At 32.6% G+C, this 129,375-nt stretch overlaps 1 protein-coding gene and 2 long non-coding RNA genes across 5 annotated transcripts; 2 read left to right on the forward strand and 1 right to left on the reverse strand.

Annotated features, from left to right (window-relative positions):
* Window positions 1-1,079: 1,079 nt before the first annotated feature.
* On the forward strand, window positions 1,080-40,076 carry LOC146999252 (uncharacterized). 2 transcript variants are annotated; one of them, XR_015042205.1, is made up of 3 exons: window positions 1,080-1,209; window positions 37,704-37,746; window positions 39,852-40,076. It is a non-coding gene; the product is annotated as an uncharacterized LOC146999252 (long non-coding RNA). The 2 variants fall into 2 exon arrangements; XR_015042204.1 differs by lacking the exon at window positions 1,080-1,209 and adding an exon at window positions 27,032-35,400.
* Window positions 40,077-45,684: 5,608 nt separating this feature from the next.
* On the forward strand, window positions 45,685-90,104 carry LOC146999253 (uncharacterized). 2 transcript variants are annotated; one of them, XR_015042208.1, is made up of 4 exons: window positions 45,685-45,816; window positions 46,586-46,693; window positions 88,806-88,964; window positions 89,095-90,104. It is a non-coding gene; the product is annotated as an uncharacterized LOC146999253 (long non-coding RNA). The 2 variants fall into 2 exon arrangements; XR_015042206.1 differs by lacking the exons at window positions 88,806-88,964; window positions 89,095-90,104 and adding an exon at window positions 47,326-50,949.
* Window positions 90,105-100,060: 9,956 nt separating this feature from the next.
* Window positions 100,061-100,939, reverse strand: LOC146999254 (E3 SUMO-protein ligase ZBED1-like). The gene is made up of 2 exons (XM_085816244.1): window positions 100,689-100,939; window positions 100,061-100,607 (listed from the first exon to the last, which is right to left on the reverse strand). The coding sequence occupies exons 1-2, from the start codon at window positions 100,937-100,939 to the stop codon at window positions 100,061-100,063; spliced, it is 798 nt and encodes a 265-aa protein (XP_085672370.1).
* Window positions 100,940-129,375: the final 28,436 nt, after the last annotated feature.

The raw sequence follows: 129,375 nt of genomic DNA on the forward strand, positions 1-129,375 counted from the left end.
TATTTAGTGTATTTCTGGCATTTCACTTTGTTTTCCTTGTCCACGAACATGAAAAAAGGAGAATTCATATATGAGGCTAAAATTTTTCTATAAATTTTAACATGTGAGCTAAATCTTTACGTGCATTTTTACAAAAAATTATATTTTCTTAATTCAAACATCTTCAAAATAACTTATTTATTTTCTTATATCAAATTTGTTATTTTTATTCATATCAACACTTACATTAATTTACACAATTTAATTTCTTTTATGAAAATCCTATTACCCATTTAACTGGAATAAGCTGTATATTAAATTTGTGTATTTACTGAGTTTGGTATAATACTCGCCTTATTTTATTTAGCAAATGTGGGCAATTAAATTGGAATAAGACTAGCAAATCTTTTATGTCGAGGAATAGAATAATAAATATAGCAGAAGATGCTCGAAAACGTTTAACTTCTTGAACAATAGCTTAATGTAGACCAAAGGATCATTAATTATAATCAAAGATATACTAATATTTTTATTTAATAATAATAATAATAACTCTACGAAATTGCAAGCTGAATCCTGATATTTTACATATATTTCAGTTCCTTTAATCTTTGTTATAAAAATCATATGAGGCTAATTTTTTTTTATTTTATTTAATGTACGGGAAAATGATACAGCGATTTTAATAATTTTTATATGAGGAAAAAATAAATAAATAATGTAAATAAATAATTCTATTATATTTTATATTTTTCCTGAAAGAGTTAAAGACATTCTTAATATGGAGATCTACAGAATAAGTACAAGGGTCCAGTTTAATGAACTCAAAATTTGCATAGTTAATTTTACGCTAACTTTTAATTTACGATTATACACTGAGCATGCGCATACACAGACATTTCTATTTTTCGTAGAAAAATTTAATTATTACCTTAATACAGAGATGCTGTGAATATAAATTTATATAATGCAAAAGTAAGTTTATTTCATATGCTAATTTAGAGGCTTTCTTAATATGTTTAATTATAAAGAAAAAAAAAGCGTTGCAATTCTTGTTCACTGACCAATGGCAAAGCAGACACTTTCTACTTCCGGTTGTGGTGGGATATTTGTGACGTCAGCACTCAGCAATGGCGGTCGAAAAGAATGGTAAAGTCGCAAAGAATACTGTTTGTTCGTGGATTGGCGTTTGTGACTGAATCCATGGAAGTTACTAATTATTTGAAGGAAGTAAGTAAATATTTTATATTTTCAGTGTTTAATACTCGTACTTTCTTCACCTATATAAAATTTTATAAATAACGTCTGTGTAGGAAATGTGATTTTCCATGTGTTGTTCTTTTGTGTACGTGCCTAATGATTCATTTTCAGGATTTGGTACTGTTAAATTTTGCACTAGTCTGTTTCTTACTGTTTGCGTCACTCCTTTTTGTATGTGTCTCACCTTTTTATAGTTATATTATTTTTACTCAAGCGTTTTAATATTTATCTTAAAGCATACTGTAATTAAGCAGGAAATAGCTTTTAATGGAAAAAGAAAGGCAATATTAACATGACTAATTGTTCAGAAATCTGTTATGGAAATGTTATCTACCTTATGCCAAAAAATAAAGCATGTAACTTTCATTTATTTATTTTTTATTTGCTTAGTGTTTTCCCTAAAAATAATTGGTAAATAATTTAATTTCTTATTTTTGAATTTAGTTTTATACATTTGCTTTAATATATAATCTTTAACTCAAAGATAAAAGGAAATTTTATGCCATAGAAACACGGGTACTTTGTTCCAAATCTGTGTTCCTTTTTTTTTTTTTCTTTTTTTTTAATATATATATACTGAATTTTTATGCACTTGTAATTACTGAAATATATCCTTTCATGAATAATAAGTAAGTCCTAAGTCCTTTCATGAATGCATTTCTTTTTTGTTGTTTTAAAAGATCTGCCATAGTTAAAGAAAGAAAATAAAGTAAGAATGCTTTACTTTCAGTTTTGAATAAATTTATTACTATTTACTGCAGCTTCAAGTTTCTCTAAACATAATTTTCGAAGTCAAAACTTGATAGTTATGTTGATTATTAGACTTGCATGAAAAAATTAGTATTTGATCTAAAATACCTTAAATTATTTGAATTATATTTTACTAAATCATGTATTTTGATATAACTAGATAGTTAAAAAAATTAAAATTGTAAATGTGCAGAAATGCTTATATAAAACCAAGAAATTGTTGGAACAGCTTTAGTATTGGTCCTTTTGGCAATTTTTTTATTTGGCGACAAACTTTGGTCGCCAAGGTAGACCCGGTTCTGAAGATCGGAAAAAAATGGCGGATTGTCAACAAAACCCGATCTAGAATAAATAACAATCCTAAAAAATAAGCTCTTAATCAGAATAAACAGTCTTTCTCTAATTTTCAATATTTCAAGTACTGCTATGATAAATTCTTGAAACACTATTGTAAATGAATTTATGACAATTATTATGTTATGACTAATGAAATTTACAAAATGTTAATATTTTTAATTACAAAATATAATGTATTAAACATTAATATTTTAAGTAGTTAGTTCATATTTATATTTTATTATATTAGTACTTAGCTAATATTTTAAATTTACAAAAGGTTAAAAAATGCATTTCAAACTCGTATATGTTAATTTAGTTTCTTAGATGCTGTTATTAAAAGAAAATAAAAAAATATTTCAAACTGAAGGAAATCAAATTCAATTATAATGGGCAAGTTTTGTACTAGTGTTAGAAATATTTTTTATGATTAAATTTTGTAAATGGTAAAAATATTAAGAAGTGTGTATTTTTTAATCCCTCAATTTATTACAAGTAATTTATGATTATAATTTAAAAGCTAAAATTAAATTATCATAATGAGTAAATTTTGTACCAATGGTAATAATACAACAATCATCGTAAATGATAATTTCTGTGAAAAATTCGAACAGTCATTGGAATCCACTAGTGGTGGAGTGATAGCCACTGAACAGTGGTAGTTCAGGCTGGCTATATGGGAGTTTTAGTAGTTTTCCGTAGATATAATGTGAATCTGAGCCTTTCTATTCATAATTCTCTCTTATTTTCTTATTTCTTAATTCTAAATCTTACTTCTGAAGAGAAGAAGTGTTGCATCTATAGGTCGAAAAATATGGTCAATATGTTTGCAAAATCCTGTCAGTTTTGGAAAGCATTTAAATAAACTAAATACAAAAATGCATTACACTATTTCAAGTGCTGAATAATTAATCAGGGAACAAAGTATATTGTAACGTTCCTTTATTTTGTAACCAGAGTTATTTTATGCTTGGGATCTTTACTGCCAATTTCTTCCATCCGTTTTCTCACCAGAATCCAAATGAAGTTTTTATTTTGTAAAACAAACAGTGTTTTGCCTTTTGAGGCCACATTAATAGGTTGCTAGATAAGAAAAGATTTGTAGTCTTCAGCTTTGCATTATAATTGCTGATAGTTGAATTCCATGCCAGTTAAGTTTTTAACCAACTTTGCATTAAATTGATTTGTGCACCCTTTGGGCTACAAATTTATTTGAATTTAAATTTTACATTTGAACTTAATTGTTATCATGCCACAAGTGGTTGACTGAGTCGTAAGCACAAAGTGTGCCTTCTGTTCTGTACATCTAAACTTTATAATAGAATAAAAGTATATCTTAACTTAATAAGAATATATCTAAACTTTATGATAATAACATTTAAAGACATTGAAATCAGTATCTAAGTGCTTCCCATGTAGTCAAATTTTTATATATAAATTGTACTCTTACTTTTATTATAGAGTTTTTATTACAAAAAATTCAGATTTCTGTTAGATAAAATGTTTAAGTAATGTAGAAAATTTGCATAAAATTTAAAATAAAAAGTCAACTGTTATGTCAACATACTATTAATAAAAGTAATAATACTCAGTGAAGGTTATTCACATACAGCTGTTAGGTTGTAAGATTTATAAAATTTGAGAACTCTAAATTATAAGCAATATATTCCATAATCTACACAACATTATATTTTTTATAGTCAGACAAATTATGAAAATGTTATAAAAGCAATAATGAAACCTGATTTTGGTCTTGATTTGAACCTATAAATTCATGCAATTACACATCCCTTTAGTTCTAATATGAGGTAAATAAGTATTTTTAGACCATAGTAATTTTGATCTCCTTAGCAAAGGAAACACAGAGTTTACCTCATGCTACTGAAAATGTGTTTTTTTTTCCTTGGGGGGGGTGGAGTTTATTAGAATATGCAGAGTTGACATATGAAAAAATGTCAAGACTCATGTGATGTAATATTAAAAGCACCAGTTTTAACTATCAAAAATTTGGCTTTTTTTAAAAAAATTTAAATGTTGTGCTTTCCTAACACAAAAGTAACTTTAAGAAAAACACACAATTTATCTTTCCTGCCATCAAAGCTCTGATACCTATGAAATTCGTTAAAGTTACGTGGACAGAAATGGCGGCATGTTTGAAGCTCAGTATTTAGGGTTACCAAGATTACCATAATTTTTCATTTATCGCTCCAAAATGTCGCCAAACAAATTTCTCGCCAAAAAGGACTAATACTAAAGCTGTGCCAAATTGTTTATATTTTTGTTGCTTTTTCCCTTGTAAATTAATTATATATATATTACAGTCTGGGGAGTCAGCACCCTGCTGGGAAGCACTTCCGCAGAGGATCCGTTAAATGTAAACATCGCCAAAATTGGCGATAACAGTTCAAAGTTGGTAAACCTGCAAATTCGGTGGTCCTAGGTAGCAACCTGATTCTTCAAACGCTTAGACAACGAATCACAAGCGTCTAGCCCCTCAGACGCTAGTTTCCTCCCGGTTCCTCCCTTAACATCTGCGCAGATTACTGCGCATGTCGTCATTTCCCTGAAGGCGAGTCGTATTTACTGTTATTTATTCTTACTCTTTGCACTGGTGTGGTAAAGTGTGATTGATGATACAGTTCTCTTTTTTTATTTTGCTTCGATTATTATATCTTCTGCATAAAATCAAGAAAAACTGCCCATTTCATGGCCAAATACTTCTGTTTCCCCAGAAGGTATTTTTGATTCTGAATCGAACCAAATCAGGAAGGTGTAATCCTGTGTGATAATTCTGATTGTGTTGTGAGTGATATGGTTCATTGTGCAAATGATTTTAGTATAGCTGAGAGTGATTTTGTTTGCCGTGATTGTTTAAAACTTTCAACTATAGATACAATTTGAAACGCCATGCATATAAATTTCATTACAATAATACTACATTAATTGAGTCTCTGAAAACTAAGTTCTAATAGTATGGTTGATTGTGCAAATAATTTTAGTGTGGCTGAGAGTAATTTTGTATGTGCTGATTGCTTAAAAATGTACCATAATAAATGCAGTTTGAAACGCTATACAAACACATTACACTCTAATAATACTACATTAATGATTCTTTAAAAAGTGGTCAATCACCAAGCTACAAATGTGAGGACTGCCATCTAAAACTTAGTGACCTAAAAAATTAGAAATATCATCAAAATAAAATTCATACTTCTAACAGGTAATTATGTGTGTCCTGTATGTTATGCTAATTTTTAAAAGCGAGAAATAATATTTCATTTCAATAATGTTCATGATGTTGATTTGAATCATACTGAACTAGAATTTAATTCATTTAATGATTTTTTGGCATGTAAGGCAGAAATTGAAAATAATACGAAGTCAAAATTTCTTATGGAGTAAGCATATTTAATATACATGGTGTAATGCCACTGTTCAGGAAATTTTATATCAGAAAGTAAAGGTTTGTGTCACTTAAAAATCCTTGGTAGCAATAAAATAAATACATATTGTGCAGCTGCATTAAAAGTAACAGAACATACAGATGGCAAATGTGTAGTGTCTTATCAGAAAATACATACTGGGCATCGGAATGATTTAGGTCACTTATTTTTAACAACAGATGAAATAAAAAATATTGCATCAAAGATAGCAGCAAAACTTTCTCTGGATAATATTTTAGATGAAATTAGAAATTCTCTATGAGATTCCCAGCTTGAGAGGTTTCCTTTTCTTACAAAACAAGATTTACATAACATCAAAAAATCTTTCAATTTGTCTTCTAATTCTGTTAAACATGAAAATGATTGGGTTTGTGTAGATACATGGGTACCTGAAATTCAAAATTCTGAACATCAATGCATTTCATTTTATAAAACCTAGGGATCAACATAGCATGAATGAATATTGTACACAATATTAATTTCTAAAGGAAATGATTTTGTTTTGATAATGATGACAGAAGCACAAAGAGAGATAGTGAAAAAATTTAGTTCTGACTTGTATATGTATTGATGGTACACATGGGGTAAATGCATACAGATTTGAACTCATAACTTTACTTACAATAAATGATTTGCACCAAGGATTCCTGTGTGCATTTTTAATTTCTAATCGATGTGACCAACCTGTGCTATCAATTTTTTTTTCATGCATTAAAGAAAAAGTTGGGCAAATACAACCACAAATATTTATGTCTGATATGGCTGAATCTTTTTTTAATGCTTGGAAGTCTGAAATGGGTTTACTACAAGACATCTTTTTTGTGCATGGCATATTGATAGAACCTGGAGAAACAATTTAAAAAAAAAATCAATAGTGTTGAAAAACAGGCAAAAACATATAAAATTATTACTGTATTTAATGGCATATAAGACGCACCCTTATTTACATGGCCACAGACAAGGAAAAAAGGTTTCAATAGCGTGGTTTCTTTTAGTTCTCACGTTTCATAAAAGCCAAATAAACAATTATTGAATGCAATTACCTTCACGTATAAGACTGTGTCCTTCACATATAAGACGCAGGTAACTTTTTAGAGAACAAATTTAGGAAAAAAAGTGCGTTTTATATGCCGTCAAATACGGTAGGTCTCACTTAGAAGAACAAGACATTCATACTTTTCATACACTGAAAGAAGCAGCAATAAAATTACTTAAAGAAGATCTGGACATTATTGAATTTGCAAATTACTTTGAAACATATTATTTACAAAATAGATCTAGCTGGGCATACTGTTATAGACTTCACAGTGGTGTTAACACAAACATGCACATCGAACGAATGCACCGAACATTAAAATATATTTACCTTCATGGAAAAAATGTTAAGAGATTGAATAACACTATACATGATATTATGAGATTTGTAAGAGATAAAATGATTCATCGCTTCATTACAGCAAATAAAGGTAAATTAACAAGTAAGATTTGGAATTTAAGAATCAAACATAAAACAAATGAAACACTGTTTATATGTAGTTGAGAACGGGTGGTCTGTTTCATCAACACATAATACAGAAATATACACTATACATAAAAGTAACAAAACTTGTACATGTCACATACAGTGCACTGTGTGTAATCGATGCATTCAATGACATATATGCAGCTGCATCGATTCATCAGTTTGTAGAGACATTAGGTATTTTTTTGAAAGCAGGCAAGACGAAAAATATGCAACGCCTTCACCGGGAACCGCAGACCTCTGGATACATATCATGCCAAGAAGGTGGGAGAAATACTTTACCTAATCGCCAAATCCTGGGTGTGGAGAACAATCATCTAACACCCTTTTAGTTCGGGCACCACTGTACAGACATTAGAATTTTACATTGGAAGCAAGAGAATGAAAAATTAGCAATGCCTTCGCCGGGAATCGAACTGCGGACCTCTAGAATATGCGCCCAGTGTGCAGATCACCACTCCAAGAAGGCGGGAGAAATACCTTATAAGTTATGTAATGTATGTGCAAGCACACTAGAAATACTGCTACTTGTTAAATACATTACTGACATCAGCACACTAGAAATACTGCTACTTATACTACAACTACAATACATAATGAATTATCCACTTATTATAGATGATAAAAATGAATTTTGAATTAAGTAGCAAAAAAAAAAATCACAGACCCTCTCACTGGAACACAAAAAATGAACTAAATCAAACATGTTTAGAATAAGTAGATTCATTAAAATCTGACAAACAATGTGATGTGTTAGACAGGATTCTAAAATCAGCACCACTACAACTAGATAATATATGATATGTTAAATGCACAAAAAATACAGGTAAAAGTATATTTTAGGGTGCCCCTCAGCGATTTTTGCTGGCACATGGATACCGATTTTGTGCAATTCTTTGACTCGTTAATTTTGGCTTGCGAAGCCGCGATTTTTGCCGAAAATAACAATACAAACAATTGCAGAAACTCTGTATCCATGTACACATCGACTTATTTTCACTTAAAAAAAAATCTCTGAATTGCATAAAAATGGCATTGCGCACTCCACTCCTTTGACTTTATCCATATAAACGTCGACCTATTTTCACTTAAAAATAATTCCTCGAATTGCTCAAAAATGGCATTGCGTACTCTTTTAACTTTATCCATGTACACATCGACCTATTTTCACTTGATAAAAAATCCCAGAATTGCACAAACTTGCATTGCGCTCTCCCTTTACTTTGTCTATGTACACATCGATATATTTTCACTTAAAAAGTCAAATGAGTACCAAATTCTACAATATAGGCAAACAAAAAAGACATAATCTCAATAAAATACATTTTAAACCAAACAATAAATTAACATAAAAAAGGAAAAATATGTTATATATTTAAGCACTACCAAAAGCAAATATTCACTTACCATGATTTTCGAATTCACTTCGTTCACCCAGAGCCACGTAAAAATCAAAATATCAATCGTACTCAAATGACATTTTTCAAACCAAGTACTCTTTCTGATCGAACGTTTCACATAGTGACCATCTGAACCTTTCTTTCTACAAACTCATTCACATCCATCTAAGCGGTGTTTACGTTCGACTAGATGCATATCCTTCCTGCAGGGCGATCAGCGAATAAGCCCTGATTTCAAAATTAAATAACTCTACAACAAAGATTGATAGAATTATGCAGTAAACTGTACGTTTATTAGAAAAACTGTAAAAATGATGTACAAAAGTTTATAAAATTTAGTTATGAAAATCGCTAACAGATGGCGCTGTAATCGCAATGACCTAACAATAGCCTTTAAAATGTGCTTCGAAGTCGAAAGTGATCAGGACAACTGTTGGCTAGTGAAAAGAGGCTAAGGTAGAAAGTGAAATAATGTATTTCATTGAACAATGTGTATTTTGGTTCTGGAATTTCGCCCATTAGAACACAGTCTTATGGCAACACGTCGCAGATTTCAAAACCGATTCAATGTTCCAGTTGGACCCGATGCGAAAACCATTCTCATGCTCTTCATGAAATTCGAATGGACTGGCAGCATGGCTGATGATGGAAAGGGAAACGTTGGGCCTAAGCAAACTATAGTCACTCCTAAAAATGCAACCAAAGCTTCTGGATTTGTTCAGCAAAATCCTAGGAAAAGCATCAGAGACAGGTTTGAATGGGCACACAAAAAAATATTTAAAAATAGCCTATGGCTGTTTCCATACAAAATCCAAAGTCATCAGGCCATACCCATGAAAGCTATGCAAAAAAGGGTTGACTTTGCGAATCAGATTCTAACAATGATCGACAACGACAGATTTGATGGGAGCTGCATCTGGTTCACAGATGAAGCACATTTTCATTTGAATGGAATCATTAATAAACAAAACTGGAGCTTTTGATGTACTGAAAATCCTCATTTGTGTGAAGAAAAAGCACTGCATTCGCCTAAAGTTATAACATGGGCTGTGGTATGCACCAGAGGCATTATCGGACCCTTTTTCATATGAGAAACGATAACTACTGAACGTTACATTACAATTTTAGAACAATTTGTCAGCACTCAACTAGTGTTGGAGGGTTAACCAGGTATCGACTGGTTCCTGCAAGATGGGGCTCGACCACATCGAACAAATAAAGTTTTTCACTTTCTTCATGAATACTTTGAGAATAGAGTAATTGCATTAGATTATTCTCAATTTACTGACACAGGAATAGCTTGGCCTCCATATTCTCCCGATCTGAGTCCATGTGACTTCTTTCTGTGGGGCGCATTGAAAGACTCTGTCTATCGAAACAATCCTGCTACTCTAGATGAGCTTGAATTGTTCATTAGTGTTGCATGTTATTCCATTTCCGTCGAGACATTGCAAGACGTGATGTCAAATTTCATTGTTCATTTACGCCACCTCATTGTTTCGAATGGTGAACATTTTGAAAAAATTGTATTTTGATTGCAAGGGCTGCTTTATTTTTTTAATTATTTTTTTAACTCCTTTCAGAAAGAATTTTCAATGCAGAGCGCCATCTATTAACGATTTTCGTAACTAAATTTTCTAAACTTTTGTACACTATTTTTACAGTTTTGCTAATAAATGTACAGTTTACCGCATAATTCTATCGATTTTTGTTGTAGAGATATTTAATTTTGAAATCAGGGCTTATTCGCTGATCACCCTGTACATACAGGACACTTATAATGGCTACTAAGTAAACCTTCATTTATACACCAGTCAATTAAAGCTCTTTTCCCCTTTCGCTCCAAATCGTACAGAAACTTCAAATTAATCTTACAACATTTGGCCATTCTACCGTCTAAACACACACCACAAAAATGCTTACAAAACATCCCATGATTAAAAATTTCCCAGAATCATGCATGCACCCGATTACGTCGCAATAGGGTTTCCATAACATTCAACTATTCAGGCTACCATAAATGAAACAACAACTTCGCCAAAATACAAGGGGTACCTTAAAGTCTACTCTACCCGAAATACATTTCCCAACTGCTAATAAAGATATTCCACCTAATAAAAATATAATACCCAAAAGATTCTCAAATAAAAACGAAAAGGAAACTGACAAAAACTTCTACAATAACTTCACAGAATGAAGACAATAATACAATTCTAAAAATTATTTTGGATCACAAAAATTTTACACATAATTCCACTGAAGAAACTTAACACATCTAGTGAAAAATATATATTTTAACAATAGTCATTAGTACCTATTCACAATTCCTTTTGTTCATTTTTATCATCTAAAACATCTTTCAACTGCCTGTAAGTGTTTTATATGTGTCAGATGATATTTCTTTCTTATTTATATAATACTATCTCTTTCTCATTCTTTAGAACTTCTCTTTAATAATAAGATAATTCCAACTCTAATCCTTAAAATGATCAGGAACAGATGTAGAAGGTCAGAACAGGGTTTTGAACCTTTATCTCAGGTCCTCGTGGTAGGCTGATGTATTCTGTGATTAATGAGTAAGTCTATTTTTGTTCATCCTCCTTGCATTACTGTCTTCCTCCCCCCCAGTCCAACAATACCAAATATTGTACATACAATCAATCATTCACTGACTTTTATACTGTGCAGTCAATAGATTATTACCAAACATTTTAATGTAGATAAATATATTTTGGTGAAACTGAGTCAATCCCAAATTTGAACGGTAAGCAATATTTTCTACTATTCAATACTTGCTATTTAATATTTGTCAAGTTTTTTATTTTCTAATTATTCAACCCCATGTACATTCACATGTTGTGCACTGGCCATTTTATTATGTGTAGAATTGTTTAAAAATAATTGAACATGGTAACAAACTCATAACAGTTTTGTGAATTGCCACATGCTGCTACATTTTTATTTTGGGGTTTTAATTATTAATAACATTAAATAAAAGAAACCTTAAGTTTTTTTTTAATACTAATTAGCTTTACAAATCTGGTTTGCACCTTTAATAAGGCTTACTTGTACATCATGTAAAATTGTGTTTTATGCCAATCAGTCCCCCTCCCCACACATGTTGATGTCAGCATTTATTTGTATTCCTTACATTTTACAGTAATAATTCATAAGTGTGTCTTATAGATATCTGAGGTATGAAGGAATATGTGAAGAACACGTTCTCTCTCCCCCTTCGGGGCCGAATTTTGAAAACGTTTGAAATTGGTTTTTATGTATTCATATTCCATACATTTTAAAGCAAGAATCTTATGTACATGTGTTTCTTCCTTATATGAAAAAACATAAAAACATGTTTTGCACGCCGAATCTTAAAAAATCGCTGCTTAAATAACATCTTCGATACAAAAGTAATAAGCTCCTAAAGTTTTGATAGCTGTATCTGTAATAGCTTCGGGCGATGATCTGTACGTGAATAAATCAGGAATTCTTCCTTTATGTATAGATTTATAATAAAATATCTGAACAAATAAATATATATACCAATTAAAAAGAAAACTATTTCAGAAAAACTAATAAAATTAATTAATTTACATTCAGTAATGCGCACCAAGTTCGTAACGTTTTAAACGCGTGGCGCTTTACAAAAATCGCCTTTGACCACGCCCAGCTCCTTGGAGTAAACACTCTGCGCGTGAATCTGCGCAAACGATCAAGGAGGAATCAGGAGGAAACTAGCATCTGAGGGGCTAGACGCTTGTCAACGAATCTGTTCTCGTATGTTCTGTGACAAGCGTCTAGCCCCTCAGATGCTAGTTTCCTCCTGATTCCTCCCTAATCATTTGCGCAGATTCACGTGCAGCGTGTTTATGTCAGGGAGCTCGGCATGCAGAAAGGAATCAGCTGGCACCGACGCCGTGCCGTCAAGTTACGAAAGTGCTGCGTATTACTCAGTGCAAATTAATTTCTTTTATTAGTTTTTCTACAGTATTTTTCTTTTTAAGTCGAATACATATTTACATGTTGATATTGATTTTTGATTGTTTCTCATTTTCTATCAAATAATATATTATTTTGATTTGTGTATAAAAGAATTCCTGATATTTATTCATTCATTCATCTATACATCATCGTCCAAAGCTATTACAGATGCAGATATCAAAAGCTAGGAGCTCATTTCTTGTCTACTGAAAGCGTCATTTAAGAAGAGATTTTTAAAAATTCGGCACCCAATGGGGGGAGGGGAGGGCAAAAAATGTTTTTACGTTTTTTCATATAAGGAAGAAACAGATGTACACAAGAGTCTTGCTTTAAAATGTATGGAACATGAATACTTAGGGGGTAGGGGGCTGTGGTAATAAAATTTTTATTAAGGTAGTACAGTAATTGAGACAGATCGTAATAATCATAACAATAGAATAGAATAAATATTATTTTGTCTTTCATTGTTATAGGTTACCAGACTGGCAGCATTGTAATAGGCAAGTCGCCACAGGGGCAAAACATGTTTTCACATATTTCTTCACACTTTAGATATCCGTAAGATTCAGTGGTGGATAAGGCTGGTGCAGTTATGGGCTGATCAAGAAATTCGAACAATCGAATTGACACAGATGACTCGGCGAGACGGCCCTGCGAGGGAGGGTATGTGTGTAGAATTAATACTTTCACTGAAAAGTTTATCTTCCAATGGTATACAAAATGCACAGATACGACAAATGGCAAAATCTATTCTGGATAAAATATCAACTTTTAGAATAATTTTGTCTGCTCGTGTATATTTGAAAATATTTCAATATACTGAGCCAGTAATGAAATATTTGCAGACTAAAGGATTAGATTACATGCTAGCATATAGTATAGTTAGGGAGGCTGCAAGCTCTTTAAAAGCCATCTCTAGAAACTTCAATTTAACATTTAATGCATCAAAATTGTTTGCAACGGATTACAATAATAAACTAGAAAGGCTGGGTTGTGATATAAAAGAAGAGCTACCTGTTAGAAGATACCAAAAGTGAAACAATTAGACGATGAAGAATTGGCCGACTATAATTTAAATTGCTCTATCAAACAAGTTATTGTCTTTACTTTTATATTGGATAACGCCATTTAATCGATGAATAGTAGGTTTAAAGGGCATAGGAAGTTGTATGAAGACATATCACTTCTCGATCCCCAAAACGTTTCGAAGCCATTTATCTTTTTCAAATGGCGCGTCACAATTTCCACAGTGTTTCACAGTAATGGTCAGCGTTTACTGTTTCACCACGTTGAAGGAACTCAATGAGCAGAATGCCCTTCTTGTTCCAGAACACTGTGCACATCACTTTGTGTACCGATAGCGTCTGTTTGAATTTCGTCCCGACTGGAGATCCACTATGCTGCCAATGCATTGACTGCTGCTTGGTTTCCGCGGCGAAGTGCAGAATCCAAGTCTGATTGCCTGTGACGATCCCATTGAGGAACTTGTCGCCGTCATCGTGATACCGTTACAGAAATGTCAGTGCTGCTCCTGAGCGTTCAATTTTGTGTTCAGATGTCGGGTTTTTCGGCACTTACCTGGCACACAATTTTTTGAACAGCAGGTGCTTAGTGACAATCTCTTGCAACTTGTATTTTATCTTGTATCAATCTTGGATTGTGATATCTGCAGAAAATGGCTGCTCAGCTTCGTAATCGTGAAGCAACGGTTCTCCATCACGAGCTGCCGCACAAGCTGAACAAGATCACCATTGATGAGGGACTGTCTGCCACTGCACTCTTCATTATGAGCACTTTGATGACCTTCTGAAAACTGCCTACAGCAACGATGCATCATCTGCTGTACTCATGATGTTTGTCCCATAGACCTGACAATTAATTTCAATTGGCGCAGTATTTGCATTCAAGAACTTTATCACTGACCCAACCTCGCAGGCGGTAGGAGAAGGAATAAGAGCTTCCATCTCGGGCCACTGCAACCACGCTACTGGCACGAGGCACAAGCATCTAGCCCCTCAGATGCTAGTTTCCTCCTGATCATTTGTGCAGATTCACGCGCAGCGTGTTTACTTAAAAAAGCTTGGAGTGGTCAAAGCCGTTTTTTTAAAACGACACTCGTTTAAAACGTTGCAAACTTGGTGCGCATTACTGAGTGTAAATTAATCTCTTTTATTAGTTTATCTGAAATAGTTTTCTTTTTAATTGGTATACATATTTATTTGTTCAGATGTTTTATTATAAATCTATACATAAAGGAAGAATTCCTGATTTATTCACCTACAGATCATCGCCCAAAGCTATTAGAGATATCAAAACTTAGGAGCTTATTCCTTCTTTACCAAAGATGTTATTTAAGAAGCGATTTTTAAGATTCGACGGGCAAAACGTGTTTTTATATTTTTTCATATAAGGAAGAAACAGATGTACATAAAATTCTTGCTTTAACTCTTTCGCATCGAGAGAGGGCAAAATCTTAATTCCCCAAACATCGAAAACGCCCGTATCTAAGAATTTCTCCTGGAATGCTTTTCCTTCCCCCATGACAAGTTGAATACTACAGTGCTAACAATAGCCTTACTTAAGTAAAGCGAGAACTTCTTTCTTCGACGCTTTGACACTGCGTGAAGTTCCCCCTTGGGACGGGATTGCTACTTCAGGCATCAAAAGCTAAACACTGATAGTAAACAAAGGAAACAAGGAAGCTACTTTTAGTAGCTTCAAAAGAATGATTGACATGTGATTTAACAACACCTGAAAACAATGAGTAATACAGTAACGTGATGGGGAAAAGCACTGGGTAGGAAATTACTCGGGCTTCCAGCTGATGTCTGAATGTTCGGGCGCTTGGGACGACTTCGATGCGAAAGAGTTAAAATGTATGGAATATGAATACCTAAAAACCAATTTCAAACGTTTTCAAAATTCGGCCCCGAAGGGGGGAAACGTGTTCTTTACATATTCCTTCATATCTCAGATATCTATAAGACAAACTTATGAATTATTGCTGTAAAATGTAAGGAATGTGAATAAATGCTGACATCAACATGTGTGGGGATAAAATACAAGTTTACATAATGTACAAGTAAGCCTTATTCAAGGTACAGGAATACCAGGTACCTTTACCAGGTATGTAAAGCTAGTTAGCATTAAAAAAAAAAATTACGGTTTCTACCATTTAATGTTATTAATAATTAAAACCCCAAAATAAAAATGTATCAGCATGTGGCAATTCACAAAACTGTGATGAGATTGTTACAATGTTCAGTTAGTTTTAAACAATTCTACACATAATAAAATGGCCAGTGCACAACATGTGAATGTACATAGGGTTGAATAATTAGAAAATAAAAAACTTGACAAACATAGTAGTTAGACAAGTAGAAAATATTGCTTACTGCTCAAACTTGGAATTGACTCAGTTTCACCAAAATATATTTATCAACATTAAAATGTTTGGTAATAATCTATTGACTGAACAGTATAAAAGTCAATGAATGATTGATTGTATGGACAATATTTGGTACCGTTGGACTTGGGGGGGGGAGGAAGGAAGACAGTAATGCAAGGAGGATGAAGAAAAATAGACTTACTCATTAATCACAGAATACATCAGCCTACCATGAGGACCTGAGATAAAGGTTTAAAACCCTGTTCTGAACTTCTACATCTGTTCCTGATCATTTTAAGGATCAGAGTTGGAATTATCTTATTATTAAAGAGAAGTTCTAAAGAATGAGAAAGAGATAGTATTATATAAATAAGAAAGAAATATCATCTGACACATATAAAACACTTACAGGCAGTTGAAAGATGTTTTAGATGATAAAAATGAACAAAAGGAATTGTGAATAGGTACTAATGACTATTGTTAAAATATATATTTTTCACTAGATGTGTTAAGTTTCATCTGTGCTACTATGTGTAAAATTTTTGTGATCCAAAATAATTTTTAGAATTGTATTATTATCTTCATTCTGTGTTACTATTTTGTCATTTATTAATAATAAATAAAAAATTTAAATGGACAAAATAATTATTTCTGTGTTAATATGTTACTATTTTGTCAGTTCACTTTTCGTTTTGTATTTGAGAATCTTTTGGGTATTATATTTTTATTAGGTGGAATATCTTTATTAGCACTTGGAAAATGTATTTCTTGTGCATTTAACATATCAACCGCTTCTAGTTGTAGTGGTGCTAACTTAAGAATCTTGTTTAACACATCACATTGTTTGTCAGATTTTAATGAATCTACTAATTTTTAACATGTTTGTTTTAGTTCATTCTTTCTGTGTTCTCAGGGGCATAGCTATGTGTACATGGATACCGAGTTTCTGCAATTGTTTGTATTGTTATTTTCGGTAAAAATCGCCACTTCGCAAGCCAAAATTAACGAGTCAAAGAATTGCACAAAATCGGTATCCATGTACCAGCAAAAATCGCCGAGGCGCACCCTAAAATATACTTTTACCCGTATTTTTTGTGCATTTAACATATCATATATTATCTAGTTGTAGTGGTGCTGATTTTAGAATCCTGTCTAACACATCACATTGTTTGTCAGATTTTAATTAATCTACTTATTCTAAACATGTTTGATTTAGTTCATTTTTTTGTGTTCCAGTGAGAGGGTCTGTGATTTTTTTTTTGGCTACTTAATTCAAAATTCATTTTTATCATCTATAATAAGTGGATAATTCATTATGTATTGTAGTTGTAGTATAAGTAGCGGTATTTCTAGTGTGCTCATGTAAGTAATGTATTTAATAAGTAACAGTATTTCTAGTGTGCTGATGTAATTAATGTATCTAATAAGTAGCAGTATTTCTAATGTGCTGATGTAAGCAATGTATTTAATAAGTAGCAGTATTTCTAGTGTGTTTGCACATACTCCACCTAACTTATAAGGTATTTCTCCCTCCTTCTTGGTGTGGTGGTCTGCACACTGGGCGCATATTCCGGAGGTCCGTGGTTCGATTTCCGGCGAAGGCATTGCTAATTTTTCAATCCCTCTTGCTTCCAATGTAAAATTCTAATGTCTGTACAGTGGTGCCCGAACTAAAAGGGTGTTAGATGATTGTTCTCCACACCCAGGATTTGGCGATTAGGTAAAGTATTTCTCCCACCTTCTTGGCATGCCTTCATGGTGTGATATGTATCCAGAGGTCTGCGGTTCCCGGTGAAGGTGTTGCATATTTTTCGTCTTGCCTGCTTTCAAAAAAATACCTAATGTCTCTACAAACTGATGAATCGATGCAGCTGCATATATGTCATTGAATGCATAGATTACACACAGTGCACTGTATGTGACATGTACAAGTTTTGTTACTTTTATGTATAGTGTATATTTCTGTATGTGTTGATGAAACAGACCACCCATTCTCATTCTCTATTACTTATAAACATAGTGTTTCAATTGTTTTATGTCTGATTCTTAAAACCCAAATCTTACTTGTTAATTTAACTTTATTTGCTGTAATTAAGCAGTTAATCATTTTATCTCTTACAAATCTCATAATACCATGTATAGTGTTATCCAATCTCTTAACATTTTTTCCATGAAGATAAATATATTTTAATGTTCGGTGAATTCATTCGATGTGCATGTTTGTGTTAACACCACTGTGAAGTCTATAACAGTATTCCCAGCTAGATGTATTTTATAAATAATACGTTTCAAAGTAATTTACAAATTCAATAGTGTCAGGATCTTCTTTAAGTAATTTTATTGCTGCTTCTGTCAGTGTATGAAAAGTATGAATGTCTTGTTCTTCTAAGAGAGATCTAATAATTTTATATGTTTTTGCCTGTTTTTCAGCACCATTGATTTTCTTTTTTTTTTAAATTGTTTGTCCAGGCTCTATCAATATGCCATGCACAAAAAAGACGTTTCTGTAGTGAACCCATTTCAGACATAAATATTTGTGGTTGTATTTGCCCAACATTTTCTTTAATACATGAAAAAAAAAAATGATAGCACTGGCTGATCACATGGATTAGAAATTAAAAATGCACACGGGAATTCTTGGCACAAATCATCTATTGTAAGTAAAGTTACGAGTTCAAATCTGTATGCATTCACCCCATGTGTACCATCAATATTTTACTAATAAAACTAAATTTTTTCAGTATCTCTCTTTGTGCTTCTGTCATCATTATCAAAACAAAATTATTTCCTTTTAGAAATGAATATTGTGTACAATATTCCCTCATGCTATGTTGATCCCTGGGTTTTATAAAATGAAATGCATGGATGTTCAGAATTTTGCATTTCAGGTACCCACGTATCTACAGAAACCTAATCATTTTCATGTTTAACAGAATTAGAAGACAAATTGAAAGATTTTTTGATGTTATGTAAATCTTGTTTTGTAAGTAAATGAACCTTCTCAAGCCCAGCATCTCATAGAGAATTTCTAATTTCATCTAAAATATTATCCAGAGAAATTTTTGCTGCTATCTTTGATGCAATATTTTTTATTTCATCTGTTGTTAAAAATAAGTGACCTAAATCATTCCGATGCCCAATATGTATTTTCTGATATGTGTGTGTGCGTGAGATTATGGCAAAGCCTTGAGGGCTATCTGCCTAAGGGGAGGGATGCCTTCGTGGAGCACTTTCGGTTTAATCCTAGTATCCGGTGCACACGGAATTTGGCTACTTTTGGTGACTTTATGATAATCAGTAAAAACGGGACATATACGATGAGTAGTTAACGAGTCATTCAAATAAAATATACAATTAAACATAGTATATAATATGTATATAGTATATATAGTATGTGTGTATAGTATATATATAGATGTTCTTTGGATCATTTTTGGTGTTGGCGATAATTTTCAAAGTTGTGCCAAGGCTGCACCGTATACTAGGATTTTACCGCACTTTCTAAGGGAAACTGGTTCGTATACACGTTACGCATGGGGAAAACCATGAAAACGCCCATGCAGCCAGTCCGTTCGTGGGATTCGAACCTCGGACCGAACCAGTGTTCAGCGACTTTATCGCTTGGCCGCTGGTGGGCCATATTTTTCTGATATGACACTACACATTTGCCATCTGTATGTTCTGTTACTTTTAATTCAGCTGGGCAATATGCATTTATTTTATTGCTATCAAGGATTTTTAAGTGACGCAAACCTTTACTTTCTGATATAAAATTTCCTGAACAGTGGCATTACACCATGTATATTAAATATGCTTACTCCATAAGAAATTTTGACTTCGTATTATTTTCAATTTCTGCCTTCTATGCCAAAAAATCATCAAATGAATTAAATTCCAGCTCAGTATGATTCAAATCAACATCAGGAACATTATTGAAATGAAATATTATTTCTCGCTTTTCAAAATTAGCATAACATACAGGACACACGTAATTACCTGTTAGAAGTATGAATTTTATTTTGATGATATTTCCAATTTTTTAGGTCACTAAATTTCAGATAGCAGTCCTCACATTTGTAGCTTGGTGATCGACCACTTTTTATAGAATAAATAATGTAGTATTATTAGAGTGTAATGTGTTGGTATGGCGTTTCAAACTGCATTTATTTTGGTACGTTTTTAAGCAATCAGAGCATACAAAATTATTTGCACAATCAACCATACTATTAGAACTTAGTTTTCAGAGACTCAATTAATGTAGTATTATTGTAATGAAATTTATATGCATGGCGTTTCAAATTGTATCTATAGTTGAAAGTTTTAAGCAATCACAGCAAACAAAATTACTCTCAGCTATACTAAAATCATTTGCACAATGAACCATATCACTCGCAACACAATCAGAATTATCAGACATACCACAATTGGAATTATCGCACACGGTTATTCCTTCCTGATTTTGATTCGATTTAGAATCAAAAACACCTTCTGAGGAAACAGAAGTATTTGGCCCTGAAATGGGCAGTTTTTCTTGATTTTGTGCAGAAGATATAATAATCGAAGCAAAATAAAAAAAGAGAACTGTATCAGCGATCACACGCTACCACAGCAGTCAAAGAGTAATACAGTAAATAACAGTAAATACGAGGCGCCTTCAGGAAAATGACGACATGCGCAGTAACCTGCGCAGATGTTCAGGGAGGAACCAGGAGGAAACTAGCGTCTGAGGGGCTAGACGCTTGTGTTCTGTGCGTGCTCTGTTTTGCCGCTGGCTGGCGGTGCATCACTACCGGATGAGCAGGTGAAATTGCGGCGGGGGGGGGGGCTTATTGATAATTGGTAACACACCTGTTTAGAGTAGTATGACTGTGTTCTTAATAATTAAAAGACTAAACACTCAGAACCATAGGGTACCCGAGTCCTAAAACATGATTAACGTGGGCCGCAATAATATAAGGTTTTAAATAATTAACTAAAGTTTTTATTTTTATTACTCTTATTTTTATCTAAAATAATAGGAATTACATCACTTTTCATGCTTAAAAATTTGACATATTTTTGATGTATCTTAGCAATTACCTTTCAGAAGATGCTAGGTGTTTATATATGATAGATGATTAGAATGAAATAAAGAAGTAATAATGAATAAAAAAAAGTATTATTGGTTCTCTGAGATGAGATTTAAAAAAAAATTTTTTTTTTTTAAAGATTTTTTATTGGTCATCAAAGTTAGTAAACCACTGCTTTGAGTAATTAATCAAAGTTTGACTTTTGAAAGATAACAAAATGTATAATGTTCTTATAGTTTTATTTACAATGCTACTCTAAAGGATTTGAATATTATTGAAGATTCTTGGCAATGTCCAGTTTATTGTGAAAAAGGCAGTTGTTTCAAAATAAAATATTTTAAGCTATCAGCAAGTAAATTCAAAAAATAACTGAAAATTGCTTGCATAAAATGGATATTTGAAATGTATTATTCTGTAATGAATCCATTAATCTATTATATGTACAGTAGCACTTAACATATGAAACACAATTTTGGGAATATTGACAAGCAAAGCACTTAATGAAAAAGACACTTTTAAATGTACTAAAATATTAGTATCTGTATGAACAACAGAGAATACATGTAATGAATAATACCATGACCAAATACCTATATAAACAAAACAAAATTAAGTATTCTCATCCTCGACACTTGAAAAAGTAATCCTGCTGTGCAACATTTAGTGAATTTCTGATTGCATGATATTGCAAGCATTTTTTTAGATTTTTCCTACTAGTGCTTAAGACCATTGAATACTGGTAGTTTGATCTGTGTTCATATCATGGTTAAAGGGTGATTTTTCTAGTTTTCCTCATATGTAATGCAAATACAAGCCAGTTTCCCTTAGAATGTTCATAAAGGCATCCTTCTTCAGGTCAACAGCTGGTATGCTTTGCCATATTCGAATAACCTAAACTTTCCTTCAGATTATACATTCAGGGTTGCCACGCTACCTGGAGAACCGGGAAAAGTCAGGGAATTCGAAAATTGACCAAAATATTCAGGGAAAAGTCAGGGAATTTAAGTATTTTTGTCAAAATCTGGAAAAGTCAGGGAAGTTCATACAATGATTCCGCCAAAAAAAGCGATTTTTGCGCCGACGTCGGAAGAGATAACTTTTTTGGCGAATTGCCTATCACGTGAGTGTCTGCTGGCATAGAGCCAATTTTCGCAGCTCCGATTTGATTGCCTTTTAGAAAGGCAAAGCAAGTTTCCCGCAACTTTTGGTTTCTAGTATTCTCGAGAATCGCATGTGCAGTGCATGAACTAAAGAAAGTACCTGTTCTCGTATAAAACAAAATGGGTTTAATCTTAGTATACGGTACCATGGAGGTTAGAATCAAAGAATATGTATTGTAAAGAAGGAAAACCTTTCTGCAACAGACGTTGCTCCGTTCCATCATAGAGGGAAACAGCTGTGCATGCGTGATATATCTGCCGCCAAAGCTGGAAACCGGTGTCGAAGTTCGAAGCATTTATCGCAAAAATGAAAATAACATGGTGCACACGTCGCCTAACAACGAGATTGTTTATTTCTCGAGTTACAGCTCTGGATTGCACTCGCAGATGCGGAGCGGCGTAAATGAGACACTTTACCACTTGCTATATTGTAGCGCACGGCACCGCAACCTTGAAGTTTAGTCTTAGCGCAAGTAGTTAAACTCTAAATTAAACGAAAATATTTTTTGGCGCAAGTAAATTAATTCATAGGTTAGTAATTTTCAGGGGGGGGGGAACTACGAAAATCCGTTTTTAAAATTATTGCGAAAAATCCAAGAAGAAACGTCCCTTCTTGGATTTTTCGCAATAATTTAAAAACGGATTTTCGTAGCTTGCTTTTTGTCAAAGAACGTTTCTTCTTAACACGTTTCTCAATTTCCGGTACACATCGCGGAGAGGAAAATTCTGGCCGCCAGGTTCCGTCGCCAAATCCCTTGGCAATTTTTCCCTCCGCATTCTAGCGGCGTAATAGCATTTTACTTGTATGGAAACTTTTCTTCTTTACATAGACCAGAGAATTAGAGATTCTTTGCATAGACGTTTTTTGGTTAAAATAATCTCCATGTATGGATTTGGCGACATGATGATGCGCAGTAAACGGGTCATTTTGGTCTTGGCGACAATTTTCAAAATCGTGCCAAAGCCTTACCGTATACTAGAATTTTACCGCAAAATCTCTTTTAACTTTTCTTTTTAATAAATACCTTGCCATTTTGAAGTAAAATAAAAAATAGTAATCTGTCATCTAGGCTAACCATGTAATATAACTATATTCGCTAAAATATCGTTGATTATTCTAATTCAATTTTTAAGTAATTATCTTTATTTTTATGTTATTCGTATAATTTAATGATGCTTCTTCCCTCTAAATTTATTAATTATTAGTAAATAATATTTCTAAATTTCAGGAAATTTTCTCTGGCATAATCTTGAAATTAATTCTAGCAGTATGATGACATACCATCACGAAATTTAATGCACATATTTTTTCTTATGTATGCTGCGAACTAAATATAAAATACCTCAATTTATTAAAATAGATTTCTTTGTTTCGTTTAGCTGCAGAATGTCTGCAAAAAAAGCCTTATTTTATTCCAGATTGGGAAGATTCTAATCTCAATCTTCAATGGAGAAAACAAGAACTATTATAATTATATTTGTGTTTTCAAGTGTTAAGGTGCTTTTTAAGAACATACCTCACACAAATTAAATTTACCTAAAATCTAACCTAACTATTTAGCATTGCGTTGTGATTTATAAGGACCGGATTAGCCTCGTGTTGAACTGGTGATGATCATGAGTAATAATTAAATAAAACATACATTTGTTATCCAATGTATATATCTTAAATTTTATTAAGTTTCTTAAGTGGAAAAGTAAACAAAATTATCAAACAAAGTATACCAAGAATAATTAAGAGTAAATGTCCTCTGGGATTTATTGAATAATTAAGTGAATTTGCTACACAATACAAGTAATACCATAATTTACCTCTTAGCGTAGCCAACGTACATTACGCGGATAGACTGGAATTTTCTTGAAACGCACCTGGAAAACCTGGAAGAGTCAGGGAATTTCATTCTCCTGTTTGAGTGGCAACCCTGTACATTGAAAGGTTATATCTGTAGTAAGCAGGACAATGATCATTCAGCTTCTATCCGTGTGGAAGGAGTATATTTAAAACATGTCAGAACCATGGGATTCATAACAAAATCGACCATTAATCTTGAACGTTTTATCAAGAGTGCCGTTTTTCTTACGTTATGGGTTTCACTAACAAGATATTCATACTTTTGTTCAAGTTCACAAGCAGTTCAGCAATACAGTTGCTGGATACTGGTAGTTTGACCCTAGTTTGAATCTTCAGTACTCAGTATCTTGGGCCATCACACTGTCATGGCCCCTAAAGCTATTACTGCTTGGCATAATATAAGCAAAGCATTTACGACTCATTTTATGATACAACATTCTGAGAAGTGTTTCATCTGCCTTTCTCATACGCCCACCAGCGGCCAAGCGGTAAAGTCGCTGAACACTGGTAGTTCGAATCCCGCCAATGGGTTGGCTGCATGGGTGTTTTCATGGTTTTCCCCATGTGTAACGTGCATACGAGCCAGTTTCCCTTAGAAAGTCCTCCACGAAAGGCATCCCTCCCCTTAGGCAGATAGCCCTAGTGTGCTTTGCCGTAATTAAATGCACTAAGTGCCTTTCTCATACACCTGAATGCATCATTCAGAAGAAAATGATGTTGCTGCGTTTAATTTCATCAGGCCTGATGAAAGGTCTAGAATGCTGCAAGTGCTGGTTTTTTCCCACATCTGTTTTAAAGAGAAATAATTTCAGCGATATCCTGGAACTAGAATTATCCTAGTTTACATATGAATTTGTCAACAGCATATGCTATTTCCTAAAAATCAATGAAAATATTGCTTTTTTCATTCTCATTTTGGATATTCTAAAATGCAGTAATGTATACAGCATTGATATACGTCCATTTTAAGGTAAATTTGCTGATCATTTCTTATAAGTTTCCAAACATCTTTTTAGAGATGGACTTTCTTCTTTCCAAAGTGAAATGTGTGTCAATACAATTTATTTCAAATGACTATGGCATGACATCTAGTCTTCACTTTGGCATTCATGTTTGTTTCATTATTTTACGGAGACATTGCTATTTATTTTTAAGTGTTTTTAATGTGTTATTGAAAATATTTGTAATGTACGCATTTACAAAACTTTGCACTGACCAGAGATATAAAGTTAGTCTTCAGTTAAAAGACTTGTTTAGGATTGTGTAAAGTTGAACAATTACTTTGTTTATATAAGTTGAATAGGAGACTGTTGTTTTATGATTTTTTTTTGTAATGTTGGATAGTTTCCACAGGCTTTGGGAATTTTCTTCATTTGATTATCTCTATGTAGTTGAATAGAAAAATATTTTGAAATTATCAAAATAAATAAGTTATCTATTTTGGAGATAACCAGCATTTTGTAACAGCATCATGTTCTTAGCATATGCTAAGAATATCGTCAAAAGAAAAGAGTCAACCAACGTGTGCAGATCTGTGATAAATTTTACTACTTTTTGTTATTCCCATGTATATGTAGTTATACAATGATTTGAACAACTGTAATTTTGGAACACTGAGAAACAACTGCTTCAAGTGATTGTTAGACTGTAACTAAATTACTTCAAGTTGCAAATGTGGTCTCATGGCTTCATAGTTTATACTGCAAGGCATGCTGAAAATTTCTAGTTACATTTGAATTGCATTGAAATCTGTGTTTAAACTCAAAATCAGACTCAAAATGCAGGTTTCTTTTTCAGGCTATCTTCATAACTATTGCATTTTGACATTTAAATTGTTCATATTATCAGGGTCAATGTTCCTTCTAACCTTCTTCGGGAACATGCAAGGACCTGACTCGGAACAGAGAGCTTACTAAAGCTATGTTCAGAACTGTGGGAAGTAAACAGGATACACAAGAAGGGTATACAAAACCCTTTATTTTTCTCTATTTACAATGACTTCTGTACTTCGGAATATACCGACCCGCTACTTGGGGTCAAAACGTAAAAGTATAAAAATAAAACTAAACTCTAATTTAACTTTAGAATAATAAACGTGGAAGATTGGCCTTATAATAACAGGAAGCGTATGTAGTACAGAGAACTGTGAACACTACAATACGTTTAAATTTATCAAGAGGATTAAAACCTCTGGCCTGGAAGGCAAACAGCAACTGCGTAACTTCTAAGGTAAGCGGCCTGCTTCGACTCACTGCTTCCTCTCTCTCGCTTGGCAAAAAGCCACAACTTAAATACTTGGCGTTCGCCAGACAAACTTTGCATAAAACCTTAACGCTTATAATTCTGGCCGGAAGTAGAAAATAAGAAGTGATAGTAAAGATTTAAAATAAAATAAACGTTAGTAAAACTTAAGATCCTTACATACTTCCCACCAGAGTTAATTAGTTTGAAACTGAGGTCTAAAACGACCTTGTTGAAAACTTTTAGCTCTAGAATCTAACGCGAGGCCAATCTTTTACAAACATTTTTTTTTTCGCTAGAAACTAGAAATTTAAAAGAAAGAAATTTGTTTTTACAATAGCAGCTCCCAGGATACACAATTTTTTTCATCTGTACTGCATCTAAACAGGAGCTTTTATTCAAATCTGGTTCCTTCCAGAGATCTGGATACTTCCGTATTCTTCTTTGCTTCCTTAATTAGTTTTTCTATATCACCCATTTTAAATTCTGGGGATACGGGACCATTTTTAAATGAAGTATGCCCAGTTTTTGGCACATGTCTTCAAATATATTACTTACAAATTGAGGACCATTATCCGATATAACTTTTAGGGGTGCCCCGTATTTTAAAATATATTTATTTAAAATAGAATCAGTAACTAATTTCGCGGAGGCTCATTTTAAGGGAACAATTTCGGTCCATTTACTAAAATGATCAACCATAACAAGGAGATAGCGACTTTTATTTAACTGACTTTTTGGGAAAGGGCCCAATAAATCGATGCCAATTATTTCATTTGGAAATTCGGATTTAATACTATTTAGAAACCCGGCCGGGCGGAAATTAATATAATTAACTGCTTGACATGTTGGGCGGGACTGGACATACGCCCTTGTTAACTTTTGCAGTTCAGGAAAGTAGACTGCCTCGCGTACGCGTTGGATAGTTTTTCGAATACCAGCATGAGAAGCTAAAGGGCTGTCATGGAGCTCCTGCAGGATATTTAATCTAAAACTAGCTGGGATAACAGGTCGAAATTCGTTGTTGGAATTCGTAGTTTTTGTATAGAATAATAGACCATCTATTAGTTCGTAATGGGCCGCCCTATTTCTTATCGCCACAATATCTTGGTGGCTAAAATTTTCAGGATCCTTCAAATACTCATAAATGCTTCCAAACTCAGGATCCTTACCCAGTTCGGTTATTACCGTTTCTCGGGAATTTATTGTACATGCTGTGAGCATTGCCACCTTTACGGTATTACCTTGTTCATCTATTTTAATTCTTGATAGGGCATCTGCTGCGATATTTTCCTTTCCGGGGGTATGCTTGATTACCAGATTATATTCTTGCAGCTTGAGTGCCCATCTTATTAACCTTGGGGATAAATTTTTCCCTGAGTACAATCTAGTTACCGCCGCATGATCAGAGTACACTGTTATCGGCGCCTTTCCAAAATAGACTCGGAACTTTTGCACTGCTAACAGAACTGCAAGTGCCTCTCTCTCTCGGTCGTGGAATAGTTTCTTTGTGTTTGATTTAAAGTTCGGCTAAAAAATGCCACGGGCTGCTGATTTTGCGAAAGTACCGCTCCTACCGCATAATCCGAAGCATCCGCTGAAATTTCTAAATTCTCATCCTTTTCAGGAAATTTCAACACAGGGGCTTGCGTTAATGCTTGTTTTAATTTTTGAAAGCACTATTGGCTTCGGCCGTCCACGAGAATCTTGCCTTTTTCCTTTTTAATTTTAACAATGGCTCAGCGATAGCCGCAAAATCTTTTATAAAGGACCTATAATATGAACAAAGTCCTAGAAAAGAAGAGAGCTTCTTTGCCGTGTTTGGAGTCGGATACTTTTGTACAGCGATTATTTTTGATTCGTCTGTCTCTATTCCTTTCTGAGATATCTTGTAACCTAAATATTTTAATTCAGGGGCTGCAAATTTGCACTTTTCGACATTAACTTTTAGACCGGCCTCATTTAATAAAGAAAACACCTGTCTTAAATCCTGTACATGTTGGTCGAGATTATCACTAGTAATAATGATATCGTCTAAATAGATAAATGTGGACTTTCCAAGAACAGGCCTTAACACAATGTCCATGCATTGCTGAAATGTTGCCGGTGCCCCTGAAAGGCCAAACGGCATACGCAAAAATGCATAAGTGCCAGACTTGGTTATAAAAGCAGTCTTAGCAGGGTTGCCACGCTACCTGGAAAACCGGGAGAACCGGGAAAAGTCAGGGAATTCGAAAATTGACCAAAATATTCAGGGAAAAGTCAGGGAATTTAAGTATTTTTGTCAAAATCTGGAAAAGTCGGGGAAGTTCATACAACGATCCCGCCAAAAAAAGCGATTTTTGCGCCGACGTGGGAAGAGGTAACTTTTTTGGCGAATTATGTATCACGTGAGTGTCATTCGGGTAGCTGGCATAGAGCCAATTTTCGCAGCTCCAATTCGATTGTCTTTTAGAAAGGCAAAGCAACTTTCCCGCAACTGTTGGTTTCCAATATTCTCGAGAATCGCATGTGCAGTGCATGAACTAAAGAAAATACCTGTTCTCGTATAAAACAAAATGGGTTTAATCCTAGTATACAGTACCATGGAGGTTAGAATCAAAGAATATGTATTGTAAAGAAGGAAAACCTCTCTGCAACAGACGTGGCTGTGGCTCCGTTCCATCATAGAGGGAAAACAGCTGTGCATGTCTGATATATCTGTCGCCAAAGCTCGAAACCGGTGTCGAAGTTCGAAAGTCACGTTATCAAGAGTTCATAAAATGAATATCGTTTAAAATTTCTTTAACCACTTGCGCTAAAAAGACGTGCCACGCACGTCAAGATGCTTTTGTCTCAAACCGCGAGCGACGTGAACACCACGTCGATAAGCATTTATCGCAAAAATGAAAATAACGTGGTGCAAACGTCGCCTAACAACGAGATTGTTTATTTCTCGAGTTACAGCTCTGGATTGCACTCGCAGATGCGGAGCGGCGTAAATGAGACACTTTACGACTTGTTATATTGTAGCGCACGGCACCGCAACTGTGAAGTTTAGTCTTAGCGCAAGTGGTTAAACTCTAAAGGAAAAGAAAATATTTTTTGGCGCAAGTAAATTAATTCATGGATTAGTTATTTTCAGGGGGGGAAAAAAAAAAACTGCGAAAATCCATTTTTTAAATTATTGCGAAAAATCCAAGAAGAAACGTCCTCTGATTAAACGTTTCTTTTTAGATTTTTCGCAATAATTTAAAAACGGATTTTCGTAGTTTTCTTTTTGTTAAAGAGCGCTTCTTCTTAACACGTGTTTCTCAATTTCCTGTACACATCGCGGAGAATGAAATTCTGGCCGCCAGGTTCCGTCGCCAAATCCCTTGGCAAATTTTCCCTCTGCATTCTAGCGGCGTAATAGCATTTTATTTGTATGGAACCTTTTCTTCTTTACATAGACGTTCTTTGGTTAGAATAATAATGGGATTTGGCGACATCTTGATGCGCAGTAAACGGGTCATTTTGGTCTTGGCGACAATTTTCAAAATCGTGCCAAAGCCTTACCGTATACTAGAAATTTACCGCAAAATCTTTTTAAACCTTTTTTTTTCTTTTTAATAAATACCTTGCCATTTTGCAGTAAAATAAAAAAAAATAGTAATCAGTCATCTAGGCTAGCCATGTAATATAACTATATTCGCTAAAATATCGTTGATTATTCTAATTCAATTATTAAGTAATTATTTTTATGTTACTCATATAATTTTATGTTGCTTCTTTCCTCTAAATTTATTTATTATTAGTAAATAATATTTCCAAATTTCAGGAAATTTTCTCTGGCATAATCCTGAAATTAATTATAGCAGTATGATGACATACCATCACGAAATTTAATGCACATATTTTTTCCTTATGTATGCTGCGAAATAAATATAAAAACCTGGAAAAGTCAGGGAATTTCATTCTCCTGTTTAAGTGGCAACCCTGTCTTAGGCACGTCCTCAGGCCTAACCCCTATTTGAAAATAACCAGTCGTTAAGTCTAAAGTCGTCATAAATTTGGTTGATTTTATGTCCCTTAGAATTTCTTCAATGATCGGTAACGGATATACCGGATATTTATTAGTTATGGAGTTTAATTTACTGTAATCAATAGCGAATCTCCACCTTTTTGGATGCGTCAAAGGATAGTCATTATTTTTCTTACATAAAACCACAGGGCTAGGATAACTACTTGAGATGGGCGTTATGATCTTTTTACGTAGCATATCGGTAATATGCCATTCTATAATTTTTTCCTTATTCTTATCATACCGGTATGGTTTTTGACGAACTGGCATTGAATCTCCAGTGTCAATACTATGGTTAGTAACCTGAGTAAATCCTGGAATATCACTAAATAACGAAGCAAATTCACTTACCACTTGTCGGATTCTTCCTTGCTCGTCATTAGGCAGGTGGTCAAGTTTTAACATCGGCGGTTCAGCCTTTTCTGCAAGAACTGGTTTCATTGTCAGCTTAAGGGACGCTTCATTAAAATCCAGTGTTGCTTGTGTGTCTGAAAGAAAATCTATTCCTAAGATTAAATGTGCTTGCAGATTCTTTACTATGGAAAACATAACCTTTACTTGTTCGTCCTTGATACGGATGTATAGCGGTAATTTACCTATGCACTTACATCTTTCTCCTTGCGCAGCTAACACTGTCGTATTATCCGAATTATATATGCGATATTTACGAAAATACTTCCTAAAAAAATCTTCTGCCACACAGGAACACTGCGCGCCTGTATCCAGGAGTGCGGTGGCTGGGATATTATTCACCAACACTTCAATCTTCGGAAGAGTCAAATTTTTCACCATTACTGTATTTAACTTGTAGGAAGAGGGGTTTTCTTGGCCTTCGGATTTCCGCACCCTCCCGTCAGCAGAAATCCGTTTTAGTTTAAATTATTTTTCATTTCCGTGCTTTCCTTCTTTTTCCCCTGGCCTTGAGACTTTTTTCCTGGGTTGCTATTGAACTGTCGACGTTCGCCGGCTGTTTTTGAATGCTCCGGTTTCCTTGCCCACTGATTCGCTTTTTCTCCGTAGCCGTATGCTTGAGTTTGCTGTAGTCTTGGCGTACCAAATTGGTTTCGCTGTTGATATTGGCGTCTTCTTTCGACGTCCGCCGTTCTTCTACTTTCAAACTGGATTGATAGCTCAAATAACTTTTCCAGTGTAGTCGGATTTCTTAATTCAATAAAGTCTTGCACTTGGGGTAGTAACCTCGGCAAAATCACTTGAATTATTTCAGTATCCGGACGGTTTCCATACAAGAGCTTGAAAACGTGAATTTTTCTTAAAATAAAGCTCGAGAGGTTTTCGATTCTTTGTTGATATATACTGAAAAGTTCCGTTTCTAATTTCGCACGATCCCTTACAACAGGGAAGGCTTTTAGTAGGGCAGTCTTGAAATTTTCGTAAGTATAGGTGGGACTTCCTGCTTGACCCAAGAAACTTCTGCCTATACATTTGAACCAGTTAAGCGCTTGGCCCCTCAAAGCGCTGGTAGCTAAGGTAACTTTTTGAAACTCGTGCATGGGGTAGAGCATGAAGTGGTCATCCAATTTTTCCAAAAAACTGGTTTCCGGTGAGTTGCCATTAAATGTTGCTTCTGGTTTCATCGAAGCGCGCATGGTCTGGACGATGTACCCAAATCCTTCCAGAGCGGCAGCTGGCATTTCTGGATTCTGAGCCGTTTCTGCAGGCAGCACAGGTTCTTCTTGAAACTCGGCCATGGTTATTCTTCTTCGTTGGGCGCCACTATCAGGGTCAATGTTCCTTCTAACCTTCTTCGGGAACATGCAAGGACCTGACTCGGAACAGAGAGCTTACTAAAGCTATGTTCAAAACTGTGGGAAGTAAACAGGATACACAAAAAGGGTATACAAAACCCTTTATTTTTCTCTATTTACAATGACTTCCGTACTTCGGAATACACCGACCCGCTACTTGGGGTCAAAACGTAAAAGTATAAAAATAAAACTAAACTCTAATTTAACTTTAGAATAATAAACGTGGAAGATTGGCCTTATAATAACAGGAGGCGTATGTAGTACAGAGAACTGCGAACACTACAATACGTTTAAATTTATCAAGAGGATTAAAACCTCTGGCCTGGAAGGCAAACAGCAACTGCGTAACTTCTAAGCGGCCTGCTTCGACTCACTGCTTCCTCTCTCTCGCTTGGCAAAAAGCCACAACTTAAATACTTGGCGTTCGCCAGACAAACTTTGCATAAAACCTTAACGCTTATAATTCTGGCCGGAAGTAGAAAATAAGAAGTGATAGTAAAGATTTAAAATAAAATAAACGTTAGTAAAACTTAAGATCCTTACAATATGACAAAGAAATGTGAAAAATGCTAAGTTGAAAACCATGCTGTTTCAATATAAATTAAATCCTGTGACTAATCACTTACTAGTCCTGTGAAAATTTGCAAATATGACTCTGATTTTTTGTGATTGCTTTCTAAATTAATTGATGCTATATATTTTAAAATTTCACACTTTACAGAACAATGTTTCTCATTGAAGAATGGCACAATTTCGTTAATCAGTTGCCAAACTTTCTCGAAAACACATCTTGCACTAAAGCCATCTTACTTTTGTTTTGTGTAGTACAGCACATGCAAGTATTCAGATTTTAAGGGCTTAAGTAAATCTCGTAATTCCCTGTGGGTACATCAACAAGATTGAATACTATTCCCAAGCCTCATGGTTACATTAAGCACAGGTTTAATGTTCAATGGAAATTTAAACAGACCACTTGAAAATAGTTAAAATTTCCACATTCAAAAAAAAAAAGATTACCTTTCTTGATTTCGTTACATTATCAGTAATTCTCGCTTTCTGGGGAATTTTCAGTGGGAGATCTAAATCTTGTTATACTTATCTGTGTTGATGATGTAACAAAGTCGATGAGCACAGTATACATGTCAATGAAGTGAGATTACAGATATCTATGTGAACTCATGTTATGCACAAATCACGTGATATTCCTTTACGTTTTATTTATACAAATACAGTATACATTGTATAGCCAAAACAAAAATGAATATATATTTACAATATACATTATATATTGCATAGTAAAATCCTAAATATATTTTGATAATTTGCTGAATAGAATAATATATATCTATATGGAAGCTTTAAACAGGTAGCTGTTCACTGGCCATAGTTTGTCCATCCTTGAACTCAACTTTCGGATTTGATAGAGTGAGATTGTGACTACATTTTCAGTAACTTATTTGATAAAATTATGATTTGAAAATTCAAAATAGATTTAAAATCAGAAGATGAATTTAAAAGAAATACTGTGCCTAAATATATTATTAATAATAATTAATGAGCCCCCGAGCGGTAAAAGCTGCTGAACACTGGTAGTTCGATCCTGGGTTCAAGTCCCGGTGAACAGGCTGGCTGCATGCGCGTTTTTGTGATTTCCCCATGTGTAACATGGATACGAGCCAGTTTCCCTTAAAAAGACCTCTACAGGGCATCCCTCTCTTCTTTCCGTGGAGTGCCTAAGGGCGGAGCACGTAATAAGAAAAAAATAATTAATAACAAAAAAATTAAGTAATCATATAATAAATATATGCAATATTACACGTACATGATAATTTATACAAAACTATTCCTACATGATTTTTCAATGAAATTTTTTTCTTATTCATTGATCGCTCAGCATAGCTCTCCAATAACAATAACTGAAATCAGGTTAGGGTTTGGGGGTTAGTTAAGGAATATTTTGAGTTTAAAATTGCTGGTGGCATGTATCCATTTGGTTTAGTGTGTTTTAATTATGTCAAAGCATGCAAAAAATATCTGCGTAAGAGAAGGTGTGCCTTTGAGGAGAACTTTATAAGAGATTTTTGGCTTTGCATTCCTGTAACATATTGAAGCACCGTGAAAACACCCATGCAATTAGCTGTCTTTTTTTAGATTAGGACCTAAATCAAACTACCAGAATTCAGTCACAGAACATCAGTTGGAAAGTAATGAATCATAGTATGCTTGTTAGAGTTACATGCAAAAAAGTTAAATTCTGCCCTTACTGTTTCTGAGGTTAGCATGATTGTTAATAAAAATAGTAGATATGTTAGTTTTTATTTTATGACACATGCACACATAAGCACACACTTATTTATGCATGCATAAGTAAGTCAGAGCAGAATATAATTTATTGCTATACAAACTTTATTTTTTACCTAGTCAAACAGTTGCAATAGTTTATATTTCAATGAAAACATTGTTTATTTCATTTATGTGATGAGTATTTATTTTCACTCGTACTTTGGAAAGCATTTTGAAATTATGTAATGAAGGTACAAGTAGTAAAAGTGCCTTTTTGTTTTTCTTGTGTTTTGACAATTTCCCAAGAAACTGCACTGTTAAAAACAGGAATATTTTCTAATTTTATATTCTTAAAGCATATTTAAAGAAAGATGTGAATTTCACTAAGTTATTTTTCAACAAATTGATAACTTTGCCATGAAAGACTCATTATTTGCTGTGATCTGCAAATATGATCTGGTTTTGTTTTAAATGGAGAAGACATGTATGTATCACCAAAATAGCTAATGAACAGTCAATTACGATAAATGCATTTCGCGGAAATTCGTTAACAGGCTGTTTTTCATTACAAACAGGAAATGGCATACTGCAAGCCAGAGGGAATATGGAGTTAGGGGATCTGTGGGAACATAATATCCAGTCCTTTCATTGCTATTAACGATTTTCAGTTTACGGTTTGGATTACGGTTAACCTTTTTAAATATCTTGTAACGTAACTGTACACCGCTAAACTCATGGCCGATTAGCCGTTGACGAGCTTGGCGAGTAAATGCGCTTCGCCGCCAATGGATCCTCTGCCGAAGCGCCAACGGATCCTCTCCGGAAGAAAACCCCCCTGCGGAATTGTAGTAAACGAGACGTCCAATCTACTAGACCATCAAAGATGCAGATTTGGATTTTCTATTTCATAGTTATTGAAATCATAATGGTATGTTTGTTTAAATTAGTACTGTTTATGAATGTGATAAAAATAAATTCTGATAAGCTAAGAAATGATTTATTTTCTATTAATTATGAACTGTAAATAATGTAACCAATTTTCTTCATAGTATTTACTAAACATTTTTTTTTTTTTAAAGGGAGGTAGTCTTATTTATACAATTCTTGCAGAGATACCAAGAAATAAAACATTTCAGGAATTTTCACTCAGTATATCTTGATGTGTAAAATCGTGTTGTTCAATGCCATATTACTTTTTCACAGGAAAGTAATTTTATTGATCTAACATCTGCATAAATCAAACTTTTTTAAGAATGATTACAGTTTCTAAGCTAACTTAAAATTTTCAGATTTAGAAAGTGTATGTTTAATTTAGCATTAGTTTTCCATGGAATAGAAAAGGTTTTCAAAATGTTCAGTTGTTAGAGGGAAATAATATAAATGAGATTGTCCTGATACAATTTCAGCTGGAAATGAAACTGAATTTTCGGATAGTGAAGATTTCATTTAAGAATTCTAATAAAACTGATTAATGTAAATCCTCTGCATTTAAAAATTCTAATAAAACTGATTAATGTAAATCCTCTGCATTTCAGAATTCTAATAAATCTGATTAATGTAAATCCTATGATTCATGTAGGTATTCTTCTGTTATCAGGACCAGATTCAGAAATGTGTGTTTATATGCATGCATTTTTAAATGTAGGTGCTCGTGTGTGCATGTATATATTCTTTATGTATGTATGTGTATACTTTACACATATATGCGCATACATGCATATACACATGCTTACATATCTACAGTGGAACCCCGAGATACGAGTTTAATTCGTTCCAGCATTCTACTGGTATAGCGAATTTCTCGTATCTAGAAACAAGCTTCCCCATTGAAAATAATGGAAATTCAGTTAACCCGTTCCGCACCCCAAAAAATATCAACATTTTAATATCAAGTCAATTTTTCCTAATAAATAACACTGGTAAATAAGATAACAATAGTTTAACTTTGTTACCAACATTTTAACTCCTTCTCATTAATCCACACCAACAACAGCTTCTCAACATCTAGGAGTACTTTTATGGTGCTTGGAAGAAACGATAATTCTTTTGGCTACATCAGTTTCTTAATTTCTTTCTGCTTCATCAGAATAGTATAGATTTTCGATGTTGAAAGGCCGCAAGTCTTCGCCAATTCCGTCACCATGCTTATGTTTATCTATGATTTCTTTCTTGATATCGACGGCCATGGCCTCCTTATTTTCCTTTGCAGCACTATCTGAGGCAACAATCTTCTTGCGAGGCATCTTGAAATAATTATTTTCACGTTAAATGTCAAAACAATTAACTTACAAGTGCACAAACACGTATATAAAAGAACACTGAGTGATCTGTCGAGGGGATTCCCTGAGTTGAGCCGGATAGGGAAATGGCGCCACCCGTACCAACAGCCTGGCTCATTGCTTGTTACTCGAATTAATGCTCGTATTTTGCTCATACTTTCCTCGTATCTCGAGGTTTCATTGTACATTTCTGAATCCCGTCCTAATAACAACTGTTTGCTTAGAATGCACATGAATGTAGACTTGAAATATTTTATATTGCAAACTGCGATGCCATTGTTATCATAATTAAAGATTTTTGCTCTGATTTTGGAGGAATTTACTGATAATACTTTTGATTGTGTATTGGTTTCTGGTTTATTGAAATGTGTAAAATAGCCTGTTAATGCATATACGTAAAGGAGTACCTTTGCCAGTATTGCAACAGAGCTAGAATGAATTATTGTGTTAAATATGTGGAAAATGCATGCTTAAAGTACTGTTATTTTCTAAAAATATTCTGTATGTCTATTTTTTACAAGAAGAAAAAATAGCTAAAAGCTGTTAATTTACTCGTATTTATTAGTCCAAAGGGGCTTTGTCCCTAAAGAACTATTGTTTTTGTTTTGCATTGGTTCACTATAAATATCTGTTTCACTTTTCAAACTGTTCCTACCAAATGTTAGAGTCCCTAGTGTGGGATTAATACTCTCTATCTTAGTGCCCTCTATAACCTATGTTAGGGTTAACCTGTATAACCTACAAGGATTGCCAGTTTAGGCGAGATATCTAGGTAGTCATCATAATACGTACCTTATTTTTTATTATTTTTAAATTAAATTGAAAGTAATAAACTAGTTTTCAAGAATGGAGTTAAACTAGATTTGCATTCAATTCTGGTTTATTGTGTTAATGATGTTTTGCTGTAACAAATATGAATTTTTTGTTTAATAATTTAAAGTGTTTTTTCTAGAGAATGAAGTACTGCCACTAAGGTAAAGGTGCTAACTTGCAAGGTAATTTTCTATTCTACATTAACTCAATCTTTATGTCCTGTTACAGATATATTGGCAGAAATAATGAAAACCTGACATTCAAAAAGAAAAATAATAATGTTGAATGTAGTATATTAGATGGTTAACTGCGGTTTGGCAGCTCATTAATAATCTTACACATATTGAGTACGAATAACTTTGACAATTACCGGTATTTTCAATAGTATAAAATTAGCCAAGAAAGCAGCTTTAGCTTAGCACCGATTTTAAATACAACTCTCTTACCAATATTGGTTTGACGAAGGTAAAATATAATTGAATTTAATAAGTTGGAAATACTGTCTGTCTTTCCATGAGTTAAAAAATAATTTCAAATAAAATTTCTTTTTTCAGTTTTTCATGTTATTTGTTTAATGTTATTGTAATCTGATTTATCATATTTAGTCACATATTCCATCCCTCTTTGCACTATAGTATATAATTCAAAGGACTTATCAGTTTCAGCAATATTTTTTTTACCAGTATACATTTTTACCATAACTCTGTTTCTAAATCATATCCTGAAAAATTAAGGAGTAAAGTACACAAAGAAGGAAAATATGCAAGTAAATAATGGCATTTAGTGTTGTTTATGTGTCTAATATTTGTACTAGATTGTAAAAGTTATAAAATTCTATTAGCTTTTTAAAATTATTTTTTTTAAAATTGAGATGCTTCTTTGCACCCAAATGGTTAAAGCCCTAGTGTGACTTTGGTACTTTGATCTAACTTCTATTCCTAATAAATAATCCAGCTGCATACAGTTTACTCAATTTCTGCCATGTGTAAGGTAAACAATATTAGCTTTTTTTAAATATATCTTTTACAACTATTCCATCAGGTAGATTTCTTTCATATTTTGCCTTAATTGAGTCATCCTGCTAATTAAGAATTTATTAAAGTTAATATGTTAAGTTTTTGTGTGTATAATTCATTTTAAGTATGTGCAAGCAAATGCATACATTAACAGTTACATAGAATTATGTTTTGGGTATCAAATTCAGAAATTTGGGGGCTGTTTTTAGAAGATTTTTTAATGATTTATACTATATTAATATTGGTAAAAAAAATTCTGTGGCTTTTATATGAGAGTATGTATTTTAAAATAGCTGCATGATATGGTAGAGGTAAAAAGCTTCATGTGGATCATAAATTAATATTATGTGGGAATTTTTCATTTATTTAATAAAGAAAATATTCAAGCCACAATTAAAATTTTTTCACTGGATTATTTGCATACAAAGTTTGCAGCAAATATTTCCTGCAACAGAAGTGACAATTTTTATTTTGCCAAGACAGGAAATTTAGTTAGTGTAAGCAGTAACTCTATTTTGAGATGTTAAACAGGAAAGCAAATTTTTGAATTTAAATTGATTTTTGAAGGAAGACTTCATTTAGTCTTGCTATCATTCTACGTGGCTCTTAACTTTTTATGGTATTTATAATTTCATTGTTATTCAGCTTTCTGCTTGCTTAGAATGTAGACTTGAAATATTTTATATTGCAAACTGAGATGCCATTGTTATCATAATTAAAGATTTTTGCTCTGATTTTGGAGGAATTTACTGATAATACTTTTGATTGTGTATTGGTTTCTGGTTTATTGAAATGTGTAAAATAGCCTGTTAATGCATATACATATGTTAATGACATGTATATGTTTATGAAGTATTCTGTTATATGTATATAGTGTTGTGATTAGTTTTCTGCTTACTCTTTATTTAAGAAAAAGTTATCTGTAAGAAAGCGAATATTCTTTACTATATGTAGGAGTAAAATTGAAAAGGCTAATGCAATATAATTAATACAAAATTAAGTTTTTTCTCATGTACTTAAATACAAACATAGCCATTAAAGACTTTCTCAACCTTGCAGTTGTAAACAAATCTTAAGTATTTTTTACTTGAAATTATAGGCATTGTGTAAGGTATATAATTGAAGCTTACTGTGTGATAGTATGAAATTAAATTTTTAAATATGAAATACTCAGTGCATTTTATATGCATCTTTTAATACTTCAACTATATTTAAAAACTGAAAACATCTGAAGTGTGAAATTATTACAAATTTTTCTTTTTCTTGTTTAGGAGCTGTTCTCAAAACATTGGGTGACAAAGAATTCACTTTTACAAAAATCGAGCAGGATATTAAAGACAGCAAACTATAGAACAAATATGGCAAAGCTGCATGAAGTCTATGTGGAATTTTATTATTGAAAAAAATATGCTCTTCAGATTTAATGTTAGTTTTTATTGTTTAACAGTAATTGCAGTTTTCGAATACCTGTAAAATAAACCTAATTCTTAAATTAATTTCATGTGTATTTCTTTTGCAAGTATTACAGTTCATAATACTTCAAACAACTTGAAATTTTATACTTGTTAATTTATGTGGAATATGTTCATAATAATTTTATAATTTAAATAACTCGTCATCATATGAGCATAATCTAAAATGCACAGCATTTGACAACAAATTAATCAAAAATTAGCCAACTTCTAATTGCTTTCTTTTGTCCAGTTGCCTCTTTTTAAATCATTTAATACCATAAAGGTATTTGATGAAAAAAAATAATTGGTATGTGCACATCAACATGTACATTTATAATGATGTTATAGAAAAAGTCACATGAGATAAATATTTAAAAACTTAAATATTCCTAAACAAATTAACTTTTTAAAATTTTATCTGGTATATAAGATAAAATAAAGGACATATTTAGGTAATTTTGAATTTGCATAATTTTATGAACTTATTTATGAAATTAACAGTTACATTGTAAAAGGGAACTTTTTAAAAATACCTCAATAAAGCGTTTCTTTTGTAGAGGTGAACTTTTAGTACTGATCTAATATATTTATTAAGATTTTAAACTGAAAAAGACAACAATAATAGATTATAATACATTGCAAGATTGACTGATAAATGTAAAATTTTTACATATCATAATTATGTGTGTAATTAGTTACTCGATTAACTTGCATGCAAATTAATATTTTCTTTAAAATGTTTGGGATAAACTGAATTTTAATAAATAAATATGTATAGATTTGCGTATTATCTGAAGATATGAATGAAATATTTGTGACATTAAACGTTCATCTTCAAGGAAAATAACAAAGTAAACTATTGGAAAAGGTAAGTTTTTTACAATTTCCTGGTCTATATTTAACAATTTTAAAATTTAGCGCACTCATTCAAATAATCTAAACATATGATGTTTTCTTTTGTGCTACATTCGTTTACTGAATTTGTTAATTAACTATATTAGATAGAAATTAACGTAGATATTCCCTGTATTTTACGGTACAAAAACTTATATATTTGATAATAATTGACCTAAATCTTCCCTATGTTTTCTTTGCATATACGAATGACTTTGGTAAAAATTTAGTCCGATGTCTTCTCCTCTTTACTGTGTATAAGTGCACATTTTTGGTAAAAAATTTGCATAAATCTCCAATTACCTATTTACTGCATTTTTCGTAAAATGTGCTTATTTTAATCTTATTTTTTATATAAATCTATGCAAAAATGTTCTGCATATTATGATTAAAAGATAAAATTAATATCAAATTTTTACATATCCACCTTTTAGGTATGTACAGCAATATGGAATATATATAACTGGAAAATTTAAATGCAAAAAAAATAATTTCTATTCAAAAATTACATAACACTAAAAGGCTGAAAATCACTTTTAATATTTCATTTCAAAGTGACTACAAAATATGCAATAGATTTTGTAAACCTGAGTTCTATGTTTTAAATCAATTAATGCTATCGTTCATTTACATGGCATAAGAAAATGTCCTTCAGAAAAGCAAATAATTTATTTAAAGTGTTATTTAGTAAACAACTGTTTGCTACAGTTTTTTACTAAATTTAAATTTATGAAATGAATTTAGTAAACAAAAATGCAAATGAACGATGGCATTAATTGATTTAAAACACAGAATTGATGTTTACTAAATTTATTGCATATTTTGTAGTCACTTTGAAATGAAATATTAAAAGTAACTATCACAGATGATGAAAAAACGCTAGATAAGGATTCTAGCTCAGAAGACGACTTCCCACAATGTTTTGGAGACAAAACAGTCCGAACAAAAAAATCCCAGACAGGGTATAAAGAAGATTAAATTAGATAATTGTACACAAATCATTTCTCCAGTCATAACTAATAAAGATAACAATGGTACTATTGTGCCGCAGGAAAACACACAAAATACCATTCAAGACTCTGTTATTCCTGAACAACACACTACCTCTGACAATAAGGATATGGATACCACTAATGCTGAGGATTACCTCCGATAATCCTCAAAGAAACACAATTCAAATATAAGGCGTTAACAGGGTTATTCCATCAACATAAATATAAGTTCATAGCACAGAACATAAAAGATGGAGTAAAAGTTATAACATCAGATCCAGAAAGCTATAAAGGAATTGTTAGGATTTTGAAAGAGATGAAAGTGGAGCATCATTCATATATTCCGCGGGAGGATAAGAATCTGAAGGTGGTAATTAATGAGCTACTACTCACGACTGAAATGGATGAAATTAAGGAAAATTTAACAGAATTAAATTATCAGGCTCTTGAAATCAAACAAATGTCACGACGTAGGGGCGGGGAAGTTCAGAAACTCCCATTATACCTTGTTACCTTACCTAAGAATTATAATTCAAAACGAATTTATCACGAACGCTATTTATGCGACCTCAGAGTCAAAATTGTAGAATACAGAGGCCGACAAGGGCCATTACAATGTTCTAGATGTCAGGGTTTTGGCCATACTCAGGCGGGATGTAATTATGTACCAAAATGCGTCAGATGCAGTAAAAATCACTACATAAAATATTTCCTGAGAAGAATAATAAAGATGTTCCCTTAGTTTGTGTAAAATGCGGTGGCAACCACACATCAAGTTTCAAAGGGTGTGAAAAATTCCCCCAAAATAAGTCAGAAAAGCCTAAAACTTATTCTAATAGGGTAAATCAGCTGCTGCAGCACTTTCAACAGGTATCTACACAGATCCAATTAACGAGGACAAAAACGTTTTTACAGATCTAGCTGAATTAGTTTCAGCAATAAAATCCGCTGGTTTTTTCCAGCTCACACTTCAAGTTAAGGACCTAAACAGAAATAATCAGGAAAGCAATGAACCCAACATTACAGATAATGGGCCCACCCAAAATTAATAAAGCTCCTATCCAAATCATGATCTGGAATGCACGTAGCATTCATAATAAAAATGCAGGAATTTCATAATTTCTTACTTACATATTATATTGATGTTGCATTAGTCACCGAAACGTTTGCGAGTCCGTGTTTTAAGATCGCAAACTACAATTGTTACAGGTGCGACAGATTGAGTCACGGAGGTGAGGGGGGTTTCTCTATTAAGTAAAGCACTCTTTACAATCTTGTCTGATAACCGAAGATAGAGGAAATGGCTATGAAGCTGTTACAGCTTCAGTTTTATTACCGTATAGTTTATTTTACTGCATTGTACAATCCTCCACAGACTTCTATCGTTGAGCATAAACTTGCACAGTTATTGCCTAATTCTGAACGCATCATTCTAGCTGGCTATCTGAATGCAAAGAATGTAGAATGGGGCTGCAGGCGCACCAATAGACACGGAGAACTCTTATTTGATTTCATTAATAATTATCCCATATACTTCTATGCTCCAACTGAATATTCTTATCTTCCTGACGATCCGAGAAAAGCAGACATCCTTGATGTAATTCTCACTACCACCTCGATCCCGATTTACTTAGAAGTGAAAGTTGAATACCTCGGATCACGTACCAGTTTTGGCCACGCTTGGTACGAATAAAAATAGTGACGAAACGTTTAAAATTGTAACAGACTAGAATTGTTATCATAACCATCTCATAGAAAATCCTCCTGCTATTAAGCACCTTAAATCGAAATATGATATTGACCATGCAATTGATGTTCTTAACAATAGCATCCTAGGTGCATATAGCAGAGCCACTAAGAAAATTCTTGCAGATAATCACAGCACCAGATTGCCAAGTAGCATTAGAAACATGATTTAACAAAGAAATAAATTACGCAAAAGATGGAACCCTAGAGTTAAGAAAGACTCCAAGAAGACTTAATGCTGGAGTAGCACAGTGATCAATTTTAGGGCCCATCTTATTTTTATTTTATGTAGCGGACTTTCCAAAAATCTGCATAGACGCAAATTTTTATTTAGGATGCTATGCCGATGACACGGCTCTTGCATATAAGTCACACAACCAAGAACTTCCAGACTTCAAGAGAAAATGCCAGAAATCGAGCACTGGTGTACGAAATGGCGTATTGCCATCAACGCACAAAAATCGCAGTTAATTATTATAGGGAAAAAACATTCTAGAAATCCTTTTGAAAACAAACTAAAAATTTTTAACGTGGAAGTGCCGGTTGTAAAAAAGGCTACCTACCTGGGAGTAATTTTAAATAATACATTTACATGGAAAGATCATATCAATAAGGCCAGGTGTAAGACTGCAGCTGCTATTAGAGATCTTATTCCACTGATTGGGAAAAATTCAAAACTGGATTTAAGAAGAAAAAGGCATATTTACACTGCTATAATTAGACCAATTTTTCTTACGCGTCTCCAGCTTTGGCGACCTATTCAAAAAATGACCTCAAGAAATTACAGGTTACACAAAATAAATTTTTAAGACTTACCATGAATGCCCATTTTTTCGTTTTTAATGAAACACTTCGCAGGGATTTGAAAATACAGAATGTCGAGAATTTCCTTCACAATGCAAGTCGTAAATTATTTGATAAAGCAAGAAACTGCTCGCACATGAGTTACTTTAAGGTTTTCGATTACGTCGTGTTTTCAGAGGATGCAAAGATCAGACCTTTAGTGGCCTTCCTCACTCGGGACTCTAATTTTTCAACGTAGTCAGATTTACTTATGCAACATCATCTGTTTTTTCTGTAAATACTGTATATAATTTTATTTAATATTGTACTTTGATATTCTTCGTATTTTTTTGTATGTGTATATATTCACCTATGTTGTATTCTTATATTTTGAAATAATATTGTGTTTGCTTATTTCATGTATTTTCTCCACCTACCCATCATGAACAACATTATTTTAGACACTCCACATCTTGCTGCCTTTCCTGGTCTTTGGCCTTCATGTTCGATTCTCAGCTAGTGACGTCCTGTGGTCACCCCCCTTTTTCTCCAATTCTGATGCCTCCTATCACCCGATCCAGACATATGTATGTCATGCGCCCCTTGGGCATACTAGTCATGAGCTGGACACGTTGCATTTAAATGCAATATCTCGGCACAATTAATAATGAATGAATGTATGAATGAATGGGTTTTCTTCCTCGTCTGAGGCGTTCCTGGCTGTCACCTTGATCACATCCGGCCCAAGGCCCAAGGCGATATTTTCCGGAGTACCTTTGCAACTTAATGCAATTACCTCCACAACTTCGTTAAGAAAACTGAAGTGATTAAGAAAAAGCACTGGCTAAAGGGTGATGAAGGAGACCATTAAGGGTTTACGGGGAAAGAAGTGAATTAGGAGTCCACACTAAGGACGAAAAATTTCTTTCTGCTTTCAACCTGTTTTACCAGATTGAAAGAGAGAGAGGAGATGATTAAAGGCGAATTCCTGAATGCATTGCATTAATGGAATCGGAAAGATTGAAAGACAATCAGCCGGGAAACATAATTTTCCAGGGCTTGGGAATATATTAGGTAATACCAAAGAACCTATAGTGAGAAGAAGTCAAGCTTCGACTGCACTGCAACGCCACGGAGAAAAACTTGAGTCTAAAATGTGTCTTTTTTGACAACTTTACAGGCGTAAATTCAGGTTCCCTGAAATTCATTCACGCATGCACGCTAGAGCCAGAGAGGTTGTCAACAACATCGTAGAAGTCGTCATAGCGCGCCATATTGAACGCTAAGCACGAGGATTTCAGCAATTTTGAACATTTGGAAATGGAAAAAAATAATGAATCACGCTCTAGTGATCCTGCGTGTGAAAGGTACGTAAAAATACCTTTACCTTTACCTTACTCTTATACCTTTTCATAGTAGAATTATTTTTTAATTACCAGAGTTATGTTCAAATCCATTCCATAACATGGGATGGTAATCAAATATCATATGTAATGAACGATTATTAATTAAGTTGGCAAAAGTTTCATTGGAACATTTTATTGAAAAATTATAATTCCTACTGTTAAAGAAATCAGAAGTATTTCGAAAAATCTCTATCAAAGCTTCTTACGCAAAATTAGTATATTTGTATATAATTGCGAGGATAAAATCAAGCAATCATGGATGATTTACTATGATTGCTAATGAACATTATTTCAGTTCTTCATATCCGATCTTTTCTGCAGTTATATGTAATGTATATTGCAACTTCTTCTATTTTCGTTTAACCAGGTATCAATTTTTTAGTTCATGATATTTTCTAATTCTATACATTGAGCATTATTTATAATCAAAGAATCTTTATAATAAACTATTCACAGATATCAATTTTTTGCTACTAAGAACTGCAATATTATCCCAATTTTTAATTATTTTTTAAATTAATTTTTTAATAATTTTTCCAGTTTTAAAAATAAAATTATTAAAGTAAATTAGCTGCATAATTCTGGTGTCATGATATTCATTGGCTCTTTTTTATTTTATTTCAACCTTGCAACTTAAATGTATTCTGTAAATTAATTATTAAATATCCATATTTTATTTTTATATTCTGTACTGATGTGATTTAAATCTTTATAATAATAATTCATTTAGGTTAAATGATCCTTCACCAAAGGCTTATGTGCATTGTGTGGTGTGTAATGCCAATTCTTGGTATTTTCCTGAAAGAAAATTCTTTCGATTTCCTAAAAATCCAGAGAGGTAAAAATTTTATTTTTATTTTAAGTTATAAGTATTTAAAATGCATGAAAATAAGTACAGTATGACAGATGAAGAAATTTTTTTAACTTTCTGTTATTTAAAAAAATTATTCCTTTTCAAATGAAAACGTTATATTCATTAACATACTTTGTGTGATATTCAATATTGCCTTATCTGTTTAGCCTAATTATATATACAATAGTAATAAAATATTTATGTAAATATTACAAAATCGTAGAAGCATTAGTTGAATATATGCATCAGCTAAAATGAATTTTTTCATAAGCAGAATGCTTATAATTTTAGAAAGTATGATGTTAAATTTCAGGGTGGCAAAATTGCTAGTTGGAACCATATCGTATCTTTGTGGGAATTTGATCGTAAAATGCCTCACAGATGTATTCCGAAATTAACAGACCGCCATGTAAATGTGGATTACCTTAGTGCTATGAGTGTAAAATTAGCAGCTCAGGTCTTCAGTCATTCTGTGGCTTCAAGCCTGTGTTACCTTAGTGCACTAAATGGCTTACCCGCATCGGCTAGTCTTACAGCAGATTTCTGTTCAAACATAAATATTTTATTTGACAGTTTGAACAGTAGAACACTTAAGCACTCTAATCCTTTTCTTGCAGGAGTTACCAAGTCATCGATTCACTTAAAAACCTGGAAGGAAAAGATGGATTTCATCAAAGGCATTGAGTTTCAAACAGAAAAAAAAAAAAAATATCTTTCCCAAGTATATTTGGCTGGAAATTAACAATATCAGCAGTTCAGCAGTTAATTCCAGTTCTATTGGAAGATGTACCATTTGTATTAATGTGTCGTTTCACCCAAGATGCCTTGGAAAATTTTTTCTCTGTTGTTAGACGCAGATGTGGAAATAATGACCATCCAACTGCATATGATTTTCAACAGAGGATGAGAATACTAATGGCACAGAATATCATAAGCACAAGTAAGCTATCAAACTGTGAACCTGATAACGATACAGTTTTGATACCTACAGAGTTGCTGACAGTTATCAATAACACTGAGCCTGGAAATGGCAGTGATGTAAATGATATGAAAATTGACTTTGATGATCCCTTATTGGTAGCAAATGAAAATTCTGATACTAGTGCTTGTATTGCAAGTACATCATATGATGTATTTTCACAAAATTCAGCAGCTTATGTTGCTGGATATATTGCTGGAAGGGCATTGAAGCAATTTCCTTGCACTTTATGTAAGAATATTCTTCTTGTTGATAAATCTTTGGGTGAACACACTTACTTTTTGTATTTTAAAGAATTTGATGTAGTGAAAAATGGATTGTGTTACCCCTCACAACAGTTTACATTTACTGTTTGTGAGATGGGTGAAAAATTTGTAACTTTGTTTGATAAAATATGTAGCCAAAAAGATGTGAAATCCAAAATTATATCCCAACTGAAACTAATTGATCATGAATGGCTTACATGCCATTATCATGCAGTAAAAATGTGGGAATATATTGTCAGTTCATATGCTCAGCTTATGATATATTATAAGCTGAAAAGTATAAATAACTGCTTGAAAAACAGACGTAGAGGAAAGAAAAAAATTATTAAATTACACTAAAAAGTCTTATTTGTATATATTATATGTATTATTTGTAAGAAAAATATATTAATGTAAGGAGTATGTGTGAGAAGTTTTTGATTTTGTATTTTTGCTATATTACTATTTGTTGGATTTTAATGTTTTTGTAATGTAATGTAATTTGTTGAATTTTACAAAAGTTCATGTAATTTAATTCTCTCTCTCTCTGTATATATATGAAATTTCTATTTATGTATATATATGAAATTTGGATTTATGTGTGTATCTTCAAATGTAACTTCAGTATCTAAATTGTCTCTAACCTCAGTTAACGAATATAGTTTGTTCCTAGAGGTCATCTGAAATCTTTGTAAACCAAACCTAATTCTCCTTTACGAACTTCTGTAAAATATATTATTGATTCATTCCTTCGCCTCAGATGACTGCAGATTTTAAACTTTTGCATTGGTAACATTTGCACCAGTTTACAATTGAAAAACCAGTGCATATCATTAAATCTAAACTAGAAAGAAACTAGTTCAGTAGTAGAGAAATATACATGTATAAAAAAGAGTTGGTGATATAATTACAAGATAATGAGAAATGAAAAGGGAAGAAATATTGTTATTAATCTTTAAAATGAAATAGAAATAAATCTTGCTGATAGAAAAAAGGGTTACTTTTCCATTATACTCCCGCAAACTTAACAAATATCCTGAATTAATAGAAAATTACGAATTTAAAAAAAAATGTATGTAAGAATTGCATTATATATAATTTTTTAACATTATTTTACAAGGTAAATCGTCAGAAAAATTAAAAAAATTAACATTTATGTAATTTTTCTGTAGCAGTGAAAATATAAGTACCTACATAATAAGGACGTTTGGCTAAATGGGTAAAAAAACTCAGTAAAATAAGGATTAAAAAAATAATCAGTGTTTTTGTTTTTAAATTTCAAAGATAAAAAAATTTTGTGACATTGTTCAAAGCATGTTTTGTCTTTTTGGTACATGCATAGACTCACATTCCACGTTTCACACATGTATCTTCTATGAAGTTTCTTCCTTGTGCTACAAAATATACACTGCCTGGATCTAAATTTCACTGGTATATCCAGTGTTATTTAGTTTCTTTTCATCAGATGACATTTGTGGTTTTTTATGTTAATGGGGAGGGCTTGGTCTTTTTGGCTTTGGTACGGATCATTCGTTTCCCATTCATACTTATTTTATTCATATTTCATCCCAAAATATTCAGAAAATATTTTTAATTTAAATAAAACTTTAAGCGATTTCAATTTTTATTATAGCAAAGTATATTTACATTAAATTTAAACCACAGGAAATAATTTATAAAATCACAATACTAGCTTGGGGAGCAAGTGTGTTGAGGTCAGATAAAACTCTCTGGTAAAAGATCAGTAATCAATCAATTTTCATTCAAAAATTTCGGAAAGAAGAAAAAAAAAATTCGAAAATTGGTGGTTTCAGGGCACGACCACAGCGCGTCAAAGGATTTAGGCATTATATAGAAACAGAAAACTGTCAACTTCTTTAAAATCTCTGGTAATAATTTCTTCCAGATTGAATTCATTGTTTCATTATTTATGTATTACAAGGCTTTGTCCATGAAAATTGAATAATAGAGAATATTAAAACTGCTCATTTTTGTTAGAAGTGACCTCAAAACATGTAGGAAATTCATTTATTGATAGCTTGTATGTTTGTCTTTCGAGACGGTTCTTTTTTTTTTGGTTAGGAAATTTGTTCATCGTGAAACATTTGTAACCTGAGGTTCCACTATGCATTGAGCTGTGTTATGCTAATAAATTTTGACAATAACAATGTTTATTTTTTTTTTTAATTTACATGTGAAAAAAATTCTGAATGCTGTATTTGCTAACATTGCATCCTGCTTTGTATTTTCTTCTCAAGTTTTTTTTTCAACGTATTTAGACATGTAATTTATAGCTATATACAAAGTATAGAGAGATAAAAAAGTGCATTATGTAACTTAAAAGAATACAGTAGACGCTGCTTATTGTGGTCATGGTTAATGTTATTAATTGGATATTGTCATCGATGTGGTGAAGTCTCACTCATTTGTATATGAAAACTTGGAAAATACTTTGTTTATTGTGATCAACAATTCAGTTAATATTGTTTATTGTGGTCAACAATTTAGTTAATATGTCCAGATTCATACAATTGATTTGAATTTTTAAAATTTAACATTAACATTTGATGAAGGATTTTTAAAATTTAACATTGCCAAATTAGATTAAAATAGATTTTAAAAAATTGTCAGGTGACACAGAAATGTTGCGAAGTGTGAGATTAGGTTTCCAAACACCTTGATTTCAACTTTAGTCATTTATTTAAAATCGGGTTTAAAAAAACAACTTTAGTTTGACGTATCCTATGAGGAACTTTATTGATTTTAAGAACATCACACATAAGTCCTTTCTTTTTCAGAAGCCACTCCCCCCCCCTAAAAAAAAATCCTGTAAACACTGATGGCAAATAATGGTTGCATTTTTGCTTAATTTTACACTGGCAGTCTTCAAACAAAGGATGCATTTTTAATTTTAAGATTACGTGTACAGAAGCAGTAAAATAATATCCAGGAACATTATGAGCAGTTCACAAACACATTTTTGCATTTTCTAATTAAAATGCTGTGAAAATACTTGTGTTCTTGATATTTTTAAATTAAATTAGTTAAATTCCATTTCCATTCTGAAGTGCTTTTTTAAAATTAATGTTATTATTCTGCTAATATTATGAAAATAGATATGAAAAAACATGATCACATTAAGTGGCACCTACTATGCAGTGATTTGAAAGTAATATTTGTATGTCTTCTTTGGAAATGTAGTATTTTAATTATTGTTACACCTCTTCATGTGTTCTTTTAAAACTGCTAAATTAATCACTGAATAAATTATAAATAACCATTTGCTTATTACCTTATAAAGTTAGAATTATCTTAAGCAGTATTTCTCACAAATTCTAAAGCATGATGAACAGGCAAGTCTTTGAACTAATATGAAAATATGCAGAGGTTTTCAGATAGTTTTTAAGTTACGTTTTAGGATTGGTAAACAAAGAATAATCTTATCACATATCTTACTTCTTTTCCTTTCAATATGAAATACTTTATGAAGTGCATAATAGGAAATTTATTGCTACAGTATCTCATTCTATACAAAAAGATTCCCATTATTTGAGATTTTATAATAAAAATTTCCTTCTTTTACTAGTTATGCAAATCATTTGAAAATTATCTTAGTACAAAATGCATACCAAGCCATTTGTTATGGATAATATATTAAGACATTGTTTTCCATGTAGATGCTTTTATTTGTGATTTGATGAATGGAAATGCATTATACTGCTCAGACGCCTCAGTTGATGATTTTTCTCATACTCTTACAAACGTGCAGTTTTAAGATTCCTGCATTCAGCACGTTAAAAGATATATTTATTGACATTTTTATGAAAATTTGCAGCATTGCTGTAAGCATTGAATAATGGTGCTTTAACATCATGCATTATTATCATTGGTACAGAATGATTTAGTTTGCTTTTCTTTTTGTAAAATATATTTTCTTTTCAAATTTGCCACCCCTTCCTTTTTTGGGGGGAAAGCAAACAAAGAATTTAATATGGAAAATAATCCCAAAATTTTCACATTCTCTCAAAACTGTTTTTAGTAGCCATAAGTGACAAATTCAGATTGTTTCCAAAACAATATTGACTGAATCTAAAATTTTCAGTCAGATATTGAATGTTTCTTAAAGAACTAACATAGATTGTTTGTTATTATATAGAAGTTATTTTTTAACTATTATCTCTTAATCTCTAATATGTGCTCCTAAACATTGGGTATTACAGAGTTTATTATTTTATGAAAATTACTAATTTACAGAAATATAACCCGTGTGAGATCTAAATATTTAAATTTCAGAATAATTTCATTTCTAAAAGATATATTATTGTTGTAGTTTCTGCCATTAAAGCTATGCTAAGAATGTATGGTAGTATACATTCTTAGCATAGCTTTAACGGTTTCTCTCCTTTTTTTGTCTTTGCTGTTTTTTCTGTATGATAAATCTAAAATTTTATGTATCTCTAAAACAAAAATTTATGAATATTTTACCAAATTTTTTGTTTAAATAGTAGAAAAAAGAATTTCTAATAAAACACATAAATTACAATAAAATTTTAAAATGTATTATTCTTAAAAAACATGAAAATAATTTCATCTAATTATTGTTATACTGTGTTAATTGATATATATCTTTAAAAGTTAGCTCAGAGAAAACTTATTTGAAACAAAAGAGGGAAAAAGTATCAGCGATTGTATGAAAAATCATACATTTGCTTGTTATATATTATGTTATAGTGATTTGATAATTGTGTATCTTAGTATGAAATTTTGTGTAAATAAATTTTTTAATATCTTAATTTATATGTGTTGTCTTTATTTCTTTCAAGCTGAATAAGCAAAAATCTTTAATAAAATTGTATTGAAGAGTGCAACATTTATTTATTTTAAAATTGCTAACGGTTGATATGTATTTCAGACTATTAAATATATAGCCTTTGTGTGCTTTGCCATATCTCAGTAATTCTGTCATATGCAATAACAAACGTTATATTTATTAAATTGCATACATACGTACTACGTGGCATTTAAAATTAAATCATATTTTAAAGCCGTAATTAAACGAAGTATTAAACTAATAGTAACCATTTATGAAATATTTAAGTATTAATATGAATAATTATGAAACAAAAAAGTGGATGTAAAATAAAAAATCATATACTGCAAAGCAAAATTTTCAAAAAAAAAAAAAACAATAGTAAAAGCTAATTATCAATTATCAAATAAAAGATTTACGCTTTCTGCTTCACGAGCGTTTAAAGTAAGATCGATTTTCCGCCTCGACTACACCCTGCGTGTTTGCTTCACCGCATACTGACTTGGATTCGAAATTTGCCTGAGGGCGAGCCAACTGGTTTACATTGTGTCTACGAGAGCTTGCCTTCTTTTCCCCTAGAGTTTCTTTGGTAATACGGAAAGCCGCAGTAATTGCTAATGCCTTGGGGATGGGCTGGGGGGAAGAGAGTCTTGCGACTAAAGCTCGGAGCAGGGGATGGAGGAACGAAAAGAAGGGGGGAAAGAGTTCAAGAGGCGAAAAAGTTCTCCTACCGCCCGTGGCGAAGGAAGAATAGGAGCAACTATTGAAGCGGAAAGAACCGTGAAGAAAGTTAACTGTAAAAAAGACGGAGAAGTTTTAGGATAGTTAAAGGAAGGCAGGCGAGGAAAAGTGTTTTAAATTGAAGAGGAGAGGTGGATTAAAAAAGGGAACGAAATAAAAATAGGGACAGGATTAAACAAAATTACCTGATTGCAGATGATGTCTGAAGATATGCAAGCTTGTATATATGCAGATTGATGGAACAAAAATTCATATAGTAAGAGTGTTTTGAGTAGCATATGAGGGAGCTAGATTTTAAAGATTGGAATATTAATTTAAATTTAAATAATTAAGTATCTTAAGTTGAATAAGATAATATAGAAACGTTAAATCTATTGTGATTCTGACTTTTAATTGTCTGGGCCGTGTTTTAGGAAAAGCTGAGGTCTTGGCAAGTGGAGGAGCATGTTACCTATAGCAGCACGGATATAAAACCGAGAAACGAGGCCAAATTAGGTCCGGCGGGCATGTGGAAGTATAGAAATAGTTAAGGGTCGCCGGGTTAGGCCCGTGAAGTGCTTGTTAATTTAAAGAATTTGTAGAAAGAGTTCCTAGTCAAGCAGACACCTCCGCTTTGGCTTCCTAGGAAAGATGTTATAAGTTCTATCAAGAACGCTCCTAGGTCGCTTAGCTGAGCTGGGCTCAGCTGGATCATAAGCAGGAAGTGAATGCAAGACTGGGTTTTCGATCTGTGTTAATCTATTAAAGAATTTGGCCGAATTTTGCCTGAAAAAGGCGTCAAGGGGAAGAATTTTGAGATCGTTATGAAGCACTTCATTACGGACGAAATAATGAGCGTTTGTCAGGATACGAAGCGTGACGCTCTGGAATACTTGGATTTTCTTTAGATGGCTATTGGCAGCAGTTGACCATACGACGGCTGCATAGGTCAGGATTGGAAGGATGGTACTTTTGTACAGTAGGATCTTGCTATTGAGGGAGAGGTTGCTGGTTCTTTTGAGGAGAGACATCAGTTGGGTTCTTGTTGTTCTTGCTTTGGATATGGCATAATTGATGTGGGTATTCCAGAGCAGCTTCGCATCTAGATGTACTCCCAGATACTTGTAGGAGTCCACCCAGGGTACATTTTCTTCAAATAATCTGAGTGGAGGGAGTTGACTATGGACATTCCTCTTTCTGGAAAAGAAAACTGTGGCGGCACTTTTTGCTACATTAATTTTGATTTTCCAGGTAATGAGCCAGGACTCCAAGTCTGTTAAATACAGCTGTAGGTGATTGAGAGTGGCATGTAATGTTGAGTGCTGTGAAATGATGGCTGTGTCGTCTGCATAGAGTGCTAGATCGACACTTGGTGTTTGTGGTATGTCATTTACATACAAGTTGAAGAGCGTAGCGCTAAGAATTCCTCCCTGAGGCACCCCAGCCAGGATAGGGCGAGGAGAAGAGACAGAATATTTAACTTTAACAGAAAAGGTACGATTAGTGAGGTAAGAGTGCATTATGTGCACAAAATTAGCCGAAATTTCAAGTCGCATGAGCTTGAATAAAATTCCAATATGCCAACATCCGTCGAAAGCCTTTGCTACGTCTAAATAAACAATAGCTGTAGGCTTTCCACTGCGAGATCCTGTATGAATGATTTCAACTACCCTCAGTAGCTGGGCCTGAGTTGAGTGTTTAGCACGAAATCCGAATTGCTGAGGAATAATAATATTTCGGTTTCGGCAGAAATCATTCAGGTATCTAAGCAGTATAGCTTCGTAAATTTTACTAAGTGAAGACAGAAGGCTGATCGGCCTATAATTTTGAGGGACCTTTGGGTCCATTCCAGGTTTTAGAATAGGAATGACTAATGCATTCTTCCAGCTATGAGGATAATATTTTAGCCTTAGCATTGAATTTATCAAAACTGCTAGGTAAAATATGAATTTTACTGGTAAATTTTTAATCATGCGATTAGAAATCCTATCCAGGCCAGGTGCTTTTGCAGGGGTGAGATTTTTGACAAAAGCAGAAATCTCAGTCATTGTTGTGGTGATGGGTTCCTCAGAATTTGTATCTGAGGAGAGAAATTCTTCAACTTGGTGTTGGACTTCATGCGTGTGCTCTGCACAGGAATCGAACATGAGTCCAGTGTTAGGTGAAAATTGTGTTTGAAGGCTGTCTGCTATGCGTTCAGCCTTTTCGGTGTCTGTTAATGCCATCCGGTCGTTGACCGTGCCCATTAGGGGGGGAATGTCGTGTTTTGGTTTGCGAAGCCGTGCGCTAGCAACCCAGAGGCTATTATCAGAAGTCTTTAAGGACTTAAGATAGTTTGCGTATTTTTCGTCTGTGTATTTCTTAATGTCAGACTTGATCTCATTCTGGATTCTTCGCAGTTGCGCTCGAAAGTTTTCCAAACGTGTATTTTGCCAGTCTCTGCGAAGGCGGTTTTTAATTTTGATTTTATCTTTAATGTGATCAGGTAATTTATAATAATTTTGCCTGAATTTGGGTTTGGAAGCAGCTGTAAATGCGCTTCCTAGGGTTTGGTTGAGCCTGTCAATGGCTAAATCAACCTCCTGATTATCGTGAATTTTGATAGGGGGGAGAATACCATTTTCCAAGACATACCGAAAGTTGTCCCAATTTGTGGAGACTTGCGCCGGTAAATTTTGGTTAATTTTGGATGTTTTAAGGGTGAGGTGAACCGGATAATGGTCAGAGGACAATTCCGGAATCACTTCGATCGAATAATCTACTGGAATATTTTTAAATAAGGCCAAATCAATAATGGAAGGAGCACCTAACCCCCCAGGAAACTGGTAATGGGTAGGTGTGTTTGGCGCAATAATTTGGATACGGGCGTCCTGAGCCCAAATTTTGAGTTTGTCGCCATAGTTGTTGGCAGTGACACAATCCCAACTTCTATGACGGGCATTTAAATCTCCTGCGATAATCAGGTTATTTGCAACACCACTTAATTTCCTGAGATCAGAGATAAATGCGGGTCCCTGTCTCGGAGGCATATAGCAGGACGCTACTGCTATTGGGGGACAATTTGGAATATGAATTTTTACTATAGTCGCTTCTAAGGCCTCCAGTGGTGGCGTGGGTATCCTAGAATGTTTTAGGGAGCGTTTTACATAAATGCTAGTACCGCCACTAGCACGAACAGTGTCACTGATGCATACCTGTCTGTCGTTTCGGTAGCAGAAATAATTCGCGATGTTCGCGCTAAGTCCCTCAACCAGATGTGTCTCCTGAACGAGGAAGAGGTCCATGTGATGCTCATTAATAAAATCCCGGACTTCGTGAATCTTCTTCTTGATTCCATTGGCATTCCAGTAGGAGATCAGGAGAGTATCTTCACTAGTTGCACAGTTGAATTTGAAGCCTTTAGTTTAAGAGGCCACAGTATGCCTCGTAAATATAAAATGCTCTCTCAGGCCCCGTGGAGACATTTCGGAGCCTAGGGAGAGCATTTCTAAAAGCTTCAAGGAGGATCTTGTGTTCTATTCCAAACTCCGAGGCAATTTGGAAAACGCTCCGGAGAGTGTCTGTGCAACTGCCATCATCTACAGTTGGGGCTGGAGCCTGGGCCGGTGGTGCTGGCTGGAGGAGAGGACTCTGCTTCTGTGCTGGTTTCGAAGCTTGCTTCAACGCAGATGCTTGCTTCTGTTCCTTAGTAGATGATGGTAGTCCGGGATTTTTCCGTCCGGAAACGACATCACTAAATGAGGGATCCGTGCTGCTAATTGGAGCTTTAACCGGAGCCGGTACAAATTTTGAAATCCCGCTATCCGATCTAATAGGGGGGGTTTTATTTGCTGGGTTTCGGGGACAGTGAAACCAGTTGGCTGCGTGCCGCCCAAGGCAGTTCGCACAGGTGTTGGCTTCCTCCGTGTCTTTGGTGCATTGGTACGCGTAATGCGGGCCGGCGCACCTCAGACACCGGATTGGCAGTGTGCACACTGCGGAACTATGGAAGAAGCCTTGGCAGCGCCAACACTGGCTCGGATCACATCCGGAGGAGTAGGGACGACTTGCAGAAATTTAACAGTAGTTTCCTATTGTAGCGTGTATAATTGTCAAGAAAAAACTGGTTGTAGCACCTCATTTCACAAATTAGAATTTCTACATATTTTTATTTTTCAAATTGAGATTGATTTTTAAAAATTTAGCATACTTATCAAGCATAATTAACATTCTAAATAATTATAAAGTTATTGGATGCTTTCAGGGCTGGATATATTTTTAGCTTTTCCTATGCTTTAAGGAAATTTGTAACTACTTCTTTTAAAAAATAATATTTTAAATCTGAACTAACAGAAAATTTCAAACAAGCAATTTTCTCTTGCAATTTTTATGCTTTTTATTGGTGTAAATAAGTAAAAAATACTAAAATATTTACAAACGAATTTTTGAAAGTTTTGTTTAAAATTCTAAATTGTGCTGCTTTTTTAAAATTATAGATGAGTATTATAGCACAATTTCCATAAAGGAATTTTATTTCAATTATGGGTTAATCTTCGAATTATGGTAACTTGGCGATTTTGTGGCGAAAATTTGGCGACCAACCCTGGTACAGCAACCTGCTAGCTTTTTTTGGAACGCCATTTTGTTTTCACGAAGTAAAGGCTCTTTTTTTTTTTTTTTAACTCAACATTTTTTTCCAACAATCTGCTAGCCGAATTACGCTTATGCTAGATTTTTTATAGAACAAAAGTGCTTAATCATGACGAAGATTAGGTGCGACATTGGGAGAAAGTGCATAATCGTCCACTGCTTGCCGCGTTTTTAAGAATTGCACATACACGTCGACCTATTTTCTCTTAAAAAAACATTCCAGAATTGCACAAAAATGGCATTGCGCACACTCTTGACTTTATCCATGTACACTGCTAAAGTCCTAGCTAGTAATCTTTATCGCCTTACCAAAATGTCGCCAAACTACCTGTTACCATATTCCAAAGATTATCCCAATTATGTTTCATAATACATCATAGAGATAAACACTTTTGGCTCCTTAAAAATTTTTATCCATTTAATTCTAATATTATATTTGTATTTAACCGTAATAATTAATTTTGCTTGTATTTTATAGTGATTATTTTTTAAAATTTATTTTTAGTTCGGCATAAGATTTTTTTTTTATTTACTGTTAATTTAATTTATTAGCCCAAAGGGGCGGTAGCCTAGAAAGGTTGTTAGTTTCAAAGCGGCATTTTGCGCTGTTTTACTATAAATGTCCGTGTCTCCTTGCAAATTGGTGTTACCAAATATTATCGCCCTGTATTATATTTAAAGAAATTAAATATTGAAGAATCTGCATGAATACATGTATGTTTCTCGCATTGTGACAAAAATGACAGTATCTAGAACCATCAAATTTTGAATAATCTAATCCTCCACCCGAACATGGGCATCTGGACGGCAGAATTTCGAATTTGTTTTAATCTATTTCATATTTTGTAAAACTTTAACGAATTTTTGATTAACAAACTCAACCAGTTCAGAGGGAGCACTGTACGGAAAATAATAGTTTTTATCTCCAGTGCGGAAATTCTAAAGATATGCTGTTTTCAAATGTATGTAGTTTACGGGCGAAGAACGTGATATTCAATAAACATAGGTAACACACAAAACGTTAAAAAAACGTTACTTTTGGGCGTAATATAAAATCTGAATGCTTCTAGTTTTTATTTTACCTTTTTTCCCCTTTCATTACACTCAGAAAATTTTATGCTCCGAATTCTATAAATTAATAAAATAAATATTCTACTTTAATGTTAATAATTAAATGATGATATAATCAAATAAATTATTGTTTTGTAATGTTATTATAGTTTTGAAAATCACTGCTGAAAATGGTCATTAAATTTAAAAAAAATTATCAGATCTTGTTTAGTTTTACCTTATTTATTTCAAAGTATCCCGTACTATCAATCTTATTTAATTTTACGTTATTTGTACGCAAAATTAAGTTCATAGATTTTGTGCTTAGAGTTTTTACAGTTTTACCAAAGTAAAGATGTTCGTACAAGAATTACGTGTGAAAAAAGTGCGCGAAATGCAGTAAAAAGTGCTTTAATGAGATATTTTAAATCCTATTTGCAAAAAACTGTGGCTTTTATAATCTCATCACTATACAACGTATCACATTTAATAATTAAAAAGAGTTATGTGATACAAACGCCATAGGTTTCAGTGTTAAAGTAAACCACATCGTCCCTACTCTTTCTTGCCGACATGTCAGTGACGCGCTCCCCGCCCACTGGGTTAGTCTGTATCTCTTATAAGGTCTATGGGTGACAGTCGTTAGTTCTTGGCGTTTGTTTACATTCGTTGCATCAACAGTTTGATTTGATTTGCGTTGTTTATACAACCAGATAAAATAACTGACTATTTTTAAATGAATTTATGTTGTTTTCATACATAACTGTGTCAATCGTAATTCTACGCATTGACGCAATGTCGGGGTTAAGCATTGCGAGCTAAGTAAACTGATACATGCTTCACCGTGAGGAAAGAACTATTTCTCGACAATGATGCAAACATGGAATGAGTGAGTGACATATTTCCTTCAGTGTTATTTAACTGATGCATATGTCTGATGTAATTTAATTGCTATAAAAGTTTATAATTGGGTGCCCCTTGTTTTTTGGCGATTTTTTTTGACGCCAAGAAAGCACAATTTCAAGATGGCCGCTACACAAAACCACAATAGGAAGCCAAAGAATTGTACAAACTCTGTGTCAATGTACACATCGATCTGTTTTCACTTGAAAAAAAATCCAAGAATTCCACAAACTAGGCATTGCGCACTGCCTTAAATTTGTCCATGTACATATCAATTTATTTTCATTTAAATAAAATCAGGAAGCTAAAACTATCATGGTAACCAGAAGTGAGGTTTCATAGCCAAAATTAAAAAAAAATTTTTCGCTAATGGAAGGGGCACCCAATTCTACACTAGAACCGATATAACTAAGTAAACTTACACATGCTTGACCCTGAAGGAAAACAAATCTGTGTATTGTGCTGGAATTTAAATAGCGAAAGATTAAGTAAGATACCCAAGCAGCACCGGAACGTTCCGAAAACGTTCAGAGACCGTGTCATACCGTTCTATAACGGTGTAAAGTGTATTTAGAACGTTTTACATAACGTGCTAAAGTTGTGCGTGTAAAAGCGTTATCACATTAGCTGTTTGTTGCCGGGACAAAACGTTTGCAGCAACAGTTCTGAGAAACGGCCTTTGGCGAAATAGGGTTACCATCTTCACTTGGTAAACAGGCTGAAAGCCAAACAAGAATCAGTTATCGCTCAGATTGGCGAAAGTGACGTTTCCTTTCAAGTGACATTCGCTTCTTCGTGTTGTTTTGTACCGCTCACATGCTTTTCGTTTTAAACTTTATTGTTAGTAATGGAAGATAATAGAAAGGTGATTGCTATCAAGTTAATCACTTTGATCTCTACTCTGGCACTTCATGTAACAGATAAACACACTTCTGGTTATAGCAATCAATTACGTCAGTAATAGCCGAATTCTGTATACACTAAGAATAGTTTAAAAATATGTGCTGGATAAGTCTATTTATCACACATCGCTTATGTGTATTTTTTGTTGTCTGCATTTCAATGAAAATTTGATGGCTCACTGGAAAATTTGTGACCTGGTGAAAGCATTTTCTGACTAACTTTATGGCTCATAATTACTGTTCTGTCCATTCAAACAAACAGACAAAAAAAAAAAAAAAAAAAAAAAAAAAACTTCTATTGTAAGGATCCTAAGTTTTACTAACGTTTATTTTATTTTAAATCTTTACTATCACTTCTTATTTTCTACTTCCGGCCAGAATTAAAAGCTTTAACTTATGCAAATTTGTCTTGCTAACGCCAAGTACTTAAGTTGTGGCTTTTTACCAAGCAAGAGAGAGGAAGGAGTTATTAGAAACAGGCCGCTGGCTATAGTAGTTTTACTCGTTTGCTAGTTGCCTTCAAGGCCAGAGGTTTAGTCCTCTTGATAATCTCAAACGTATCGTAGTTTTAGCAGCTCTCTGTACTATATACGGATTTTTTGTTAAATAACGGCCAATCTTAAAGTTAGGCACTTGTATATTAATCCAAAGTTAGTTTAGTTACAGTTTTAGTTAATATTTTTATATTCTTACGTTCAGACCACAAGTGGTTGGTCTCTGTGTTCCGAAGTTCCGGAAATCGCTGTAAAGATAGAAAAATAAAGGGTTTTGTATACCCTTTCTGTGTGTATTGTCTACTTCACAATTTATTGAACATAACTTGAGTAAGCTCCCTGTTCCGAGTCAGGACAGTTCAAGTTTTCAAGGCAAGTAAAGAGGAACACAAGTCCTGATACTATGACAAAAATCTATATGGCTGATATTTACCTCCTCACAGCCAGCAGATACTATTTAGCAAAATGAAGATCAAATAAAGCATATGAATAAATGAGCAATCAAACATGTGCGAGTTGTTTACTGTCCCATAGAACACTCGGTAATATACCTAAAACACATTAATTATACCAACTCTAGAAATTAGTTCTTCACATCATCAGTTTGTTTTATGGTTTGGTTTATTGAGATTACAGCAAAGCACACTAGGGCTATCTGCCTAAGGGAAGGGATGCCTTCGTGGAGGACTTTCCAAGGGAAACTGGCTCGTATACACCTTACACATGGAGAAAACCACGAAAGCGCCCATGCAGCTAGCCCGTTCGCGGGATTCGAACCTCGGACCGAACCTACCAGTGTTCAGCGACTTTACCGCTCGGCCGCTGGTGGGCTCAGTTTGTTTTATGTGATTACCGCAAAGCATCGACGGATAACAACAGGAGGGATCCTTTTGTAGAAGATTTTTTAAAACTGGCTCGTATACCACTTACAAATGGGGCAAACCAAGGAAACGTCATGTAGCCAGCCCGTTTGCGGCATTCTAACCTGAGACAGAACTACCAGTGTTCAACGAGGCTTCGGCCACTAGTAGGCCCGTGCACTTAATTTGAAAGTGCAATTCATTATGTAAACAGACATGAAGGTGATAATCAGATGTGCACTGTTTTAAGTAATCAAATGTTATAAATGCACAGCTGTTACATTTCTTATTATTTATTGGTCATGTTTTTATTACGTAGATCATACGTATGATATAATTATGAATTTACCCAATAACAAAATGTGTACACTCTTTAGTACTCAAATACTCATAAATTATTTTTCAACTGATTATTACATACCCATAATAATTTGCAAAGAACTGATAACTATAGTTGCTGCCAATTACATAATCGTTATCTGAATTAAAAGCAACTTCAAATAAACTTCTTGGCAATGTTAATTTTTGTATTCATACATACATATATATATATATACACATCTAATAAGTCATCTATTTACATACAGATAGAGAGATGCGATGGTTTAGAAGTTGTTAATATATATTTATTAGTATTAATGTAATGAATAAGATTTATATTAATGAATGTATATACAAATGTTTTTCATCATGCATAATAATAAATCCATAAATTTCCAATGTTTCAATATTTACAATAAAAGTATAGTTTCTAATGTAATTATAATCCAAAAAGTATTTCGTTACTAACATGAAAATAATAGACAAATTTAATGAGTATTCTCATTATTACATAAGCTATGCTTTTCTTTTTTTATACATCTTTTATGCTGTTTAAAATGTGTCACTGATTATGCAATTAACAATTTCAAAGATAATTAATTAGGAGAAAAGCCACGCATATACAAACGGATTTTAAAAAACTATTCATCTTAAATTTAAGAAATAAAATTCTATTATATAACAGTGATAATACACGATCAGCACGAAATACGACAAATTTGGCGAACTTTTGGCGACGAACAATTTGTAAACAAATCCGAACTACAAGAACGTCGTAAAATACTGTCAACTCTGAAATTTCCACGATTATATATTTAATGAATATATAAACATTTAAAAAATGACTCAGGCAGTTGTATTACAACAAAACAGCAATAATTAAATCAGCTTCTATTTCCACCGTCCATCACTTCACAGTGAGAGCCATCGCCATATTGAAAGCTATACCCGTGATCCTTCAGAAGCAGAACTTTCGTCTGATTGGTTGAACGTTCGAGGAACACGTCTCCAGTCGGAACATTTTCGGGAAAGTTTTAAAATGTTGCTCGTAGCCGGGACACGTTCCTCCTAGCTAGACGAAATTCTCGGAAGCCTGCCGCTTAAAGCCGTACTACTAGAATCTCGTTTCTCGGAATTGTCCCGGGTAAGCGCGCGTGTATAGAAGTGATAGGGCCCTAACAACCGTGTATTTAGTACGTACATTTCGACGTACAACAATCGTGTTTTTCGAAACGTTCCCAGATTGTGTTATAAAATACGTTCTACATAACGTGCTAAAGTGGTGCATGTAACAACCGTGTATTTAGTACGTACATTTCGACGTACAACAATCGTATTTTTCGAAACGTTCCCAGATTGTGTTATAAAATACGTTCGACATAACCGTTGTGCGTGTTAGAACCGTGTTCTTAGGACGTACATTTCAACGTACAATACTGGTACTTTTCGAAACGTTCTCAACATGTACTAGAAAATACGTTCTAAACGACGTGCTAAAGCGGTGCGTATTATAACCGTGCTCTTAAAATGTACATTTCAACGAACAATCCTGGTACATTTCGAAACGTTCTCAACATGTACTGTGAAAAACGTTTTAAACTAGGTGCTAAAGCAGTGCGTATTCTAACCGTGTTCTCAGGATGTATATTTCAACGTAGAACTCTGGTACTTTTCAAAACGTTCTCAACATGTGCTATGAAAAACGTTCTAAACGACGTGCTAAAGCGGCGCGTATTATAACAGTGTTCTCAGAGCACATATTTCAACGTACAGCACTTGTATGTTTTGGAACGTTCTCACTATGTTCTAAAGTACGTTCTACAGGACGTGATAAAGCTGTGCGTATTATAACCGTGTTCTTCGGACATTAAAGTACAACACTGGTATTTTTTGAAACGTTCCCAGACATACTATAAAGTACGTTCAGCATTATGTGCTAAGGAGGTGTATGTTACAACTGTGTTCTTATAACGTACATTTAGACATACAATACTGGTATTTTTGAAAATGTTCTCAGTGTGTGCTATAGGGCCCCAGCGGCCGAGAGGTAAACTCGCCAGATACTGGTAGTTCGGTCCGATGTTCGATTCCCGTGAACGGGCTGGCTGCTTGGGCGCTTCCGTGGTTTTTCCCTGTGTGTAACGTACATACGAGCCAGTTTTCCTTAGAAAGTCCTCCACGAAGGCATCCCCCTTCCGTATAGTGCCTAAGAGCGAAGCATGTAAATAAAAAAAAATTGTTTTAAATTACATTATACATGACGCGCTAAAGCTAATTACACCGTGTTTCTTAGGATGTTCTTTTCAGACCACCCACTGGTGATTTTCGAATCGCTCACTGCATGCTATCAAGCGCATTCTACATGACGTGCTTGTTACACCTGTGTTTTTATGTACGTAGGTAAGTTGAAAAATAAGTTTCCCCTGTCGACTGTGGTCAGAGTTGTGTATGTGTATAAAGTTAAAAAATAGAATGAGACATTAAAGATATGACATACCTTTATTTTTCCACATAGGTACCAAGTACATTGAGACATTTGTAATATCGCTTGATAAGCTTCAAAAAGCCCTCTAGGAAAAATTCAGGGCTTTGCATATAAAAGAAGCGTTGAACGGCTAGTTTCACTTCAGTATTGCTTCCAAAGCGCCTTTGCCCGAGATTTTTCTTCAAAGCCGGAAACAGATGGAAGTCGCTTGGTGCGAGATCAGGTCTGTATGGCGGATGGTGTAGGCACTCCCAACCAAGAGTTGCAATATGGTTTTGCGTTGCCGTCGCCGAATGTGGTCTGGCATTGTCATCCAACAGCAGAATGCCAGATGTGAGAAGGCCAGGCCGCTTTTTCCGAATCGCCTCTTTCAATTTCGACAGGGTGTCACAGTAGCGCGTAGCATTGATGGTTCCAACCTCCAAAATGTCCAGCAACAAAACTCCTTGGGCGTCCCAGAAAACTGTGAGGAGCACTTTACCTGAAGAGGGAGTTGTCTTGAACTTCTTTCGGACAGGTGATGACGGATGTTTCCACTCCATAGATGCGGCTTTCGATTCTGGCGTGAAATGGTGGACCCACGTTTCATCCCCTGTCACAATCCGAAACAGAAAGTCATTGCCATCTTCATGGTAACGCACGAGATGTTCCATGCGTTGTTCCTTGTGTGTCGAGGTCAATTGTCATGTGAGATTCCAAGTTCTTCCGCTACTTCATCGATGGTGATACGCCAGTTCGCTCTAATCATGTCATCCACCTTCTTGACATTTGCATCTGTAGTGGCCGTGCGCGTCTATCCAGCTCTCGGTATGTCCTCCACTTGCTGACGTCCATCACTGAATGTGCGACACCATCTCCGCACCATTTGCTTCGACATCACACCTGGCCCATAGACTTCCACGAGGCGGTTATGAATTTCTGTTCCTTATACTCCACGTGCCCATTCATAGCGGATAACCGCTCTCACTTCCTCCTTTGGCCACGAATTCAAAACGCACCTTCTCTCCACACCTACCGGGGCTCAAATGAGAGGCTGGTCTCCACTTTGCGCAGGCACAGCAACAGCGCCATCTGCTTGATTTGCAGCGACCTCTACCCAATGCTGTATCTGTTGACTTGCGCGTTTTCCTGCTGTGTCGCCTTTCGCCCATACCCGTTCAACGCTTCTTCCATATGCAAAGCCCTGATTTTTTCCTGGAGGGCTTTTTGAAGCTTATCAAGCGATATGACAAATGTCTCAATGTACTTGGTACCTATGTGGAAAAATAAAGGTATGTCATATCTTTAATGTCTCATTCTATTTTTTGACTTTCATACACAACTCTGACCACAGTCGACAGGGGAAACTTATTTTTCAACTTACCCTCGTACATTTTAATATATAACACTGCCATGTTGTACCATGGTCTTAATTTAAGGCATTTGGTGCATGTGCTATAAAGTACATGCTACTCATATTACAATTATAGTAATTACCTAGCTTTCAGGCAACCGTCAAATTATTCATTTTCCATAAATACTTTAATATATTTTATTTTGCCGCAGTATTATTTATAGAAAACATTTTCATTAAATAATGTACTGTAAAGACAGTTCGTAAAGCTTGTATTCCAACAATAGATAAAATAATTTTAGTTAAAAACTGTATTCTGCTTATTCAGTGTAAGTTATTTAGAATTTCAAAAAAATATTTAAAAGTTCCCGCATATTTTTTCAGATGAAATGATGTCAATTTTTTTTCCATTTCGCATTAATCATATGAACAGTACCAGCTTTTTAAGAAAAACATTTGAAATTACTTCATTAAGAAGTAATTGAAGCAAAAATATTCAGAATACTGAAAAATTTAGAAGCCTAACTATTTAATGAATTAAATTAAAAATTTAGTGATATAACTGTTTCGCACTTCCGCTCTCCGTAGAAGAGCATATCTGAAAATAAAGGAAGAAAATATTTTAATGGCTTACACTGTTATTATTAAAGTCATGCGATAATTTCGAAGCAAAAGAAAGTCTCTGTGATCCGATCCGAACAAACATGGCCTGTTTCAAGCTCATGAGGAGAGCCAGTAGGCATATGACGGTAGGAAGTCTGACGTGGTAGGAGTTAAGAGAATGAGGTGAGGCAGAAGGGGGGCGAGCAAGATGCCGCAAGCCTAGGAATTAGGCCAGACAAGAAGACGCCCCGCAGACGGAGCAGTGCAAGGTAAAGCAATCATGAGCTTTTATGATAAGCTACTGTGAGAGTATACTACGTGACAGAACGAGTTTGTAGGAATACAAACTCTCAAAAGCGTACATTTGCAGATATAGAGTTACAGTGACAAAAGTGCAGTTTGGAAGATCAGATCTCATATAGAAGTTTCGATGAAATAATGAGAAAAATATTCATAAAAGCTATAAACAATATATACAACTATATACAGGAATATTCTACTTTATGTAGGAAAGTTCAGATCTCTGGCTAGTTGGGCTGCCAGCGGTCGTAACTCTTTACCTTCCGGTAGTGGAATGTAGTCAAATACATGTAATTTTGACATGTGAGGGCATGTAACTGCTTTCTGGAAAAAGCTGGAGTTTAAGCGATGAAAATGCTCTATGACAGTTTCAATTTTCAAATCCTTGTGTAAAGTCCTATTAGATACGAAATAATACGCATTCGTGAAGGTGCGCAGCAACTTGTTCTGTGTAATTTGTAATTTAGATATGTCCCTGTCTCTAAGTGATGCCCATGCAGGGGATGCATACGTGAAGATTGGCCGTATAACAGAGATGTATAAGTGCCGTTTTTTTCTTAAAAGTCTCTGTGACAACCATCCAGTTCGAATGAGAAGAATGTTTGGTCTTTTGTAGTGGTGGCTGTCTTTAAAGAGAACCTTTTTAATTCCAATATTTATTTTTAGTCTAAAAAATGTTGCCTACTTTCAAAAGTAATTTTCTTAATTGATCAATCTGAGAGTATTTATTCAATTGAGTCACATTGGCATCGCTCCACATTTTAATAAAAATAAAATTATTACTACTAAGTATTAACTTTAGTATATTAATTTATCCATAAGATATAGAAAATACAACAAAATAAGAATTCTGTATTATGGAATGATGTAGAAACTCCTGTAGAAATATATAGTCTTTCGCGGCATTTTGATACTAGCTAATCACTAGTTCTTGAAATACTAGTTCTTGAAAATAAATCTTGTTTATTATCGATTTTATAGTTTGTGACGAATTTTTGATTAACAAACTCAAGAATTTCAAAGCGAGCCATGGCAACGTTGTACAGAAAAAACATTTTTATCTCCAGCGCGTGAGACTGTGAATCGGAAATTCTAAAAATGTGCTCAATTTAAACTTATTTTGCGATACTGCTCTTGAACTGAATTTTATGGTTTAAGTGCGAAGAATATGATATTTAATAAATGAAGGTAACACACAAAATGTTAAAAAAAGGCGCCTTTGGACGTAATTTAAAATCTGAAACCTTTCAGATTTTTTATTTTACTAAAATTTTAAAATCTAATTAAAATGGATCCTATAACCACGCGATCTGGATTTAAACATTTAATATGCTATGAACCCTCTTATGGCGACCTCTTCCAAAATAATTTCTCAGAGTAGAAATTAACACTTGTACCGAGCATTATCTCTTTAAGACGACCACTTCCACCAAAGACCAAAATAATTACAAACGTGGATGATCGTATTAGAGAGGATTTAATGCATTTTACAATGCACCAATGCGTAACCTACTCAGAGCCGGACCATCTAGTAGCCCATAAACGATTGACGACCATCTCCTTAAAACGATCACTTCCAAAAGTGACAGGCATTTCTATAGATATAAACAAACGCTTGCACTGAATATCATCTTTCTAGGGTGGTGATCTTCATAGAATACCAAAAATCAACTAGAAACGTGGATGGATTATGATTATTCAATTATGGCAAAGCGCACGAGGGCTATCTACCTAAAGGGAGGATGCCTTCGTGGAGAACTTTCTAGGGGAAACTGGCTCGTACACATATTATACATGGGGAAAACCACGAAAGGGCCCATGCAGCCAGCCCATTCGCGGTATTGGAATCTCGGACCGAACCACCAGTGTTCAGCGTCTTTACCGCTCGGCCGCTGATAGGCTGAAATCTGATGGATGGCTGATGGATATCTTAGAAAGGATTTTTACTTATAGTAGTTATATTAATTACAATTACGTGTAAAGCTTATGGAAATTTAAAAGCGGCCGAGCGGTTAAGTTGCTGAATACCCTGGTTGTTAGATCTGGGTTCGATTCCTAGCAAAGCAGCTTTTCGTGGTTTTTCCCCCATATAACGTGGTTACGAGCTAGTTTTCCTTAGGAAGCCCTCCACACGAAGGCAACCATTCTCTTAGGCAGATACCTTTCGTGCGCTTTGTTATAGTCAAGTAAATCAAACCAAATTAAAGAAGCTTATTCATTCTACTCTCCAAATTGAGCTCCAAATAAGTCATACGTGGGAGCTTTTCGTATTCATAACGTAAAACATATCAAAACGGAAAATTAAATAAACTTAATTATTTAACTTGGTTATCTAGAATTCCTGTTTTTAATTTATCTCTTGTTTCCAAAAATCTGAGTATGAATAATTGTGTAATAAAGCATAGACCGATAACTTTGAAATTCAGAGAATAACTTAAATGGCCTTTGACCACTAGCAGCCGAGACGTAAAAATCGTTGAATATTGGTAGTTCGACTGGCGTTCAAACCATGGCGGATGTGCTGCTTACCAGGAAATTTTCGTGTTTTTCTCCATGTGTAACATAAATACGAGTCAGTTTCTATCAGACGTATGAAATAATTTTTGTCAACTACTCGCTATAAACAGTCCTCCATGAAGGCATCCATATTCACTTCGGCAGATAATCTTATGGTACTTTGCCATAACCTAAATAATCTGATTTGATGATCATGCTAATTTTTTCTCATACTGAAGCCTGTGATGCTTTAATTAATGTTTTATTTATCATAAACTGTGTTAACTGCTTTAAATTAACCAAATCAGGATTTTTTTCTGTTAGATTTCCTTTTTGAAATTTTTGACATCATTTTAGAAGCCTAAATATGTCAGATCGTTTTACTAAGACGTATTATTTGTAACTGTTTTACATATAAGAGGAGAACTTTCTAAGGGAAACTGGCTCGTATACATAATAAGTACAGAGAATCTCATGACGCCGAACTCTAAAAGTGTTTCCTACAACATATATAAACAGGTTTTTATAATTTGCCTCTCTAATGCAACCGTCTATATAAGTGGCCTAAAAATCGCTTGAAGCGGCCGTTAGTGTTCGCATTAGAAAAGTCCCATTATATTTGCATTTTTGTGGCATTTAATAATTTCAGTTACATGTCTGCCTTATAAATTATAATATTGATTTTTCAAGGTCGTGTAACAACTTTCAATATAAATTAGAATAGTAATAATCTTTTACATTCCATTCGGATTATTGTATTCGTATGAAAGCCTTGAATCAATTGTTGATCATTATTTTGTACGTATGCTATTGCAAAAATTTAAAAATTCTTAATTATGATATTTTCCAATATTCGGGCTTTAAATGCCCAAGTTATTTAATTTTATGCCATGATTTAAACTTTGTGCATTTACAATAAGAAGATCTTAATTCTGGAACTTTTTAACATCTGAAGCTGGTTAAAACTGGTTGAAATGTGTTGCGTCGCAGTTCGTATGCAAAACCATTCTCGCACTGATTTGTTTTATGCTTAATTTATAGCAATTTTCCTAAGTAACCAAATTTTAGATTAATAGCATTTTTTTTAAATTGTGAAAATAAACAAAAAGAAAGGAGAAATTTTTGCTTTCTTACATTATAATTATTTTTAGTTTATCTTTTATGATAATTAGTGTATATTTCAATTTTCCTCAACTGTCAAATCTTGTTGTATTTCTAAATATCTTTAGATTATTTACAGTCCCTGCAATTTTAGAGTTTTTATGTTAAACTCTAAAATAGTTTTTAGAAGCATTTGATGTAATTAATGACGCACGTCGCCCATAGATTCGCAAATTTTGAATTTTCAATATTGTGCAAGCACTTGAGCAGAAAATTCGTCTTTTCTAGCAAATTGCAAATTTTAAAATTCAAAAAATTCAACTCCATCAATCCAATTTTCAGACTCAATTAAAGGCACTGAAGTTATTTAACATTTAAGAACTCTCGGTGATTTAGAACTCCCCGGAATTGGTACTCAAGAAATGATTTCAAAAATGCTCTTCTACATCTATTAATAATTGTTCTATCCCTTGAATAGCTAGTATCTACTGCATTTTCTCCTCATTTCTTCTTTGGTGGTTATTTGAATCATTTCAAAGCACGGGAACTGTCTGTCTAAGAGAATGGATGCCTTCGTGGAGGACTTAACGAAGTATGAGAAAGGGAAACTTGATTGTATTTACCTTACACATGAAGAAATAACTAAATTATCTTGCAACCAGCTTGTTTGCTGGGATTTGAGCCCCTGTCGAACTATCAGTGTTAAGTGACCGCCAGAGTGGTAGCTCGGGTTTTCAGCTCCCAGGGACAACTGAAGATTTCGCGCCCCTTACTGCTTGCCAAGGATGGAAAACATTTAATTCTACAATGTCGTAACATCAGTTTGGCGCCCCTTGGATTCTGCGGCCGGGAACAGCTGCCCCCCCTTGCCCCCTACGGCATTGGCCACCGCTGGAGCGCTGATGAGCTGCATTATGTATTCTGCTTAAGAATATAGAACACAAATTACTGTCAATTTTATTATATCATCAGTGTTTGGTAACTTTCCCTATGAAAATAAAATTGTTAGAAATATGAGTGAAAAGACATGTAAATATTTTGAATTTGGATTCAATTTAATCCCCTTCATGTAACATATAATGCTGTAATTTACGTAATAGCATTTAAAATTTTTGAATATATTAACACAAAAGGATACGGCAGTGCTGTTACGGCATTCGACAAAATATGTCTCGTTTACGTATATACCAATCTCTGCAGAAGGAAGAAAATTATAGCCAATGCAGAAAATTTCTAAATTCAATTTCGCCAGATAAATTTTACATAAAATGAAAAAACAATTTTCAGTACACATAATTAATTGAATGAATGTAAATTTTTACTGCAGAATACATAAACTTATTTTCAGCTCAATTTAAAACTGTTCCCACGCAAAATTTATATTATAAGAAAAAGTTAAATGTCTCTTATGTCGAATATTTCTTCACTTAGATTGCAGAGACATTCGATATTTTATGGAAGCAGGAGACTTGAAAAATGAGCAATCCCCTCTCCGGGAATCGAACCGCGGATCTCTGGAATATGCGCCCAGCGTGCAGACCACTACACCACGAAAGCACGTCAAGAAGGCTCAAGTCTAAAATTTATGCACATTTAGTATTAATTCTATATTTTGCATATTAACATTTAAAAAAATACCCGACTAAATTACTCCTGGACGGTTGTGTATAAGCCTATGGTTTGTTTGATCAAGTGCGACTCATTTGTAAAGTATTGAACGGTCTACTCGCTTGCAAAACCTTGTGAATTTTGTGTTTTTTGAAAAATCGGCAATACTAAGTATAATTGCTAAATATTACATTCTTTTTAAAGGAACATTATAGTATAATAATAAGAATATTTTCTCCTGGGACATACTTTATACTTTTATCAATGATATGTTACTGTAGCGCAGTTTTGCTAAATTCCTATAAATCAGTTCTAATTATTCTAAGCTGATTTATTAAGACTTGGAATGATGCTCAAGGCCGGCGCTAGACGTTTTGCCGCACGGTGCCTGCTTTACAACTTCAAAATTCTGCCGCCCAGCTCTTTCCAAAGTTCTAAAAATTTTGCGTTCTCTCAATTCTGCCGCCCGGTGCGGCCGCACCGATTGCATATGCTCTGGCACCGGCCCTGATGATACTAGGAATGATTAGGAAACGATAATTCAGATAATACTTATTATCTGAATTGTCATTTCCTCATAAACATGATGCTTATTAAAAATTACAGATGTTTTAATTAATAACAACCTTAAAAACTGGTTGTTAGTAGCTTTAATTTTGACTCCATACACTTCAACAATTAAAAAAGCCAAAAGATAGGAAGTTTCCTTGTCAGGCTCATTTTGAGTCCTTTTCTAATACTGCTAAAATTCTGCATGATATTTGTTTTAGAATTGCTAAGAAACTGCTAACAAAATTTTAAATACAAAAGTTATACTTCAATTTTAAGTCTGAAAAGTAATTAATTCAGACTTGAAAGCTCTTGAAACATAGAACTTGATCTCAAAACAATAAGAATAGAATTTTGCATTCATTTTTTTAATTATACGATTGTTGCTTCATTGATAACAATGTTATAAATAGTTCATTTAGAATTACACTACAATTGCTGCATTAGAATCCATATTTCTTACTAATTATTTAAACATGAAAAATGAGAACTATAATATTTATATGTACTTTTTAATCTCCAAAGTCATAATAAAGTTTTCTCATAAATAGGAAATTGACTGTTTTCAACAGTTTTCACCTCTTCGTCAAGAAACATTTCTTTTACTGTCCTAATTAAAAATTACAGAACAGCAGAACATAATCTATCTCACGAAATTTGCTAAAACAAATTCTTTCGCATTAATTTTGAATTTTATTTAACTCAAATTTATTCAATATTTCGAGTTCTGGATAATCAAATTAGCGGTATCATTCTAAAGCTGCAAAATGTAATTAAGAAACTCAGCTTCGTTTTTAATGATTCATTTTACCACGCCACTGGGAAAAAAAAAAAATATCTGAGTTTTCAGACTTTCAATTACGTCCAAAGGGCGTTTTTTTAATGTTTTGTGTGTTACCTTTATTTATTAAATATCATGTTCTTTGCACTTAAACCATAAAATTCAATTCAATAGCAATGCCGCAGCATATCTTTAGAATTTCCGATACACAGTTCCGCGCGCTGGAGACAAACAGGTTTTTCTCACCCGTAGAGTGTTGCCATTGCTCCCTTTTCAATCGCTGAGTTTGTTACTCAAAAATTCGTTAAAGTTTTGCAAAATATAAAATCGATAATAAATCAAATTCCAAATTTCAAATTTGGTCTTCCACATGTCCATATTCGTAGGAGGATTACGTCATTCAAAATTCGATGGCTCTATGTACCGTTGTTTTATCACAATGCGAGAAATATACATACATTTATGCAGATTTTTCATTATTTAAAGGAAAATCTGAAAGCTTTCATATTTCATATTGCGCCCAAAAGGATTTTTTTTAACGTTTTGTGTGGTACCTTTATTTATTAAATATATAATTTTCTTCGCACTTTACCATAAAATTCAATTCCACAGCAATATCACAAAATATTTAAAAAGCGCAAAATTTAAGAATTTCCAATACACAGTTTCGGGCGCTGGAGATACATTTCTTTTTTCGTACAGTGTTCCCGTTGCACGCTTTTAAATCGATGAGCTTGTTAATTAAAAAATTCGTTTAAGTTTTGCAAAATTGGGAATAGCTAATAAAACAAATTTCAAATTCGGAATTTCAAGTGCTCATGTCTGGTTGGAGTACTACGTTATTCAAAATTGGATGGCTCTAGGTACTGTTGTTTTTTGAAAATGGGGAAACATTCATGCATTTATGCAGAATCTTCATTATTTAGTTTCTTTAAATATAACGCATGGCAATAATATTTTGTAGCAACAGTTTGAAAAGAGTGAATCAACGCAGAAAGTGAAACCACGCAAAATGTCGTTTTGAGACTAATAGCCCTTTGGGTCTAACGCCCTTTTGGGCTAAAATAAATAAATAAATAAATAAATAAAAATGAAAATAAAATAATAAATAAATAAATAAATAAATGTTAAATTAGCAAATTAAAAAATCGGAAATAGCAACATTTAACCGATAAGAAAGTCAGAACTCCTTACTACCTCGCTCGAAAAATGCAATTTTGAATAAAATGATAATTTTGCTTCTTTATTAAATTATTCTTATAACAGGGCTTACATGAATGGATTATATTCTACTACAAGAAATTTTTTTATACCAATAAATTGCCACAGTTACGGACAGAAAGTACAGTAAACCCTTTCTAAGATGACCACAGGTTGATAAGATTTTGGGCTTTTGCGAATTAAAGAGAAATAGCTCTCAGCACCGATGTCCAAGTTCTCAGAAATACTGATCATCCTAGGAAGATAATCACCAGAAGAAAGTTCACTTTTCACATTCTGAAGTGCATTTTTCTATAAATGAAAGTACATTAAGCCGATTCGATTGCGTGTATGGTCGTATCTATTTATATATAGGAAAAATTTTAATATAAAATAAATATAGTGTAAAATATGTTACCGTTAAAGCGTATAATTAAGTTAATTCCTCGAATAAGTAAGTATTTGGCGGGGGAAAAGCTAGCCAAGCCGGTTTAGCCAATTATTTTAAAATAACTATATTAATTAGTACAGAATATAATATTCTATAAACTAACTAATGATAAATGCCGCCCAGACGGTGTAGTGGTTAGGGGAGTCAACTGCGATACCTAACGGCTTGGGTTCGAATCGAGGGGAATGCATAGTTCTAATTGTCCGTCCCTTCATAGGAGGCAAAGGTGGCCCACCTATTAGGTAACTGCATGATAAAGTGGCAAATGCTTCTGGTCAAGTCGAAGTCGGCTGAGGGATCATCATTCATATTAAAAAAAAAAAAAAAAAAAAAAAAAAAAACTTAATAACAAACAATAAATCTCAAAGGTTTCGGGTTTTAAACTACGTCCAAAAAGGGCGTTTTTTTTTTTTTTTAAACGCTTTGTGTGCTACCTTTAATTTATTAAATATCATATTCTTTGCACTTAAACCATAAAATTCATTTAAATAACAATGTCGCAAAAGAATTTTAAAAAGAGCATATCTTTAGAAGAATTTCCGATACGATTTTCGGATTTTAAATTACACCCAAAGGGGTGTTTTTTTAACGTTTTGTGTGTTACCTTTATTTATTAAATATCACGTTCTACGTACTTAAACCATAACATTCAGTTCAACAGTAATATCGCAAGATAGTTTTAAAATGAGCATATCTTTAGAATTTTCGATATACGGTCTCGGGCGCTGGAGATAAAAAGGTTCCCCCCTCCGTAGAGTGTTGCCATTCCTCGCTTTTAAATCGTTGAGTTTGTTAATCAAAAATTCGTTAAAGTTTTACAAAATATGAAATAGATAATAAAACAAATTTCAAATTTGGGCTTCCAGATGCCCATACTCGCAGGAGGATTACGTCATTCAAAATTCGATGTCTCTATGTACCGTTGTTTTATCACAATGCGAGAAATATGCATATATTTATACAGATTTTTCATTATTTAATTTCTTCGAATATAATGCAGGACTCTAACATTTGGTGGCAACAGTTTGAAAAGTGATTCTCCGTTTATAGTGATTCAACGCAAAATCGCAAAACGAAAAGAATAATCCTCCAGGATCAAAGTCTCTTTGGACTAAAAAAAAAAAAAAAAAAAAAAAACCTACCTAATGATAAACCGTTAAAGTGGAAAAAAAAATGACACTATAAAATATCTGTCGTTTTATAAATTAACTGATGATAAACCGTTAGTGTTTAGAAAATTATATCTCATATTACGGATAGATTAAATAATAACGGAATGCATAATATAGTATTATTGCTAGATTCGTTAAACTGTAATAAAAAATAACAGACTATACTACGCCAATAGTTCTGTTTAGCAGCTTTCGCGTGCCGTCTTTACTGACAATTCGTCATTTATCAACACTTTAATGTGAGCAGTTAGCTTCCAGTTAGGGATGGATGAAATTTAGTTTAAAGACCGGCAATCATTATTTAACAGAGGAGAAACAATTGCTCCCCGTGAATTCTTTCCTTCCGGGTGACGTGGGTCGGTTTCCTTAAGGAAACGGGTGAAGCAAACCACGGGGGAGAACAAACGATTTTCCCGCAGGCAAGTTGGAAAAACCTGCTATCGAAATGACCTTGCTCAGCTGCAGCCAGCTCAACTTCTTACCCTTAAAACCTCCCTCAAGAGAGCCCGCTATAACCAAAGAAACTGTAGATTCTTTGCTATAACCAAGGAGGTTAGAATAGAAGGGGTGAGACTAAATTTCAACTTGGCAGGAAATTTTGATTGGTTGGCTTTGGTGACGTCATTTTGACGTATTTAAACTCCGCCTCTCATGTGGTCACAATCAAAACACATCATGCGCCATGTTTGGTCATGACCAAAGATGGGTTCTTCTCTTGCTTTACCAAGATATCCGTATATCCAGGGCTTAAATTGCGTCGGAGCCCACCGGAGGCTGGCTCCGATACTTCTTAGTTTTAGGAAAATTTCATAATTTTAGCCGGAGCCCTAAATAAGAAGGCTTTAGCACTTCTTTTATGTAACTGAACAATAATTTCAGTAGAAATCTGGTCTTGGAAACTTTATTTTTAATAATAAAATTATATTAAAAATTGCTTATTAAATTCTAATTTATCACTTTGCATACTATTAAATTTTAATTATTTAATTACTTTAACCATTATTTTTTTTAATAATGAATTATTTAATTTTTTAATTGTTAATGATTTGATTAGTCATCTTATTCTCTTATTTATTCTTGTTCCTCTTTCCTGAAGGTCTTCTATACGGCTCTGGTACTTCTAATTTTTGAAATTAAACCCTGCGTATAGCTGACCGTTTTGTTTTTCTAATATGCTTCCTTAGGGATTATGACAGCCATATACTGGTAAAAGGCCTTAGACCATTTACCAAAGCAAAGATCCGAAATGGTTTATATGGTAAATAAGAGAGTTCGTAAGGAAGGTTATATTGTAAGAAGTTCGTTTGGTATGAAAACTTCAGTTTTCATAAAGCAAATGGATTAAATGCAGATATTTTTTCCCCATGAGAGAAAAGTCCTAAAACTGCTTCAACTGTTTTTATTTTGTAAATGAAGATAAAATAGCGCCTGATATGTGTATGTACTAAAGAGGACTTTAATTATTTAGTGAAATAAATAAGGACAAAATACAAAATTTGATATTGTAGTTTAAAAATATGTTTTTATTTGATTAAAACACTCGAGAGCTAACTGCCTACAAGGAAGGATGGCTTCCTGGAGAACTTTCTAAGGGAAACTGGCTCATATACACATTACACATGAGGAAAAACACGAAAACGCCTATGCAACTACCCCAAATCATGTTTAGAATAAAAATTAATTTGTTATTTATTATCATTTGCGATTATTAGTGGTAAATATGTATTGAAATCCATTTAGAGCAAGATCTGCATAGAAATGAATGCGGAAGAATCTAAATTCTCAGAAGAGATATGCAATTATCTGATTATAATCAGTAGAATTTGCTTTGAGTTAATCCATATTATGTAACGTTATCAAGTGGCTAAAAGTATAAAACACTGGTAATTAATTCTCCTTTCCTTGATTTGTAGTAGTTGAATGAAATGATCATAAGATAATTTCATGACAAAGAAGCACTTAAAAGTCTATCATGCCTGAAATCTGCTTGAATGTTGAGTCATAAGGGTACAAGATCTCAAAATATATGTTAGAATGTGTCTGCGGTCAAAAAAGGGTTGGAGTAACTCCTATACATTTTGTGTTCATTAAATAATCTTGTACAAATGATTAGGTAAAGTTTTTTAAGTCTTTTGCCATTAGTTGATCCATTAGCATGCTAATATAGTCTAACTTCATGCTTATTTTTACCCTATGTATCAATGATTTCTTATTATATACAGATAATATTAAGTTTTGGTCATTATTCATACTGTCAATAAATCAATATGAAGAATACATTTGTGATTTAAATTGAAAACGATTAGTTCAGTGTTTACAAATTCATGTGATGTAATGAAAGTTTATAATAAAATTAAGAATATTCTATGGTTTATTTTCTTAACCCGCGAGCACACGCAATGGGTATGTCATACCCATGGGCATTTTTCTTTTTGTATATTTATCACTTATTCTTTCATAAAAGGACGAAACTTGGTGTAGCTGAGTTCAAGGCCACATACTTAAATGCGGGAAATTCCTAAGGTGACAGGTGCAATGGTTTTTTAGGAACAGCATTGTTTGGGCATCTCATACCCGCGTGTGTACTCATGTTTCTCAGTGAGTCACTTCGCACTTCTCGTTTTCAAGCTTTTTTTTTTCAAGTATAGGTTTTTCTTGAGTTGTAAGCATGACGCCGTATATTCCTTACGATGAAGAGATGAAAAGATTGAGAAATATTCTTAAAACAGTTTCTTCTGATGAGGATTCATTTAGTGAAGACGATGAAGATGTTGATGACGAAGAATATAATAGTCATCATGATTCATCCATAGAGAGTAGTGATTCAGATACAGAAACAGAAAAGGAAATTTTGCAATGTAGCAATGAGTTTTATGTTGGAAAAAATGGAGTAAAATGGAACAAAAATAAATTCCGGACTAATGTTAGAATTGGAGCCAAAAATATTATAACTAAACTCCCTAGAAATACGAAGTATTCTAAAGACGTCTCAACACCTTTAGATTCCTGGTCACTGCTTATCGATGAAGATATGTTAAAACATGTAGTCGACAATACAAATATTTATATTGATTGTACGTGGAAATTTCACTCATGAACGGGATGCGAAAGCAACAAATGAGTTGGAAATCAAAGCTTTAATTGGATTGCTGTATTTATGTGGAGTTTATAAATCATCCCATGTGAACGTAAGAGATTTGTGGGCAACAGGCAGAACGGGAATGGACATAGTTTGGGAATAAATGTCAATGAACCGATTCCTCTTTTTTTTACGATGCCTCCGTTTTGATGACATTAGAGATCGTCCCAGTAGAAGAGACGTTGATAAATTAGCTTCGATCAGAGAATTTTTTGGAAATTTTGTCACAAATTGCCAAAAGGCTTATACTTTAGGAGAGTATGTGATCATTGATGAGAAGTTGGAATCATTCAGAGGTCGTTGTTCCTTCAAACAAAATATGCCCAACAAGCCAGCAAAGTATGGCATAAAAATATTTGCTCTTGTAGACGCAAGGGTATTTTATACCTGGAGTATGGAAATTTATGCTGGTAAACAACCAGATGGGCCATTTCAAGTTGAATTTGGTGCAAGCGAAGTTGTCAAACGTTTAATAAGGCCCTTATACAACTCTGGTCGAAATTTAACAGTTGATAATTGGTATATGGGATTTGAATTATCTCAAGATCTCCTAAAGAAGAAAATTACGATAGTAGGTACAATGCGTAAAAATGAGAGAGAAATCCCACCTGAGTTTCTGGCAGAGAAAAGAGAAGTATATTCTTCAATTTTCGGTTTTCAGAAAGAAGCAACACTTGTATCTTATGTGCCGAAAAAAAATAAGAGTGTGATCCTGTTATCCACAATGCATTCCGGCGATCAAATCGATGAATCTACTGGGGAATCTAAAAAGCCTGAAATCATTACATTATATAACATGACAAAAAGAGCAGTCGATGTTGTAGATGAGATGGCAGCTGCGTATTCTACAGCAAGAGTAGCACGTCGATGGCCTATGGTGATTTTCTTTTCAGTGTTAAACGTGGCTGCCATTAATGCAAGAATAATTCTACTATCAAAGAAGGAACTACCAACGGAATACCATACCAGGCGTACTTTTCTCAAAGCCGTAGGGATGCAGTTAATAGAAAATGTTCAAAATGAACGACGACGAGCATCTGTAGTTCCTGATTCTAGACAAACACTGACCACCGATGAACATGTTAACAATGAACCACCCCCCAAAAAACCTAAAATTACAAGAGGTGTACAGAGTGCCCCAAGAAAAAAGATAGAAAGACTAGATACATTTGTGAAAATTGTAGCAAAAGTACGAGTATATGTATGGAACATATGACCTCATTTTGTAAACAATGTTCAAAATATTGTAAGTAAATAATTTTACCTCTCCTTATTCTTTCATATTTTGTCTAAAATGAAGTATTAACTTGGTTTTACATTTTAATTTCTTTTAAAAATCGATTAATTTTATTCGGCAAATTTTTAATTACAAACGTTTTATTCGGGTATGACATACCCGGCGCGTGTTCTAGTGTTCGTCGGATCGGTGCGTGTGCTCGCAGGTTAAATGAAACTTTGTTTTTCCTCTGGAAAAAAATCCAAATAGCTTTATGTAAGAATCATTAAAGAGATCTTCATCAATAACAATGTGTTAATTAATGAAAACTATATACTTGTGTCTATATCAATAATAATAAGGCCCTTATACAACTTTACAAACTCTTTCCTTTGAAATCTGTGTATAAGCCTTAGTAATCTCAAGGTGTGAGATTTATAATGTTGTAATATTCTGAAAAGTCGCTTGACTTTAATATGTATGCAAGTTTCATGAAAAATTAAAAGCTGTATAATTTGCATCCATACATAAAAGCAAGAGCTATGTATACATAAATTCTACAGTTTTACTGTGTGGAGCAAATCAACAAAAGCATTATCAAAGCATCACTATCAACAGTTTCATCACAAAACAACTACATTGCAGAGCATGTTTCCAAAGTATATCAATTTTTTAAAGTACTGATTCTACTGAAAATGTATTGTTTACAAGATAAATAAATAGCTCTTGCATGCTTCGCCACTTTATAAAATTTTTAAAGATTTTATTTTTATTTCTGTTATTGGTTGTCATATATCTGCATACTTTTGCAGCCCAATGATTTATTTACTGTATGAAATTTATTAATCAATTCTCTTGGAATAATTTAAGTTTTCACTATTCATAAATTGTTATTGTAATCACTAGCGATTCAAAAATGCTCGATAACAAAATACAGTAGCATTTTCAAAAACACTAAGATTTACACTTATATGAATTTAAGAATTTTAAAGCACTTGTTATATTTTTGTGGCATTTTTAATCATTTATTTAAAGAAATACCAGCATGCTCTGATTTGTCAGCAGATACTGAATTATGATTTTCCTTTGTAATAATCAAGTGCGATTGTTATTCCTATTATGTTCTCTATCTGTATATGATGTTACTATCTATATTTGACTGAATCTGTAACTGCATATTTCATGCTGAAACTTTTAGTTCTTTTGCACATATTGTTGTGATACGTCCTAATAAACATATTATATGTCGATGTTTTGTAAAATGATGTTGCTAACTGTACTGTATGTGTACCATCAACTAGAGAACTTTACACTAATAATTTAGTAGTGAAATACTGCGACAGAATATGAGATCAAAAACTGATTAATAAATTACTTGTGTAACTAGCAAGGATGAAGTAGTGACAAGATTAAGAGCATTTTAAATTTATATACTGTTTTTAATTCATCATATTTTAATTTATAAACTATTTAGAGATTATTTTATATACAATATATTTACATGATGAGATATCAATATATATGATCAAAAGAATCATGAATTATAAGAGTTTCATTATTTCCACTGCCATCTATAGCAGCTTTCTTGTATGAAGTTGTTGCAATATTTTCAGTACTGCATGGACTTTTTCTTTTCTTTCTCGTAAAAAAGAAATTCTTTTGTTTCCCTGCTTTTTTATTTGTAGGTTCATAGTTCACCATTTTCAATTTCGGCTTTTCGTTCTTTAATTTTGTAATCACTTTATTCAGTGTGTTTTCAATATCTCCCAAAGTTATATTATTTACTGTTGTTGATGTTACAAGTTTTGATATGATACTCAGTTGATTTATAATATGGTGCTTGGTTTCTGATTTTTTTAATTTTTGTGCTGATAGATCAAGAAAGAGTTTTACATCATTTGATTCTTTAGTTTTAGCTGACTGTTCTCTATTAAGTAATCTTGTCTTTAAAATTATTGCATGTATATGTTTACAGACACTTCCTTTAATCGTGGCATCTGTGCATGTGCATACAAATGCATCGTTACAAATTTTGCACCATTTACAAACAATGTTACAATTAATGCATTGTGTATGTATTTGAGTAACAGTATATTCAAGAGTAGGGTCACTTTCTGAAATCACATGCCAAGAAAACTCATTGATTTCTGTGATATTATTAGCTGGAAAATTTATTGCTCTGTTGTGTCGTAAATTTGTTTGGTTGATCTTTGATGTGTTTGGCCCTTTTGTTGTTTTGATAAATCTCTGGAACCGTTTATCTTGCACCATATTAATAAGCTTCGCAATGCACCTATCAACCCTCTTGTTTTTCAATCCATCAAGATAAGAATAATTTAAAACTCGATGCAGTGCTTCAAGATGATTGTTAGTTGTGATGTTACATCTTTTTCTATAACATTTAGCCCACAACTCGCATCTGTTTGCATAATTTGAAGCAAAATAATTAGCAAACTTGTCTGTATCTCTATCAGCAAAGAGTTTGCTGAGGAAATCAGATATCAGTGCTTCAAATTCTTTTATATCATGACATTCAGATACTACATTTAAAAATTTCAAAACTTCCTTTCGCTTTGAGGGGATAATTGAATTTGCTGCTTGCAGCCATGCCTTTTTAACGTGCCAGGTGCATAGAATCCTAAATTTGGCATCACACATTACTGATGTCCATGCAGTATAATATACTGGTGCATCATCACTCATAAAGCAGTTTACAGACAGCAGTCCAACTTTGTCCCTAATACACTGAAAAAATTTTTGCATTGAACCTAAATTTACTCTATTGCTTAGGCAAAAAGCAGTAGGAAATCCTGAATTAAACTCGTCTATGACTAAAACTGTCGATAATTGAAAATCGTAAGCATTAGTCCCATGTGTGCTATCGACGCATATGCTATCGGATCCAAACTTTAAAAGCATATGCTTTTGAACATTTGTCATTATGATGATGCAGAAGTCACTAATTTCCAAGTGCTGATCTGCTGCTTCTCCTTGGAATTTTACAAAAAGAACTGAATTATCATCTAAACATTTCATTTTTTTCTATCCAGATCCTTAAACTGACAGCATCAGTTGGATGATGTTGTTCATCATTACCAATACAGTAAGAATTAGAAATGTTATGTATGTCTTTTTTTGTCAATAAATGCTCCCTGTAAATGTCTTCTTTAATACTATTCCTTGTGGAATCTAATATTTTCTGTGGTGAAATGCCTTCTTTTAACTTACCTGAAAATATTGCATTTATATGATAATGTTGTATAATAATGTCTGTTTTATATTGAATTTCACAATCAAGTTCATAAAGAAACTTACCTGCAATCACTTCTCGCAAATCTTTTGTTAACGACAAATGTTCTAGATCTACTGTGTGTCCCACATGTGTTTGGAAATATAAAATCTTAATAATGCCATTACTGGTAACTTCAATAGTAGATGGACAGTGCCCCTCTATTTTGCAGGTACCTTGTGATTTTATAGCTCTTACACCTTTACTTTTAGAATTATAAAATCCAGATCAATTACAAAGGAAGTAACTCTTTTTCCCACCTTCTTTAAGAGTTATTGTACTTCTCAAAAAGTAAGAAATTTTTTCCCTTCGTTCTTCCTCAATTTTCCATTGTAAGAAATCTAAATTTGAAGGGTAAACATTAGCCTACATACAATATAAAAGCCCATTATAATTGTGAACTAGTTAATCTTTAAAACAAAATTACTAATTTAAAACTAACCAAAATCTTATTTTGGCACTGATTGTAAATAGATACTGGTCACTTTAGCAGAATTTTTTTTCTCTTCAAGAAGAGGGACCTGTGTCTAATTGCTCTCAAAACTGATAGTTTTATTTAAAATCTACACTGAAATAAAGTTGCCTAATTTTAAGTCAGGGGCGTAGCTAGAGGAGGGCATCTGTCCCCGGGCGCAGATTCGAAGGGGCACCAAACTGATGTTACGACATTTTAGAATTAAATGTTTTCCATCCATGGCAAGCAGTAGAGGGTGCGAAACCTTCAGTTGTCCCTGGGCGCTGAAAACCCTAGCTACGACTCTATTTTAAGTTGTACATTGGCATATTTTTCTTCCTATTTGACAGTTACTAGTACTCATGTTCCAGCTAAACTAGACTTAAAACATATTCCCCAAAGTTGTATAATAATGCAAGAAATTTATTCTTAAGAGACAAATTGTCATCAGACATTTTCCATAGCATGAGTGTCATCTGGCCTATGTCTAAAGTAAAAAAACATTGTAGCCTGTTTCTTGATAACTGATACAATGTGTATAGGTTATTAAAATTTTAAGACATTGAATAAATTTCTTTAAGTAGTTTTAAAATAACATATAATAAATTTTAAGCCTCATTTACATATAATAAAATAAGTGTCTATCATTATGATACTAAACTTACGATTGAAGGTTGCCACTTTAATAAAGATTTTAACAATTTTTTTATTAGGTCCACATTATTTTTGATATCTTCATCATACATATGCATTAAGAGATCCGTTTGTGTAATAACAGGATAGTCTTTTTTTTTTTAATGAAGCACTGAATTACATGTATAAATAATTATGTAGCAGTACATCTCTATATATGTTTTTATTATTTAGAAAATGTTTACTTCATATTTCAAATAGTTGAAGAAGAGAAATATTACTTAATCTTAATATTATTAATAATAATTATTATTTGAAATATTTTTAGTGAAGAATAATGGGGGTTTATCAGGCTAACAGAAAAAAGCAAGATGCTAAGGAAATTATTCTGTTATCAATTATACTCACAAAAATAGATGTATTTTATTCCCCAACTTGAATGAATTTGCAAAAATAGTAATTTGTACTCAGTTTGGGGTAATTCAAATTAAAAACGTTTATCGCAGAAAATGCAAATTTCTAATATCTTACCTTCATATGTATTAAATGTCATTTCAACGGAGTTAAGAGTGTATCCATGTTGATCTCTTGCGTGATTTCTTAACTCTTCAAACGTTCTACATGAAAAATTGCAGGCATTAATAGGACATTTCAAATTTCCTTCAGCCACAACAGGTACTTTATGTACTTCCCGAATGTGTTCATATAAAACCTTTTTCTTTTTGTACTTTTTGCAGCAGTACATACATTCAAATACTGCTATCTTTTCATATTCCATTGTTATAACAAAAAGTTATGTACTACAATAGAAAATAAAAAACTTATTTTGTCATCAGAAATATTAAAAAAATGAATAAAAACTGTACCATATATTAAAATATTTAATGTTTGACACAAAAAAAATGGTAGCATATGATATTAAAATATTTAATGTTTGACACAAAAAAATGGTAGCATATGATATTAAAATATTTAATGTTTGACACAAAAAATGGTATAAAATATTTAATGTTTGACTGAAACTAACACGGTTTGCTATTCTGAAACATTTTTCATTTTCCTTTGTTCAACAAAGGAAATTTCAGCTAAATTTATCTGTTCTCAAAAGGCAATATATGAAAAATAAATAGATTACAAAAAGTTTGTCTCAAAAATAAATACTTTACAATAATTTGTAATCACGTGTTTAATTACAAGCAAACAATATCTAAATTACCAATTAAAATATTTTATCAAAAAATTCTTTTAGCTCGCCAAAAAATATCACTGCAGAGCTCAGAAAACAAGCAACCGAAAATAGCAGGTAATCCTGTGGGGTAAATCTAAAACACCCCGCTTTTGACGTCACATGTGACGTGTACCGTTGACCAATCAAATTTTCCTGCCGAGTTGAAATTTAGTCGCTCCCGAATAGAAGGAGGGAGGGTAAAGCTCCTATATACCAGGCTGAATCATCAGGCATTCGCTATCCCAAGTGGGAGATTAAATGGCGGCTGTGTAGTTACGGTGCAACAATTTTTTGTGTTTTTTTTGTGTAAAATGGGCGGATGTACAGCTATTAATTGTTCAAATCATTCACGGAAAGGTCATACATTGGTAAAATTTCCTAAAAATGAAGAAAAATATGGGTAAATAATTGCCGAAGAGACAATTGGAAACCTGGTCCAGGCGCTGAACTTTGCTTAGTAAGTATAATGTTAATTACGCCTTCATTTAGAGTTTATATCTTCTCTGATGTTTATAATGTGCAAGTAAAGTGAAATTCTTGTGTACAATAACCTGAGTATCTGCTAATTTCTGTAATAATAGCTATAATTAAATTAGTCTAGGGTTAATGTACCCGTCGCCAAACATCGCCAATGTAGATGTTTTGAATGTGGAAAAGAAATTTCTCTTCTAATATCAAGCGCGGATTTTGTTTTCCTGTGCTAATTGTGGAATTTATACTGATGTAACATGAAAATCATTAGCATATTGAAATTTATTAAAAAATAAATAATAATTTGGAAAGTCAAGATAAAATCTGAATGTTTGCTAAAGATATATGTAACATTATACTATAGTTGCAATATCGTTGGAATGATGTATGATTTTTTTCTTTATTTTATAATCACTATTGTTAAAAAGTTAGATGAGTTTTTTATGCACGGTGCCCACTAATGTTTCTTGGTTAAAATAACTTCCAGAATTTTGACATTGACATCTGAAGTCAATAGAATAAATTGAATAGTATGAGACAAAATATATATAATCTGACTTCAATAATTGCAAGTACCATATATTTATAATCACAGTATTATACAATTTGGCAATGGAGTAAAGATTTAGAAATGAATGCAGAACATTCAAATAAGCACAGAAAACTTGTGAAACTGCATGTGTATTTTTCAAAAATAATTGTAGTGTTTTTAATGCATGTGTAGTGTTTAATGCATGCATAACAATCAAATAAATCTGCCTATAGTGATGAATTTCAAAGGCCAAGCCAAAATCCTTTCATGAATTTGATACTTCTAAAGAATGTGATCTCGTCAAATTAAATCCTCATGACATTGATAAACAGTTATTACTGATATGTGTTACAAAGCAGATTTTTATACATGATAAATAATATTTTCTGAAGCGTTATTTTGTGTTGTCATCTCTAAATAAGAAATTGCCTACAAATTCAGAAAGCTACTGAACTACGTTCTAGAGTTTTTAATAACTTTAATTGGATATGTCTGTGGGGATGTAATTTAAAAAATTGTCGTTTAAACTGGCCTTGATGCTTTTTAAAATGCATGTTGGCACTGTGCTTCGAAATTAGGCCTATGTTTTGAATGATTAGAGAATTAAAAATTAAATATTTCAATTAAAGCAATAAACATTACTACAATTATAACAAGAATCATAGTCTGCTCTAATTATAAATGTATTTATCGGCCTAGTATCTTAAAAGTTGGGTGAAGTGAACTCATATTTTCTTATCTATTGTAAGAGCACTATAGCAAGAAATATAAAGTTTTATTTTAGTTGTTTTTAATTTTATAGCAAAACACTACTTCATTTAATTTTTGGATAATGTTCTAAAGAACACTTTAAATTATAGGCAAAAAATAAATATTGGATAATTAAATTCTGCCCAAGCTTACAAGATGCTGCTGCTGATATGTTAGACATGGTTTGTTTATTGTTTCAGTTTTTTATAATACTGGGCCTAATTTAATTACCTGCATATTTATTTATTGCCTATACTTACTTACAGTTCATGCTTGCTGCCTTTGGCACAACCTCACTGTGTGAAACACTTTTCTCACATTTCTTTCGTGTGGTTTGTTTTTTGTACTTTTATTTATTTTGTATACTTTTTTTATTACTTTATGTATTTACAGGATCATTTTGAGGAATCTCAATTTGAGTCACTATGCAAAGATAGTTAAAAACTAAGAAAAACTGCTGTACCAACACTCTTTAGCATTCCAAATCCACCACCATCTGTAACTGACAAGAGGATAAGAGAAGTAAGATGTCCTAAGCCAAATACTGAAGTGGTAAATTATTTAATATTCTCCAAAAAATTGTTGAAAAAATCATTGTTATTACAAATATATTAATTCGGTCAACCATTGTTTAAAAAAGTAATCACAGCATAACATGTTTACTATTTCTTTTTGAATTTAGGAAACTCTACCTGCTTCAAATGAAGAGTTGTTAAAAAAAAATAAAATTCCTTGAGCAACAGCTTCAAGAAAAAGATGCAAAATTGACATCATTTTTGTCTGATGAGCAAGTAGGAACCCTTGCTGTGCAGTCAAAAAGGAACTGGTCAGAAAAGTCCATTATAAAAGGACTGAAGATGCGATTTGCTTTGAGCAAACATGGATATAATTACCTCAGAAGTACTGGATATCCAGCACCATCGTACAGTACCTTGAACAGGAGGATTAGGGACATAAAAATTAATTTCGGCATTTTAGAAAATTTGTTTTTTTTCCTCAAGACAAAAGTTCATTCATTGGATGCTCTTGATAGGAACTGCTGCCTTTTAGTTGACGAAATGGAAATAGCTTTTTGTTGATAATAACTTCCAGGCTTATCAGTACCTCCTTTTGAGTGGAGGGTATACAAATATAGTACCCAATTTAAATTACATTGTGATTGTAATAATATTGTGGTATTAAATAAGTGATTATAATTACAATTTAGATAATTGCTTTGTAATTATATTACATTGTATCTGTGAACTCTTAATTTCATTACTTTATGCAATTATGTTGTAAGTGCATAATCTAATTGCAATAATATAATCTATTCACAATTACAAAATAATTATAAATGCAGTTACATCTTAAATAGAGGCCATTTTAATACTTTTAAATTTTTGCAAGATAACTTCCCATTAAGGTTCATTTGGAGGAAACTATGCAAATACTAAAAAAGAAGTTGTTAAATTTACATATTTTGTACAGTAGTTTCTTGTTATAATGCTGTTCAATATATCTTCAATACTTTTGTAAATTTAATGACATTCTTTGCAATTACTGTGGGGCTTTAAAAAGAAGTTTCTTAGTTATGCTTTCTAATAAGAATGTGTTAAAAATTAAGTATTATGTATAATAACTAACAATTAAAAAAACTTGACTGCATGAAAATGCTGTTGCTGTGTAAAATAAAAAATAAGCTTTCTTTTATGCTTTGAAATGAATTACATGTGGTTAAGTCGTCCTTTTACAATTTAAGAATGTGGTTAACACACATTCTTAAATTGGACAGGTTTTATTTAAATTATTAGTATAAAATATATAAACTATGAATTATTTTGTAACATAACTCAAATTACAAAATTCATTCTATATACGTTCAAATTTATTATCTTTTATGGAATAACTGTTTTTTAATTTAGGTAAAAATTGGATTTTTAGAAGTATTACAAATACAATGCAACACAAAGGTGATCTGATTGGAGAGGAAGGACTTTTTATTACGGTTTCTAGTTCGTATTTATATTACATTTGGTGAAAATCATCCAAAACACAGAATGCTGTACTTTCTTCTTCCATATATGTTATGAAATATTTCACACATTTAAAAGAAAGTGTTTCTTCAGAGTCTTGCACAATTATTTCCATATACCTCAGACTAAAATGACAACATATTCTTAAGTTATTTTTTTAGTATGAATTTACAGTGTTTTTATGGAAATTTTTGTTAAAATGTCATTAAGATAAATTTATTTGCACACTCTACGCTTTAACTATTTCCCCATTTGACACTATTGAAAGTTTTTATTCATATCTTATTTATTTTAGTCTGCTAACGAAACTGAAACATCTAAAGAATAAGTTATTTTGAATATGTTTACAAAATATACGCGAAATTTTTATTTAAGTGAAAACGTCTATATACTATTCGAGAATTAATTAATTATCCGAAAAGTTTATGTGCGCTGAATGCCGCGCGTCTATAAAATAAATCTTTAAAAAAAAAAAACAGCAGACATTCAGCCAGCGTGTGCGATAAACGCGCCAAAATTGGTAGCGCGTCCCTCCCTCGCCAAGAGAGAAAAGTTGGTGATTCAGCCTGGTTTAGAGGAGCCTTAACCAAGGAAGTTAGAATAGAAGGAGGGAAGGTTCAACTCAAACGGTGAAGCTTGGCGGCCATGTTACTGTTATCACTGACTTGTGCAAGAAAGTCTGTAATAGTAACATTTTTTTTTTTTTTTTTTTAACCTTTTCTTTTTGAAGCATGTCTGCTTATATTGCATATGGATGCACAAATAGATTTTCGAAAAATATTTCTGGGATTACTGTTCACTCGTAAGTATTTTCTTTTTTTTTTTATGTAATTTCATAAATTTGTTAAAAAAATGTCACAATGTCATGTTGTTTTCTTTCCAGATGTGACAAAAAAGACTTAATAATAATCGAAACATGTTAAATACAATACATTTTAATGCTTTTGCTTACAGCTGGTATCTTCGTTCCTTAACATACAATGATATATGCTAGGATTATATGCTTGCTGTATAATTTGAACGCTTAGATAATTCGTTTTATAATTTTCATGAAAAGTAAGAAATTAATTGTTACTATTTTTATGAATTGTAAAGGTGTTTAATAAAGCAACGCTTTTCCTTATGTATTAATTATTATTCATTCTTAAGTTCTGTGAACTGTTACGAATATAATTTGTGCATATGATCAAGATAAACTGTTCTGTTGTTAAAATGTTTTTGCAGAAGCTCACAAATTTCTGAGCAGTATAGCGATAAACGTAAGTAAAATATTTACACAATTGAACATGTGAAAAGATATATCCAAAAATTTATATAGGTATATTTCTGTAATTCAGTTTAATTCAAGTAATTTCTTTGAGATTCATAAATATGAAACGCGCATAAACTGAAATCATTGAATTCACATAAATCTGTTTTATTTTATTAAGATTTATTTTCTTGTTGATATAAGGTTGTTGATTGTGAAAAGAATCTATTTAAAACTTTCATTTAAAAAAAAAAGCAACATGTTACCATTTTTTTAGATAATTATCTGCTATTAATTTCAGGTAAAAATGGTTCTTTAATAAATTATAATAATATTGCGAATAAATCAGAAATATCACTTCTTAAAGAAGCAATTGGAAAGTATACCAGAGAAGTTGCTAATAAAACCTAAACAAATTCTTGAAATTATGCAGAAACATAATTTGTAAAGGCTTTAATGTTATGCACATGCATTTAGATTTCGAAATATTTCTTAATGATTTTCTGTACTTAGTAAATTACAGATATCACCTTTATAACTTTAAAACAAAAAACTAACAATAGCGAAGCATTTCATTATAAATTTAACATATTTTTACTGGAAAATTCATGCATAGAACAGCTTACAAACACGTACGTTTCACTACCGTATTGCAATGTTTTGAAGTAACAAACATGGACGCCGCTTGTTCCGTGGAGTTTCATTCCCCGATAGTGGAGGAAACTGCGAACCCTCCCTCCTTCTATTCTAACCTCCTTGCTATATACCAGGCTGAATCATCAGGCATTCGCGCTCCCAAGTAGTGCTGTAGAAGTAACGAGAAATTGTGTACCCGTATGTATTCGTTACTCGGTGAACCAGTACTCGTTACTATCGTATCGTTACTCGTTACTTTCGGTAAAATCCATCGGTATCCGTATCCTGAGCCTATTTTATCGGTCTACGGCCCTAAAAAGGTCCTTGAAACGTCGCATCGCATTGAATCACGTGAGCTTTTCTACCCCGCGGGAACTGGGTAGTGCTGCGATAGGGAGTTTTGCGTCACATTTTTGAGTAGAAATAATTCACTTTATTTTGGCTATTATTTTTTGGTGCACTGGATATGATTCATTATTAAATTTTCTATTGCTGTCAGGGCTTAGTTTTTAAAGTCAGAAGCGCCTACGGAAGGCCGTCAGGAAAATAGGAAAAAATAAAGAAAGAAAGGGAATAAATATGACAATAATAACATTAATTAGTAATTAAAATAATAAATTAAAAAACTTCATAATTAAAATAATAAAAAATAGTGATTAAAATAATGAATAATTAAAGTAACATAATAATTAGCAACTGAAATATAAAATACTTATAAGTAAAATTTAATAAAAATGTAAAGACAAATAAAAATTTAAATAATTCTTAAACTTATGATGAATAGTTAAATAATAAAGTAAAATACCAGACCTTGTCTTATTGGCTTAGTACCGTTTCGTCCTTTCTCATTTCATCCAGAGCTCGAAAAAGTGTCATTTCGTTCGCTGCCTTCCCCCACCAATTCCTTCTTTCTCGTTTTATCCGCTGTTTGAAAAATAAGTGTTTACTTTACGATAAGACGAACGTCTGTTTACTTCAATTAAAATAGTTTAGAAGAGATGACTGTTTCTACTTCGACTTAGCTTTTGATTTCTGATACTATTTAATATTTTATGCAGACAAATTATGCTGAGCAGAATAATGAATTTCCGACGTGTTCAAAAGGTGTGTATCTGAATATAATAGGCCCACCAGCGGCCGAGCCGTAAAGACGCTAACACTGGTAGTTCGGTTCGAGGTTCGAATCCCTCGAATGGGCTGGCTGCATGGGCGTTTTCGTGGTTTTCCCCATGTGTAACGTGTATACGAGCCAGTTTCCCTTAGATTCCTCCACGAAGGCATCCCTCCCTTTAGGCAGATAGCCCTCGTGTGTTTAGCCATAATTGAATAATCCAATCCAATAATAACATTTTTGTTATATAGTATCCATATTTTTAATTTCACACATTTCTAAAGCAACAGAACCACGGTATCACTATTTTGGTACACACACCAAAAACATGTTTAATTAAGATTAAAGTTACATTCTTTATTAAAAGTAATGGGTCCTCTTTAAATGCAACCATTCATGCTTTTAGAGCATCTTACATGTGGTGGTCTTAAAAATGTGATGTTCACTACCAATGTTTGTTTATGTTCTCAAAAATACAGATTCCTTAGAAAGTGACCTCTTAGAGATGTCGTTTAAATAGATGATTTGCAATAATTATTTTCTAATAGATAATGGAATTAATGTAATTTAAAAAAATGAGCGATTTATGGCTCTAATTTTTCTTTCGCAATAAGCTGTTATGCGAATTTAATTCTTTTTTTATACTTTTTATTATACATAACTGAAATATTTACTTTGAGACAGGCACACACACACGTAATAATAGTAAATCCTACATATACAATAAACAAACACAAAAAATATTCTCTATTAAATTTTTATTTCAGCACAGCAGATTTAAATTATTTGGAAATTAATATGATATCTCTTTTTGAAAAAATCTCTACATATAATAAAAGAAAGTGTCTGTGTGTGTGTCTTTCGTTCGCGCTGCGCATAAGCTAATAGACCCACGGCTACGAAATTTGGCACATAGTAGGTGCATCTAGTTAAGAGCCAGTGCACCTCGAAGCAGTTTTTTCGAAATTAGAATTAGAATTTATTTTATTTTATGTTTTGTGACGAAATCGCGTCATTTTGAGACATAATGGGCTATAGAAAAGCGAGATTTTACTCTACACACTCCATTTTCACATCGTCATGAAACGTAGGCACTTAGCTATTTTACGAACTTAAAATAAATTCGTCTTTCAATAAATCGATTCAGTACGAATTTATTTAACAAAGGGAGCTTAACACCATTTCAACCGGATTTTTTATAAAAAGTTTTTTTTTTTTTTCTTTAAATGTACAGTTTATTTTTCTTTGATTTTTGGAAACATTAAACTTTCATCCTTGCAAAAGAATTTTGGAAAAATAATAATATATTGTATTTTTAAAAATTTTTTTAAATGAAGCTTCCGAGTACACTTCTCAGATCTTTAAAAATGTGATTTTGGCAACAATTTTCCTGTCTTATTGTTGTTGATAGATTTTTGATGAAATCGCATCATTTTAAATTGTTTCATTTTTTTTAGAAATATGGGTTTGGCAACAATTTTTCATCGTATTTTTTATGGTATTTCATCGTTTTTAAGAGATTGGCATATTTCATTGTCATTTATATATATATATAATACATTTTTATTTTGCCCTGCAGAGTAAAATTCCGCGCGGATTTTTTTTTTTTTTTTTTTTTTTTTATGTTATTTTTTGTTTATTTCATTGTTTGTAAGATATTGAAACGTTCCGCATGATTTTTTCCCTTCAACGAAAAGTTGAATAATTTTTTATTAGGATAATTAATATTTTTATTAAGGGATATAGCTTATTTCATTGTAATTTTTTTCTCTTGAAAATATAAGATAAAATATCATTAATTATACTTTGACTTTCAGAATTTTTTGTTTTTTGTATTCTTTTATGTTATATATTGCTCATTTCACAGTTTTTAAGATATTGAAAAGTTTTGAGTGATTTTTTTAGGAAATAAAAGTTCTTAACCTCCTTTATACCATTTGAGTTCTTAAGATTTTGCAAAGGGAAGTTGGTTAATTTATTTATTAGGATAATTAATATTTGTATTAAAGGATATTGTTTATTTCTTTGTAATTTTGTTATACGTAGTAACTTTTTTTTATGAAGTTGTTCTGCAGAGTAAAATTCTACGCAGTTTTTAAATTTAACATTTGGTGTTCCCTTCAGCCATTTTTCAGGTACATTTAAAAGCCAGACGAAGGCTGGCAGCGAAGCTCCTAGTTAAAAATGAAAATTATTTTCTTCGAAATCTTTTCTCAACTTATATCCTTTCATACGTTGTTATAATAATAATTCATGTGCACACAATAAAGTTCGTTCGAATACAAAAAATTGTTTTTGATTACATTTTTATTTCGGCACAACAGATGTAAACGGTTAAAAAACGCAGTTCCTCTTTCAGAATATTTTTTTCAGCATAAATCATCTACTTTTTTCTTGTATGTGTGAGGGCCAATAAGGGCCCGAGCGATAAAGTCGCTGAACACTGGTAGTTTTGTGCGGGGCTCGAATCTCCGTGGACGGACTGGCTGCATGAACGTTTTCGTAGTTTTTTCCATATGTAACGTGTATGCGAGCCAGTTTCCCTTAGAAAGTCCCTCCACGAAGGCACCGCTCCTCTTAAGACAGCTCTAGTGTGCTCTAGTGTGCTCCTCTTAAGACAGCTCTAGTGTAACAAACCAAACCAACTAGTATGTGTGTGCGCGCCGAACGCACATATGATGACTTTTTTTCAAGTGTTTTTAAGTTTAACAACAGTTTACACTGAGCAGCGAATTACTAAAAATTTTCTTAAATGAATAAAACTGTGCTTATTGCATTATGAAATAGTACTGATTGTCAAATTTTGAGCTTTCTGTTATCCCTAAAAAAAGGTAACACAAATATTTTCTTACCTTTTAAACATTTCTTTTTTTCTTGATTCCTACTTCATTTGTATATTTGCAAATGTGTGTATCGATGTTTGGTACATAGTTGACATTTGCTATGTAATGTTCCCTATGTCAAGAAATGTGCCTCTCAAGAACGACTTTTTGAAAGGGGGGTTGAATTGGGGTAAAGTCTCCCGTCCGTGAGTAGGGGTATTGATGAAGGGGTGTTGAAAAGCAGTGGACGAAATGGGAAATAAATTGTCAGTAGGGGTGTCTAAAGAGGGGATGAGGGATAGCAGCGAATAAACCGGTACGATTTTAATCACAGGAGGAAACCGGGAAATCTTCGTCTTAATTGGGGATGTGGATGAAATTACAATTTCGCAAGAACTAAAGCTCAGCCGAGCATTTGCTAAATTTAGGCTCTGAATGAGCAAATAATATAATGACTCAAAGGATGATAGAAACAAAGACCATGATTTTTACGGCATACCAATGAAGAAAGGAAAACAATCAAAGCTCCACTAATGAGAATATAGAGAATGCTGGGAATAGTACTAGTGTGTGGATGGAAATTTGGTTACGTAGTCCTTTCGTCCAATTCTCCCCCATTGTCCTAATCTCAGCCCATGTGCTAGATGGGGAGAGAGAGATGGAGGATTTTTTTTAACTCTATCTAAGTCTTCATTACTTCTGTTTTCTTATCTTTAACTTACTCTGATATCTACAGTTAGTAAACTATTTTTTTAAATGAGTTTCATTATTGCTAAAATACCTTGTTTAGATTCTTGTATTTTTTATTATTATCTTTTAATTTTAAATCAGTTATTGCTTAATTTACATATTTTGATGATTTATTTACATATGTAAGCGATTTTAGATCATAAGCGTTGATAAGAAACACAACAATTCTTACAATAAATAAGAATAGTAACATCCTTTTCATATATAAAATTTCCACATACATATAAAACAAAGTTTACTTTTATGCAATAACGAGGCATTATTTGTTTTTCATTCCCATATTCTCTCTATTCAATGTCAAACGCGATTACTGCAGAGTAATATTTCGAGAATGGTTATTTTAGATACTTTTTGAGCTGGGGGAGAATTGAACTATTTGATTAGTGCAATGTAACATTTCCTGAATACCGAAAATTAGTCACTCACTGGGGAAAAAAATTACTAGACGAATATTATTTTGATTAAAGCCCTAAATAATAAGTTAGTATGCTAAAAATTTCTTTTCGTCTGCCTACATTTAAAGCAGAAATAGCTTAAAATTCCTTGCATCGAAAAAATTTGCATATTTTCATGCAAAGTAACTTAAGTAAAAGACTCGCAACTCGAGATTTTCCATATGCATAACGGGAAGATTATTCTCTTTCCGGTAAACAGCATTCTACGAATACTAATCTTCTGCTAGGCTGATAGTTTTCATGTATCCTGCAATTAATCAAAATTCAATCTTCCTCAAAGGTAGACACTCCAGTCAAAACTATTTTGCGCTAGTTCCCAATCAGATCCGCATTCGTATTCTCAATTTATTTACTGTTATATCTTTATTCTTGAAATAAACGTAAGAAAACTTTGTCTGTTCAGGTAGTCATATCTAGAACGAGGTCGATCGTGAGCTACTAGTACATCATCACAACACTCTTAATAGCTCACATATAAATATTTTTTAAGGTAATATAAAAAATAATATAATAATGAATACATGATTATATACTAAATTCAAATCATAACTCGAAAGTCGTGAGATAAACACAGCAGTTATATGACTTAAATGAATACAGAGTCGGCATTGCGCGACTCTCTACTCTACCAGCGTTCTTCTGTCCACTTGATATCTTTGCTTTGGTCTATACAGCCGAAGATTAATTTATTTGCGGCAGTAGTTAGAATTTTGGGCTAGCTTGTTAGCTAATTAATTTAGACTTATTTGTTATTTACTTAAGTTCTGATTTTGCGTTATTAGCACATTGTGTGCGGATGAACTTGTGAGGCCAAGTAGGCGAGCTTTGTTAAATTCTTCTTGTAAGTGAAAGGTTGATTTATGGCTTGGCAAGATATACCTGCATGCAATGAGTTAAACTACCAGTGCTCTACAGTATTATCCATTCAACTGCTGATGAACACTAATTATGAAAAATGGTAACAATTTGTCGGAGTCTGAAAGCTGTTTGTCTGTTTTATAGAACGATTTCCACTTTACTTTGCAGCAATATCTTTGGATAAAGTTACGATTACATGATGTATCATCATTGGTATTTTTTCATTTCAAAACTGATTTGGCAGTTGCATTTTCTTTCCTTTAGAAGAATTATTCATAGTAGTAGAATAACTATATAAATATGATTCTTTATAATTGCTTTTTTTCAAGCAGATTTAATAAACTATCATCATTCAATTCATTATACTATCTACTTTATCACAAATAGGTGCGTATTTGAGAATAACTATGCACTTAGTTACATAATTAACATTAATTTACTGCTTTAAAATGGTTACACTAATGTTATGTTTTCAGAATATCTAATGTGTTAAATGGTCTAAAGTCTATTTTGCTTGGTTTAAGGTTGCTTTCTAAGAACCATTATAAAATTTAATTAATTTGTTAATAAATTGAGTGTGAAATATTAAATTAATACAAAACTACTTATTTGTACATAAGAAACAAATACTTGAAATATTCTTACTTCAGGTTGTATTTTGTGATTATACATATGACATCGTGTGCAAAATATAATATCTCTGCTGAAAATTTCTAAGAACAAACATAGAATACTATTATGAAAGTTGGTAAAGATAACATATGAAACCTTTATTCTCCTAAAAAGTACAGCAACAAATTTTTTAATAGAATGCTATATTATTTTACACACTGTAAATTTAGAAATAATTATATATAATGTTTAAAATATATAAAGAACATACATGACAGGCAATGTATTCATAGATTGGTTGTTATATAAAATAGTTAATGTGCATCTTACCTTGCTTATTTTAAATTTTATAAAATTATTTTAAAAAATCTTTCGCGGAGCCGGATTGACAGTCCTGAAAAAACATGCAATGAACATTTTTGTTTTGTTTTATTTTTTGAGATACAACACCGTAAACAACATACACTAATTTATTTACAAATGCATTTCTTTCTTTTGATCTCCAGAATTTTATTACCCATTTCACATGAGTATTCTACAGATTTTTTATTCACTTCGGTATCTTTTCTGAGAATAAAATCTAGAAAATTATTACAGAAAATTATACATTATTAAGTCATTTATTTCTAAATAAAAATGATAATATCAACTCAGATACATAAAAAGGCATTTGAGTGAGAGACGAATAAAAACCAACCCCTTAACTTGTTGATATATAAAAAACTGCTCACCAAGAGTAGTCTCCGGCAGTGTCTTATTCTGACTGGGTCAGTTTCTTCAATTACCGGTTGGTTTTAGCAAACTTTGTACATATAAATATTACATATTATACATATTTTACACATTTCTGTATTTTGAACTATTCTTGTTTTGTTATTCTTATTCAGATCCCTTTTTATGTTGGCCTATTGATAAATCAATGATTATGATTATAATATGATATGTAAAGCATTATGTTTGTTCAGGTCGATCATAACAATTCCTAACATTGTTTTAAATGACATTCGATTCGACAACATTAGGAAAATTATATATGGACATTAAAAATTAAAAAAACTATGAAACATTTTATGCACATTTTAAAAAACTTACAAAAATAATTAAATTAAGCATTACAGAAAGAACAATTTCATATTATTTTTAGCGAAGTAATCTTTTGTTCATGTTTAAAAATAAAACTTTTTCCATTCGTTTTGGTTGAATGGAACAACGTTTTTCACTTTGTATTTGCCCCGATTTCGAAAACGTTCTTTCGGATGGTCCCGAGGTAGCCATGATCGATAAATATTTCTCTGCTAAAATTGAAAGTTCGGGGTAGAGTAATGCCCGCGCCTGCCACCATTTTAATGGGCACTCATTCCTAGAAAGAATGCGTTCCTCAAAATATTGCCTCATAGTGACGATGCTGGATACAGTTGAGTTTGAGACGGAGTTTGATGTCACTCTTGCATCAAAGTCTTTCCATATTGAGTCCTCGTTAGTGTCAGTGAATATTGCTGGCGTGACTTTATTTGATTGCACTGTCTTCTGTTTGTCAACATTAAAATATTTTTCAAGTTCAGTTTTCAGCAGAGTTTTAGCACACTCATGATTTGATTCATCAGCTAGTCTGAATGCCAACTTCTTAAACCGCGGGTCTAATAGTGCTGCTTTAGATAATATTGGGTTTCTATAACAATTTTTGAACCTGTATTTGAATTCTGTTATTATTTTATTAGATAGATTTTTTCCAATTTCTGTATTAATATTTAAATTTAAATTTTCAAACATGCTAATTACACTTTCAGTCGCAGCTAAGACCATTGAAACAGTAACCTTATTTTCAGACGACATTTCTTCGGTTAGCTGCTTAAATGGTCTTAAAATTTTAATTACATCTGGAAGAGCCTGCCAGTCACTTTCTGACAGATTTGCAACTGGATTGTGTAGGAGTCCAAGGGCCGCTTCTAGAGGCTCCTGAAGGATACACATTCTTTCTAGCATATCCAGGGTGCTGTTCCATCTGGTCACTATGTCCATTTTTAATTTAAGAGGCTTTTCGCCAGGCCTCAGCTGCTTTTGCACCTCAGCAAATTTTTTCGTTGCCAACGGACTTCTGTGAAAATGCTCCACGATGGTTTTTATTTTTTTATGAGGCAATCTAGTTCAGCGCCCTGAAGTCCCGCACGCACAATTAAATTAAGCGTATGCGCGACACAAGGCAAATGTTCAAAATTGGCCAACCGTATGGCTGCTTTCATATTTGCTGCATTGTCTGTTACGCAGACAAATATTTTATTTTGTAAATTCCAATGGGACAGCAAGTTACATAATTCCTTCTTTATATATTCGGCTGTATGTCGCTCATGACATTCAAAACAGCCCAATAGTGCATACTTCAGCTCCCAATTTAATATATAATGGGCAGTAACGGCCTGATGTGAAGTCGCTGCTCGCGAAGTCCAAGCATCAGTCGTAATTGATACAAAGTTTGCACTCTGCAATTCTTCTATTAATCTGCTTTGGACTTCAAGGTACTGAGCGTCCAGGAAGGTATTACTAAATGTGTACCTTGAATGTAATTTGTAACCAGGTTCTAAATAATTAATTAGCTCTTTAAAACCAGTATCTTCAACGACAGAAAAAGGCTGTAGGTCTTTGACTATCATATTAAAAATTAAGTCATTTATTTTTTTTTTCCCGTACTACACTTACGGGGCGTTTAAGGAAAGTACTCAGCGTCGTTTGTTTTAAATTTGTTTGAGATATCAGTTCTATTGAATGATTAATATGTTCAGTACTTGCTGCTGATGTTGATGACACAGGAACTTCTTGAATTATTGTATCCGACATGGAGCATAGAATGACGTTTTCGTAAGTTGACCTGTGTTTTTTTATGAGGTGTTTTTTTAAGTTTGTTGTTGAGCCACCTTTTACTGAATATAGCGAGTGGCAAATATCACATTTTGCCTTCTCATCGGTAGCCTGTGTAAAAAACCTCCATAGCCGACTTCTCTTCCTATCCATTATAGATTGCACTGTAACATAAAATAATAAAAGCTCGTTAAAAATGTTAGTGAAAAATAAGTATCAAATATAAATAATAAATGCAGTCTATATAAGTTGAAATCAGTAAAATCTCATTCAGTCTGTCTTAAAATAAATTACTTATATTTGCATAATGAAACTCAGAATCGTAAGAAGTGAACGTGCGCCAAGCTATATATTGGCTAGAGACTGAAGGTCGTAAGATCGATCCTCAATTTGACTACCTGTATCTTGTATAGGCCTTACACCTACCTTGTACTTGAGCCAACGGTCTCCATCACTCAATATTTTCTCTTTCAGATACTGTATTAAATTATGTTCCTATTATTATTGCTAAAATAGGTAAGCCTGATGATATTTAGGCCTGATAACGAGTCTATGTAAGTTATTTTTTTAACACTTCGATTTGAAATGTCTGTGAAGATTATTAATTTAATCTTCGTTATACTTAAGCAAAATTTTTTTGAATAGTATTATTATTTATATTTTTAATTACGATTGTATATACGTTCTAACATCCCTTCAGGAAGCTATTAAAATTTTATTCAAAAATAGTCTATCTGATAATTACTGTTTAACTTAAATTAAAATCTTAAAATCTAGAATATTTCCTTACGTTGATACCGATATTTAATGACAACAGTATTACACTTAAGGAAATACATCTTATTGGCTGGTACTGCGTGAGTCAGTAATGAAAATATGAATAAGCATCTAATTTCTTCCATGTAATCTTTAAAGTAATTTTTAAGAGCAATAATATTACTAAACTAATCTTAATTTTCATTTTACACAATAGTTTTGGTTCTAGACACAACACAATAAAAACTTTAACATATAACGTAACAAATTACTTTTATATGCCATCAGAAATTCATAAACCCTAATTTTTATTGATTACACACGATATTGATCCTTAAGCGTTTGTTTATATTTTACTTTCCTTTCAGCCATCATAAACTTCTCATTAGTTCAAAAACCGCTCTATTTTCCTTGACCATAAAATTTTCGTTACCTTGAGAAAACATATAATGACGTTTTCATTAACTAAGCACAGTTCAGGACAATAAACAAAGGCCCCATTCAGATTCCACTCACTGATAAGGAGAGTTCCCCCCCCCCCGCAGTGCAAAACCCATCTAGGTAAGAAAGGAAGGAACTCTGCACTACAAGTGAAGCACTGCTCCGAGGCTTCTTTCTCCAGATCGGGGGGGGGGTGTTTACATTCAGAAGCTTCCTTGACAGCGCTTTGATAGTATTTCGACACACGAAAGTTCCATACAAATCAAAAAACGGAACACTTTCGCATAAAATAAACATTCATTGTGTGATGGATAATAGCAATTTGTACAGTTTAATGACATTTAAGCAAAAATCACATCTTGGTTATTTTTCGATAACTAACAACAGCGATTTTGATTATAAATTTGTTTTATAAAATTGTAAGCTGTTGAAGTACAAAAATATAGATTTTAGCAAAAATGTTCTTCTTAAAGAATGTGTGTGTGCGATTATGGCAAAGCCTCGAGGGCTATCTGCCTAAGGGAAGGGATGCCTTCGTGGAGGACTTTCTAAGGGAAACTGGCTCGTATACACGTTAAGCATGGGGAAAACCACGAAAACACCCATGCAGCCAGCCCATTCGCGGGATTCGAGCCTCGGACCGAACTACCACTGTTCAGCGACTTTTCCGCTCGTCCGCTGGTGGGCCTGCTTAAAGAATGAAAAATACCTTACGTTACCTTTAAAACTGTATACGCCTTCTGATACCCTTGATAGAGTATTCGCTGCTTTTATTTTACGCTCCAAACGCCAAATTTTTTTAAATAAAATAAACTTTTTTGTTATTCACATATCATTATAACGTGTACTTTTTAAAAGTTTTTAGAGAACAGGCTTTATAGTTGCTCATTTTGAACTCATCATTTTATTTTTATATAATTGAAAAATAATCACTTTGGGTTTCGAAGAAAATCTGATCTTTGAGTGGGTATTAAAAATAACGCATGTAATTTTCATTCAAATTATATCTATACATATTTCTTATGTAAAAATTTCGGGTTTATGCTAAATTATTGTCAATTACTTTACTCGAAAAATATAGTAAATGCACAGAAGATTTATACATGCCGGAAATGAAAAATATGAAATATGTATGGGTATTTATGCAAATGCTTGCAAAATGCATGTATCTGCCTTTAAGAAAATACGTAAATATTTATCAAATTATTTATAAATGTGTTTGAAATTAAGGATTTTTTCATTCACAAACTCCTGTGAAAGTTACTGTGAAAAAATCTAATTATTCAATGCATCTAAATTTATAATAACCTTAACATTGAAATGTACAAATAAATTGAAATCCTGTTGACAAATCCGCTTATAAAACTATTTAAGCAAGAATTTTTCGTACAGGAAATCGTACAGGAAAGCAATCTGTTAAAAGGTATTGTAAAGTAAATTCTATGAGATGCGTACTTAAGAAAGTAGTAAAAAAAAAGAGTTTTAGAATATGTATTGTTGAAATTAAAGGTAGAAAAAAAATCTGATAAGTATAATTAAAAGAAATATTCCTTTACATGTTAAAATAACTCTTACATGTTTTAAATAATATATAAAAAAACTAAAGAGTTGGTTGCTTTAAGAGTTCCGCTTTAAAGATATCAAAGGCATGTTGAACATCTTCTAACCATTTAAATTTTTCCTTTTTTTGAGTCAGTTTCGTCAGAAGTCTCTTTAAGCAAAATTTAGAATAAATTTACGATAACACCCAATTAATCTCAAAAATCTTCTAACTTCCTTTTTGTTTGAAGGGAGCTTATATTTTTGAACCACTCTTAGATTCCTATCGTCCGGTTGTATAATTCCTTTGGACAATTTATATCCCATATACTTCACAGTGAGCTATAAGAATTTGCATTTGTTGGTTTGAGGCTATGCATATTTAACCAGTCAAAGAAAAATTTTCAGTTTTTCTAAATAATCCTCAATGCTTTTGAACCATTTACAATATTATTGTCAATATAAATTCTTATTTGTAATGGGAACAAGCCGGACAGTGTCCATTAACCGCTGAAAGGATAGGAACTCGAAGCGTTTTTAAGACCGAACACCACTCGAGACCATTCTTAATGTCCTGTAGCAGCGAAAACCTATATTTGAAGATGCCCGACGGGTGCATCTTCATCTGAAAGAAACCTAAAGTCGAGGATAATTCAAACAGCCCCCCAATCCTTTCATTAACCATAATGTGTTCGGAAGGGAGAAACTATCTTCCACCGTCTTTTCGTTAGCTTCCTGAAATCTGTGACTAATTTGTGGGTATTTTCGGGCACTATAAGCAGAAGTGCTTTCCCTAATGATGTCTGAGATCTGTCTATTTAATTTATCCCTCAGGTGACATGGCACTTTGACGCGCTGAAACGCTGTCGCGTAACTTAATGTTATGAAGAATAGCTAGACATCTCGACAATTCCAATACCGATAAGGTTAAAGATATGTCTATAACGACTCAATGGATCTTGCAGCTTTTCCTTCTGAGCTGTGGGTAAATGTGATAGATCAAAATCACTTCTCCAACTTTCAAAATCTTCTCCTACTTATTTGGATTTATTTTAATTATGGGAAAGCTTTTGAGGGCAGTCTGCCTAGGGGATGCCTTCGTGGAGGCCTTTTTAAGGTAAAATGGCTTGTATACACGTTACACATAAGGAAAACCACGAAAACGCTCATGCAGCCAGCCCATTCGCCTGAAATCGAATCCAGATCGGAAATACCAGTGTTCAGCGAGTTTACCGCTCGGCCGCTGGTGGGCGTACTGAGAAGGACTTGTGATTTTGGAGAAGCAACAGCCTCTTGAGATGGGGGAACAGTCCTTGTGTAAAAACTGACAATAACAACTCCAGACGGTGTGCTTCTGAAATTGGATCTTTTTGTCTATCCAAGATTACAGATACGATAAAGATACAGATACGATACGATTACAGATACGATAAATTATACGATAAAGCTTCGACGCGAGCTGCATTTTGTCAAACTGATTCCCGAAGCTTCTGAAAGGCTTAGATCAAGGCTCTGTAAAGCGAATGCAAATTTTGAGTGGTAGAAAATCTATGTTTAAGAGATTCTAACACAAATTTTAAATCCGTTTTTCTTCGTAATCTGGGATTATTGCGAATGAAACTCACGACTTCTCCTGTTAATGTTATTCTTTGGCCATCAAAGTTTCTGAGTCAGATTACCTGATATGCGAATCTATAAGGTTAACTCTATCTATAAAATTTTAAAAATAACAATCTGAGTCGGAGCCTGAAAACTGTGGACTCTAATGGATCAAAGCCGAAAACACGACTGAAACGATCCTCGCTTGTTACCCCGAGTACATCTTTTTGTCTAACTCTTCCCATTTCTTAAGTTTCTGAACCCACATAGCACCAATACATATTTCTAAATATAATTTGTACTTAACTTTCTAGCAATGCTTTTGAGAACAACTCATTACCAAACAACTAAAGCAAAAATCATTAAACAATAGCTAAAACACATATACATAAGTTATAAACCACTAATGCAATGGATTGAATAAGTAAATTCCTAGTTTTCAATAACATATTTAAACAGTCAACGCTCTCTCCAATTATGATGAGACTCTAATGTTTATCGCTTATTTTGGCGGCGCTCTTCGCACTACTTCATCACTACAAATGCTCAACCTAAATTAATACAAGCGAACAGCCATAAAGTTAGGTACTTGTTTCTAATGAGATGATTCGATTCGATATTTAAATAGGTCAGTTCTAAAGTTCAATCCAATATGCACTCGTAATAAAAATAAGTACTTGCAAACAATACACAAGTTATAGCAATAGTCATAACAATGAATGAACACGTTTTAACAATGGATGAACTGAATAATTAGGTAACGAACTTTCATTAAATTAAGTAAATAAATAACTAATTTTCAGTCGAATATTCATACACAACACAATAATCTTCATAAAATTATTTGTAATTAATTAAACTAACCATAAATTAATTTTATCTGTCCACTCAGATTTACATTTAACTTGCAAATCATATTCAGTCTGGTAATTAGGGACTAATATTATGGTGAATTTTTGGGGTGAAAAATATCAGTCACAAAATTGTGAAACATATTAAATCACTTTTTCCGAATGAATAATTAAATAATCAATTACAACTGGAAATAATTAACAAAAGGTTCTTTCACATCTACAATTTACAGTTCCTTACGGGAACATTGAAAGTTAGCATAACCGCAACATTACAACACTTTGATAAATAATATACAATTAACAATACGTTATTGTGTTGTAGTGGACAGAAAACATATTCTTAAATAGCCACATATCCTAGTTATAAATTATTCATTTTTATGTATAGAGTCCTAAATAACATATTAACACCTTAAGATCACAATAAATATAGGAATAGAAACATTTCCTTAATCTCGGATTTAACTCTTTAATACATATTAAAATATCAATAATAGTTTATATATAGATCACTAAAAGTAAGAGGAAAAATTGTACATACCTTTTCAGACTTTGTTCCCACACAATCAATAAAATCAAATTTCTCAGCTCTGAAAGGTAATACACTAAGAGTCAGGCTATGGATGAATTTTTATATTAAGTCCTATATAATCATCGACTCATACAGTCAGTCTTTAATTGTAAGGCTGGTTCACCGCGGTCAGGAACTTTTATCGCTCAGTCGATTTTCAGCTGGAACTCTCCTTCACAATCTTTTTCTCTCTGTCTTGACTTAAAAGTCTATAAACAAGTACAATCCATCTCAAAGTCTATAAAACATGACATGATAAAACAGGAGCCTCTATGAATCAGTCTAATCTAAGTCATCTCTCCTTAAGTCATTTATTGAATATCTGCAAACCATCTGTAATCATTCGGACAGGAAACTTTACCAGTCCAAAACTCATTTCGTAAAGCAAAAAGGAAGAGAAGCCCATTTCACCATCTTTAAAAACTATATTTCTTGCGATTTTTTTAATTTTCTAACTCAAGGCCCAAGCAAAAGGACAGGCATCATTTTCCCAAAATCTTCCTATTTTCCTCACTTTTCAAGGTAAAGCGACATTTCATTTTCAAGTCTCCAAACCAAATACAGGAAGAAAAAAAAAAAAGAAAGAAAAACTCAGACTAAAAACTCTTTTCGACGAAATTTTTCCCTATTTAACTCCCGACCTAATTATTAATTAAAAGTCATCTTCTGACACACCACGCCTCACTTCAATTTAATTGGCGAATTCCAGTTTATCACAATCTACTCTAGGCCAATTATAACCACGCAGAAATTAAAATTAGGCGTCGTGCAAATCTTCACAGTGTCCTAAAAGCGAGGGGCTAAAATTTTCCTCTTTTCGTTTGCCGTGGGAAATTCAACAACCCTATGGTCAACTTCTCATTAACGGAGGAGCAAAGTTACTCTCTGTTGAAATACTCAGAAGAGAAAAGGGATATTTTTCTTTTATTCGCAATCTAATTGTTTAATTCTTACTGGCGCTCCCGCTCAGAAAAAAAACCCTTGAAGCCAAATTCGCGACATATCAGGGTAGGTGAGGATAATTAGGATCATAGTACTCTAGTGATACGTACTGTTTGTTGTCTGTGAGATTTTTACTTTCTTTTCATTCATTAGATGGTAATACTAATCAATAATAGGTTTGTCTATTCTTCTGTTTGCTCTTAGAGCAATGTAATATCGAGACAGAGCAAGGTTCTATCGTCCAAGGTCCGATTAAACAATAACTGAAGACAGTGCTAAATCTTTTTTTTTTTTTTTTCTTTAACAAAGCCGTCGTATCCGTTTACCTCCTCTTAGGACGAAAGGCTTTCCGACAATTTCATACATAGAAAGCTTTTTTTCAAAGCGCTCCTACCCCTGAGGAAGAACCCCGTGGTTCATTTCTCATTAAGGAAAGAGAAAACTTACTCTCTATAACATACTCAGAAGAGAAAAAGGATCTTTTATTACCAATTTAATGGTTTAATTTTTACTGGCGTCTCCAGCTCAAGCCCTTCCTTTGTCGGCCTTTCTTGTGGAGGAATCCACAACACTGAGGATAAACCTTGAAGCCAAAAGCGTGATATAACAGATCTTTTCCTCTTCTGAATTTAACAGGGTGGGTGAGGATAATTGAGATCATAGTATTCTATTATGATATATACTTTCTGAAACTTTCTTTCTATTCATTAGATAATAATACTAATAAATAATATTTTTTCATGTTGATTTTGCATTATCCACATGTTTTATTTTCATTCTCAAATACCCTTGCTCACTTGACATTTTATTTCGATGTTTAGAAACATTTCATAGTTTATTTCATAGTTCTAGACTTTTATTTTATGTTTTAAAAACTTTATTGGAATTATATTAAATTGGGACAGCAAACATTATTGAATTTTGAGGAGGAAACTGATAAGTGATGATAGTTTCTTATGAAAGAGACTAAAGTGATGATTCTAATGTGATTCATATCTTGCAAGTTTGGGGAAAAATATTAGCCCAAAAATGCTGTTAGTCTCGAAACATTAATTTTGCATTGTTTCACTTTTCATTCGAAAACCCCCAAGATATTATTCTGTCATATCTAATCTGTTACTAACTAACAAAGATCTGATGTAAACACCACACACGGCATCCTTGTAGAGCCTTTTAAATTGCACACATTTTTTGCTGCACTTCATTTAAACGTTTTTCAGTGAATTAATTTAATATAATAACTGATCTCACAAGGCAAGTTAAAAATGACATCAAAAGCTCCAAATCTTGAAATTAAATAACATGGTCAATTTTTGCCGCACGGAAGTCCACTTTGACCACTCCCGAATTCATTTAAATGATTTTTTTTTTTTGGTGTGTGTGTGTGTGTGACATGTGTACGTACGAACGTAATAAAGATTCTTTCTTCCAAAATGGTTGTTAGATGAATTGAAAAAGAATTTTTTTCATGACGTCTGTACGTACGTATTCATGTATGCATAACTTAGAAACTATTAGTCGTAGAACGTTGAAATTTTGTATATAGGATTATTATAACAACTAGACGTGCACCTCCTTTTTTTATTGCAATCAATAATACCAAACGTACACACACACACACAGAGTCGTAGCTAGGGTTTTCAGCGCCCAGGGACAACTGAAGATTTCGCGCCCCCTTCTGCTTGCAAGGATGGAAAACATTTAATTCTATAACATCAGTTTGGCGCCCCTTTGATTCTGAACCCGGTGACAGATGCCCCCTTGCCCCTCTTTAGCTACGCCCCTGCACACACACACACACACACACACATATATAATGAAAGTAGAAAGATAACATGAACTATATATATATTCTCCCCTCCCTGACCTGGCTTTTATTTTCGCAATCGTTGGTCGTAGTCATACATTCCCAATTACAGAAGTGCTTTAACTCATGAAAATATTCATGATTTGCAATGTCAAATTAAAATAAAATAAATTCTGAGCAGATAACGAAATCTATCTTTTAATGCTGTCTCCCTATTCATATACTTATATTTGGGAAAATTTTATACTCGTTATGACAAAAAAAAAAAAAAAAAAAAAAAAAAAAAAAAAGATGTTTGACTTCCATACGACAAAAATTGATCGGCATATTTTATTTAAAAATTTGCAGTTTTTGATGTAATTTTCAGCTTGCCTTGAGGGTCTGGTGAATTAATTAGAATAACTCGAGGAAGCAAGTTTAAATATGGTGCAACAAAAATGCAGAAGTATGTTAAATGACAAAAATATTCATATTTTGTCAATGTCAAATTTTAAAAAGAATTAATTTTGGACAAATTATGAAATCTAAATTTTAATGTTGTCTTCTGGTTCCTATATTTATATCTGCCAAAGTTTATACTCATTATGAAAAAATAAAAATACAAGAAGTTTGAGTTCCGTAGGACAAAGATTGGCCGAGAAATTTAATTTCAAAATTTGCAATCTTTGATGCCATTTGTAACTTGCCTTCGGGTATCGCTTAATTAAGTTAGAATAATTCGAGGAAATAAGTTTAAATGAAGTGCAGCAAAAATAAGCATAATTTAAATAGTCGTAGAAGGAAGTCGTGGTATCCATATCAAATATTCACTTTTCATAATGGCCATAAAACTTTCCCAAATACAATACAGAAACTGGAAGACTGCATTAAAGATTAGATTTTGTTATTTGTCCGTTATTCGTTGTTTTGGTCGCTGCTTCCCCCCATTTCTTTAATCAGAACCGCTAATGACGAAAATGTGAATTTTCCCCGATTTACCCCCTTTCCAAAAACTCTTTGTTGAGACAAGGAATGCTATATGATAAATGTCAAATTGCTTTTTACACTTAACAATATGATCGATAAACACATTTGCACATGTATAGGTTAAGTACGAATTAATAAAGAACGTAAAAGAAATTTAGAAAAGGTAGGACAATTTTTATGTTACTTTATTAGAGATAATAGTGAAGCACTAAATATTTCAATCGGTGTTATTTCATAATATTATGAGTATAGCTTCATTCATTTAAGAAATGGCCCACCAGCGTTCGAGCGGTAAAATCGCTGAACACTGGCATTTCCGACCTGAGTTCGATCTCAGGCGAAAGGGCTGGCTTCATAGGCGTTTTCGTGGTTTTTTCCACGTACCTGCTTACAAGCCAGCTTACCACGAACCATACGAGCCGGCTTTCCTTAGAAAGTTCTCTACGAAGGCATTTTTCCTTTTAGGCATATAGTGCCAGTGTGTTTTGTCATAATCAACTAAACCAAATCATTTAAGAAATATATCAGTTGATCACTGCTCAGTGTACATTTGCTGTTTGCTTACAAAACACTTTGTAAAGACATTTCCATTATTTTGCTAATAATTCTGGAAGGCTCATAAAATCCGAAATTATTTTACACTAGCTAACAGAGAACTTAAGACTTAAGTCTGCTTAATGCAACAAAAATTTGCTTAACTTGCTTTCATGTCTCTGGGAAACTTAAGTATATGCAGAAATAAATATTAAAATCTATCACGCATATTTGTAAGGATGTAAAGCATACTGTTTTGGTTCACGATAATGATAAATATGCATCATGTTACGACAGTTTTAAAAGATTACAAATAACTATACATATGCTAGACTTCTAACAAAATTTCTGTTACAATATGAATACGCATTTATTATTATATGAGCCGATAAATTCAGCATTCGTTATTTTTAGATTCTAGGTATACGACAAAATTTTTTTTTTTTTTTTTTTTTTTAATTTTCGTCTTGTTTTTAAAAATTAATTCACTTCCTTTTCTTCAATTTATTATAAAGGAATAGGAGTTTAAAGTTTGATTTATATATAATATAATATAAATTCATCATTCATTAATAATATTATGTATAACAGAAAAATTATTATTAATGTTTCAAAATTTAATTTTTTAAATGATTTGTCTTACATTTGTTGTTTATTTGTTGAATGCGTAACTAAATATTTCAATTGTACACAATAAAGATTATACAGAAAACAATTCAGCTAGCATAACAGCTAATTGCGAAAGAAAAATTAGAGTCTTATTGCTCTTAATTCTTAGTACAAGCAGCCATTTTTAAATTGACGTTAAAATAAATTAATTCTATTATCTATTAGAAAATAATTATACTCTATCATTTATTGACGACTTCTAAGAGGTCGCTTTCTGAAAGAGACCCGTATTTCTTGAGAACGTAAACATACTTTGATAATTGAACATTGCTTTTTTAAGATGGCAGAGCAAATGCAGAGCTCCCAAATCATTCTAAAAGCATAGACGGTCACGTTTAAAAAGGCTGACTACTTCTAATAAAGCATGTATATTAATGTTCATTATACATTTGTCACAATTTTACTTTCTTTCAAAACAGCGATACTATGGTTCAATTGCTTTAGAAATATGTGAAACTAATAAAATGGGCCCTATCTTTTAAAAATCTAATTATATTCAGATACACACCTTTTGAACATGTTTGAAATCCATTATTCTAATCAGAATACTTTGTCTACAGAAAATATTGAATCAATATTAGAAATCAAAAGCTAAGATTAAAGTAGTAAGAATCACATCGTCTAACCCATTTTAATTGAAGTAAACAGGTGCTTGCTTTACCGTAAAGTGAACACATGTTTTTCAAACAGCGAATGAAACGAAAAAAGAGCCCAGCAGCGCTCGAGCGGTAAAGCCGCTGAACACTAATAGTTCGGTCCAGGGTTCAATTTCCGGTTAGCGGCTGGCTGCACGGGCGTTTTCGTGGTTTTCCGCATGTGTAATTTGCATATGAGCCAGTTTCCTTTAAAAAGTCCTCCACGAAGGCATCCCTCTCCGTAGGCAATAGCCCTAGTATGCTTTGCCGTAACCAAATAAACCCAAACCGAAAACAAAAGGGAATTGGTGGTGGAAGGCAGCGACGAAACATCGTTTTAGAAGAATGGGCTACATAACCAAATTTTTATCCATACTGTGGTAAACAGTACATTATATGCTGATCAAAAGCCTAAATTTAGCTAATGCTCGGCTTAGTTCTTAAATTGCAATTTCAGCTACAGCCCCCAAACAAGACGATGTCTGGTATTTTATTTCATTACTTAGTTATTCATCATTAATTTAAAAATTAATTAAATTTTCTTTGTCTTTAAATTTTTATTTGTCTTTAAATTTTTATTTGTTTTTAAATTTTTATTTGTCTTTAAATTTTTATTGAATTATAATAATAATAATTTAATATTCTAGTTGCTAATTATTTTATTATTGTAATAGTTATTTTATTTATTTATTTATTCATCTTTACTGATGGCCTTCCATAGAGCTCCAACACTTCTAATTTTAAAAAATAAGTCCTCACTGCAACCAACGATTGCGGTTTTTATTTTCGCCTTACTTGGCTTTTATTTTATTATATATATATATATATATATGTACTTTACATTTAATTATAGCCCACCAGCGGCCGAGTGGTAAAGTCGCTGAACACTGGTAGTTCGGTCCGAGGTTCGAATCCCGCGAACGGGCTGGCTGCATGGGTGTTTTCGTGGTTTTCCCCATGTGTAACGTGTATACGAGCCAGTTTCCCTCAGAAAGTCCTCCACGAAGGCATCCCTCCCTTTAGGCAGATAGCCCTAGTGTGCTTTGCCATAATTTAAATACACCACACATTTAATTATAAGGACATATATATATGTACTTTACATTTAATTATAATTTATTTAATATATATATATACATATTTACGTTTGGTAGTATTACCGATTGCAATAAAAAGGAATGTGCACATTTAGATGTTATAACGGTCCCATATACAAAATTTCAACGTTCTACAACTAATCGTTTTTGAGTTATGCGAAATGCATACATAGGTACTTACACATCACGAAAAAATCCCTTTCAAGTATCAACTTAGAGTAAATGGGATTACATTTAACAATCCGTTTTTGGAGGGGGGAAAAAAAAAGAGTCCTTCATTGTGTTCGTACGTACAGACGTCGCTCAAAAAAATAATTCACATGGATTCCGTAATAGTCAAAAATGGATATTTCCGTTGAAATATGATACCCAAAAGTTTCCTGGATTACAATACTTACTTCCTTTTTATTTCGTACGAGGAAGTAAAGAACCTATATTAACCTACATATTCTTATATAAACAATACCTCAGTACAGTATATAAATATTTCAAATCAATAAAATCTCACCATGATACGCTCAAGAAAAAAAAAATCAATAATCATCTAAATTTCCAAATTACAAACATAATATGCACTATAAATCTTAATGTAAAAAGAAATACAAAATAACGCTTCACGCTATCAAAATTGCTCATCTTTTTAAATATAAACTAAATAATATTTCAACTAAAACACATAATGTAAACAAGAGTTTTCCCGATGCCCAAAAGAATTCAAAATTATCAATGAAAAATACGAGCGCATTGTGACGCAACTGTATCATTCGTATTCGAACAGCAACCGCATCATTCGTATTCGCACGATAACTGCATCATTCGTACTCGAATAAACCGCATCGTACGACAGATGCGAGTAACGAAATGGATTTGTGAGTACCGAATCGGTACTTCGAGTCAACCGATGTACCCGTTACTCAGTAATAAATACATGCGGTTTGCTCCAGCTCTACTCCCAAGTGGGAGAGTTAATGGCGGCTGTGTAGTTACGGTGCAACAATTTTTTGTGTTTTTTTTGTGTAAAATGGGCGGATGTACAGCTATTAATTGTTCAAATCATTCACGGAAAGGTCATACATTGGTAAAATTTCCTAAAAATGAAGAAAAATATGGGTAAATAATTGCCGAAGAGACAATTGGAAACCTGGTCCAGGCGCTGAACTTTGCTTAGTAAGTATAATGTTAATTACGCCTTCATTTAGAGTTTATATCTTCTCTGATGTTTATAATGTGCAAGTAAAGTGAAATTCTTGTGTACAATAACCTGAGTATCTGCTAATTTCTGTAATAATAGCTATAATTAAATTAGTCTAGGGTTAATGTACCCGTCGCCAAACATCGCCAATGTAGATGTTTTGAATGTGGAAAAGAAATTTCTCTTCTAATATCAAGCGCGGATTTTGTTTTCCTGTGCTAATTGTGGAATTTATACTGATGTAACATGAAAATCATTAGCATATTGAAATTTATTAAAAAATAAATAATAATTTGGAAAGTCAAGATAAAATCTGAATGTTTGCTAAAGATATATGTAACATTATACTATAGTTGCAATATCGTTGGAATGATGTATGATTTTTTTCTTTATTTTATAATCACTATTGTTAAAAAGTTAGATGAGTTGTTTATGCACGGTGCCCACTACTGTTTCTTGGTTAAAATAACTTCCAGAATTTTGACATTGACATCTGAAGTCAATGGAATAAATTGAATAGTGTGAGACAATATATATAATCTGACTTCAATAATTGCAAGGATTTTGCAAGTTTATTTATAATCACAGTATTATACAATTTGGCAATGGAGTAAAGATTTAGAAATGAATGCAGAACATTCAGATTAGTATTTTCTTGTTTCTAATATATAGAAATATAGTCTATTTTCCAGTATAAAAGTTTTACTTAAAAGTATGGGAAAGCAGATTTGTTTCATGCATGATCTTTATAATACTGGTATGAAATGAATGAATTTTAATCTGTAAACAATTTTTTGTTAATATTGAAATGCGTTTCTTTGGGTACATTTTTAGGCACTTGTGGATTATGTCAGGCAACATGCAATAGAAAAAAGATGTCCGTGTGCATAAATTTTCCCATTGTGTTACTTCATTTTATCTAAATTTCAAGGTTAATTCTTTTCATTTTTATATGGCATGTTATCAGTATAAAGGCTAGTGAAAATAAATTGGTATGTGTATCTGTTTTTGAAGTGTAATGCTTAAATAAAAAGATGGTGTGTGTTTCTTCATTTAAACAACATTTCAAGGATAGTATTTTTCAGTGTTGTACTGTTTGTTATTTCTCAATGTAAAGGGGAAAAAAAACTGGTATGGTATATCTGTTTTTTAAGCATGATAATTTTATTTATTTCTTTAGTGATGAATATATATAGAGAGAGAAGGTATTTGGTCCAACTGAAGTTATAATAAATCTAATTTTACTAGATCTCTCCCTCCCCTCAGGTGTAGAAAATTTTCAAATGCAGAAAGTTTATTTGCAGAATTAATTCATTTCTGATAAACTTATTATCATTAATTTTTTATATACCATGTTATTAAGTTACACGTATGACTACTGTGTAATAAACTTGTATTTAGGGCAAAAAATTAACTGTTTTGCAGCTGGTGACTAATATCATATGCTTCTAAGAATATTACTTTTAACTTTTTTCATAATTTTTGTATTTCAGGAACATGAAACTGTTATTTTGATATACTTAAATAATAAAAGTGTGTATCTGAATCAATTAATGGATACAAATATTTTACAGTTATTTTTAGAAGATATTTGCCATATCGCTTCTAATAATTCATAAAGTATGTTAAAATATAGGTAAATAATTTGGTGCAGAATTCAAATTTAGGGTTTGAAATATAGTGAATCATAAGACTAAATGATTTTTATTGTCATGATTTGCCTGGGCTTAAGAATGTACTTTTCGCCCGGTGGAAATTGTCATCAAACTGTCCTGAACAGGCTTTTTGTTGATAATAACTTCCAGGCTTATCAGTACCTCCATTTGAGTGGAGGGTATACAAATATAGTACCCAATTTAAATTACATTGTGATTATAATAATATTGTGGTATTAAATAAGTGATTATAATTACAATTTAGATAATTGCATTGTAATTATATTACATTGTATCTGTGAACTCTTAATTTCATTACTTTATGCAATTATGTTGTAAGTGCATAATCTAATTGCAATAATATAATCTATTCACAATTACAAAATAATTATAAATGCAGTTACATCTTAAATAGAGGCCATTTTAATACTTTTAAATTTTTGCAAGATAACTTCCCATTAAGGTTCATTTGGAGGAAACTATGCAAATACTAAAAAAGAAATTATGCTAAATTTACATATTTTGTACAGTAGTTTCTTGTTATAATGCTGTTCAATATATCTTCAATACTTTTGTAAATTTAACGACATTCATTGCAATCACTGTGGTGCTTTAAAAAGAAGTTTCTTAGTTATGCTTTCTAATAAGAATGTGTTAAAAATTAAGTATTATGTATAATAACTAGCAATTAAAAAACCTTGACTGCATGAAAATGCTGTTGCTGTGTAAAATATAAAATAAGCTTATGAAAGATAGAAATAAGCTATTTTATGACTATTAGAAATTTTGAATATTAGAAAATAAGCTATTTTATGCTTTGAAATGAATTACGTGGGGTTAAGTTGTCCTTTTACAATTTAAGAATGTGGTTAACACACATTCTTAAATTGGACAGGTTTTATCTAAATTATTAGTATAAAATATATAAACTAGGAATTATTTTGTAACATAACTCAAATTACAAAATTCATTCTATATACGTTCAAATTTATTATCTTTTATGGAATAACTGTTTTTTAATTTAGGTAAAAATTGGATTTTTAGAAGTATTACAAATACAATGCAACACAAAGGTGATCTGATTGGAGAGGAAGGACTTTTTATTACGGTTTCTAGTTCGTATTTATATTACATTTGGTGAAAATCATCCAAAACACAGAATGCTGTACTTTCTTCTTCCATATATGTTATGAAATATTTCACACATTTAAAAGAAAGTGTTTCTTCAGAGTCTTGCACAATTATTTCCATATACCTCAGACTAAAATGACAACATATTCTTAAGTTATTTTTTTAGTATGAATTTACAGTGTTTTTATGGAAATTTTTGTTAAAATGTCATTAAGATAAATTTATTTGCACACTCTACGCTTTAACTATTTCCCCATTTGACACTATTGAAAGTTTTTATTCATATCTTATTTATTTTAGTCTGCTAACGAAACTGAAACATCTAAAGAATAAGTTATTTTGAATATGTTTACAAAATATACGCGAAATTTTTATTTAAGTGAAAACGTCTATATACTATTCGAGAATTAATTAATTATCCGAAAAGTTTATGTGCGCTGAATGCCGCGCGTCTATAAAATAAATCTTAAAAAAAAAAAAAACAGCAGACATTCAGCGAGCGTGTGCGATAAACGCGCCAAAATTGGTAACGCGTCCCTCCCTCGCCAAGAGAGAAAAGTTAGTGATTCAGCCTGGTTTAGAGGAGCCTTAGGGAGGGTTCGCGGTTTCCTCCACTATCGGGGAATGAAACTTCACCGAACAAGCGGCGTCCATGTTTGTGACTTCAAAACATTGCATTACGGCAGTGACATGTACGTGTTTCTAACCTGTTCCGTGCATTTATTTTCCAGTAAAAATATGTTAAATTTATAATGAAATCCCTCGCTATTGTTGAATTTTTGTTTTAAAGTAATAAAGATGATATCCATAATTTACTATGTACAGCAAATTATTAAGAAATAGTTCGAAATCTGAATGCATGCACATAACATTAAAGCCTTTAAAAAATTATGTTTCTGCATATTTCACGGATTTGCTTAAGTTAGAAAATAAATCTTAATAAAATAAAACAGATTTATGTGAATTCATTGATTTCAGTTTATGCGCATTTTATATTTATTAATCTCAAAGAAACTGCCTTTAATTAAGTTGAATTACAGAAATATAAGTTTTTGGATACATCTTTCCACATGTTCAATTGTGTAAATATTTTACTTAATTTTATCACTATACTGCCCAGAAATTTGTAAGTTTATGCAAAAAATTTTTAACAGAACAGTTTATCTTAACTTAAAAAAATGAATAATAATTAATATATAAAGAAAAGCATTGCTTTATTTAACACCTTTACAATTAATAAAAATAGTAACAATTGATTTCTTACTTTTCATGAAAGTTATAAAACGAATTAACTAAAACGTTCAAATTATAAAATTTAAATCCTACCATATAGCAGTGTATCTTAAGGAACGAAGATACCAGCTATAAACATAAACATTAAAATGTATTTAATATATTTTGATTATAGTTATATTAAATAACCTATTTTAAGTCCTCTTTTCACATCTGGAAAGAAAAACCACATGACATTGTGATATTTTTTGACATAGTTGTCATATTACATAAAAAAAGAAAATTAATACTTACGTGTGAAAAATAATGCCCGGAATTTTTTTCGAGAATCTAAATGTGCATCCATATGCAATACAAGCTGACATGCTTCAAAAAGAAAAGAAAAAAATGTTGCAATGACAGACTTCCTTGCACAAGTCACGGTGATAACAGGAAGGTGGCCGCCAAGCTTCACCGTTTGAGTTGAACCTTCCCTCCTTCTATTCTAACCTCCTTGGCTATAACCCTGCCCGTTTGGCAGGTTTTCCCATCTCTAATCGGCGACATTATTTGGCGAGATTTTAGAGTTCCTTTTTTTCTGTTCCTTATTTTCCGAGTGACATTTTTTCCGTTCCTTATTTTCCGGGACATTCTTTCCGCTTCCCTTTTTTTCGGGTGACATTTTTTCCGCACATCCGCCTGTGGCCATGTCTGTTAACAATAAAGCTGATCTTTCCGGTTACCAACCGCATTATTTTCTTTTCACGGTATGCAATAATGTTTACGTCCATTGCCAATATAAAACAGCAACTGGATCGTTTTAAGATATTCGATTATTAAGAACTTTAGGTTTTCGTTATAACAATGTGAAGTTCATCAATTCCAGATTTCTACCACTTTTCAATTAAATCTAAAAGTGCATTTTATTTCTTTTTATAACTATATCCCTTTCAGTACTTATTCTTGTTATTATTATCATCATCAAAGAACCGTGTTTTGTATCCTGTTAAGGAACAGGAAATGTTTTACTTTTCTCTTAGCTCTGTTATCTCTGATGAAACAAAACTTGGTATGTAAAAAAGGTATTCACTTGTAGAACAATAATCACATTTAGGCTATAAAGAAAAGATTTAAAGAACTACCCAGATTTTTCAATTCAAAATTCAATAGTACCAAGTACTTTAGAACTCTGGATATTTGAAGTTATAAAATACTTCTTTCGTATCCGTAATTAGTTCAACAAAGTAAATAAATATTTTCTACATGCGCTAATCCAAAAGTTAATTATGAAATAGAATATGCTCTTATTCAAGAATAATTTTATTTTATTTATGTGCATACTGCTCTACTTAGTGATGAAAATTTCAAATGAAGCAACACAAAGTCAGCTATGTGTTACTGCAACAAAAGAAAAATAGCTTTCTGGCAACATGGTGGTTAAAGAAGATTTTTCTCTAATAAACCGGCTAAAATAACGCTGATTATTGTTTAGAAACCAAACCTATATGTTCAAATATTTGATTACTATTATATAAATATTCACATAGAATTAATTAAAATTTACCGTAAAATATTTTAAGAATATTTATTGTTAAAATAGCCACATCAAATTATCGCACCCCCCCCCCAAAAAAAAAAAAAAAAAAGAAAGAAAAAGAGAAGAACAACCTACACTTAAATGGTGCAGTGTGATAAAATCTATAAAGATTTTATATTTTTAATAAGCGTGCACATAACATTTCAAATAAATACTCAAAAATCCTTTTGCGACTACAGTATTTTAAATTGTTGCATACAATACGTCTGCATGCATATGCATAACAGCATTCGAAACCTGTTAAACATATGTATACCTTCTTTTGTAATAAAAAATTATGAGATTTTCATAAAAATTGCAATCTGATCCTGCAATATCCAACTTAGCTAATATGAGTTTAAACTGAAGGCATTCTTTGCTATTTAAATTATACATGGCCATAAAAATTTTAATTTAAATGACATACGGTGCATTTAAATGATGTGTATAACCATAAAAAAACTTTTTATTAACAGGAAAATTTATTATTTTCATATTTATATTAAGATAATGATCTTTATAACGTCATTTCGCATCCTTAGAAAATGTCTTTGAGTATCAACGATATATGAAATGTAAATCGAATAATTCAATTGAAAATAAAAATTGTACAAGGTTATGGAAATAATGTTTAAAAAATATTATTCATTTGTTCTATATTGCACGCTAGACGTAATTACCGTCAAAAAAAAGTTGAATGTGATTTTAAGAGTGATGATGTGTGTTTTACTTCAATTAGCATTATTTCGATATTTTGAAACTGTAAGGTATCATATATTGGAAAAAATGTTCGCTGAATTACAATTTTATTTATTACCTGATCTTTGGATACCTTGCAGATTGCCGTGTAGAATCATATATGATGGTGGAAAACATGGAAGGTAAAACATAGTCGGACACACGCATGAATTTTTCAGGAAAACACAGAAACTCGTTATATCTTGTTATGCTCATGAATGATGCATGAGCATGAATGAATTGCACTATTTATTTATTCGTAAAAGGCAGAGATTTTTTAATTTTATTTTCTGCATCTATGTAGCGCGAAAAATTCTGATAGTCATGTACAATTCACTCTGAAAACAATCTGCGAAACTAGTTGAGAAATGAAAACTGAAAGCTGTAATCTCAAATTCCGGGCATTCGTAACTTAATACATTCTTAGGAATGGCCAGTCTTCATCAGTTATTTAGTCATTCCATCACCGAGAACTTTGCTGTGAGTGCGACCGATCTTCCGCCGTGAGAAAGGGAAAACTTTCATCGCAGTTTTGATGGAGAACACTCCGAGGGACTCTCACCTCTCTTTCCTAGCCAGCAAAACACTCGAAAAGACTTCTGACTCGTCAGTCTTATAAGTGCTCCTTTAGAACTGGTAAGTAAGAACTTAAAAATATAATATATATTTTAAAATATTTTAATGAAAATTTTAAAAGCAATTCCATCTGTTTCTGTGAGACATCTAGTTAAAATAAATTGCAGTGTTTAGATTTTATCTCTTACGATCTGGTATAATACTTATTTTCATTTCAATAAAGTTAATAAAATAATTCAGCAGGAAGGTTTACAATTAGAAATCGCAATTTACAGGAAGAAAGTGTCGCATTTGAGGAGTTCTTTTACTATGCTTTTATTTTATTTGGCTATGGAAAACAACGTAGTTTTGAAAATTGTTGATGGACAAAATATATTTCACATGTAACTTCAATTTTTAATTTCGAAAGAATAGGATGAGGGGTAATAAATTAGGTGATAATCTAAACATACTATAGAAATTGCAATTTAAAAGAGAAACCCCTTTAACCGACCCTAAAGATACCATATGTTTTACCTAATTGTGGAGAAGAGTTTTTCTGCTGCTTATATTATAAGATTTTTTCGCCCTTCTTTCCGCATACCATCGCAGTGTAACTGCAAGCACGCTAATACGTATTCGGAGGACTCGGATTTCGAATCCTGGTGAGAGCACTGCGGATTTCTTCAGTTTCGTGAGTTCTAAAAAGCTTTACAAGGGCGTCCGAAATAAAAGGTGGTGGACAACAATTCGTCACTACAGGATTTGGCGACTGGGCCACCTAATACCTAGTCACCGTAAAAAGAGGGGGTATATAAGACTTCTTTTCCTCACGTGTTTCATGTTTCCTGGATCGATTTAACCTAATGATGCTACGATACCGTAACTAATCCTGCTGTATAATCGACTCAAAAATAGTAACCAATGACACAAATAACAGAATCATGTTCATAAAATGTAAAGCAGGCGTTATTCACGGTGTTGTCAGTAACGTTTTACAAGAACGCTCTGAATTATGCCTATCTGTTACACATTTTATTCGTATAATCGCACGTCAGTTATCGGTGTTAGTAACAGTTTCCATTACGGGTAAAGAAAGTATAAAAGTGTCCCCCAGACGGTATAGTGGTTAGGGGAGCCTACTACGATACTGAAGGGACCGGGCTCGATTCCCGGAGAAGACATGAACGTTTGTAAATGTATAATGTCGGTGCGGCATGGCGGCACTCTAAATAAGCGGCAAGCCGAAAGTCATTTCGTGTGGATTGGTGGAAGGGGAGAGGGGTGGGGTATCCCCGGGAAGTTCTCCCTCAAAATTGAGGATGAAAAATAGAAGTCGAACCTCTCTTCGAAATAAGCTCTGGCAACCATTGTTCCATGTCATAGGGACACGACAACAACGACAAAGTATAAAAGTTTACGTAGTAGTGCACCTTAAAACGTGCCACATGGACAGTGTATATGTTCATGAAGTGTATCTTTTTTATATGTTTATGTATGATCTTCATAAATGTCTCTTAAGAATAGTTTAATATATATTAATCAAATACGTATGTGCATTTATGGGTCCTTTGAAATACTAATGTTACGTTAAATATCATTATGATGTAATAAATAAAGATGTATGCTTTTTAATATTTCACAATGCATTTAAAAAGAAAGCTAAAAAAAAGGATGCTTTCTCATGATGCATTCAGATGCAAAATCCGAAAACACAAACGTACCCAATAAATAAATAAATTAAATTAAACTCGGAAAAGAGCACTCTAATATTTCTGTGTTAATGGATTTAAATTTCCTACTATCTTCTGATCATGAAGATCAGCTTAATTTCCAGATATATTGGACAAATTTCAAAATATTCGAATATACTTTTTAACCAACTTTTGTTTACTACCGGATATAAAATATTTCATCATAATCGCGCTATGGTACGTTGATTTTTCTATGATAATTTTTCTAAAATTATAAAAACATTTGTTGATGGCGACGAGAATACGAAAATTGTTGGTTTTCTGCCATAATTATCTGATTAAATTTTGAAATTAAAGTAACTTTTGCAATGTGTGAAACTTATATCACTTGCAAAGGAAAGCTGCAAGTTAAATTCTTGACTTAATGAAAAATTTTAAAATGAACACCTCCGTTTTTGATTAACTATTAAACTATTACCGTGTAAAATCACTATCAAAAGCCAAACAGTCTCTGCAGTGAATGTGTTGTAAATTGTTAAAGTGCCTAATAAAACATTTTAAATTTTTGGTCGATGGATTAATCAAAACAAAACATTTTTGTATGTTTACTTTTTTATCATCTGACTAGACTTACGGATTTGCACACAGTAGACTTTAGGCTGGAGCTCTTTCCGCTCCTCAATATGTGAGCCCACAGCACTATTTCTCTCAAGGACGAAATCGCTTTTTTTCCCTCAAAGTACTCTCCCTCAAAGTATCCCCTGAGGTCCAAAACAACGTATGTAACCAAACAAATCCTGAAATTACTGACGTCCGGCTGACTCTGACCTCAGTCATTCTTCAAGAGAACAATTCGAAAGACCTTGGTTTGAGGTCATCAAGAACACCGTTAAAATTGTTATAGATCGAAGGGTAGTATTGATGTCTTTGTTTTATCCGCTCTACTAAAAGTGTAAGTATGCATATTTGCACATTTTTAATCGTATTTTTAATAACGAAAGTTTGCTAAAATTGTTTTGTACATGTCTAAAATCTTCCAAATCTTGTTGATCTTAATGTAATGGACTTATCATAGCTGTCAACTCAGGTTTTCAACTCAGTCCCAGTTTTTCATCACTTCTCAAGATAAATTACCGAATCTCGAGATTTTAAAGTCTCGAAATTTAAGTCTTTACTAAAGAAAATTTTCCCCACCAAAATACGAAATTTAATCAAAATAATGAAATTTTTAAGTAGGCGAATTGTATTCGTCCACCTATAATGATTTTCATAATTTTTATCGTTAAACTTTATTTCACAAAACTGTGTTTTTTATTAATTTTGTTTATCTTAATAAATTTTTCTCATCGAATTTAATTTAATCTATGTTTTAATCTGCTGTAGACATCAGCAGATTTTTATGTGAAGATTTAGGCAATGTTTAATTAGTTAATTTTCGTGTTGAATTCTGTTTACTTTAGTACCTGGTATATTATTAATTTTATCTAGTGTTAATATACATGTTAATTATTAATTTCATATGCATCGTATATTTGAAAACACTTTGATAAATAAAAGCTTTGCTTCACTACTCAAGATTTCCTCAGCATAAAAAAGCGAAAAAATAAAAAAATGAAATTAGTAAAGAGCCTAAATTTTATACTATCTAATAAAATGCTAATGCATCTTTCATCCAAATTGAATTACAAGTAGTATAGTAACCTGAACCATCATGCATCATAGCGAATCAAAGCGAGTTTGGAATTTCTTTGAAATGGTATAACCTCGGAGAGTGAAAACCTTTCATTTTTCTAGAACAAACCAGTCTTTATAGAAAATCTCCCGTCTTTTAAAATTTTCCAAGGCTGGAAACTATAATCTTGCATGCATATATGAATGTGTTGATGGCTTTAGAAATACAATTTTTATACTATTCAAATGTAGTATTGGTATTTTATGCACATACTGTTTTCATTAAATTGTAAAGAAAATTAAAACACTAAGAGAATTAGATATATTTACACAAGCAATGAAATAGACATTTTTTATTATTTAGAGTTAAAAACTGAAATTTTGGCTAGTTTTTTTAACTTTTTGATAACTTTTTAGAGCAGTTTAAGTTCTCCAGCTAAAGCGGCAATAAATAAATAAACAAATAAATAAGTAAAAATTTTAACTTTTAGTAAATCACTGGAGACATTACATACCAAGCGAATTTAGTTTAAACCTAGAATGCTTTAAGAAATACACAGTTGGAAGGTAGCAAAGTTTCGTTTATTTTTATTATAAACTAGGCTTATTGTTATGAATTCAGTTTTACCATCTGCTATGTACAACAACATTCTTTTATTACATGTGGCAATTTTTATTTTAATACAGCCTTCAGATATTGCTTTCTCTAATTATGCATTTGCAAAAAATGATTTAAGAGCTTTTGTTAAACACAGTATTCGATTACATGGGAAAATATTTATTTAATAATGTATAATGTTCTATCTTTGATTCATTTAATAAATGATGTTCAAATATTTGGGCCTCTTGACACTTTTTGTTGAAAACATTTGAACTTTTTGGGGGAACTGAAAAATATGCTTTGTGCTCTTTCAAAACCTTTGCAGCAGCTTGCACGCAGATATGCTTAACAAACACGTTCTGACGAAGGAAAGGAATCAATAAGTGAAATTAGCAAAATATATCGTTTCAACTTTCAGAATTTAAGATATCTGCTGACACTGGTGATAATTGTTGTTTATTTATAGACAAATCAGTTCCAATAATCAAATATCTGTTAGAAAATTCATCGGAAAAAGAAATTGTTTTTTTACAGATTTAATAAACGAAAAGAATTTTAGTCATCCTTTCAGTTCTCTAAATTTAGGTGTCATTATAATTTCAGAACTATCAATAAATTTAGAATCTACATCAGTGGAATCTGTTAACTGTATATATATGCTAGTGGCATATAGGGATTATTATGTTTGTTATCCATTATATTTTTAATCCTCTGTTTACCTCACCTAGAAAATTCTAGACTGCCATGGAAAATACAAAATATATTCAGAAAGTCAGAGAGGAATTTTCCCAGAATGTCAGGAAATTTGAGTTCGTATAAGACAAGCTTTTTAATGTTGATAATTAACTACATATAAAGTAAGATTGCTTCAATTCAATTTCAGAACATTTATGGATTTATTTCATTACATTCACAGAAAATGGCATTTAGCGTTGTACATTTCCTACACGACCGATGAAGTGGCTGTCGTCCAAGCAAATGAGTGTCAGATGATAATGACATGTATCTGGCCTTCGTGTAAAGAAAGAAGTCACATGAAAAGAGCAATTCTGGAACACAGAGAACCAAATACATCCTGGGAGAATTTTGAAATTGTCCTGGGAGAATATTGTAAGTATTCTACAAATGATTTTTACTTCTGTTTTTCCATATTAGTTTAATTGGTAGGAAGTTTTTTGAGAGCATAAAATTGAAGTAATTTGTTTTCTGAATTGAAACATTGAAATTAAAAAAAAAAGTGTTTTGATGTGTAGGAAAATGTATTAAGCATACTTTAATTTTTCTAAAAAATATTATTTATCCTTATTCTCTCTAATTAATTGTGCTCATATTGCATCAGTTTATGTTTTAATAGTTTTGCTCCGAAATAAATCATATCTACATTTTTAATTACGGTTCATTGTAACGCTTTAATATTCAATTAACTTTGTTAGTTTGTGAATTTTAATACAACCTCTTTAAAAACTTACCCAGATATAAAATAATGGATGCTCAAAGGAAGACTGAACGAGAGATTTTAGCCCGCGGACCAATATAAATGTCAAATTCAATTCCATTGAGTGAAGTCATGAATCAGGTTTCAGAATGTTAACAGTGTGTTTGAATTTAATTTAAAAAAAAAACGCCTTATATATTTCATTTAAAAATCTGAATAAAAATATAATATTCAGTAATAAGATTTGAGTTTTCTATAAGAAATGCTAAAGCGATTAACGATTCTAAACAATAAATATGCTGTTGAGTTGAAAGATGAGACTGTATCTAATGAAAAATGTATGCATTTTTGTAGCTAATTATGCTACAGTTGAAACAAAGTCCAAAAATGGCTTTAAAGACATTGAATTTTAGATTCAGGTTCAGACTTTGAAAGACCGAAACAGAAGCGAAAGAGGCTTAATATATACATGTATCAGAATGTTAATTCTTCGGATGATAAATTAAATACAAAAAGAAACAAAACAGAATTATCTCCTACTAAATTAAATTAGAGCTAAATTAAAAAAAAAAATCAATTTTAATTTTTCCTCATGAGGTAGTGAATTAATTTTTCCTACACTTTTTTAAGCTTCTTTACTTATTTATATTAATTACAGTAGTAAAAGATGTTTTTAATCATTTATTTCAGCTTTTATTATTCTTTATAATTAAATAGAATTTATATAATTAATTCCATTATAATAATTTTTCTTGTTGATTGTTTTTTCCTTTAACAAAGTTAAATTTTATTTTGAAATTTTGTATTTTAACAATTTCACATTATGAACATTTGGACAATTTTGTCTAGTATAAGATTTTTGAATTCTATATTTTTTTTTCTTGGTTGCTTGGGCTTTATGTCACTGCACGTTTTCAAGTTCTTTTTATAAAAAGTTTATAAAAAGTTTGTCATACTTTTTATATAGAAAGTTTCTAACTTTCAAATTAACAAAATTTGCTCTTTTAAAAAAAGTGTTGACTTTTTCATATTTTTTTATTTTGCATAACTAATTTTGAATCACGTCAAAATTAATTAGCTATTTAGTCATTTACTTTTATTTTTCAAGAATGTTCATTTCAGAGACGCGTAGCGCTATGTTTAATTCCTCAGCATTAACTCTGCTTATCAGCTATTTTTTCGTCGATCTAAATTAATTAATCTTTTTTTTTTAAATTTCGTAAGTTTACTAAGTCCATATTTGCAAAACTTGGCCAGTTTTGCCTTCTCTGTGGTTTCGAATTCTGCATGTGTCTTTTTTTGTTTTTTGTATGTAAATTTTGTCATTCCTATTTTCCAAGTTATTCATTTTTAAAAACTTTTTAATTTAAAATTAATAAATATGCTTTCTTTTATTCTTCAAAATCTTCTGAAGAAGGCGCGTTTAAAAAAACACTTTAAAAGGCGAGTCTAGTCTACTTTGTCATTTATGTATTCAATTTTGAGTCACGTCGGAGCAAGTGATATCGTGATAAATACTGATTTCAGATACTTGCAGTTTTTATCATTATTTTAATTTGCCTCATCGGTAGCTAAATGTATAACACCAGTGAAGACTAGAAGTTCGTCCTGGCTTCTGTTCCAGACGAACGGTTTTGTTGCGTAGTTGGTTTTCGTGGTTTTCTCATGAATAGCATGAATACGAGCCAGTTTTCCTTAGAAATTCCTCCACGAATTCATTGCCTCCCTTAGG

This window comes from Stegodyphus dumicola, chromosome 1, assembly GCF_044657685.1.
Source record: "Stegodyphus dumicola isolate Sdum_Otavi_A_Nest chromosome 1, ASM4465768v1".
Classification (NCBI taxonomy): domain Eukaryota; kingdom Metazoa; phylum Arthropoda; class Arachnida; order Araneae; family Eresidae; genus Stegodyphus; species Stegodyphus dumicola.

Excerpts from the sequence above, each read along its gene's own strand:
- LOC146999254 (XM_085816244.1), bottom strand. The coding sequence starts at position 100,939 with ATGGACATAGTGACCAGATGGAACAGCACCCTGGATATGCTAGAAAGA. Across the intron at positions 100,608-100,688 it reads ACTGAAAGTGTAATTAGCAT|GTTCAAAAATTGTTATAGAA; the intron begins GTTTGAAAATTT and ends ATTCAAATACAG.